The sequence below is a fragment of the Anomaloglossus baeobatrachus genome, chromosome 12 (assembly GCF_048569485.1).
Source record: "Anomaloglossus baeobatrachus isolate aAnoBae1 chromosome 12, aAnoBae1.hap1, whole genome shotgun sequence".
NCBI lineage: Eukaryota > Metazoa > Chordata > Amphibia > Anura > Aromobatidae > Anomaloglossus > Anomaloglossus baeobatrachus.
In genome coordinates, this window is record NC_134364.1 from 2,973,859 (window position 1) to 3,115,525 (window position 141,667).

The 141,667-nt window shown below is 55.1% G+C and overlaps 4 protein-coding genes across 6 annotated transcripts in view; 1 reads left to right on the forward strand and 3 right to left on the reverse strand.

Annotated features, from left to right (window-relative positions):
* Positions 1–22,923: 22,923 nt before the first annotated feature.
* Positions 22,924–48,421, reverse strand: POMT2 (protein O-mannosyltransferase 2). The gene is made up of 21 exons (XM_075329537.1): positions 48,199–48,421; positions 46,230–46,314; positions 45,871–45,975; positions 40,306–40,414; positions 40,121–40,229; positions 39,891–40,050; positions 39,161–39,267; positions 38,965–39,047; positions 38,787–38,896; positions 35,726–35,792; positions 35,572–35,632; positions 32,951–33,029; positions 32,732–32,877; positions 28,342–28,433; positions 28,197–28,273; positions 26,703–26,774; positions 25,193–25,252; positions 24,771–24,876; positions 24,550–24,690; positions 23,565–23,676; positions 22,924–23,492 (listed from the first exon to the last, which is right to left on the reverse strand). Exons 1-21 carry the CDS (start codon positions 48,405–48,407, stop codon positions 23,387–23,389), a joined length of 2,196 nt encoding a protein of 731 aa, XP_075185652.1. The 5' UTR covers positions 48,408–48,421; the 3' UTR covers positions 22,924–23,386.
* A 692-nt stretch (positions 48,422–49,113) lies between these two features.
* On the forward strand, positions 49,114–74,264 carry GSTZ1 (glutathione S-transferase zeta 1). Of its 2 annotated transcripts, none has more exons than XM_075330886.1 (9): positions 49,114–49,197; positions 64,749–64,800; positions 64,885–64,952; positions 65,029–65,109; positions 66,714–66,839; positions 66,920–66,995; positions 67,136–67,188; positions 67,275–67,324; positions 74,002–74,264. In XM_075330886.1, the coding sequence occupies exons 1-9, from the start codon at positions 49,180–49,182 to the stop codon at positions 74,126–74,128; spliced, it is 651 nt and encodes a 216-aa protein (XP_075187001.1). In that variant the 5' UTR covers positions 49,114–49,179; the 3' UTR covers positions 74,129–74,264. The 2 variants fall into 2 exon arrangements, with proteins under 2 accessions (XP_075187001.1, XP_075187002.1); XM_075330887.1 differs by lacking the exon at positions 49,114–49,197 and adding an exon at positions 51,628–51,729.
* On the reverse strand, positions 73,885–84,998 carry LOC142258118 (uncharacterized). Its single transcript, XM_075330588.1, has 12 exons — positions 84,937–84,998; positions 81,967–82,140; positions 81,794–81,899; positions 81,561–81,689; positions 81,280–81,490; positions 80,987–81,109; positions 76,725–76,906; positions 76,456–76,652; positions 76,235–76,332; positions 76,095–76,155; positions 75,909–76,006; positions 73,885–74,516 (listed from the first exon to the last, which is right to left on the reverse strand). Exons 1-12 carry the CDS (start codon positions 84,996–84,998, stop codon positions 74,302–74,304), a joined length of 1,656 nt encoding a protein of 551 aa, XP_075186703.1. The 3' UTR covers positions 73,885–74,301.
* Positions 84,999–137,646: 52,648 nt separating this feature from the next.
* Positions 137,647–141,667, reverse strand: part of TMED8 (transmembrane p24 trafficking protein family member 8) — a 7,696-nt gene continuing 3,675 nt past the window's right edge. Inside the window, exons 3-6 of one of the 2 annotated variants that reach the window (XM_075330705.1) lie at positions 141,399–141,667; positions 140,964–141,096; positions 140,598–140,894; positions 137,647–139,587 (exon numbers count right to left, since the gene is read on the reverse strand). The exon at positions 141,399–141,667 is cut by the window's right edge and continues 728 nt beyond it. In XM_075330705.1, the coding sequence (XP_075186820.1) occupies positions 139,370–139,587; positions 140,598–140,894; positions 140,964–141,096; positions 141,399–141,667 (917 nt within the window). In that variant the 3' untranslated portion in view covers positions 137,647–139,369. The remainder of the gene's footprint in view (positions 139,588–140,597; positions 140,895–140,963; positions 141,097–141,398) is intronic. The other variant, XM_075330704.1, reaches the window with a different exon arrangement.

Genomic DNA, 141,667 nt, shown 5'->3' on the forward strand with positions numbered 1-141,667 from the left:
ATTTAATGACAGAAGACCCCCAATGGTCAAAGAAATAACTTGAGTCTGACAAAAGTAAAAATAAATGAAAAATCTATGAAAATGAACAGATGAAGGTCAGACTTTGCGGCTTTTCTGCTTCCACTCATGTAATCGGCCTTGGCAGAAATGATGGTGCCGCTGAAAATAATGTGACAAAAGGGACATGTTACATCAAGGTGTGTCCACTGATTACAAGATTGTGGAAACCTGTGATGCTAATCAGTCAGTGGGCATGTATATAGGGCTACAGATACTCCCTGTGCTGTTTGGTGACATGGTGTGTACCACAGTCAACATGGACCAGAGGAAGTGAAGGAAGAGTTGTCTCAGGAGATTAGAAAGAAAATTATAGATAAGCATGTTAAAGGTAAAGGTTATAAAACCATCTCCAAGTACCTTGATGTTCCTGTGACTACAGCTGCACATATTCAAAAATGTAAGATCCATGGGACTGTAGTCAACCTCCTTGGACGTGGCCACAGGAGGAAAATTGATGACAAATCAAAGAGACAGATAATACGAATGGTAAAAAAAAGATCCCAGAAAAACTTCTAAAGAGATTAAAGGTGAACTTCAAGCTCAAGGAACATCAGTGTCAGATTACACCATCCATTGTTATTTGAGCCAAAGTGGACTTCATAGGAGACTGCCAAGGAGGACACCATTGTTGAAAAAAAAATCATAAAAAGTCACACTGGAATTTGCCAAACTACATGTTGAAAAGCCACAAAGTTTCCGGGAGAATGTCCTATGGGCAGAGGAGACAAAAATAGAACTTTGTGGCAAGGCACATCAGCTCTATGTTCACAGACGGAAAAATGAAGCATATCAAGAAAAGAGCACTGTCCCTACTGTGAAGCATGGAGGAGGCTGTTATGTTCTGGGGCTGCTTTGCTGCATCTGGCACAGGGGGTCTTGAATCTGTGCAGGGTACAATGAAATCTCAAGACTATGAAGGGATTCTAGAGAGAAATGTGCTCCCCAGTGTCTGAAGGCTTCGTCTCAGTCGCAGGTCATAGGTCTTGCAAAAGGATAATGACCCAAAACACACAGCTAAAAACACCCAAGAATGGCTAAGAGGAAAACACTGGACTATTCTGAAGTGGCTTCTATGAGCCCTGACCTAAATCCTATTAAGGATCTTTGGAAAGAGCTGAAAAGTCTGGAAAAAAAGAGAATTTTGATTACTTACCGTAAATTCTTTTTCTTATAGTTCCGTATTGGGAGACCCAGACATTGGGTGTTTAGCTTCTGCCTCTGGAGGACACACAAAGTACAACACTAAAAAGTGTAGCTCCTCCCTCTGAGCATATACACCCCCTGGATAACCAGATCTAGCCAGTTTGGTGCAAAAGCTGAAGGAGAATAGCCACCCACAAGTAAAGACAGAGCAAGAACCGGAATAACCAAGTGGCAGCCTGACAGACCTGCTGAGCCGTAGCCTGGTGCCTAAAATCCCAAGAGGCACCGACAGCTCTGGTCGAGTGTGCCTTGATCCCCGTCGGGGGAGGCACCTGAGAACACTGGTAGGCATCCGAAATGGTCGACCTAATCCAACAGGCTAAGGTCAGCTTAGAAGTAGAGAGTCCCTTACGCCGACCTGTGGTTAGCACAAAAAGAGAGGTGCACCGCCTAAGAGCAGCGGTGCGAGATACATAGATTCGGTGCGCCCGCACCAGATCCAGAGTATGCAACGCTTTTTCAAAGCGATGAACAGGAACCGGACAAAAGGAAGGCAGGGTAATGTCCTGATTAAGCTGGAAAGGAGAAACCACCTTAGGGAGAAAGTCCGGAGTCGGACGGAGAACCACCTTGTCTTGATGAAAAACCAAAAAAGGTGACTCCGAAGAGAGCGCAGCCAAATCAGAGACTCTCCTGAGGGAAATTATGGCCACTAGAAAGGCCACTTTCTGTGAAAGACGAAACAAAGAAACCTCCCTAAGAGGCTCAAAGGGGGGTTTCTGCAAAACCGTGAGAACCAAATTGAGGTCCCAGGGATCCAAGGGCCGCCGGTAAGGCGGGATGATGTGAGACGCACCTTGCATGAAGGTGCGGACCTGAGCCAGCCGGGCGATACGCCGCTGGAACAACTGACAAAGCTGAGACTTGGCCCTTGAGAGAGTTGAGGGACAGTCCTAGCTGCAGACCGGACTGTAGAAAAAACAGAAGGGTCGGCAAGGAAAAAGGCCAAGGAAAATGGCCGGAAGAGCGACATCAGGACAGGAAAATCTTCCAAGTCCTGTGATAGATCTTGGCAGAGGAAGACTTACGGGCCCGAGTCATAGTGGAGATGACTTCAGGGGGGGATACCAGAGGCCGCCAAGATCCAGGACTCAAGAGCCACGCCGTCAATCTGAGAGCCGCAGAATTCTGGCGGAAAACGGACCTTGTGAGAGAAGGTCTGGACGGTCCGGAAGATGCCACGGCACCTCTACGGACAGATGGAGCAGGTCTGGGTACCAAGCTCGCCTGGGCCAGTCCGGAGCAATGAGGATGATTCGACGGCCCTCCATTCTGATCTTGCGCAGGACTCTGGGCAAGAGAGCTAGAGGGGGAAACACGTAGGACAGACGAAACTGGGACCAGTCTTGAACCAGAGCGTCCGCGGCAAAGGCCTGAGGATCGTGGGAGCGAGCCACGTAAACCGGAACCTTGTTGTTGTGACGTGATGCCATTAGGTCCACTTCCAGAGTGCCCCACTTGCAGCAGATTGACTGAAACACTGCCGGATGCAGGGACCACTCGCCACTGTCCACGGTTTGACGGCTGAGATAATCTGCTTCCCAGTTTTCCACGCCTGGGATGTGGATGCGGATATGGTGGACTTGGAGTCCTCCGTCCATTGAAGGATGTGTTGAACTTCCAACATTACCAGGCGGCTGCGTGTCCCGCCTTGGTGATTGATGTAGGCAACCGCTGTCGCGTTGTCTGACTGGACTCGGATGTGCTTGCCCGCCAACAGGTGATGAAAGGCTAGGAGAGCTAGAAACACAGCTCTGGATTCCAGCACATTGACCGAGAGGGCTGACTCGGACGGAGTCCAAGTGCCCTGCGCTCGGTGGTGGAGACATACCGCTCCCCAGCCGGATAGACTGGCATCCGTGGTGAGGATCACCCAGGACGGGGTCAGGAAGGAGCGCCCCTGAGACAGAGAGAGGGGCCGAAGCCACCACTGAAGAGAGCTCCTGGTCTGTGGCGACAGAGCCACTAGCCTGTGCAAGGAGGAAGGCCGCTTGTCCCAACAGCGGAGAATGTCCAGCTGCAGAGGACGCAGATGGAACTGGGCAAAGGGAACCGCCTCCATTGACGCCACCATCTGACCCAGCACCTGCATCAGGTGCCTGATGGAATAACGGTGCAGAGAGCGCACCGCCAGTTGGAGGGACTGCTGTTTGACTAAGGGCAGCTTCACAAATCCCGGCAGAGTCTCGAACTGCATCCCTAGGTGCGTGAGTCTCTGGGTCGGAGTCAGAGTGGATTTGGGCCGATTGACAAGCCACCCGAATTGGACTAGAGTGGCGAGAGTGAGCGAGACACTCCGCTGACAGTCTGCGCTGGATGAAGCCTTGACTAAAAGGTCGTCCAGGTAAGGAATCACTGCCAACCCCTGGAGGTGCAGAACCGCAACCACTGCTGCCATGACCTTGGTGAATACCCGAGGGGCCGTGGCTAACCCGAAGGGGAGAGCCACGAATTGGAAATGTTCCTCTCCGATTGCAAAACGTAGCCAACGCTGGTGTGAAACTGCAATTGGCACATGCAGATAGACATCTCTGATGTCGATGGATGCCAGGAAATCCCCTTGGGTCATTGAGGCAATGACTGACCGCAGAGACTCCATGCGAAAATGCCGCACCTGAACATGCTTGTTGAGAAGCTTGAGATCCAGGATGGGCCGGAAGGAACCGTCCTTTTTGGGGACTAGGAAGAGATTTGAGTAGAAACCTCTGAACCGTTCCCGGGCGGCAACTGGTACAATTACTCTGTTGGCCTGCAAGGATGCCACGGCCTGAGAGAAGGCGGCGGCCTTGGAGCAGGGGGGAGTTGACAGAAAAAATCTGTTTGGCGGGCTGGAAGAGAATTCTATCCTGTAGCCGTGGGAGATGATGTCCCGCACCCACTGATCGGAGACGTGTTGAAACCACACGTCGCCAAAGTGGGAGAGCCTGCCACCGACTAAGGACGTTGCTGGTGCGGACAGATAGTCAAGAGGAGGCTGCCTTAGTGGCAGCAGCTCCTGCGGACTTCTGTGGACGCGCTTTTGTGCGCCAGCTGGATTTTTGGTCCTTGGCTGAGTTAGTGGACGAGGCCGAAGGCTTAGAGGACGACCAGTTGGAGGAACGAAAGGAACGAAACCTCGACTGATTCCTACCCTGGACAGGTTTCCTGGGTTTGGTTTGTGGCATGGAAGTACTCTTCCCGCTAGTAGTCTCCTTAATAATTTCATCCAGTTGTTCACCGAACAGCCTGGACCCAGCAAAAGGGAGTCCAGCAAGGAACTTCTTCGAGGAAGCATCTGCCTTCCATTCTCGAAGCCACAGGATCCTGCGGATAGCGAGGGAATTAGCCGAAGCCACTGATTCCACTGCGGTGAGAAGCCTCCAGCATGGCAGACATGGCATAGGATGAAAAAGCTGAAGCTTGGGAAGTTAAAGCAACCATTTCGGGCATAGATTCCCTGGCGAGGGAATGCATCTCCTCTAGAGAAGCAGAGATGGCTTTGAGAGCCCACACTGCTGCAAAGGTTGGGGAGAACGAGGCCCCTGCCGCCTCATATACAGATTTGGCCAGAAGGTCGACCTGGCGGTCAGTGGAATCCTTAAAGGGAACCAAACATCAGGATTTTCGTGTATAAGCTGCAGCCAGTGCAGTGTCGGCACTATCATGCACAGTGTGTACATACCATCAGGGGGCAGCTCGGGTGTTTAGGCAGTGAAATACAACTTTATAAAGTTTGAAATTTCGTGCACTTTTTGATTGACGTGTGCACCTCTGCAGATAATGTCCGGGCGGGTTATGCAGGAGTTCCCCGCCCCCCACCAGCCTGTTCCTCCCTCTCTCCTGATGTCCGGGCGGGTTATGCACGTGTTCCCCGCCCCCCCGTGCCGCCTGTTCCTCCCTCCCTCCCTCTGGCTGTATGTAAATATCTAATCTTCAGAAACATGGCGCCGGAGTGGGCCTCTGCGCATAGCGCTTATCTCCGGCGCCATGTTTCTGAAGCCCCCGCATTACACAACTTGGTGTCTGAGAGGGCGGCGCCACAGCGATGTCACACCGGCTGGTGTGTTGGCCCGGTGTCCTGGGGCGGCACGATACAGGAGCAGCAGGTAATCGCGTCCTCCGGTCAGCTGTTCTGTCCTGTTCTAATCGCGCGCGCTCCCGCGGTCACAACGGGCTGTGAAGAAACGAGGGCGCATGCGTCGCCCTCTCAGACACCAAGTTGTGTAATGCGGGGGCTTCAGAAACATGGCGCCGGAGATAAGCGCTATACGCAGAGGCCCACTCCGGCGCCATGTTTCTGAAGATTAGATATTTACATACAGCCAGAGGGAGGGAGGGAGGAACAGGCGGCGCGGGGGGGCGGGGAACACGTGCATAACCCGCCCGGACATCAGGAGAGAGGGAGGAACAGGCTGGTGGGGGGCGGGGAACTCCTGCATAACCCGCCCGGACATTATCTGCAGAGGTGCACACCTCAATCAAAAAATGCACGAAATTTCAAACTTTTATAAAGTTGTATTTCACTGCCTAAACACCCGAGCTGCCCCCTGATGGTATGTACACACTGTGCATGATAGTGCCAGTGCTGCACTGACTGCAGCTTATACACGAAAATCCTGATGTTTGGTTCCCTTTAAGAGAGGTGCCATCAGCCACTGATACAACGGTCCGGGCTGATAGCCTAGACACCGGAGGGTCTACCTTTGGTGAATGAGCCCACTCCTTGACCACCTCAGGTGGAAATGGAAACCGGTCATCAGAACCACGCTTTGGGAAGCGTTTGTCAGGACAGGCTCTGGGCTTGGACACAGCGGCCTGAAAACTGGAGTGGTTAAAGAACACACTCTTTGCCCTTTTAGGCGAGGTAAACTGGTGCTTTTCTGCCAGGGAGGGTTGTTCCTCTGATACTGGCGGATTGAGGTCCAGTACAGAATTAATGGACGCAATCAAGTCACTAACATCTGAGTCACTTTCGGACAGATCAATGGGGCACATGGAGTTAGCCTCCGAGCCCCCTGTAAAGGCATCCTCCTCATCCTGCGAGTCAGCGTCTGAAACAGAGCCGCGGGACGAGGAAGGAGAGGGAGCCCTGCGTCTCTTCTTAGGAGGACAGGGTCTGGGACCAGATGATGAATCCTCTGTGAGCTCTGGTCCTGAGAGAGCCCTAGCAGCAGAGGCGCCCTGTGAAGGGGGCTGATGCATGTTCAGCAAAGTCCGGGACAGCTGTCCCATGGACTCAGCAAAAGACTGGGAGATAGACCTAGAAAAGGATTCTACCCAAGCCGGGGGTTCAGCCACAGGAGCCGGAGCAGCCAGAGAGACCACTGGGGGGGGGCGATTCCAGGCTGAGGCATCGTCAGGTTAGAGCAGGCATCACAATGTGGATAGGTGCTCGGTTCAGACAGTAGGAGCTTACATGCAGTGCATACTGAATACAGCTTTGGAGCCTTGCTCCTCGTGTGAGACATGCTGCTGAAGTGGGGGCTCTGCCAGAATGATCCCCAGAGAGTATATACAGAAGGTCCACAACCGGAGGTTGTGGCTTACCAGACCGCTGGAGCGGTTTGTGTGCCCTCCAGATCCCAAAGCCCGGACCCCCAAGCACCTCAGCAGGGATGCTGCAGCCAGCGCTGATCGCAGGGAAGAACGCTGAGAAAATGGCGCCGGAGAGAGGGCGGGACTCACTCTGAGAGCGGGATCTGGAGGGCCAAAGAGACCTACAGGGGAGGAGACGTACTCAGTGAGGAGTGTCCCTCCCCTGTGCAGAACGGCCGCTGGGCGGAGCCGCACTGTCCCTCTGCATGAATGACATGCGAGGGCAGTGAAACCGAAAGTAGGCCTCCGGCGAAGCCGGGGCCTAAATTTGAGCGGTGCGGCCGGCGCGCAGGCACCATCGGCGCGGTTCTCAGGCGACAGCCAGAGAACCCGCCGGAAATGTCACAAAAATCACTCAGCACACTCTCCCCCAACAATAAAGTACAAGGGACCCCCATATATAAACGTTTCAGGTACTTAGCTTGCTGAGACGCAGGGTTCCAAGTCCCTGGGGGCGAGTTCTCCGGTCCAGCAGGATCCTGAAGGGCTGCGGATGGAGACGGGTCTCCTGCCAAGCATGGAGAACCGTGCCGGCTCCCACTTCAAGCCAGAGCCCGGAGGGATGGTGAAGGAGCACGGCATGTAAGGCTCCAGCCTTGAAATCAACCTTAACAGCACCGCCGACACAGTGGGGTGAGAAGGGACATGCCGGGAGTCCAGGCTTGGACCCGCTTTTCTTCAAACTCTTTCCAAAAATGAAAAATCAGATGAGAATGCATGTGTGGATGTGACCTCCTGACACAAAGCGATAAACTGGCTAGATCCTAGATCTGGTTCTCCAGGGGGTGTATACGCTCAGAGGGAGGAGCTACACTTTTGAGTGTAGTACTTTGTGTGTCCTCCGGAGGCAGAAGCTATACAACCAATGTCTGGGTCTCCCATAGGAACGATAAAGAAAGGCGACCGTCACACACCAGACATGAGGAGCAGTTTGCTCTGGAAGGGGGGAAGGAAGGAAGGAAAGCAGCAATGTCTGACTGTCATCTGTTCATTTTCATAGATTTTTTTTTTTATTTATTATTACTTTTTTCCGATTCAAGTTATTTCTGTGACCATTGTGGTTTTTTTTCTTCATTAAATGAAGGGCGAGGGGTACTGACAATTTTGACAACGGATGTATATAGCGCTGCGGGCGGTGTCTGGATTAGTGAGTGTAGTATACAGTCGTGGCTATCCTTATATATCGCGCTCTAGGCGGTGTCTGTGTTTGTGGGTGTAGTATACAGTCATATGTATCCTGATTTATCGCGCTCTAGGCGGTGTTTGTGGGTGTAATATACAGTCGTGTGTATCCTGATATATCGCGCTCTAGGCGGTGTTTGTGGGTGTAGTATACAGTCGTGTGTATCCTTATATATCGCGCTCTAGGCGGTGTTTGTGGGTGTAGTATACAGTCGTATGTATCCTGATATATCGCGCTCTAGGCGGTGTTTGTGGGTGTAGTATACAGTCGTGTTTTAACCTTATATATCGCGCTCTAGGCGGTGTTGGTATTTGTGGGTGTAGTATACAGTCGTGTGTATCCTGATATATCGCGCTCTAGGCAGTGTCGGGGTTTGTGGGTGTAGTATACAGTCGTGTGTATCCTGATATATCGCGCTCTAGGCAGTGTCAGTGTTTGTGGGTGTAGTATACAGTCGTGTGTATCCTGATATATTGCGCTCTAGGCGGTGTTTGTGGGTGTAGTATACAGTCGTGTGTATCCTTATATATCGCACTCTAGGCGGTGTTTGTGGGTGTAGTATACAGTCGTGTGTATCCTGATATATCGCGCTCTAGGCGGTGTTTGTGGGTATAGTATACAGTCGTGTATATCCTTATATATTGCACTCTAGGCGGTGTTGGTATTTGTGGGTGTAGTATACAGTCGTGTGTATCCTGATATATTGCGCTCTAGGCGGTGTTTGTGGGTGTAGTATACAGTCGTGCTATCCTGATATATCGCGCTCTAGGCGGTGTTTGTGGGTGTAGTATACAGTCGTGTGTATCCTGATATATCACGCTCTAGGCAGTGTTTGTGGGTGTAGTATACAGTCGTGCGTATCCTGATATATCGCGCTCTAGGCGGTGTTTGTGGGTGTAGTATACAGTCGTGTGTATCCTGATATATCGCACTCTAAGCGGTGTCGGTGTTTGTGGGTGTTGTATACAGTCGTGTGTATCCTGATATATTGCGCTCTAGGCGGTGTTTGTGGGTGTAGTATTCAGTCGTGTGTATCCTGATATATCGCGCTCTAGGCGGTGTTTGTGGGTGTAGTATTCAGTCGTGTGTATCCTGATATATCGCGCTCTAGGCGGTGTTTGTGGGTGTAGTATACAGTCGTGTGTATCCTGATATATCGCACTCTAGGCGGTGTTTGTGGGTGTAGTATACAGTCGTGTGTATCCTTATATATTGCGGTGTTGGTATTTGTGGGTGTAGTATACAGTCGTGTGTATCCTGATATATCGTGCTCTTGGCGGTGTTTATGGGTGTAGTATACAGTCTTGTGTACCCTTATATATCGCACTCTAGGCGGTGTTTGTGGGTGTAGTATACAGTCGTGTGTATCCTGATATATCGCGCTCTAGGCGGTGTTTGTGGGTATAGTATACAGTCGTGTATATCCTTATATATTGCACTCTAGGCGGTGTTGGTATTTGTGGGTGTAGTATACAGTCGTGTGTATCCTGATATATTGCGCTCTAGGCGGTGTTTGTGGGTGTAGTATACAGTCGTGCGTATCCTGATATATCGCGCTCCAGGCGGTGTTTGTGAGTGTAGTTTACAGTCGTGATTATCTTGATATATGGCGCTCTAGGCGGTGTCGGTGTTTGTGGGTGTAGTATACAGTCGTATGTATCCTGATATATCGCGCTCTAGGCGGTGTTTGTGGGTGTAGTATACAGTCGTGTGTATCCTTATATATCGCGCTCCAGGCGGTGTTTGTGGGTGTAGTATACAGTCGTGTGTAACCTGATATATCGCGCTCTAGGCAGTGTTTGTGGGTGTAGTATACAGTCGTGTGTATCCTTATATATCCCGCTCTAGGCGGTGTTTGTGGGTGTAGTATACAGTCGTGCGTATCCTGATATATCGTGCTCTAGGCGGTGTTTGTGGGTGTAGTATACAGTCGTGTGTATCCTGATATATCGCGCTTTAGACGGTGTTTGTGGGTGTAGTATACAGTCGTGTGTATCCTGATATCGCACTCTAGGCGGTGTTTGTGGGTGTAGTATACAGTCGTGCGTATCCTGATATATCGCGCTCTAGGCGGTGTTTGTGGGTGTAGTATACAGTCGTGTGTATCCTGATATATCGCGCTCTAGGCGGTGTTTGTGGGTATAGTATACAGTCGTGTGTATCCGGATATATCGCGCTTTAGGCGGTGTTTGTGGGTGTAGTATACAGTCGTGTGTATCCTGATATATCGCACTCTAGGCGGTGTTTGTGGGTGTAGTATACAGTCGTGTGTATCCTGATATATCGCGCTCTAGGCGGTGTTTGTGGGTGTAGTATACAGTCGTGTGTATCCTGATATATTGCGCTCTAGGTGGTGTTTGTGGGTGTAGTATACAGTCGTGCGTATCCTGATATATCGCGCTTTGGGCGGTGTTTGTGGGTGTAGTATACAGTCGTGTGTATCCTGATAGATCGCGCTTTAGGCGGTGTTTGTGGGTGTAGTATTCAGTCGTGTGTATCCTGATAGATCGCGCTCTAGGTGGTGTTTGTGGGTGTAGTATACAGTCGTGTGTATCCTGATATATCGCACTCTAGGCGGTGTTTGTGGGTGAAGTATACATTCGTGTGTATCCTGATATATCGCGCTTTAGGCGGTGTTTGTGGGTGTAGTATACAGTCGTGTGTATCCTGATATATCGCACTCTAGGCGGTGTTTGTGGGTGAAGTATACAGTCGTGTGTATCCTTATATATCGCACTCTAGGCGGTGTTTGTGGGTGAAGTATACATTCGTGTGTATCCTGATATATCGCGCTTTAGGCGGTGTTTGTGGGTGTAGTATACAGTCGTGTGTATCCTGATATATCGCACTCTAGGCGGTGTTTGTGGGTGAAGTATACAGTCGTGTGTATCCTTATATATCGCACTCTAGGCGGTGTTTGTGGGTGAAGTATACAGTCGTGTGTATCCTGATATATCGCGCTCTAGGCGGTGTTTGTGGGTGAAGTATACAGTCGTGTGTATCCTTATATATCGCACTCTAGGCGGTGTTTGTGGGTGAAGTATACAGTCGTGTGTATCCTGATATATCGCGCTTTAGGCGGTGTTTGTGGGTGTAGTATACAGTCGTGTGTATCCTGATATATCGCACTCTAGGCGGTGTTTGTGGGTGAAGTATACAGTCGTGTGTATCCTTATATATCGCACTCTAGGCGGTGTTTGTGGGTGAAGTATACAGTCGTGTGTATCCTGATATATCGCGCTCTAGGTGGTGTTTGTGGGTGTAGTATACAGTCGTGCGTATCCTGATATATCGCGCTCTAGGCGGTGTTTGTGGGTGTAGTATACAGTCGTGTGTATCCTGATATATCGCGCTCAAGGTGGTGTTTGTGGGTGTAGTATACAGTCGTGCGTATCCTGATACCTGGCACCATCCATGTCTGAGTCGCACTCACCGGTGCCGTCACCTATCTCTCTTGGATACACTCCTGTCCCGTAATGTTGCACGATTTAATGGGAGCAGTTGTGGGGGAGACGTGGCGCGGGTGCCGGAGTGCCCCTTCCACCTGGGCAGTATGGCTGCTGTTGCATGCTTGGTTTTCCGGCAGCTGAGCTGAGGCAGAGTGTGGAGCCCAAACAGTCCACGAGTGGATCAGAACCAGATTTGCATCCTACGGGCAACTGGGCCCAGTTCAGAGCTGTGATAAGCAACTGGGGGTGTCATTACATAAAAAAGATGAAAATGGAGAGCATGGTTTGCTGAGTGCCGGGGCTGAGGATCCTCTCAGGTCTGTGAAGGCTTCACTGCCTCTTCAGTTTTTGGAGAGGTTCAGTCACAGAGTTTGTGGTGAGAGCGCACAATGGTGTGACGTGCGGAGAACAAGGGATTGACTGTCTGCCGGGCCCACCATCATCCCCAGAAGACGTCATCTTATCAGGGGAATGGTAAGGCGCAGTAAAGCAGTCACCCGGGCCACCAGATGTGTGTGTCCTGCTAAGTAATGGCCGCCGAGCCTCACTGCAGTCTGACACATGCGGTTTGGCTTTGGCGGCCTTGTGTCCGTTTTCTGAGGGTCTTCTGTATCCACATACTGGATCAGGACTGACCCACACGGGAGCTGCAAATGAGCCACGAAAGGTGGTAAGAGAGGAATCCCAGGGGCAGTCGCATCCACGTACACCTCTGTCCTCAATCAGTGAAAGCAAAAAGACAGAGAGGATGAACAGGGATAGAGAAAAGGCAGAACTCACATCGACCTCCAAAAAGAAGGTCCGTGTGCTGGAGGCTGCAGCAGAGTTGTGGCCGAAGTCCTGGGTGTAGAGGGACCATGACTCCATGTTCCCTACCTCCTGCTTTCCTGATGGGATGAATGTGGCTATTCCATGGGTCACTGATTTTCTTCAGTGCCCCTAACTATAACAAAGGCGCAGGCGTTGGGTACGCCAACTTCTGCCTCTACTTTCAATGGATCTTCAGGTTTATGAGGGAGGACGCAGTGCTGCTTTACTCTGTAATGGTTTCATAGTTTCATAGTTTTTAAGGTTGAAGGGAGACTCTAAGTCCATCTAGTTCAACCCGTAGCCTAACATGTTGATCCAGAGGAAGGCAAAAAAACCCCAATGTGTCAAATAAGCTCCAATGGGGAAAAAAATTCCTTCCTTCGTCCACATCCGGCAATCAGACTAGTTCCCTGGATCAACACCCTGTCATAAAATCTAATATACATAACTGGTAATATTACATTTTTCAAGAAAGGCGTCCAGGCTCTGCTTAAATGTTAGTAGTGAATCACTCATTACAACATCATGCGGCAGAGTGCTCCATAGTCTCACTGCTCGTACAGTAAAGAATCCTCGTCTGTGATTATGATTAAACCTTCTTTCCTCAAGACGTAGCGGATGCCCCCGTGTTCCAGTCGCAGGCCTAGGTGTAAAGAGATCTTTGGAAAGGTCTCTGTACTGTCCCCTCATATATTTATACATTGTGATTAGATCCCCCTAAGCCTTTGTTTTTCCTAACTAACTAACCCCAAGTTTAATAACCTGTCTTGGTATTGCAGCCCACCCATTCCTCTAATAATCTTGGTCGCTCTTCTATCTACCTGTAAGATTATGCTATTTATAACCTTCTATACTTTTGCTAACAAGAAAAGCATCCATTCCTCTCTTAAATTCATTCAGTGAGTGGCCATCACCACTTCCTCAGGAAGAGAGTTCCAGAGCCTCACTGCTCTTACCGTGAAGAACCCTCTTCTATGCTGATGTAGGAATTTTCTTTCCTCCAATCGAAAAGAATGCCCCCTTGTTCTTGTCATAGTCCTTGGTACAAACAGATCATGGGAGAGATCTCTATATGGCCCTCTGATATATTTGTACATATTTATTAGGTCTCCCCTAAGTCTTCTCTTTTCTAGAGTAAATAGACCTAATTTTGATAACCTTTCCGTGTATTGTAATGTACCCATTCCATTTATTATTTTAGTAGCCCGCCTCTGAACCCTTTCAAGTTCAGTAATGTCTTTCTTCAGCACCGGCGCCCAAAATTGCACACAATACTCCAAGTGTGGTCTGACTAGTGATTTGTACAGAGGGAGAATGATGTTTTCATCTCGTGCCCCCAGACCTCTTCTAATGCATCCCATCACCCTATTTGCTTTGGTGGCTGCTGCCTGACACTGGGCACTCCAATTTAGATTCTTATTCACTAAGATGCCTAAGTCTTTTTCCATGTCTGATTTTCCCAGCAGTTTCCCATTTAGTAGGTAATCGTAGCATCTGTTTCTCCTTCCCATGTGCATAACCTTACACTTATCTGTGTTACACCTCATTTGCCATTTTTCAGCCCAATTCTCCAATTTACTCAAGTCCATCTGTAGTTGCAAACTGTCCTCCTTTGTGTTAACTACCTTACATAGTTTTGTATCATCTGCAAATACTGATATTTTACTCTGTAAACCATCCACCAGATCATTAATAAATATATTAAATAGTAGGGGGCCCAATACAGACCCCTGTGGCACCCCACTAGTAACCCTGGCCCAATCTGAGTATGCGCCATTAATAACCACTCTTTGTTTTCTACCACTAAGCCAGCTACCTACCCATCTACACACATTTTCCCCGAGCCCAAGCTTTCTCATTTTACTTAGCAGTCTTTTATGTGGGACAGTGTCAAATGCTTTACCGAAGTCGAGATAAATGACATCCAATGATTCTCCTCGGTCCATGTGAGAGCTTACATCCTCATAGAAGCTGATCAGGTTAGTTTGACAGGAGCGATCCTTCATAAATCCATGTTGATATGGAGTTAAACAGTTATTAACATTGAGACATTCCATAATAGTATCCCTTAAAAACCCTTCAAACATTTTACCCACAACAGATGTTAAGCTTACCGGCCTATAGTTTCCAGGTTCCCTTTTGCACCCTTTTTTGAATATTGGTACCACAATTTGCTAGCCGCCAATCCAGTGGAACAGATCCAGTTTCTATAGAGTCTTTAAATAAAAGGAATAGAGGCCTGTCTATCACATTACTTAACTCCCTTAATACCCGAGGGTGAATGCCATCAGGGCCTGGTGATTTGTCAATTTTAATGTTACTAAGTCGGTTCTGCACTTCTTCCTGGGTTAGGCAGGTCATACTTAATGAAGCGTTTACATGATCACTCTGCATTTCCCCTGGCATATGCTTTTCCTGTGTGAACACAGTTGAGAAAAAAGTATTTAAAACATTTGCTTTTCCCACATCGCTTTCTATGATTTTACCCTCATTATTCTTTAAAGGGCCAACACCATCAATTTTAATCTTTTTTCTGTTTATATAATTAAAGAATAGTTTGGGATTTGCTTTGCTTTCCTTAGCAATGAGTCTCTCAGTTTCTACTTTTGCTAAATATATTTGTTTTTTACACATTTTATTTTTTTCTCTATATATTTTTAATGCTTCCTCGCTGCCTTCTTGTTTTAGCTTTTTAAATGCCTTTTTCTTATTATTCATTGCCCCTTTTACATCCTTATTTAGCCACATTGGTTTTCTCCTGTTCCTAGCCCTCTTATTTCTGTATGGTATGGCTAGCTCGCAGTGGGTGTTTAATACCGATTTAAACATTTCCCACTTATTTTCTGTGCTCCCATTTTTGAGGACATTGTCCCAATCAATTTGGCGAAGGTCTTCTCTAAGCTGATCAAACTTTGCTTTGCTGAAATTCAGCGTTTTTGTAACCCCCCTCCAAGGCACCTTACTAAAGGACAAGTGGAATTGTATTATATTGTGGTCACTGTTCCCGAGGTGCCCATCCACTCGTACGTCTGTTATTCTATCTGGCCTGTTGCTTAATATTAAGTCCAGAAGGGCTGCCCCTCTATCCGGCCTCCAGAAGGGCTGCCCCTCTATCCGGCCTCCAGAAGGGCTGCCCCTCTATCCGTCCTCCAGAAGGGCTGTCCCTCTATCCGGCCTCCAGAAGGGCTGCCCCTCTAGTTGGGCCCGGCACAAGTTGGGACAGATAATTATCCTTAGTTACTGACAGAAACCGGTTTCCTTTCTGAGATACGCAGGTTTCAGTTTCCCAGTCTATATCGGGGTAATTGAAGTCCCCCATAATAATCACCTCATTGTGATTTGCTGCTTTGTCTATTTGTTTCAATAATACATTTTCAGTGGTTTCTGTTATATTTGGTGGCTTATAACAAACCCCTATGAGGATTTTATTAGTTTTCCCTCCTTGTATCTCTACCCATAGAGACTCCACCTCTTCATTTCCCTCTTGAATATCTTCTCTTAGTCTGGGCTTTAAACTGGACTTTATATATAGACAGACTCCACCCCCTGGACTTTATATATAGACAGACTCCACCCCCTTTCCTTTTTTTACGATCCCTCCTAAACAATTCATATCCTTGCAGGTTAGCCGCCCAGTCATAACTATCATCTAACCATGTCTCAGTTATTCCTACTATGTGGTATTTCTCCTCATACATTACCAGCTCCAGTTCCTCCATCTTATTGGTCAGGCTTCTTGCATTGGTCAGCATGCAGGAAAGAAGTTTTGCTCCCCTTTTCTCAGCTTCCTTCTTAGTACCCTGTCTTGGGTCCTCTTTACGGCATCTAGTATCCTTGATTAGTTTGATCTGTTGCATGTTCTTGTCTGCTGTTTTTTCTCCCATCCCCTCTTCTTCTAGTTTAAAGCCCTCCTGATGAGTGTGGCAAGCCTTCTGGCGAACGTGTGTTTCCCAGGTTTTGTGAGGTGTATCCCGTCTCTTGCGAGAAGTCCATCGTAGAGGTAATTCACTCCATGGTCCAAGAATCCAAATCCTTGCTGCCTGCACCACCGTCGTAGCCAGTTGTTCAAATCTAGTATCCTATTCCATCTTCTGACTCCATGGCCATCGACTGGGAGGATTGATGAGAAAACAACCTGTACGTTCCGTTCCTTTATTTTCTTCCCCAGAATTTCAAAGTCTTCACAAATAGTTGGTAGATCATTTCTTGTCGTGTCGTTTGTTCCTACATGTATCAATAGGAACGGGTATTCGTCCTTAGATCCGAGGATAGTTGGTATCCTGTTGGCCACATCCTTGATTTTTGCTCCCGGGAGGCAGCATACTTCTCGTGCGGTTATGTCCGGCCTGCAGATAGTTGCCTCCGTGCCTCTTAGTAGTGAGTCGCCCATAACTACCACTCTTCTTTTCTTTATGGACGCTCTGCTTGTTGCTCCTGAGTGCTTTTGAGTGTCTTTTGTTTCTGCTTTTGTTGACAAAGTAACTTCTTTTGATGATCCTGTGTCTTCTCCTGTAGAGACGGTATCATCCTGAGCTGTGCCATTTTCCTTCTCCAGCATGAGGGCTTCATATTGGTTGCTAAGCTGTGTGGGTGGTGCCGACCACTTGATCCGCTGGCTTCTTTTGGTCACATGTGCCCACTTTTCAGCCTCTGTATGTGTTCTGAAGCTTTTCTCACTTTCCATATCCTGAATTGTTGCTTCTGCCTCGTCCAAGAAGTCCTCATGTTCTTTAATTAGCTTCAAAGTTGCTCTTCTTTCTTCCAGTCCCCGCACCTTTTCCTCTAAGAGGGCAACACGTTTGCACTTTTGACAGGTGAAGTTTGAATTTTTTGTGCGGCAGATCCGTAAACATGTAGCATGTGTTGCAGGTGACCATGTGGATTTTCTTCTCTTCCATAATGCTGATGTAGCGTATGACAGGCGAAAGTCGCGCGCCGTCAGGCGCGCGGTTTTGCGATGTCCTCAAACAGCGAGACCCGGCAAGTCCCAGCAATCGATCAGCTTACGGCGACTCTTCTCTTCTTAAACAGCTACAGTTATCACCACTATGAGATTGTGTTAAAACTATGCCACACTTCTCTTCAGTCGCCTCCCTTTACTTCAGTACCTCGCACTCTCAGCACCTCGCTAGCTCTGGCTGGTTTATATAGTTCTACAAGGACTACTAGAAGCTTCTAGAAACAGGTGTGGCTAATACTACTGACTAAATCACTAGACACACTTTTTTTTTTTTTTTTGCTTTTTCACAGTACCCCAGACAAACACAGACAACAAATCCCTAATGAAATTAAACAGTTACAGTTATCACCACTATGAGATTGTGTTAAAACTATGCCACACTTATCTTCAGTCGCCTCCCTTTACTTCAGTACCTCGCACTCTCAGGGTTCATTGAGCAGGGTTCATTTGTGTAGTCTCAGCAGAATCAGTAGAAGAGCCGATGACGACCATAGGAGAGACAGCAGGTGACAGAGTACACCGGAGTGGAGACAGTACATAACAGAGTACACCGGAGCGGAGGCAGAAGGTGACACAGGCCACCGGAGTGGAGACAGAACGTGACAGAGTATACCGGAGCGGAGGCAGAAGGTGACACAGGCCACCGGAGTGGAGACAGTACGTGACAGAGTACACCGGAGCATAGACAGAAGGTGACACAGGGAACCGGAGTGGAGACAGTACGTGACAGAGTACACCGGAGCGGAGGCAGAAGGTGACACAGGGCACCGCAGCAGAGACAGAAGGTGACACAGGGCACCGGAGCGGAGGCAGAAGGTGACACAGGCCACCGGAGTGGAGACAGTACGTGACAGAGTACACCGGAATGGATGCAGCAGGTGACATGGGGCACCGGAGCAGAGACAGAAGGTGACACAGGGAACCGGAGTGGAGACAGTACATGACACAGGGCACCGGAGTGGAGACAGTACATAACAGAGTACACCGGAGCGGAGGCAGAAGGTGACACAGGGCACTGGAGTGGAGACAGAAGGTGACACAGGCCACCGGAGTGGAGACAGTACGTGACAGAGTACACCGGAGCGGAGGCAGAAGGTGACACAGGCCACCGGAGTGGAGACAGAACGTGACAGAGTATACCGGAGCGGAGGCAGCAGGTGACACAGGCCACCGGAGTGGAGACAGTACGTGACAGAGTATACCGGAGCGGAGGCAGAAGGTGACACAGGCCACCGGAGTGGAGACAGTACGTGACAGAGTATACCGGAGCGGAGGCAGAAGGTGACACAGGCCACCGGAGTGGAGACAGAACGTGACACAGGGAACCGGAGTGGAGACAGTACGTGACAGAGTACACCGGAGCGGAGGCAGAAGGTGACACAGGCCACCGGAGCATAGACAGAAGGTGACACAGGGAACCGGAGTGGAGACAGTACGTGACAGAGTACACCGGAGCAGAGGCAGAAGGTGACGCAGGCCACCGGAGTGGAGACAGTACGTGACACAGTATACCGGAGCGGAGGCAGAAGGTGACACAGGACACCGGAGTGGAGACAGAACGTGACAGAGTACACCGGAGCAGAGACAGAAGGTGACACAGGCCACCGGAGTGGAGACAGTACGTGACACAGTATACCGGAGCGGAGGCAGAAGGTGACACAGGACACCGGAGTGGAGACAGAACGTGACAGAGTACACCAGAGCAGAGACAGAAGGTGACACAGGCCACCGGAGTGGAGACAGTACGTGACACAGTATACCGGAGCGGAGGCAGAAGGTGACACAGGCCACCGGAGTGGAGACAGTACATAACAGAGTACACCGGAGCGGAGGCAGAAGGTGACACAGGCCACCGGAGTGGAGACAGTACGTAACAGAGTATACCGGAGCAGAGGCAGAAGGTGACACAGGCCACCGGAGTGGAGACAGTACATAACAGAGTACACCGGAGCGGAGGCAGAAGGTGACACAGGCCACCGGAGTGGAGACAGAACGTGACACAGGGAACCAGAGTGGAGACAGTACGTGACAGAGTATACCGGAGCGGAGGCAGAAGGTGACACAGGCCACCGGAGTGGAGACAGAACGTGACACAGGGAACCGGAGTGGAGACAGTACGTGACAGAGTACACCGGAGCGGAGGCAGAAGGCGACACAGGCCACCGGAGCATAGACAGAAGGTGACACAGGGAACCGGAGTGGAGACAGTACGTGACAGAGTACACCGGAGCAGAGGCAGAAGGTGACGCAGGGCACCAGAGTGGAGACAGTACGTGACAGAGTACACCGGAGCAGAGGCAGAAGGTGACACAGGGCACTGGAGTGGAGACAGAAGGTGACACAGGCCACCGGAGTGGAGACAGTAAGTGACAGAGTACACCGGAGCGGAGGCAGAAGGTGACACAGGCCACCGGAGTGGAGACAGAACGTGACAGAGTATACCGGAGCGGAGGCAGAAGGTGACACAGGGCACCGGAGTGGAGACAGTACGTGACAGAGTACACCGGAGCAGAGGCAGAAGGTGACGCAGGGCACCGGAGTGGAGACAGTACGTGACACAGGGCACCGGAGTGGAGACAGTACGTGACAGAGTACACCGGAGCGGAGGCAGAAGGCGACACAGGCCACCGGAGCATAGACAGAAGGTGACGCAGGGCACCAGAGTGGAGACAGTACGTGACAGAGTACACCGGAGCGGAGGCAGAAGGTGACACAGGGCACTGGAGTGGAGACAGAAGGTGACATAGGCCACCGGAGTGGAGACAGTAAGTGACAGAGTACACCGGAGCGGAGGCAGAAGGTGACACAGGCCACCGGAGTGGAGACAGAACGTGACAGAGTATACCGGAGCGGAGGCAGAAGGTGACACAGGGCACCGGAGTGGAGACAGTACGTGACAGAGTACACCGGAGCAGAGGCAGAAGGTGACGCAGGGCACCGGAGCAGAGGCAGAAGGTCACGCAGGGCACCGGAGTGGAGACAGTACATAACAGAGTACACCGGAGTGGAGGCAGAAGGTGACACAGGGCACTGGAGTGGAGACAGAAGGTGACACAGGCCACCGGAGTGGAGACAGTACGTGACAGAGTACACCGGAGCGGAGGCAGAAGGTGACACAGGCCACCGGAGTGGAGACAGAACGTGACAGAGTATACCGGAGCGGAGGCAGAAGGTGACACAGGGCACCGGAGTGGAGACAGTGCGTGACAGAGTACACCGGAGTGGAGGCAGCAGGTGACATGGGGCACCGGAGCAGAGACAGAAGGTGACACAGGGAACCGGAGTGGAGACAGTACGTGACAGAGTACACCGGAGCGGAGGCAGAAGGTGACGCAGGGCACCGGAGTGGAGACAGTACGTGACAGAGTATACCGGAGCGGAGGCAGAAGGTGACGCAGGGCACCGGAGTGGAGACAGTACGTGACAGAGTACACCGGAGCAGAGGCAGCAGGTGACGCAGGGCACCGGAGTGAAGACAGTACGTGACAGAGTACACCGGAGCAGAGGCAGCAGGTGACACAGGGCACCGGAGTGGAGACAGTACATGACAGAGTACACCGGAGCGGAGGCAGAAGGTGACGCGGGGAACCGGAGTGGAGACAGCAGCTGACACAGGCCACCGGAGCGGAGGCAGAAGGTGACGCGGGGAACCGGAGTGGAGACAGCAGGTGACACAGGGCACCGGAGTGGAGACAGTACGTGACAGAGTACACCGGAGCAGAGGCAGCAGGTGACATGAGGCATCGGAGTGGAGACAGTACGTGACAAGTACACCGGAGCGGAGGCAGCAGGTGACAGAGTACACCAGAGCGCAGGCATGTTCCCGGTATATAGTGTGTCCACCCATATCCTGTCCACCGCTTTTAACTTGAGAACGGCAGCAGCTATAGGCATAGAAGTGGTGTCTAGGTATAGTAAAGTAGCCACTTATGGCGCCACCTGGTGGAAAACAACGGAGTTAGCATTTTTATCTCGTAAACTGAACGAGATAGAGAAAAAAAGTGAATTACAAAGTTTTGGGCTTCATCAATTCAATACGAATCCACACCTTGCACAGAAATGCTGTGATTAGAAGGTGTAAACCTCACAAGGCTGCGGACGTGAAGCGATACCTCATGGAGACCTTCCTACAAGTCATTGGGTATGGGGCTGTGTGGAGTGGCCTCCGCTCACCTGACCTGACCCCATTGGACTTCTTTCTGTGAGGTCACATCAAACAGCAGGTGTAAGCGACCCCTCCACCAACATTGCAGGACCTCCCACCACGTATCACAGATGCTCGTGCAAACGTGTCACCTACCATATTGCACAGCGTGCCGCAAGATAAAGTATGCTGTGCAGAGTCCAGATGTGCATTGCAGCTGACGGGGGCCACTGAGCGTCATATGCGTGACCAGCATTGAATATTTGGGGGGGGTCATGGGCTTCATATGATAGCTTTTCTGTATGCAAAGTGTCGATTCATATGGAATTGATGAGGCCCTGCAACTTGTAAGTCACTTTTTTTCTCTATCTCGTTCCACTTTCAAGATAAAAATACTAACTCAGTTGTTTTCCACCAGGTGGCGCTATAGGTGGTTTCATTGGGTAGCGCATGGCTACTTTACTATACCTAGACACCACTTCTATGCCTATAGCTGCCGCCGTTCTCAAGTTAATGGCGGTGGACAGGATATGGGTGGACACACTGTATATAGGTGCGGTGTATACAGGATATGGGTGGACACACTGTATAGAGATATACCTTGCCGCTGGTTACCGGGTCACATGCATTGGCCAATACATGAGCTAAGTATCTCTTTTTTTTCAGATATTCCTATAGCAGTAATGCAATACCAGAGTTCCTCTATCCATTGTTCGCATTCTAGAGTGCAGCTGTATGTGTTTGTAGGTATATTGCGTTTTCAGCTAGCACCTGTTCATACCTGTTGGATGTGCAGGTCAGTCTTTTTGATGCACCATGTACACCAGCGCCGCTCATATACCAACCCCCCCCCCCTCCCCTACTTGCACAGTGCCGCTGATATACCAACGCCCCCACCTCTGCCGACATTATGTACACCAGCACCACTTATATACCAAGCTCCTGGAACCACGTATATCCGCGCCACTTATATTTCAACCGTGTACTATTATTGAGTGGAGAAGAGGTTTGCGGTGGGGGGAGGTCCACCCGTGGTGTCCTCACAGGGCACCCTCCCCCAGCGCTCTGAGGTGTCCTCACCCCAAGCGCTCTCTCACACTGCACCCTCTTGCTATCCCGACAAGTGGAGCTCCTCCCTAAATGACATGAACCATGATGTCCATGTTGGTGTAGGGCCATGTCTGTCCCTGGGAGGTTCCCTCACTGTCGTCCTTCGTGCTCCCTCCTGCTCTCTTTCCCTTTCCTTTCTGCTCTCCATTCCCGTCCTTCCTGCTCTCTGTCCTTCATGCTCTTCGTCCTTCATATTCTCCGCCCTATCCTTCCATCTCCGCCCTTCCTGCTCTCCGTTCCCGTCCTTCCTGCTCTCCGTTCCCGTCCTTCCTGCTCTCCGCTCTATCCTTCCATCTCCACCCTTCCTGCTCTGTCTTCGCCCTTCCTGCTCTCCGCCCTTCATGCTCTGTGTCCGCTTTCCTGCTCTCCATCCCCATCCTTCGTGCTCTTTGCTCCACTGTATGCTGCACCGAACAGACAAGAGACCATACGCTGAAAATCGTTTATTACACCTGCTCTCCACACAGTTCACACCAGGAGCAGCGGCACAAGGTAATGACGGTTGCAGCCGATCATCACTCAGACACAGAGTTGCAGATCCCCCGTGGTCCAGAGCACAGGCCTGCACCTAAACTCAAATGTGAGGGGGAGGAGCTGATCCAGGTCCCGTGCAGCATATGGCTATGTGCAGCCCAGAGAGGAGTTACAGCAGTTAGGTCCAGTTACCGGCGCAGCATGCTTCAGCTCCAGGGAGCTCGTCTAGGACTGTGTACGAGGACCGGCCTCAAGACCACATCTATCATGACCACGGTCAGCATGTGAGGAGCATGGACACTGTCAACCGCTGGAAGTCACCTCTCCTGCACTCCACCGATCCAGAGCCTAAAGTAACTACGAGGCACTCAGGGCCACAAGTTGTGCTCCGATCAGCGCATCTACTCCAGGCCCCATATTCAGAAGTCCCAGGAGTCCATCCAGCGCAGTCCTGCCATGGGGCTGTCAGCGGCATCTGCCAGAGACCCCACCATGCCGTAGGCTAGAGGATGGAAGAGATAGAAGCTGCAAGAGAAGCGCAAGTCACAATCGGAACAACAGCGGCAGCTTCTGACATCTACCAGCGGGATCACCCACCTGTACAGCAGAGTCATAGACAGCAGAGTCATCCCAACCGCGCACACTGCTCCGCGGCATGACGGGCGGAGGATGGCAGCACCCAACTGGAGCAGAGACCAGAACGTGACCGCTATATGGCAAGTGAAAGAGGAGAGACGTTAACAACCCGACAGGGCAGAGAGGAGAGATGTCAACGCCCCCCAACAGGGCAGACACAGGAGAGACGTCAGCTCCCCCACCAGTGCCGAGAGAGGGGAGAGGTCAGCAACCCCGACGGTAGAGAGAGGGAAGACGTCGGCGCCCCGCCAGCACAGAGAGAGGGGAGACGTCGGCACCCTCGCCAGCGCCGAGAGAGGGGAGACGGCACCCCCGCCAGGGCCGAGAGAGAGGAGACGTCAGCTCCCCCACCAGTGCCGACAGAGGGGAGAGGTCAGCAACCCCGACGGCAGAGAGAGGGAAGACGTCGGCGCCCCACCAGCACCGAGAGAGGGGAGACGTCGGAACCCCCGCCAGGGCCGAGAGAGGGGAGACGGCACCCCCGCCAGGGCCGAGAGAGGGGAGACGTCGGCACCCCCGCCAGGGCCGAGAGAGAGGGGAGACATCGGCACCCCCGCCAGCGCCGAGAGAGGGGAAATGTCGGCACCCCCCGCCAGCACCGAGAGAGGGAAGACGTTAGCGCCCCGGCCAGCACCGAGAGACAGGAGACGTCAGCGCCCCGACTAGTGCCGAGAGAGGGAAGACGTCAGCGCCCCGGCCAGCGCCGAGAGACAGGAGACGTCAGCGCCCTGACTAGTGCCAAGAGAGGGGAGACGTCAGCGCCCTGGCCAGCACGGACAGAGGGGAGACGTCAGCGCCCCCAACAGAGCAGAGAGGGGAGATGTGAGTGCCCCCGACAGGGCAGAGACTTTCCACGTAAGAGCAGAAAAGGGACAACATTACAGAGACAGTGATAGAGACTCCTTCCATTGTCTTCATGTGCTCCATGTCAGTGATGGGCACTCACCGGTCAGCATGCTGGAGAAGAGCATGGCAGGGAAGTAGTGGTGATAATACAAAACTCGTCCCATGAAGAAGAAAGGCAGGTAGTGCAGCAACCAACCTGACATCAGCTGCCCCCCACCCTCCAGGAGAAGCGTGAAGACATCTGCAAGACATAACCCCACACACAGAAGATCAGTGATCACCAGGAGAGGAAACCAGGACAATAGCAGGAGCAGCACTTACCCATCACCTCACTGCTCAGGGAGACGCCGCGCTGCAAGGAGACCGCCGCACACAGCGCCAAAACCATGTACACGACCAGACCACCGAGGTTCAGAAACCAAATCACCTACATGGGGGAGGGGGGTGGATGTAAAAACCATGGGGGAAATGTGAGAATCAGGGGGAGGGGGGCGGATGTAAGAACCATGGGGGGATGATGTGAGAACCAGGGGGAGGGGGGCGGATGTAAGAACCAGGGGGAGGGGGGTGGATGTAAGAACCATGGGGGGCAGATGTAAGAACCGGGGAGGGGGGGGGATGTGAGAACAACAGGAGGAGGGGATGGGGGTGGATGTAAGAACTGTGGGGAGAGGAGGGGGAATGTGGGTCCAACAGGGGGATGGAGGCAGATGACAGAAGGGGGGTGGGGAAATCACACTCACCGGATTCCCCAGTAGATAAATCCGGAAATCTGTAGTGTTCACACCGGAGAAGCGGAGCCCCTGCAAGGGAAAAAGTCGCTTTGTCAGGATTCCGGTTATTCTAATTACTTTTTGGGCTTTTTGCCCTCTTCCAAGATGGCGTCCCCTGCTTCATTTCTCTCCATGTGTTTTTGGCCTCATGCCTTTATAAACCCCAGTCCAGCCTCCAGTCCTCTGAGTATTGTGCCTGGTTCTCTGCTCTTCAAGTTTCTTCATCTACTCCAGCAAATCCTGTGTGACGCTCCTGCTTCTGCTCACCAGAGGTTCTGCTTCAGCTGGTGTCGCCTTGTCCTCTGCTGCGGCTCATCCCGACCTGCCTTTACTGACACTAAGCTATCTTACTTAAGTGCTCTGTTACTTCCACATTTGAATTGATGCAGCAGCGGAGCACGGGAATGTTCTGGACTATTATAAACAGCTCTGCATCAGGTTCTGGACTTGTATCTGCTCTGCATCAGGTTCTGGACTTTGTAATCTGCTCTGCATCAGGTTCTGGACTTGTATCTGCTCTGCATCAGGTTCTGGACTTGTATCTGCTCTGCATCAGGTTCTGGACTTGTATTTGCTCTGCTTCAGGTTCTGGGCTTGTATCTGCTCTGCTTCAGGTTCTGGGCTTGTATCTGCTCTGCATCAGGTTCTGGACTTGTATCTGCTCCGCTTCAGGTTCTGGGCTTGTATCTGCTCCGCTTCAGGTTCTGGACTTGTATCTGCTCTGCATCAGGTTCTGGACTTGTATCTGCTCTGCTTCAGGTTCTGGGCTTGTATCTGCTCTGCTTCAGGTTCTGGGCTTGTATCTGCTCTGCATCAGGTTCTGGACTTGTATCTGCTCCGCTTCAGGTTCTGGACTTGTATCTGCTCTGCATCAGGTTCTGGACTTGTATCTGCTCTGCATCAGGTTCTGGGCTTGTATCTGCTCTGCTTCAGGTTCTGGGCTTGTATCTGCTCTGCTTCAGGTTCTGGGCTTGTATCTTCTCTTCATCAGGTTCTGGACTTGTATCTGCTCTGCTTCAGGTTCTGGACTTGTATCTGCTCTGCTTCAGGTTCTGGACTTGTATCTGCTCTGCTTCAGGTTCTGGACTTGTATCTGCTCTGCTTCAGGTTCTGGACTTGTATCTGCTCTGCTTCAGGTTCTGGGCTTGTATCTGCTCTGCTTCAGGTTCTGGACTTGTATCTGATCTGCTTCAGGTTCTGGACTTGTATCTGCTCTGCTTCAGGTTCTGGACTTTGTCTTCTTTATGGAGCTGTAGAAACTGCCCCGCTAAATCACATTATCCTGTGCGGTTTTCCGGAGCCTTTCCTGAAGGCCTCATCTGATGTCTCCTCTGGTTATGGACTTGTTGCTATCACCTATAAACCGGGTTCAGTTGTGTCTTTTCTCCACACAATAAGATTCCTGAGTTATCCATGATAATTATTACACACCTACACTGCGGATTGGGGGTCCGGGCTGGCGGGGGTGGGGGGCTCTCACCTGGAAGTTAATCGGCCAGTGCCAGGGCTTGGATGTCACCTCGTGCTCTTTGGGCTTCAGACCACTGTTTGCCTTAGAGAGTAAAAGAACAACCACTTGTGATCAAAGACCCTTCACAAGCCCCCTGCCCCTCCCCCATCCCTATCCCCCCACCCCTTGACGCATCACAAGCCCCCTGCCCCACCCCCAATCCACCATTGTCCCCCCACCCCTGGACTAATCACAAGCCCCCTGCCCCACCCCATCACTGCCCCCCCCCCCTGGACTCCTCACAAGCCCCCTGTCCCCCCTACCCCTGGACTCACCACAAGCCCCCTGTCCCACCCCCAACCCACCACTGTTCCCCAACCCCTGGACTCATCACAAGCCCCCTGCCCCACCCCCAACCCACCATTGTCCCCGCACCCCTAGATTCACCACAAGCCCCCTGCCCCACCCCCAACCCACCATTGTCCCCCCACCCCTGGACTCATCACAAGCCCCCTGCCCCATCCCTGGACTCATCACAAGCCCCCTGTCCCACCCCTGGACTCATTACAAGCCCCCTGCCCCTCCCCCATCCCAGCACTGTCCCCCCACCCCTTGACGCATCACTAGCCCCCTGCCCCACCTCATCCCTGGACTCACCACAAGGCCCCTGTCCCACACCCCAACCCACCGCTGTTCCCCAACCCCTGGACTAATCACAAGCCCCCTGCCCCACCCCATCACTGTCACTGTCCCCCCCGCCCCTGGACTCACCACAAGCCCCCTGTCCCCCCCACCCCTGGACTCATCACAAGCCCCCTGTCCCACACCCCAACCCACCACTGTTCCCCAACCCCTGGACTAATCACAAGCCCCCTGCCCCACCCCATCACTGTCCCCCCCCACCCCTGGACTAATCACAAGCCCCCTGTCCCCCCCACCCCTGGACTAATCACAAGCCCCCTGCCCCAACCTCATCCCTGGACTCACCACAAGCCCCCTGCCCCACCCCATCACTGTCCCCTCATCCCTGGACTCATCACAAGCCCCCTGCCCCATCCCTGGACTCATCACAAGCCCCCTGCCCCACCCCTGGACTCATCACAAGCCCCCTGCCCCACCCCTGGACTCATCACAAGCCCCCTGCCCCACCCCTGGACTCATCACAAGCCCCCTGCCCCACCCCTGGACTCATTACAAGCCCCCTGCCCCACCCCTGGACTCATCACAAGCCCCCTGCCCCACCCCTGGACTCATTACAAGCCCCCTGCCCCACCCCTGGACTCACCACAAGCCCCCTACCCCACCCCATCACTGTCCCCTCATCCCTGGACTCATCACAAGCCCCCTTCCCCACCCCTGGACTCATCACAAGCCCCCTGCCCCACCCCTGGACTCATTACAAGCCCCCTGCCCCACCCCTGGACTCATTACAAGCCCCCTGCCCCACCCCTGGACTCATTACAAGCCCCCTGCCCCACCCCTGGACTCATTACAAGCCCCCTGCCCCACCAGGGCGCTACTTACCCTCAGCATCACAATGTGGGACTCTGCCAGCGCCTCCAGGAAGGTCGGCTTCAGGATGGAGACAGAGATATTCGGGACTGAGATAGAGAATGTGTTCAGCAGACGGAGAGGACGAGGGGACACTAATGAGGGGTCACACACTTACGCCGGACGTTCTCATGGTCCTCCACGCTCCAGAGGGTGCTGGGGGTCTCACGTAGATACGGGCTGCATGTCACCTCCCCCTGCTCCCAGCCCCTGAGGGAGAGAAATGAAGGGAACGCCCTGTACATCAGAGGTCAGTATAGTGTCACCCGACCGTCCATCCCCTCCCCTGACCGTCCATCCCCTCCCCCGACAGTTCACTCCCCTGCCTCCAGTATTTGCTGATAACGTGCTGCATTCATCTTTCCTTCCTTTGACCAAGATTCCCGTGCCTTTGTAGCTCACACAGCCCCACATCATCAGTGATCCACCTCCATGCTTTACAGTAGGAATGGTGTTCCTTTCATCATAGGCCTTGTTCACACCTCTCCAAATGTAGCCTTTATGGTTGTGGCCAAAAAGTCTGATTTTTGGTCTCATCACTCCAAGGAGTTTGGAAGCTTGTCTCCAAAAGCAAAAAATCTGCCGAGGTATGCAAACTTCTGAGCATAACTCAGGATCAGTAATGTAGTGTATGTACACAGTGACTGCACCAGCAGAATAGTGAGTGCAGCTCTGGAGTAGAATACAGGAGGTAACTCAGGATCAGTAATGTAATGTATGTACACAGTGACTGCACCAGCAGAATAGTGAGTGCAGCTCTGGAGTATAATACAGGAGGTAACTCAGAATCAGTAATGTATGTACACAGTGACTGCAGCAGCAGAATAGTGAGTGCAGCTCTGGGGTATAATACAGGAGGTAACTCAGGATCAGTAATGTAATGTATGTACACAGTGACTGCAGCAGCAGAATAGTGAGTGCAGCTCTGGGGTATAATACGGGAGGTAACTCAGGATCAGTAATGTATGTACACAGTGACTGCACCAGCAGAATAGTGAGTGCAGCTCTGGAGTATAATACAGGCTCAGTATAGGATGTACACAGTGATTTTGGGGGTGGACACATACAGTGGGGGAAATAAGTATTTGATCCCTCGCTGATTGTGTAAGTTTTGCCACTGACAGAGACATGAATAATTTTAGGTTAATTGTAACAGTGCGAGATAGAATACCTAAAATAAAATCCAGAAAATCCCACTGTATAAATTACATAAATGTATTTGCATTTTGCAGAGAGAAATAAGTATTGGATTCCTCCGGCAAACAAGACTTAATACTCGGTGGCCGTCCCCTTGTTGGCCGCCCAGCGGTCAGGTGTTTTTTGTAGTTGATGATGAGGTTTGATGTCGGGAGGATTTTGCTCCTCTCCTCTTTCCAGATCATCTCTAAATCCTTAAAGGGAAGGAGTCGTAAAAAACCCCCAACATTTCAATAACTGAAAAAATGTAAAATATTAATGATTTAATGTTTTGAATATTATTTAATTGAGCAAAATATAACAAAATAAAGAGTTTGATATTTTCCCCTTTTAAACACTAGGGGGAGCAGCTGCTGAAATCCTGCTGTAGAAATAGCTCACATTATAGCTGCAGTAAAAGTGGGCGGAGTCTGCTGTCATCTCTGTGATGTCACAGCTCCCCCTCCCATTCTGGTTATTTCCAAAAGGATAAGGGAAGATGAAGTTTAGGATCACAGTGCGGAGCTATTTTGTTGATAACCGCAAAGTGATCCTAATGTGTCTAAAGTGTCATAAAGGAGGCTGGCATAGTGTGGCACTGTATACTACACCCCAATGCATATCACGCTCTGCTGTATTCCGCGCTCCTCAGTATACCGCACCTCGCTGTATACCGCGCTCCACTGTATTCTGCACCCCGCTGTATACCGTGCTCTTTAGTATACCACGCTCCGCTGTATCCTATGCTCCACTGTATACTGCACTCCCCAGTATATTGTGCCCCACCGAGCTCCTAGGAACGGAGCACACGAGAGCAGGCGGAGCTGTGGGGGAGTGATGGCGGTGGGGACAAAGATGGCGGCCATCTCCTCCCTCTGCTGTGATCTAGACAGCCAAAAAATAACAAAACATGACACCTTACCTTTCAGATTTTGAGGCAGTCGCTTGAGAACTCAGATCTTCAGCTCCTCCATAAGTTTTCTATGGGATTAAGGTCTGGAGACCGGCTAGGCCACTCCATGACCTTAATGCGCTTCATTTTGAGCCACTCCTTTGTTGCCTTGGCTGTATGTTTTGGGTCATTATGCTGGAAGACTCAGCCACGACCCATTTTTAATGTCCTGGAGGAGGGAAGGAGGTTGTCACGCAGGATTTTACGGTACATGGCTCCATCCATTGTCCCATTGATGCGGTGAAGTAGTCCTCTGCCCTTAGCAGAGAAACACCCCCAAAATATAATGTTTCCACCTCCATGCTTGACAGTGGGGATGGTATTCTTTGAGTCATAGACAGCATTTCTCTTCCTCCAAACATGGCGAGTTAAGGCCAAAGAGCTCAATTTTGGTCTTATCTGACCACAGCACCTTCTCCCAATCACTCTCACAATCATCCAGGTGACACGGGCGTTCTTCAGACGGGCCGGCCGCACACGGGCCTTCTTCAGACGGGCCGGCCGCACACGGGCGTTCTTCAGATGGGCCGGCCGCACACGGGCCTTCTTCAGTCGAGCCGGCCGCACACGGGCCTTCTTCAGACGGGGCCGGCCGCACACGGGCCTTCTTCGGACGGGCTGGCCGCACACGGGCCTTCTTCAGACGGGGCCGGCCGCACACGGGCCTTCTTCAGACGGGGCTGGCCGCACACGGGCCTTCTTCAGATGGGGCCGGCCGCACACGGGCCTTCTTCAGACGGGGCCGGCCGCACACGGGCCTTCTTCAGACGGGGCCGGCCGCACACGGGCCTTCTTCAGACGGGGCCGGCCGCACACAGGCCTTCTTCAGACAGGCCGGCCGCACACGGGCTTTCATCAGACGGGGCCGGCCGCACACGGGCCTTCTTCAGACGGGGTCGGCCGCACACGGGCCTTCTTCAGTCGGGCCGGCCGCACATGGACCTTCTTGAGCAGTGGGACTTTGTGGGCACTATTACAGCGTAATGTGTTAGCAATGGTTGTCTTGGTGACACTGGTCCCAGCTGCCTTGAGATCAGTAACAAGTTCCCCCCGTGTAGTTTTAGGCTGATCTCTCACCTTTCTCATGATCCTGGAGACCCCATGAGGTGAGATTTTGCACGGAGCCCCAGGTTAATGTGGATTGACGCTCATTTTATATTTCTTCCATTTTCTTACTATTGCACCAGCAGTTTCTCCTTCTCACCCTGCGTCTTACTTATGGTTTTTTAGCCCATTCCAGCCTTGTGCTGGTCTGTGATTGTCACGTGACCACCAGAGTCCACTCCTGTGACTTCTGCTTGATCACCAGGCGGCGTCGTGTTCCCGCCGTGGATAATGCTGGGGATGGGAGAGGAGTTGGTGCCAGTGGCTCTGGTGGGCGCAGACTCCGATCATGCACTGTGCTGGGTTTCCCTGGGATCTGCAGTACCACTGGGTGACTGTAGGTGGTGTGTGTCTTTTAGTTGAAGTTACCATCATTCAGCCTCAGCCAATGGGAAGGCACCACACCCTTCTTATTCCCCTCCTGTCTGCTGGTCCCTGCCAGAGACAGTTTTGTATTCCTGATTCCCGTTCTGAATAGTGATTCCTGTGTGCTGACTTCTGCTTGTTTCCTGACTACCCTCCTGCTGCTGTTTTTGTACCTCGCTGCCCGATCCGGATTTGACCTCTGCTATGTTTGCTGACTACGTCATTGCCTGACGATTCTGTCCCTGTTCTGCTATTCCTGGTTTGACCCTGCCTGACGACTACTCTCATCGGACTGCAGCCTTCCACAGGTAGCGATCTCCAGGGCCCTGTGTAATTCCAAATCCCTGTATAGGGGTTAAAGGGTTTCAGGGTTCTGGGGGTCCTGCTTGGTGAGCGGCTTCCCTCTAGCCTGTCCATTACAGCCCGTCTGAGTGTGTGGATCCAGGCAGGCGTTACACTGATCTTGTCCCGGACGTCCTTAGAAAGCTCTCTGGTCGCCCATGTTGTAGAGGTTAGAGGCTGACTGATGAATGGAGGCTTTATACAGGGGACAATGTAAGAGCCATCTGTAATGCAGGGAACGAGGAGATCAGGAGCGGCTAATGTCTGTAGCCAGAACGCTTAATGGTTGGTAGGGGATCCAATACTTATTTTTCTCTGCAGAATGCAAATACATTTATATCATTGTATAAATGGGATTTTCTGGATTTTATTCTGGATATTCTCAGTGTTAAAATTAATTGACCCTTAAAATTATAGTGTTCATGTCTTTGTGGAAGTTTTTCCACTTACAATCAGCGAAGGATCCAATACTTATTTCCCTCACTGTGCATGTTGGGTAGAATGCGATCACAGCAGATATGAGGCGTGTGGGGGGTGCTGGCTTTGAGCCCCCGGCCTCACTTCTCACCACTTTGGCAGCGTCTTCCCGGATGATCCCAGCACGCAGCCGGTGGAGAGGTGCCGCAGGCGGATCTGACTGCGCAGGACCTTCACTTTAGATTTGCCGCCCGTCACCTCAATCCTCCAGAAGTCATTGCTGTCTCCTGTGCCGTTCTGTGAAGAAGAGACGCGGTTACACGGTGAGCGGCGGCACACCAATAACCAGGAGGATTGCTGCCATCCTCACCGTGCCGTACGCCGTCACCTGCAGATGCTTCTTTGTCAGTGGCGCCTCCCGCTGATGACTATGGAGGTTACGTCCGGTGCTGGGAGAACAAGAGGACATAATATCTGAGAAGAGCACGGCGCCCTCCTCCTGCACAGGCTGTGTGTGGTACTGCACATATATATATACAGTCAGGGCCAGAAATATTTGGACAGTGACACAAGTTTTGTTATTTTAGCTGTTTACAAAAACATGTTCAGAAATACAATTATATATATAATATGGGCTGAAAGTGCACACTCCCAGCTGCAATATGAGAGTTTTCACATCCAAATCGGAGAAAGGGTTTAGGAATCATAGCTCTGTAATGCATAGCCTCCTCTTTTTCATGGGACCAAAAGTAATTGGACAAGGGACTCTAAGGGCTGCAATTAACTCTAAAGGCGTCTCCCTCATTAACCTGTAATCAATGAAGTAGTTAAAAGGTCTGGGGTTGATTACAGGTGTGTGGTTTTGCATTTGGAAGTTGTTGCTGTGACCAGACAACATGCGGTCTAAGGAACTCTCAATTGAGGTGAAGCAGAACATCCTGAGGCTGAAAAAAAAGAAAAAATCCATCAGAGAGATAGCAGACATGCTTGGAGTAGCAAAATCAACAGTCGGGTACATTCTGAGAAAAAAGGAATTGACTGGTGAGCTTGGGAACTCAAAAAGGCCTGGGCGTCCACGGATGACAACAGTGGTGGATGATCGCCGCATACTTTCTTTGGTGAAGAAGAACCCGTTCACAACATCAACTGAAGTCCAGAACACTCTCAGTGAAGTAGGTGTATCTGTCTCTAAGTCAACAGTAAAGAGAAGACTCCATGAAAGTAAATACAAAGGGTTCACATCTAGATGCAAACCATTCATCAATTCCAAAAATAGACAGGCCAGAGTTAAATTTGCTGAAAAACACCTCATGAAGCCAGCTCAGTTCTGTAAAAGTATTCTATGGACAGATGAGACCAAGATCAACCTGTACCAGAATGATGGGAAGAAAAAAGTTTGGAGAAGAAAGGGAACGGCACATGATCCAAGGCACACCACATCCTCTGTAAAACATGGTGGAGGCAACGTGATGGCATGGGCATGCATGGCTTTCAATGGCACTGGGTCACTTGTGTTTATTGATGACATAACAGCAGACAAGAGTAGCCGGATGAATTCTGAAGTGTACTGGGATATACTTTCAGCCCAGATTCAGCCAAATGCCGCAAAGTTGATCGGACGGCGCTTCATAGTACAGATGGACAATGACCCCAAGCATACAGCCAAAGCTACCCAGGAGTTCATGAGTGCAAATAAGTGGAACATTCTGCAATGGCCAAGTCAATCACCAGATCTTAACCCAATTGAGCATGCATTTCACTTGCTCAAATCCAGACTTAAGACGGAAAGACCCACGAACAAGCAAGACCTGAAGGCTGCGGCTGTAAAGGCCTGGCAAAGCATTAAGAAGGAGGAAACCCAGCGTTTGGTGATGTCCATGGGTTCCAGACTTAAGGCAGTGATTGCCTCCAAAGGATTCGCAACAAAATATTGAAAATAAAAATATTTTGTTTGGGTTTGGTTTATTTGTCCAATTACTTTTGACCTCCTAAAATGTGGAGTGTTTGTAAAGAAATGTGACAATTCCTACAATTTCTATCAGATATTTTTGTTCAAACCTTCAAATTAAACGTTACAATCTGCACTTGAATTCTGTTGTAGAGGTTTCATTTCAAATCCAATGTGGTGGCATGCAGAGCCCAACTCGCGAAAATTGTGTCACTGGCCAAAGATTTCTGGACCTAACTGTATATAAATAATGGGGCTCAGCCTGCAAACAAGGACCACAAGATTCCTACACAACCCATGTATCTGCAGCTGTTACTCCGCTCAGGAGATGCCCGAGGGCCCAGAACAGAGGGATGCCGAAGCTCACATAACAGTGCGGAGCCGGCTGGCAGAGATCACACTGACTGCCAGGAGGCACAGCAGAGGCCCGGCCTTTACCAGGCTGTTTATGTGGTGAATGAGCGGAGGACAGATCCCTGATCCTGCAGAAACTGCTGATGTGAACATGTCAGCCGCTACAACCCCAAGATGACAGCAGTGAGCGCGGAGGACGGCCCCCACATCAGCTGACTGGGCATCGCGGGATCATCCGACGGCCGCGCACCGCGGAATCAGCCGACGGCCGCCGCGCACACGGGGATCAGCCGACGGCCGCCGCGCACACCGGAATCAGCCGACGGCCGCCGCGCACACCGGGATCAGCCGACGACCGCCGCGCACACCGGGCTCAGCCGACGGCCGAGACCTCCTGCATTGCACCTGTAATATAATAAAGCAGCTGGAGACAGAGCACGGGGACATATCAGCCATGAAACGACCATGGCGGCTGCTGAAGATGGAGTGTGGCAGCCAGCAGAGCCGAGGACCACCCTGTGCATCTCATGAATACAGGCGGGTTCGAGCCCACAGCCCATCACGTCTGCACAGGCGGAACGCACATCCAATACCGGGCCTGTGTGTGTGTAATAGCCGGCGCTCCCAGTGGGGCACGTGGTGGACAGAGATTAACCCTTACACCTCGGCCCGTGTCTTGCCTCACTCACGCTTTATGCTCCAGACGAATCAGGTCTCCGTGATGCACAAACTCCGGGGTGAATTCAATGTCTGGGGGGAGAAGGACAGCAGTCAGTGGAGGGGCAGCGAGACACAGGCTATACCGAAACACACAGGCAGAGCGCCAGGCCCCCGTCCCCTCACCGCACTCCGCGTCCGCCTTCATCACCCTCCACAGGTTGTTGTAATCCTTGTGAGAATATGTGGTAACCTGAAGAACGACAGGAGAAGGTCAACGGAGGGAGGGGAAAAGGCCGGCGGACAGAGAGGAAAGGCCGGCGGACAGAGAGGAAAGGCCGGCGGACAGAGAGGAAAGGCCGGCGGACAGAGAGGAAAGGCCGGCGGACAGAGAGGAAAGGCCGGCGGACAGAGAGGAAAGGCCGGCGGACAGAGAGGAAAGGCCGGCGGACAGAGAGGAAAGGCCGGCGGACAGAGAGGAAAGGCCGGCAGACAGAGAGGAAAGGCCGGCAGACAGAGAGGAAAGGCCGGCAGACAGAGAGGAAAGGCCGGCAGAGAGAGAGGAAAGGGCGGCGGACAGAGAGGAAAGGCCGGCAGAGAGAGAGGAAAGGGCGGCGGACAGAGAGGAAAGGGCGGCGGACAGAGAGGAAAGGGCGGCGGACAGAGAGGAAAGGGCGGCGGACAGAGAGGAAAGGGCGGCGGACAGAGAGGAAAGGGCGGCGGACAGAGAGGAAAGGGCGGCGGACAGAGAGGAAAGGGCGGCGGACAGAGAGGAAAGGGCGGCGGACAGAGAGGAAAGGGCGGCGGACAGAGAGGAAAGGGCGGCGGACAGAGAGGAAAGGGCGGCGGACAGAGAGGAAAGGGCGGCGGACAGAGAGGAAAGGGCGGCAGAGAGAGAGGAAAGGGCGGCAGAGAGAGAGGAAAGGGCGGCAGAGAGGGAGGAAAGGGCGGCAGAGAGAGAGGAAAGGGCGGCAGAGAGAGAGGAAAGGGCGGCAGAGAGAGAGGAAAGGGCGGCAGAGAGAGAGGAAAGGGCGGCAGAGAGAGAGGAAAGGGCGGCAGAGAGAGGGAGAGGAAAGGGCGGCAGAGAGAGGGAGAGGAAAGGGCGGCAGAGAGAGAGAGAGAGAGAGAGAGAGAAAAGGCCGGCAGAGAGAGAGAGAAAAGGCTGGCAGAGAGAGAGGAAAGGGCGGCAGAGAGAGAGGAAAGGGCGGCAGAGAGAGGGAGAGGAAAGGGCGGCAGAGAGAGAGAGAGAGAGAGAGAGAGAGAAAAGGCCGGCAGAGAGAGAGAGAAAAGGCCGGCAGAGAGAGAGAGAAAAGGCCGGCAGAGAGAGAGGAAAGGCCGGCAGAGAGAGAGGAAAGGCCGGCAGAGAGAGAGGAAAGGCCGGCAGAGAGAGAGGAAAGGCCGGCAGAGAGAGAGGAAAGGCCGGCAGAGAGAGAGGAAAGGCCGGCAGAGAGAGAGGAAAGGCCGGCAGAGAGAGAGGAAAGGCCGGCAGAGAGAGAGGAAAGGCCGGCAGAGAGAGAGGAAAGGCCGGCAGAGAGAGAGGAAAGGCCGGCAGAGAGAGAGGAAAGGCCGGCAGAGAGAGAGGAAAGGCCGGCAGAGAGAGAGGAAAGGCCGGCAGAGAGAGAGGAAAGGCCGGCAGAGAGAGAGGAAAGGCCGGCAGAGAGAGAGGAAAGGCCGGCAGAGAGAGAGGAAAGGCCGGCAGAGAGAGAGGAAAGGCCGGCAGAGAGAGAGGAAAGGCCGGCAGAGAGAGAGGAAAGGCCGGCAGAGAGAGAGGAAAGGCCGGCAGAGAGAGAGGAAAGGCCGGCAGAGAGAGAGGAAAGGCCGGCAGAGAGAGAGGAAAGGCCGGCAGAGAGAGAGGAAAGGCCGGCGGACAGAGAGGAAAGGCCGGCGGACAGAGAGGAAAGGCCGGCAGAGAGAGAGGAAAGGCCGGCAGAGAGAGAGGAAAGGCCGGCGGACAGAGAGGAAAGGCCGGCGGACAGAGAGGAAAGGCCGGCGGACAGAGAGGAAAGGCCGGCGGACAGAGAGGAAAGGCCGGCGGACAGAGAGGAAAGGCCGGCGGACAGAGAGGAAAGGCCAGCAGTGAGAGAGGAAAGGCCGGCGGACAGAGAGGAAAGGCCGGCGGACATAGAGGAACGGGCGGCAGAGAGAGGAAAGGGTGGCAGAGAGAGAGGAAAGGGCGGTGGAGAGCGGGAGAGGGAGGAAAGGGCAGCGGTGAGAGGGAGAGAGAGAGCGGAAAGGGCGGCAGAGAGAGAGAGACGAAGGGCGGCGGAGAGCGGGAGAGAGCGGAAAGGGCGGCAGAGAGAGAGAGACGAAGGGCGGCGGAGAGAGAGGAAAGGGCGGCGGAGAGAGAGAGGAAAGGGCGGCGGAGAGAGAGAGGAAAGGGCGGCGGAGAGAGAGAGGAAAGGGCGGCGGAGAGAGAGAGGAAAGGGCGGCGGAGAGAGAGAGGAAAGGGCGGCGGAGAGAGAGAGGAAAGGGCGGCGGAGAGAGAGAGGAAAGGGCGGCGGAGAGAGAGAGGAAAGGGCGGCGGAGAGAGAGAGGAAAGGGCGGCGGAGAGAGAGGGAAAAGGACGACGGAGAGAGGGAGAGGGGGAAAAGGCCGGAGGAGAGGGGGAGAGAGAAAGAAAGAGAAAAGGCTGGCAGAGAAGGAGAGAGAGAGGAAAGGGCGGCGGAGAGAGAGAGGAAAGGGCAGCGGAGAGAGAGAGGAAAGGGCGGCGGAGAGAGAGAGGAAAGGGCGGCAGAGAGAGACGAAAGGGCGGCGGAGAGAGAGAGGAAAGGGCGGCAGAGAGAGAGAGACGAAGGGCGGCGGAGAGAGAGGAAAGGGCGGCGGAGAGAGAGAGGAAAGGGCGGCGGAGAGAGAGAGGAAAGGGCGGCGGAGAGAGAGAGGAAAGGGCGGCGGAGAGAGAGAGGAAAGGGCGGCGGAGAGAGAGAGGAAAGGGCGGCGGAGAGAGAAAGGAAAGGGCGGCGGAGAGAGAAAGGAAAGGGCGGCGGAGAGAGAGGGAAAAGGACGACGGAGAGAGGGAGAGGGGGAAAAGGCCGGAGGAGAGGGGGAGAGAGAAAGAAAGAGAAAAGGCTGGCAGAGAAGGAGAGAGAGAGGAAAGGGCGGCGGAGAGAGGGAGAGAGAAGAAAGGGCCGGGGGGAGAAAGGTGGAAAAGGCTGGCGGAGAGGGGGAGAGAGCGAGGAAAAGGCCGAGAGGGAGAGAGAAAAGGTGGCTGAGAGAGGATAGTGAGGGGGAAGGGGAGTCCGATGTCCACCTGCTGCTGCCGCGACCCCACTCCTTCCGGATACAGGTGCCAGTGTGAGTGCAGGTATCCGGCAGCGGTCCGCACGTTCTTCAGGGTAACCACTGAGCCGTACGCCAGGTCTAGAGGAGAAGCATCACCTGTATCATAAGAGGCATCCCACCTCCCCCACTGTCCCCTCAATACTCACACTCGGGCATGGAGGCGTTGTGCAGGTTGTTCCCGATCAGACGAGACTGGAAGGCTGAGCTGAAGAATCCGTCCCCGGGTCCACTATAGCGAGAGACACGTGACAGCCTAAGTGTGGCGGACTACAGGTCACAGCATGGGACAGACCGACCCTGCCCCCTGCTGGTGATGAGAGCCCACACAGCCCCTAATCTTACCTGTTATTAAGAACCGCAAAATGTATGACAAAAATCAAGGCATAGAGGGCGAGCGGCAGCAAGATGAGGCAGAGGACACGGGCAGCCACGTGACGGACGACAACATTCTGTGAGGACAAGAAGGCGGCATGAAAGAGCTCGGGCCTGGCACACTGTGTGAGGGCGGACTACAGGGTCCAGCAGATATCCCCTGTCATCAATATCAGTCATCTTCCCCACCCATCATGTGGTATTGGGACATGTAACGGAGTTACACAGCCACCACCTGCTGGGACGGCTTCAATCTCAGATGTCCCCCCCAATAAAGGCTGCTGACAATCTCTGGCAGCATCATGTAACCTGAGTAATCTTTCCAAGGGGTCCATTCCAGGCAGCCCTCGGGGGATCTACCATGATGACTCTCCGACAGCCAGAATTAAAATGTGTGTTACGCACAAAAAAAATACAATAAAACGGTGATCAAGGGTCATACTGATCCTAAAACCATAACCAGCGAAAGACGTGCCCTCCCCCAACTCCATCTACACAACAAGGCACCGGTAACGCTACATAACACCGGGCTTAGAAGGCACCGGGGCCCTCAGGACGCCGGGAGCAGAAGTGAAGGCGTCCAGGGAGAGACCCCGGATCAGAGCAGCATAAGCCTCAGCGCTCAGCACCTTCATCATCCCCGCCACCAGCATCCGTCTCCGTCGGTCATCAGCACGATCCAGGTACAGTCACCACTCACCATCGAGATTCGGAGGTCTCCTAGAAGTCGCCACAGGTCTCGGGCCGTGTTCACACCAACCAAGACGATCACAAAGAGACCCACAAATTTCACTCCCATCGCTCCGGCCAGGTTCACTCCAGTCAGAGCAAGCCACAGCCACCAGGGGGCACTGAATGGTCTGAAGGAAAAAATGTGGCTCAGGGTGTGGACAGGACAGTTTACAGCAGCTGACCCATGTGGCCACTCACCGGCAAGAGCAGGACTGGAACATGACCATGCTGAACACGGCGGCCATGATGAAGAACATGAGGATAGAATCCAGCAGAATGTACTGCGATAGCGTGATACAGCCTGTGTCTGGGGAGCGGAGGGGCGTCACATGGGGTCTGATCAGGGGAGACCCCCATTGTGTGTGCCTGGGAAGTGAGCTTACCAAGTAGGAGAAGTAGAGAGGCGAGCAGCGCCACCACCACCGACCGGGACAACTGCTGAACGATGAGAAAGGCCAACGGAGGAAGCCAGGCCCCGAGAAAAGCGCAGAACTGCAAAGAGAACAGGTAAGATAAATGGCGTGCCCAACCCCACCAACAACGGAGACAGAGAACTGCCAAGACGTACGGGACCTCACCGCTCACCGGGGAAGACAGAGAGCTTAGAAAGTGCAGCCAAGGACAACAAGGGTCTCAACCCCTCAACGGGGAAGACACAGAACTAACAAAAAGGCCAGGATCAACAGGGCCTCATCCCTCCAACAAGGGAGACACAGAACTAAGAGAGAGGCCAAGATCAACGGGGCCTCATCCCTACAACAAGGGAGACATAGAACTAAGAGCGGCCAAGAACAACGGGGCCTCATCCCTCCCAACAAGGGAGACACAGAACTAAGAGAGAGGCCAAGATCAACGGGACCTCATCCTCCCAACAAGGGAGACACAGAACTAAGAGCGGCCAAGATCAATGGGACCTCATCCCCCCCACAAGGGAGACACAGAACTAAGAGCAGCCAGGATCAACGGGGCCTCATCCCCCCAACAAGGGAGACACAGAACTAAGAGCAGCCAGGATCAACGGGACCTCATCCCCCCAACAAGGGAGACACAGAACTAAGAGCGGCCAAGATAAATGGGACCTCATCCCTCCAACAAGGGAGACACAGAACTAAGAGAGAGGCCAAGATCAACGGGACCTCATCCCTCCAACAAGGGAGACACAGAACTAAGAGCAGCCAGGATCAACGGGGCCTCATCCCCCCCAACAAGGGAGACACAGAACTAAGAGAGAGCAGCCAGGATCAACGGGGCCTCATCCCCCCAACAAGGGAGACACAGAATTAAGAGCAGCCAAGAACAACGGGGCCTTATCCCCCCAACAAGGGAGACACAGAATTAAGAGTGGCCAAGATCAATGGGACCTCATCCCCTTCCCCCAAAGGGAGACACAGAACTAGGAGCGGCCAGGATCAATGGGGCCTCATCCCTCCAACAAGGGAGACACAGAACTAAGAGCGGCCAGGATCAATGGGACCTCATCCCTCCAACAAGGGAGACACAGAACTAAGAGCGGCCAGGATCAATGGAGCCTCATCCCTCCAACAAGGGAGACACAGAACTAAGAAAAAGGCCAGGATCAACAGGGCCTCATCCCCCCCAACAAGGGAGACACAGAACTAAGAAAAAGGCCAGAATCAACGGGGCCTCATCCCCCCAACAAGGGAGACACAGAACTAAGAGCGGCCAAGAACAACGGGGCCGTATCCCCCCAACAAGGGAGACACAGAACTAAGAGCGGCCAGGATCAACGGGGCCTCATCCCCCCAACAAGGGAGACACAGAACTAAGAGAGAGCAGCCAGGATCAACGGGGCCTCATCCCCCCAACAAGGGAGACACAGAACTAAGAGCGGCCAGGATCAACGGGGCCTCATCCCCCAACAAGGGAGACACAGAACTAAGGGAGAGATGCCAGGATCAACGGGGCCTCATCCCCCCAACAAGGGAGACACAGAACTAAGAGCGGCCAGGATCAACGGGGCCTCATCCCTCCAACAAGGGAGACACAGAACTAAGAGCGGGCAAGAACAACGGGGCCTCATCCCCCCAACAAGGGAGACACAGAACTAAGAGAGAGCAGCCAGGATCAACGGGGCCTCATCCCCCCAACAAGGGAGACACAGAACTAAGGGAAAGCAGCCAGGATCAACGGGGCCTCATCCCCCCAACAAGGGAGACACAGAACTAAGGGAAAGCAGCCAGGATCAACGGGGCCTCATCCCCCCAACAAGGGAGACACAGAACTAAGGGAAAGCAGCCAAGAACAACGGGGCCTCATCCCCCCAACAAGGGAGACACAGAACTAAAAGCGGCCAAAATCAATGGGGCCTCATCCCCCCAACAAGGGAGACACAGAACTAAGAGCGGCCAAGCTCAATGGGACCTCACCCCCCCCCCCCACAAGGGAGACACAGAACTAAGAGCGGCCAGGATCAATGGGGCCTCATCCCCCCAACAAGAGAGACACAGAACTAAAAAAAAGGCCAGGATCAACGAGGCCTCATCCCCCCAACAAGGGAGACACAGAACTAAGGGAGAGCAGCCAAGAACAACGGGGCCTCATCCCCCCAACAAGGGAGACACAGAACTAAAAGCGGCCAAGATCAATGGGACCTGACCCCCCCCCCCACCCCCACAAGGGAGACACAGAACTAAGAGCGGCCAGGATCAATGGGGCCTCATCCCCCCAACGAGACACAGAACTAAGAGCGGCCAAGATCAATGGGACCTCATCCCTCCAACAAGGGAGACACAGAACTAAGAAAAAGGCCAGGATCAACGGGGCCTCATCCCCCCAACAAGGGAGACACAGAACTAAGAGCGGCCAGGATCAATGGGGCCTCATCCCCCCAACAAGAGAGACACAGAACTAAAAAAAAGGCCAGGATCAACGAGGCCTCATCCCCCCAACAAGGGAGACACAGAACTAAGAAAAAGGCCAGGATCAACGAGGCCTCATCTCCCCAACAAGGGAGACACAGAACTAAGAGCAGCCAAGAACAACGGGGCCTCATCCCCCCAAACAAGGGAGACAAAGAACTAAGAGCGGCCAAGAACAACGGGGCCTCATCCCCCCAACAAGGGAGACACAGAACTAAGAGAGAGGCCAAGTTCAACGGGACCTCATCCCCCCAACAAGGGAGACACAGAACTAAGAGAGAGCAGCCAGGATCAACGGGGCCTCATCCTCCCAACAAGGGAGACACAGAACTAAGGGAGAGCAGCCAGGATCAACGGGGCCTCATCCCCCCAACAAGGGAGACACAGAACTAAAAGCGGCCAGGATTAATGGGGCCTCATCCCCCCCACAAGGGAGACACAGAACTAATAAAAAGGCCAGGATCAACGGGGCCTCATCCCCCCAACAAGGGAGACACAGAACTAAGAGCGGCCAAGATCAACGGGGCCTCATCCCCCCAACAAGGGAGATACAGAACTAAGAGAGAGCAGCCAGGATCAACGGAGCCTCATCCCTCCAACAAGGGAGACACAGAACTAAGAGCGGCCAAGAACAACGGGGCCTCATCCCCCCAACAAGGGAGGCACAGAACTAAGAGCGGCCAAGAACAACGGGGCCTCATCCCCCCAACAAGGGAGGCACAGAACTAAGAGCGGCCAAGATCAATGGGACCTCATCCCCCCCCACAAGGGAGACACAGAACTAAGAGCGGCCAGGATCAACGGGGCCTCATCCCCCCCACAAGGGAGACACAGAACTAATAAAAAGGCCAGGATCAACGGGGCCTCATCCCCCCAACAAGGGAGACACAGAACTAAGAAAAAGGCCAGGATCAACGGGGCCTCATCCCCCCAACAAGGGAGACACAGAACTAAGAAAAAGGCCAGGATCAATGGGGCCTCATCCCTCCCAACAAGGGAGACACAGAACTAAGAAAAAGGCCAGGATCAACGGGGCCTCATCCCTCCCAACAAGGGAGACACAGAACTAAGAGCGGCCAGGATCAACGGGGCTTCACCCCTCCCAACAAGGGAGACACAGAACTAGGAGCAGCCAAGATCGATGGGGCCTCATCCCTCCCAATAAGGAAGACACAGAACTAAGAGCAGCCAAGATCAACGGGACCTCATCCCCCCCGCAAGGGAGACACAGAACTAAGAGCAGCCAAGATCAACGGGGCCTCACCCCTCCCAACAAGGGAGACACAGAACTAAGAGCGGCCAAGATCAACGGGACCTCATCCCTCCCAATAAGGAAGACACAGAACTAAGAGGAGCCAAGATCAACGGGGCCTCATCCCTCCCCACAAGGGAGACACAGAACTAAAAGCGGCCAAGATCAACGGGACCTCATCCCCCCCGCAAGGGAGACACAGAACTAAGAGCAGCCAAGATCAACGGGGCCTCATCCCTCCCAACAAGGGAGACACAGAACTAAGAGCGGCCAAGATCAACGGGGCCTCATCCCCCCAACAAGGGAGACACAGAACTAAGAGAGCGCAGCCAAGATCAACGGGGCCTCATCCCTCCCAACAAGGGAGGCACAGAACTAAGAGCGGCCAAGATCAACGGGACCTCATCCCTCCCAATAAGGAAGACACAGAACTAAGAGCAGCCAAGATCAACGGGACCTCATCCCTCCCAACAAGGGAGACACAGAACTAAGAGAGAGCAGCCAAGATCAACGGGGCCTCATCCCTCCCAACAAGGGAGCCGCAGAACTAAGAGCGGCCAAGATCAACGGGGCCTCATGCCCCCACCGAGGAAGAAACAGGACTAAGAGAGCGGCCAGGATCAATGGGGCCTCATCCCCCCAACAAGGGAGACACAAAACTAAGAGCGGCCAGGATCAACGGGGCCTCACCCTTCCAACAAGGGAAACACAGAACTAAGAGCGGCCAAGATCAATGGGACCTCATCCCCCCAACAAGGGAGACACAGAACTAAGAGCGGCCAAGATCAACGGGGCCTCATCCCCCCAACAAGGGAGACACAGAACTAAGAGAGAGGCCAAGATCAACGGGGCCTCATACCTCCAACAAGGGAGACACAGAACTAAGAGCGGCCAAGATCAACGGGGCCTCATACCTCCAACAAGGGAGACACAGAACTAAGAGCGGCCAAGATCAACGGGGCCTCACCCTTCCAACAAGGGAGACACAGAACTAAGAGCGGCCAAGATCAATGGAACCTCATCCCCCCAACAAGGGAGACACAGAACTAAGAAAAAGGCCAGGATCAACGGGGGCCTCATCCCTCCCAACAAGGGAGACACAGAACTAAGAGCGGCCAAGATCAACGGGGCCTCATCTCCCCAACAAGGGAGACACAGAACTAAGAAAAAGGCCAGGATCAACGGGGCCTCATCCCCCCCAACAAGGGAGACACAGAACTAAGAGCGGCCAGGATCAACGGGGCCTCATTCCCCCAACAAGGGAGACACAGAACTAAGAGGGGCCAAGATCAACGGGGCCTCATCCCCCCAACAAGGGAGACACAGAACTAAGAAAAAGGCCAGGATCAACGGGGCCTCATCCCCCCCAACAAGGGAGACACAGAACTAAGAGCGGCCAGGATCAACGGGGCCTCATTCCCCCAACAAGGGAGACACAGAACTAAGAGCGGCCAAGATCAACGGGGCCTCATCCCCCCCAACAAGGGAGACACAGAACTAAGAGCGGCCAGGATCAACGGGGCCTCATTCCCCCAACAAGGGAGACACAGAACTAAGAGCGGCCAAGATCAACGGGGCCTCATCCCCCCCAACAAGGGAGACACAGAACTAAGAGCGGCCAAGATCAACGGGGCCTCATCCCCCCAACAAGGGAGACACAGAACTAAGAGCAGCCAGGATCAACGGGGCCTCATCACCCCCACAAGGGAGACACAGAACTAAGAAAAAGGCCAGGATCAACGGGGCCTCATCCCCCCAACAAGGGAGACACAGAACTAAGAGAGCGATCACTACTCCAGTTATCAAACGCAGCTCACCCCTCTCATGCCCACATACGGGTGGCTGCCATAGTGCTGCCCAGGCTGCAGGAAGGAGAACGACCCATTGTAGCCAGTCAGATGTCCGGCGAGTCCAATCAACATCTGCAAAAGAAAATGGAGAAACAGGAGACGACAGATGTACACCCCCTGACCAACGTATGCCCTGCCCCCCAACCCATGTACTACAGCCCCCGATCAACATATGCCTCAAAGGCCAACATACGGCCCCCCGATCCATGCATGCCCCCCAGGACCCACGTACGACCCCCAGACACATGTACACCCACCCTACTTTCCCACGAGACAGACATACAGGGTAGGGGGGATTGTTTGCGGTGACCTGCTCATATGTTTACCTTTCCCAGCGGGGGATGAACGTCAAAGAAAAATGTCCGATTGATGTAGTAGCTTCCCATCTTCCCAAAGTGCGTCTCATCCCAGCTGTGAGAAGAGAAAGGCGGTGACCGTGGAGCCCATCTCCGGGGCCAGCAACCGGGGCCGGCGCAGCTCCCGAGGCCAGCAACCGGGGCCGGCGCAGCTCCCGAGGCCAGCAACCGGGGCCGGCGCAGCTCCCGAGGCCAGCAACCGGGGCCGGCGCAGCTCCCGAGGCCAGCAACCGGGGCCGGCGCAGTTCCCGAGGCCAGCAACCGGGGCCGGCGCAGTTCCCGAGGCCAGCAACCGGGACCGGCGCAGTTCCCGAGGCCAGCAACCGGGGCCGGCGCAGCTCCCGAGCCAGCAACCGGGGCCAGCGCAGCTCCCGAGGCCAGCAACCGGGGCCAGCAACCGGGGCCGGCGCAGCTCCCGAGGCCAGCAACCGGGGCCGGCGCAGTTCCCGAGGCCAGCAACCGGGGCCGGCGCAGCTCCCGAAGCCAGCAACCGGGACCGGCGCAGCTCCCGAGGCCAGCAACCGGGGCCGGTGCAGCTCCCGAGGCCAGCAACCGGGGCCGGCGCAGCTCCCGAGGCCAGCAACCGGGGCCAGCAACCGGGACCGGCGCAGCTCCCGAGGCCAGCAACCGGGGCCGGCGCAGCTCCCGAGGCCAGCAACCGGGACCGGTGCAGCTCCCGAGGCCAGCAACCGGGGCCAGCAACCGGGACCGGCGCAGCTCCCGAGCCAGCAACCGGGGCCAGCGCAGCTCCCGAGGCCAGCAACCGGGGCCAGCAACCGGGACCGGCGCAGCTCCCGAGGCCAGCAACCGGGGCCAGCAACCGGGACCGGCGCAGCTCCCGAGGCCAGCAACCGATACCAGCAACCGGGAGCGGCGAAGCTCCGAGACCAGCAACCGGGACCGGCGCAGCTCCCGAGGCCAGCAACCGATACCAGCAACTGGGGCCAGCAACCGGGGCCGGCGCAGCTCCCGAGGCCAGCAACCGGGGCCGGCGCAGCTCCCGAGGCCAGCAACCGGAACCAGCAAACGATACCAGCAACTGGGGCCAGCAACCGGGACCGGCGCAGCTCCCGGGGCCAGCAACCGGGACCGGCGCAGCTCCCGAGGCCAGCAACCGGAACCAGCAACAGATACCAGCAACTGGGGCCAGCAACCGGGACCGGCGCAGCTCCCGAGGCCAGCAACCGGAACCAGCAACAGATACCAGCAACTGGGGCCAGCAACCGGGACCGGCGCAGCTCCCGAGGCCAGCAACCGGAACCAGCAACAGATACCAGCAACTGGGGCCAGCAACCGGGACCGGCGCAGCTCCCGAGGCCAGCAACCGGGGCCAGTAACCGGGGCCAGCGCAGCTCCCGAGGCCAGTAACTGGGGCCAGTAAACGGGGCCAGCGCAGCTCCCGAGGCCAGTAACTGGGGCCAGTAACCGGGGCCAGCGCAGCTCCCGAGGCCAGTAACTGGGGCCAGTAACCGGGGCCAGCGCAGATCCCGAGGCCAGTAACTGGGGCCAGTAACCGGGGCCAGCGCAGATCCCGAGGCCAGCAACCGAGGCCAGCAACCGGGGCCAGTAACCGGGGCCAGCGCAGCTCCCGAGGCCAGTAACTGGGGCCAGTAACCGGGGCCAGCGCAGCTCCCGAGGCCAGCAACCGGAACCAGTAACCGGGGCCAGCGCAGCTCCCAAGGCCAGCAACCGCAACCAGTAACCGGGGCCAGCGCAGCTCCCAAGGCCAGCAACCGGAACCGGCTCCCGGAACCAGCAATTGGAACCAGCAACCGGGGCCGGCTCTCGAGACCAGCAACCGGGACCGGATCCCGGGGCCAGCAACCGGGACCGGCTCCAGAGGCCAGCAACCGGGACCGGCTCCAGAGGCCAGCAACCGGGACCGGCTCCAGAGGCCAGCAACCGGGACCGGCTCCAGAGGCCAGCAACCGGTACTCACCACACATGCGGCGGCTCTGCCAGTCGGTAAAAACGGCTGAGTAAAGAAAGTGTGAGCACCACGGCTAGCGCGGCCCTGGACTGAGCCTTCACCCAGCGGGGCAACCTCTCTGCCCTCCCATCAGTCCAAAGCCTCTCCTCTGTCCCTGGCCTCCCTTCCATCCTCCCCTCTGTCCACTCCTCCAACCTCCCTTCAGTCTGCCTCTTCATTCCTGGCCTCCCCTCTGTCCTCCCCTCAGTCCCCGGCCTCCCCTCTGAACTCCCCTCAGTCCCCGGGCTCCCCTCTGACCTCCGCTCTGTCCCCGGCCTCCCCTCAGTCCCCGGCCTCCCCTCAGTTCCCGGCCTCCCCTCAGTCCCCGGCCTCCCCTCAGTCCCCGGCCTCCCCTCAGTTCCCGGCCTCCCCTCAGTCCCCGGCCTCCCCTCAGTCCTCCCCTCAGTCCCCGGCCTCCGCTCTGTCCTCCCCTCAGTCCCCGGCTTCCCCTCTGACGCCCGCTCAGTCCCCGGCCTCCCCTCAGTCCCCGGCCTCCCCTCTGACCTCCGCTCTGTCCCCGGCCTCCCCTCAGTCCCCGGCCTCCGCTCTGTCCCCGGCCTCCCCTCAGTCCCCGGCCTCCCCTCAGACCTCCCCTCAGTCCCCGGCCTCCCCTCTGACCTCCGCTCTGTCCCCGGCCTCCCCTCAGTCCCCGGCCTCCCCTCAGTTCCCGGCCTCCCCTCAGACCTCCCCTCAGTCCCCGGCCTCCGCTCTGTCCTCCCCTCAGTTCCCGGCCTCCCCTCTGTCCTCCGCTCCGGCCTCCCCTCTGTCCCCGGCCTCCCCTCTGTCCTCCGCTCCGGCCTCCCCTCTCTGCCGTGCGGCATCCTCCTCATCACCATGGTGACCGGACAGCAGAGGTCGCTGTGTGGCACCGCCAACATCCCCCCCGGACTCCAGTAACATGGCCGCCGCTGCCACGTTTGTGAGGGCGGAGCAGGAGGAGGCGACAGAAACATGGCGGCCACAGGGCGGGTAAGAGGCTGAATCATCAGAGCGGAGTCTCACGTGATCAACGGCATTCTGGGACTTGTAGTGACCAGAGGGATACTGTACAATCACTGACAGGAGGAGTTGTACCCGATGTAATCCCCGTCCTCCTCCGTATACAGCGGTGTAATCCAGGTGTATACGGGGGAGGACGGGGATCACAAGAGTGTATACGGGTGTATACGGAGGAGGACGGGGATCACAAGAGTATATACGGGGATCACACGGGTGTATACGGAGGAGGACGGGGATCACACGGGTGTATACGGAGGAGGACGGGGATCACACGGGTGTATACGGAGGAGGACGGGGATCACACGGGTGTATACGGAGGAGGACGGGGATTACACGGGTGTATACGGAGGAGGACGGGGATCACACGGGTGTATACGGAGGAGGACGGGGATCACACGGGTGTATACGGAGGAGGACGGGGATCACACGGGTGTATACGGAGGAGGACGGGGATTACACCGGTGTATACGGAGGAGGACGGGGATCACACGGGTGTATACGGAGGAGGACGGGGATTACACCGGTGTATACGGAGGAGGACGGGGATCACACGGGTGTATACGGAGGAGGACAGGGATTACACCGGTGTATACGGAGGAGGACGGGGATCACACGGGTGTATACGGAGGAGGACGGGGATCACACGGGTGTATACGGAGGAGGACGGGGATCACACGGGTGTATACGGAGGAGGACGGGGATCACACGGGTGTATACGGAGGAGGACGGGGATCACACGGGTGTATACGGAGGAGGACGGGGATCACACGGGTGTATACGGAGGAGGACGGGGATCACACGGGTGTATACGGAGGAGGACGGGGATCACACGGGTGTATACGGAGGAGGACGGGGATCACACGGGTGTATACGGAGGAGGACGGGGATCACACGGGTGTATACGGAGGAGGACGGGGATTACACGGGTGTATACGGAGGAGGACGGGGATCACACGGGTGTATACGGAGGAGGACGGGGATCACACGGGTGTATACGGAGGAGGACGGGGATCACACGGGTGTATACGGAGGAGGACGGGGATTACACCGGTGTATACGGAGGAGGACGGGGATCACACGGGTGTATACGGAGGAGGACGGGGATTACACCGGTGTATACGGAGGAGGACGGGGATCACACGGGTGTATACGGAGGAGGACGGGGATTACACCGGTGTATACGGAGGAGGACGGGGATCACACGGGTGTATACGGAGGAGGACGGGGATCACACGGGTGTATACGGAGGAGGACGGGGATCACACGGGTGTATACGGAGGAGGACGGGGATCACACGGGTGTATACGGAGGAGGACGGGGATCACACGGGTGTATACGGAGGAGGACGGGGATCACACGGGTGTATACGGAGGAGGACGGGGATCACACGGGTGTATACGGAGGAGGACGGGGATCACACGGGTGTATACGGAGGAGGACGGGGATCACACGGGTGTATACGGAGGAGGACGGGGATCACACCGGTGTATACGGAGGAGGACGGGGATCACACGGGTGTATACGGAGGAGGACGGGGATCACCCGGGTGTATACGGGGAAGGATGGGGATTACACAGGTGTATACGGGGGAGGACAGGGATCACACGGGTGTATACGGGGGAGGACGGGGATCACACCGGTGTATACGGGGGAGGACGGGGATCACACGGGTGTATACGGGGGAGGACGGGGATCACACGGGTGTATACGGGGGAGGACGGGGATCACACGGGTGTATACGGGGGAGGACGGGGATCACACCGGTGTATACGGGGGAGGACGGGGATCACACGGGTGTATACGGGGGAGGACGGGGATCACACGGGTGTATACGGAGGAGGACGGGGATCACACCGGTGTATACGGAGGAGGACGGGGATCACACGGGTGTATACGGAGGAGGACGGGGATCACCCGGGTGTATATGGAGGAGGACGGGGATTACACCGGTGTATATGGAGGAGGACGGGGATCACACCGGTGTATATGGAGGAGGATGGGGAATACACCGATGTATACGGGGGAGGATGGGGATCACACCGGTGTATACGGAGATCCCCGTCCTCCTCCATATACACCGGTGTGATCCCCGTCCTCCTCCGTATACACCGGTGTGATCCCCGTCCTCCTCCGTATACACCCGTGTGATCCCCGTCCTCCTCCATATACACCGGTGTGATCCCCGTCCTCCTCCGTATACACCCGTGTGATCCCCGTCCTCCTCCATATACACCGGTGTGATCCCCGTCCTCCTCCATATACACCCGTGTGATCCCCGTCCTCCTCCATATACACCGGTGTGATCCCCGTCCTCCTCCATATACACAGCGTCTATTACTCTGCCTTCTGGGACTCTGGGCTGCAGATCATTGCGGCTGCTTGCACTTTGCTCAGTAATGTGTCACACATGGAGCAGACTTCGGGGGAGGAGGATCCCGGGGACTGCAGATTGGTCAGAGGAGAATCTCCCCTTTATGTTCAGCAATGGCAGCTGTGGAAAAGGTGACTTGCTACGGGGACTTTATATTGCGCTGGGTTACGGGCTGTGTATCGTATCGTGCTGGGGTACGGGCTGCGTGTCGGGGGCTGTGTATCGCGCCGGGGGACGGGCTGCGTGTCGGGGGCTGTGTATCGCGCCGGGGGACGGGCTGCGTGTCGGGGGCTGTGTATCGCGCCGAGGTACGGGCTGCGTGTCGGGGGCTGTGTATCGCGCCGAGGTACGGGCTGCGTGTCGGGGGCTGTGTATCGCGCCGGGGGATGGGCTGCGTGTCGGGGGCTGTGTATCACGCCGGGGGATATCGCGCCGGGGGACGGGCTGCGTGTCGGGGGCTGTGTATCGCGCCGAGGTACGGGCTGCGTGTCGGGGGCTGTGTATCGCGCCGGGGGATGGGCTGCGTGTCGGGGGCTGTGTATCGCGCCCGGGTACGGGCTGCGTGTCGGGGGCTGTGTATCGCGCCCGGGTACGGGCTGCGTGTCGGGGGCTGTGTATCGCGCCGAGGTACGGGCTGCGTGTCGGGGGCTGTGTATCGCGCCGGGGGATGGGCTGCGTGTCGGGGGCTGTGTATCGCGCCGAGGTACGGGCTGCGTGTCGGGGGCTGTGTATCGCGCCGGGGGACGGGCTGCGTGTCGGGGGCTGTGTATCGCGCCGGGGGACGGGCTGCGTGTCGGGGGCTGTGTATTGCGCCGAGGTACGGGCTGCGTGTCGGGGGCTGTGTATCGCGCCAGGGGACGGGCTGCGTGTCGGGGGCTGTGTATCGCGCCAGGGGACGGGCTGCGTGTCGGGGGCTGTGTATCGCGCCGAGGTACGGGCTGCGTGTCGGGGGCTGTGTATCGCGCCGGGGGACGGGCTGCGTGTCGGGGGCTGTGTATCGCGCCGGGGGACGGGCTGCGTGTCGGGGGCTGTGTATCGCGCCGACGTACGGGCTGCGTGTCGGGGGCTGTGTATCGCGCCGGGGGACGGGCTGCGTGTCGGGGGCTGTGTATCGCGCCGGGGGACGGGCTGCGTGTCGGGGGCTGTGTATCGCGCCCGGGTACGGGCTGTGTATCGCGCCCGGGTACGGGCTGTGTATCGCGCCGGGGGACGGGCTGCGTGTCAGGGGCTGTGTATCGCGCCGGGGGACGGGCTGCGTGTCGGGGGCTGTGTATCGCGCCGGGGGACGGGCTGTGTGTCGGGGGCTGTGTATCGCGCCGGGGGACGGGCTGCGTGTCGGGGGCTGTGTATCGCGCCCGGGTACGGGCTGCGTGTCGGGGGCTGTGTATCGCGCCCGGGTACGGGCTGTGTATCGCGCCGGGGTACGGGCTGCGTGTCGGGGGCTGTGTATCGCGCCGAGGTACGGGCTGCGTGTCGGGGGCTGTGTATCGCGCCGAGGTACGGGCTGCGTGTCGGGGGCTGTGTATCGCGCCGGGGGACGGGCTGCGTGTCGGGGGCTGTGTATCGCGCCGAGGTACGGGCTGCGTGTCGGGGGCTGTGTATCGCGCCGGGGTACGGGCTGCGTGTCGGGGGCTGTGTATCGCGCCGGGGTACGGGCTGCGTGTCGGGGGCTGTGTATCGCGCCGGGGGACGGGCTGCGTGTCGGGGGCTGTGTATCGCGCCGGGGACGGGCTGCGTGTCGGGGGCTGTGTATCGCGCCGAGGTACGGGCTGCGTGTCGGGGGCTGTGTATCGCGCCGAGGTACGGGCTGCGTGTCGGGGGCTGTGTATCGCGCCGAGGTACGGGCTGCGTGTCGGGGGCTGTGTATCGCGCCGGGGTACGGGCTGCGTGTCGGGGGCTGTGTATCGCGCCGGGGTACGGGCTGCGTGTCGGGGGCTGTGTATCGCGCCGGGGGACGGGCTGCGTGTCGGGGGCTGTGTATCGCGCCGGGGACGGGCTGCGTGTCGGGGGCTGTGTATCGCGCCGGGGTACATGCAGTTTGTTGGGCTGTATAGGGTGTATAGTGGGGGTTGTACATTGTGCTGGGGTACATGCAGTATACAGGAGTAGTATAGGGTGTACAGGCGGTATACAGGGGTTGTATACGGGGTACAGGCTGTATAGTGGGGGTTGTACAGGCAGTATACAGGGGTAGTATAGGGTATACAGGCAGTATACAGGGGTAGTATAGGGTATCCAGGCAGTATACAGGGGTAGTATAGGGTATACAGGCAGTATACAGGGGTAGTATAGGGTATACAGGCAGTATACAGGGGTAGTATAGGGTATACAGGCAGTATACAGGGGTAGTATAGGGTATACAGGGGTAGTATAGGGTATAGAGGCAGTATACAGGGGTAGTATAGGGTATACAGGCGGTATACAGGGGTAGTATAGCGTGTACAGGCTGTATAGTGGGGGTTGTACAGGCAGTATAACGGGGTAGTATAGGGTGTACAGGCAGTATACAGGGGTTGTATACGGGGTACAGGCTCTATAGTGGGGGTTGTACAGGCAGTATAAAGGGGTAGTATAGGGTATACAGGGGTTGTATAGGGAGTACAAGGTGTGTAGTGGGGGTTGTACATTGTGCTGGGGTACATGCAGTATACAGGGGCAGTATAGGGTGTACAGGCAGTATACAGGGGTAGTATAGGGTATACAGGCGGTATACAGGGGTTGTATAGGGAGTACAAGGTGTATAGTGGGGGTTGTACATTGTGCTGGGGTACATGCAGTATACAGGGGTAGTATAGGGTGTACAGGCAGTATACAGGGGTAGTATAGGGTGTACAGGGTGTATAGTGGGGGTTGTACAGGCGCTGTACAGGGGTAGTATAGGGGGTACAGGGTGTATAGTGGGGGTTGTACAGGCGGTATACAGGAGTAGTATAGGGTGTACAGGCGGTATTTAGGGGTTGTATAGGGTGTACAGGCAGTATACAGGGGAAGGATAGGGTGTACAGGCGGTATACAGGGGTTGTATAGGGGGTACAGGCTCTATAGTGGGGGTTGTACAGGCAGTATACAGGGGTAGTATAGGGGGTACAGGCTCTATAGTGGGGGTTGTACAGGCAGTATACAGGGGTAGTATAGGGTGTACAGGCGGTATTTAGGGGTTGTATAGGGTGTACAGGCGGTATACAGGGGTAGTATTGGGTGTACAGGCAGTATACAGGGGTAGTATAGCGTGTACAGGCTCTATAGTGGGGTTTGTACAGGCAGTATACAGGGGTAGTATAGGGGGTACAGGCTCTATAGTGGGGGTTGTACAGGCAGTATACAGGGGTAGTATAGGGGGTACAGGCGGTATTTAGGGGTTGTATAGGGTGTACAGGCGGTATACAGGGGTTGTATAGGGTGTACAGGCGGTATACAGGGGTAGTATTGGGTGTACAGGCTCTATAGTGGGGTTTGTACAGGCAGTATACAGGGGTAGTATAGGGGGTACAGGCTCTATAGTGGGGGTTGTACAGGCAGTATACAGGGGTAGTATAGGGGGTACAGGCGGTATTTAGGGGTTGTATAGGGTGTACAGGCGGTATACAGGGGTTGTATAGGGTGTACAGGCGGTATACAGGGGTAGTATTGGGTGTACAGGCTCTATAGTGGGGGTTGTACAGGCGGTATATAGGAGTAGTATAGGGTGTACAGGCAGTACACAGGGGTAGTATAGGGGGTACAGGGTGTATAGTGGGGGTTGTACAGGCGGTATACAGGGGTAGTATAGGGTGTACAGGCGGTATACAGGGGTTGTATAGTGGGTACAGGGTGTATAGTGGGGGTTGTACAGGCAGTATACAGGGGTAGTATAGGGTGTACAGGGTGTATAGTGGGGGTTGTACAGGCGGTGTACAGGGTTAGTATAGGGTGTACAGGGTGTATAGTGGGGGTTGTACAGGCGGTGTACAGGGTTAGTATAGGGTGTACAGTGTGTATAGTGGGGGTTGTACAGGCAGTATACAGGGGTAGTATAGGGTGTACAGGGTGTATAGTGGGGGTTGTACAGGCGGTATACAGGGGTAGTATAGGGTGTACAGGGTGTATAGTGGGGGTTGTATGTGAGGCAAACCCTGGGATATGAAGATGAATTATGACTTCCAGTCATAATCGCTCTCATCACTCCATGGCAGTGCCCCCTCCCTTCTTGTTCTCAGATGTCCAGCATCTGTGAAGGTGTCACATCCTAGCAACACATCCCATGGCCATCTCCTGTGATATGGAGATTAGGTGATGTGGGAACAATGGACACAGGATGACTCCCTGCCGTGACCCTGTAGTAGGGGCTGCTATCTAGTTAGCAAGCTTGGAAGTATCCAGACAGGACGACTCCAGTAAAAAATGGTTCATATCTCGCAAGCCATATTTCCGATAAATATGGCAACCATAAAAATGGTGTCTCCGCATGCGGACGATGCTGGCACACCCTTTTTATGGGAGCAGGACCTGGGGAAATACCCCAGGCGTGATATCAGCCAATGGGGAACTAGTAGACAAGTCATGAGTCCTCTCGTTCTGTAGCTAAATTCATAGCTGTCACAATGAGAGCGTCGGCGTCCGCCTACGACGCTCCCAGGCCAAGTTATGGCCATATTCCATGTTGTGGATTTTGTCCATAACTCCAGCCAGGGGTGGAGCAGTGCTCCCTCTGAGGTCACTAAGGTAGGAGGGGACCTGGATTTGCCCAGGTTGATAACCCTACTTCGGCCATTTTCCAGTGTTCTTTTGCTCGGGGGCCTGGTTGGGAAAGACCTGTGAGGGAGTTCCTGGAAACCTGGTCTACAGCGCCCCCCTGTGGCCAGACGCACAAGGTAACTGCTGGAACTGTGTATGCCTGTTTGTAACCCATGCTTTGATTGTAACTGTACTCTGACATATGTATATTCTGTAGATTCCCTATTGTATATATTGTAGTTTCTAGTGTGCTTTAGGCCGATTAAATTATATAATTAATCTTGGGCTGTTCTGTTATCTCGATCTTGAATCCCACGTCTGTGTGTTCGGCTAATAGTTACCGTGAAGCGGTTGGTGGCAGCGAGTTGTGCCAAGGATTATTGTGGGGAGGCCAGTGAGATTCGGGGAGGTTTTATATATTCCGCCCGCGGAGGTCGGGGGAATATATACCCTACTCTCACCGGGGACCCTTCAATAATCGGCATAAGTAGTATAGCGGCCTCCTTGCTTATTGTCGGGCAATTCCATAATTGGCCTGACTATAAGAGGGGCGCTAGAGAGCGCGTCACGTGCTCTGTCTGTCGGTCGGGAGGTATAAAGGAGGGGTGACCCCCACTTGTTACCCCCCGATTGTGACGTACTGGTAGCCAGCGCGGGGGATTTCTGAGTGACCCCTCCCGGTGGTTCGTGACATATTGGTGGCATAGCGGTGGGATCGAGATAATAGTGTGTGTGAGTGTGAGACCCATACTCCCAGACACTAAAGACTGCCTGCAGCAGCTGTGGCTGCTGGGGTCTTCAGATTAGCTCAACACTAGAGTGTCAGAGTGCAGATACTGTAAGGTGTGTGGAGGCATCAGGTGTCAGTTCTGTGTCAGTGACCAAAAGTCTGCAAGAATGGCTGATGGCACCAGGAGCAGAGCTAGGCAACTGGCCAATGCTAAAGCAGGAGCCGAAGAGAGGGAGGACGGTGCTGTGGACAGTAATGAGGAGGTTGCCCACGAGTCCTCCAGGAGCTCGACGCCAGAAAACCGTTCTGCAGAGGACAGCGCACAACCTGGCAATTATGGACAAGATGAGGAGCAGCTCACCCAAGGGTCCTCAACGAGCCAGATGCCAGCCCTCCGCTCTGCAATGGACAGTGAATCACCTGGCTCTGCAGCGTGCCGCAGATCACCACTTGCCAATCCCTCCGGCCTGAGAGGTGCAGAGGCCCTCCTTCAAGCTGCCTTGGCCAGGCTTATGGCTGGAGACCGGGATACCTACGAGATACTCATGGCCGAGCGTGGGCGACAGGCAGCGCGTGACGCTGAGGCTGCGGAGCGGCAAGCAGCGCGTGACGCTGAGGCTGCGGAACGGCAAGCAGCGCGTGAGGCTGCGGAGCGGCAGGCAGCGCGTGAAGAGCGAGAGCGAGAGCGACAGGCAGACCGTGACTACCAGCTGCAGCTAGCTCAGCTCCGGCCCTCATCAGCCACATGTGACCTTCAAAACACCAAACTTCCAAAGGTCCGTGTTGAGGACTTCCCAGTGCTGGAGAAGGATGGAGACTTGGACTCTTTCCTGACTGCTTTTGAACGGACTTGCTTGCAGCACCATCTGGACAAGGATCAGTGGGCCAAATACCTGACCCCCCGTCTAAGGGGTAAGGCCCTGGATATCCTTGGGGACTTGCCTGCTGAGGCAGATCAGGGCTACGACACCATCAAGCGGGCCCTGATCCAACAGTACAACCTCACTCCAGAGTCCTACCGCAAGAAGTTCCGGACCCTGCAAAAGGGACCAAAGGACTCCTGGGCTGACCACCGGCGGGCACTTGCCCGAGCTGCCGACCACTGGACCCAAGGCCTGCAGCTTTCCACCGGACCGGAGATCCTGGACTTGTTCATCACGGAGCAACTCTTGTGGAACTGCCCTGAGGATCTCCGCCAGTTCATCCGAGACCAGAAGCCAAAGGGGTCCACGGCTACAGCTGCCCTGGCCGATGACTACACCAACAATCGGGCTCCTGAGGCCAGGAGAGCAGCCACCAGCAGCACCTGGAGAGGGGGTAAGATGAACTCTGCGACTGCCCCACCTGCCCCTAGACTGCAGGGGGTGTCCCCCTCAACTCCCCTCTCCAGGCCCGTGGCAGAACCAAGACGGTGCCACCAGTGCAACTTACCTGGACACTTCAAGGCCATGTGCCCTCAGCGTCCCAAGGCCCCGGCTCCGTCCCCGTCCCAAGGGCCGCCCAAGGTGTATTGTGTGGGTGGGGGTGGTGGTAGGTCCCTGGACAGCTTCCAACCTGTCACCGTCGGCCGGTCTGTGACCATAGGACTGCGAGACAGCGCCTCGGAGGTGACTCGGGTGCGGCCTGACATGGTGTCCCCCCAAGACTTGATCCCGGGAAAAACCCTCGCTGTCTCCGGGATTGGAGGCATTGACCCGGCGCTGCCTGTTGCTGACATTTATGTGGACTGGGGCGCAGGGCGAGGGGTGAGGGAGGTGGGGGTAACTGATCGGATCCCTGCAAACGTGCTACTTGGGACAGATTTGGGGCAGATAACCTCCCAGTTTGGGCCCCCCCCAAGGGCTGAACCTTCAGCCCGTACTGACATGACTCCTAACAATGTTAATGTGTTATCTATGAATGATGTAAGGGAGGAGGGAGTGAACTCTGATATTTCTGCTTGCACAGACACCATAGACACACACACAGCGGCAGCTGTGACAGGGGAGGGGGTCAGAGAAAGGTGTGACAATGCCTCTACAAGTAACCAGCCAGTGAGCTGGGATCTGTTGCCCTCTGCAGGGATAAGCAGAGAGCAGGGTGCTGCAGGGGGAGGACCAGTGTGTGGGGTGGGGGCTACCACAGCAAATGTGGGGTCCCCAGAGATTTCACAGCGGGGTTCTGTTGCTGCAGGAGGGGAACAGGCAGGTGAGATTGGGGCCGGTCCAGGAGCGGAAGTGCTCCCAGGTAAGATCTCGGTGCATGGTTCCCCCACAACCGGGGTGTCAGGAAGCCAGGTAGGTCTGCCTGAACCGGCGACTTGGTCAGGAACGGAGGAGGAGCAGGCACGACCCACGGTCGCAGCGGCTGTGGCCGCTGTCACCCGCAGTGGGAGTGCTGGAAGCCAAGGGGCCTCCCGGAGGTCCGATAGCTCTTCCCCTTCTGACCAAGTGGCAGCCGAGTCAGGTGGAGGCCAGGACACAGGTCCCGGGGTACTGACTGAAGATGTGACAGTCTCGTCGATTCTGGCCACATCTAGTCAGGGGTTTCAGGCAGCGTTAGAAGCTGACGACAGCCTGAAAGCTCTTAAGGAGCAGGCGGCACAGCCTCCCTCGGACTCGGACCCGGAGCGAGTGGTCTGGGACCAAGGACGGCTGTACCGGGCCACGGTCCAGCAGGGTTCACCGGAGGCGTGGCCCAGGGACCGACAGTTGGTGGTACCCTATCCGTTCCGGACGGAGTTGTTGCGGATCGCACATGAGATTCCGATGGCCGGACACCTAGGGATCGCTAAGACCAAGGCCAGGTTAAACCAGCATTTCTACTGGCCAAAAATGGGGGCCGATGTGGCTGCCTACTGCCGTTCGTGTGAAACCTGTCAGAGAGTGGGGAAGGCGGGGCCACACCCCAAAGCCCCACTAGTATCTCTGCCAATCATCGATGAGCCTTTCAGGAGGGTGGCTGTGGATCTGGTCGGCCCGCTGGCCATCCCCAGCAGCTCCGGGAAACGCTTCATACTGACGGTAGTGGACTATGCCACCCGGTACCCAGAAGCAGTGGCCTTGTCGTCCATTCGGGCTGACAAGGTGGCCACCGCATTGCTGGAGATTTTCTCCCGAGTGGGTTTTCCCCAGGAAATGCTCACTGACCGGGGGACCCAATTCATGTCCCAGCTGATGGAGGCCCTCTGTAAGCAAGTCCAGGTGCGACATCTGGTGGCCAGCCCGTACCATCCACAGACTAATGGCCTGTGCGAGCGGTTTAATGGCACCTTAAAGCAGATGCTTAAGATGTTGGTCGACTCCCATGGGCGTGACTGGGAGCGGTATCTCCCACACCTGTTATTTGCTTACCGGGAGGTTCCACAGGCCTCAACAGGATTCTCACCGTTTGAGCTCCTGTACGGGCGACGTGTGCGGGGCCCCCTGGCTCTGGTGAAAGAGGCTTGGGAAGGGGATTTGGCCACCCCTGGAGTGTCGGTTATCGAGTATGTCATGCGCTTCCGGGACAAAATGCAGGCCTTGACGCAACTGGTACACGACAATATGGCTCAAGCCCAGGCCGATCAGAAGCGTTGGTACGACCAGAACGCTTGTGAGAGGACCTACCAAGTGGGTCAAAAGGTGTGGGTACTGGTCCCCGTACCACAGGACAAGCTTCAGGCAGCCTGGGAAGGCCCATACCTCGTGTACCAGCAGCTCAACCCTGTAACGTACCTGGTCACCCTGGACCCTGCCCGTGGAAGGCGGAAGCCCTTCCATGTGAACATGATGAAGGCACATCATGAGCGGGAGGCATGTGCGCTCCCCGTGTGCAACCTGCCCGAGGAGGGAGAAGCGGAAACCCTCTTGGATATGCTAGCCCAGGTTAGGGCAGGCGGATCCATTGAGGATGTGGAGGTTGGCCACCAGCTCTTGGAGGACCAACGGTCCCAGCTGTGGGCCACCCTACACCCCTTCCGGGGGTTGTTTACCAACCAGCCCGGAAGGACTGACTTGGCTGTCCATCACGTGGACACTGGGGATCATCCCCCGATCCGGCGTTCAGCATATCGGGTCTCCCTGGAGGTGCAGCAACACATGCGCCAGGAGATTGACGAGATGCTGAAGCTGGGGGTGATCCAGGCATCCAACAGCGCTTGGGCCTCGCCTGTAGTCCTCGTCCCTAAGAAGGACCGAACCACTCGGTTCTGCGTGGACTACAGGGGGCTCAATGCTGTCACGGTCGCCGATGCGTACCCAATGCCACGCATCGATGACCTGCTCGATCAGTTGGCCGGGGCTCAGTACCTGACCATCATGGATCTGAGCCGGGGATATTGCCAGATCCCCCTGACTCGCAAGGCCAGGGAACGCTCTGCCTTTATTACCCCATTTGGACTGTACGAGTCCACGGTGATGCCATTCGGGATGAGGAATGCCCCTGCCACCTTCCAGCGGATGGTCAACACCCTGCTCAAGGGACTTGAAGGGTACGCGGCCGCGTACCTGGATGACATTGCCGTCTTCAGTCCCACCTGGGAAGATCACCTAGAGCATCTAGCACAGGTGCTCAGGCGGATCCACCAGGCAGGTTTGACCATCAAGCCGGGAAAGTGTCAGCTGGCCATGAGCGAGGTCCAGTACCTCGGTCACCGGGTAGGCGGGAGAACACTGAAGCCCGAGCCTGAGAAAGTGGAAGCCATCGCGTCCTGGCCCACCCCCAGGACCAAGAAGCAGGTGATGTCCTTCTTGGGGACCGCTGGGTACTATAGGAGGTTTGTTCCATGCTATAGTAGCCTGGCAAAGCCCTTGACGGACCTCACCAAGAAGAAGCTGCCCTCTGCAGTCGATTGGACAATGGACTGCGAGACAGCCTTCCGGGCCCTAAAGGACGCCCTGTCCAGCCCACCCGTGCTACAGGCAGCCGACTTCACGCGGCCGTTTGTAGTACAGACCGACGCCAGTGACTTCGGCCTCGGTGCGGTACTCAGCCAGGTGGACTCTGCGAGCCAAGAGCACCCAGTCTTGTACCTGAGCAGGAAGCTGTTACCGAGGGAAGTAGCCTATTCCACAATGGAGAAGGAATGCCTAGCCATAGTGTGGGCTCTGCAGCGTCTGCAACCCTATCTATACGGGCGCCACTTCATCGTGGAGACGGACCACAATCCCCTCAGCTGGTTACACACTGTCTCCGGGACGAATGGCAGGTTGTTGCGATGGAGCCTGGCGCTCCAGCAATACAACTTCACCATTCGACACAAAAGGGGCCGGGACCACGGTAACGCAGACGGGCTGTCCCGACAAGGAGAGGTCGCGGACGGGCGCACGGGGGAACACCGGAGTGTGCTGCCCCCTAGCGCCCTCAAAAGGGGGGAGGTGTGAGGCAAACCCTGGGATATGAAGATGAATTATGACTTCCAGTCATAATCGCTCTCATCACTCCATGGCAGTGCCCCCTCCCTTCTTGTTCTCAGATGTCCAGCATCTGTGAAGGTGTCACATCCTAGCAACACATCCCATGGCCATCTCCTGTGATATGGAGATTAGGTGATGTGGGAACAATGGACACAGGATGACTCCCTGCCGTGACCCTGTAGTAGGGGCTGCTATCTAGTTAGCAAGCTTGGAAGTATCCAGACAGGACGACTCCAGTAAAAAATGGTTCATATCTCGCAAGCCATATTTCCGATAAATATGGCAACCATAAAAATGGTGTCTCCGCATGCGGACGATGCTGGCACACCCTTTTTATGGGAGCAGGACCTGGGGAAATACCCCAGGCGTGATATCAGCCAATGGGGAACTAGTAGACAAGTCATGAGTCCTCTCGTTCTGTAGCTAAATTCATAGCTGTCACAATGAGAGCGTCGGCGTCCGCCTACGACGCTCCCAGGCCAAGTTATGGCCATATTCCATGTTGTGGATTTTGTCCATAACTCCAGCCAGGGGTGGAGCAGTGCTCCCTCTGAGGTCACTAAGGTAGGAGGGGACCTGGATTTGCCCAGGTTGATAACCCTACTTCGGCCATTTTCCAGTGTTCTTTTGCTCGGGGGCCTGGTTGGGAAAGACCTGTGAGGGAGTTCCTGGAAACCTGGTCTACAGCGCCCCCCTGTGGCCAGACGCACAAGGTAACTGCTGGAACTGTGTATGCCTGTTTGTAACCCATGCTTTGATTGTAACTGTACTCTGACATATGTATATTCTGTAGATTCCCTATTGTATATATTGTAGTTTCTAGTGTGGCTTTAGGCCGATTAAATTATATAATTAATCTTGGGCTGTTCTGTTATCTCGATCTTGAATCCCACGTCTGTGTGTTCGGCTAATAGTTACCGTGAAGCGGTTGGTGGCAGCGAGTTGTGCCAAGGATTATTGTGGGGAGGCCAGTGAGATTCGGGGAGGTTTTATATATTCCGCCCGCGGAGGTCGGGGGAATATATACCCTACTCTCACCGGGGACCCTTCAATAATCGGCATAAGTAGTATAGCGGCCTCCTTGCTTATTGTCGGGCAATTCCATAATTGGCCTGACTATAAGAGGGGCGCTAGAGAGCGCGTCACGTGCTCTGTCTGTCGGTCGGGAGGTATAAAAGGAGGGGTGACCCCCACTTGTTACCCCCCGATTGTGACGTACTGGTAGCCAGCGCGGGGGATTTCTGAGTGACCCCCCCGGTGGTTCGTGACAAGGGTGTATAGTGGGGGTTGTACAGGCGGTATACAGGGGTAGTATAGGGTGTACAGGGTGTATAGTGGGGGTTGTACAGGCGGTGTACAGGGGTAGTATTGGGTGTACAGGCTCTATAGTGGGGGTTGTACAGGCGGTATACAGGGGTAGTATAGGGTGTACAGGGTGTATAGTGGGGGTTGTACAGGCGGTATACAGGGGTAGTATTGGGTGTACAGGCTCTATAGTGGGGGTTGTACAGGCAGTATACAGGGGTAGTATAGGGTGTACAGGGTGTATAGTGGGGGTTGTACAGGCAGTATACAGGGGTAGTATAGGGTGTACAGGGTGTATAGTGGTGGTTGTACAGCCGGTGAACAGGGGTAGTATAGGGTGTACAGTGTGTATAGTGGGGGTTGTACAGGCAGTATACAGGGGTTGTATAGGGGGTACAGGCTCTATAGTGGGGGTTGTACAGGCGGTATACAGGGGTAGTATAGGGTGTACAGGCGGTATACAGGAGTTGTATAGGGGTACAGGGTGTATAGTGGGGGTTGTACAGGCAGTATACAGGGGTAGTATAGGGTGTACAGGGTGTATAGTGGGGGTTGTACAGGCGGTGTACAGGGGTAGTATTGGGTGTACAGGCTCTATAGTGGGGGTTGTACAGGCGGTATACAGGGGTAGTATTGGGTGTACAGGCTCTATAGTGGGGGTTGTACAGGCGGTATACAGGGGTAGTATTGGGTGTACAGGCTCTATAGTGGGGGTTGTACAGGCGGTATACAGGGGTAGTATTGGGTGTACAGGCTCTATAGTGGGGGTTGTACAGGCAGTATACAGGGGTAGTATAGGGTGTACAGGGTGTATAGTGGGGGTTGTACAGGCGGTGTACAGGGGTAGTATAGGGTGTACAGTGTGTATAGTGGGGGTTGTACAGGCAGTATACAGGGGTTGTATAGGGGGTACAGGCTCTATAGTGGGGGTTGTACAGGCGGTATACAGGGGTTGTATAGGGTGTACAGGCGGTATTTAGGGCCTGTAAGTGCGGTGGTGTGTGACCCTTTCCTCTGTGTCCCTCAGCCCCTCTTGTACAGCTATTTCCGCAGTTCCTGCTCGTGGAGGGTCCGGATTGGTGAGTTTTCTGCCCTCTTCCTGGGTTGGGGATCAGGTGGGTATCTTCTGCATCTTGTGTCCTCTCCCTTTTCCGTCCCCGCAGCCCTGGCCTTTAAGGGCCTTGAGTACGACCTGCATCCAGTGAATCTGATCCAGGACGGGGGACAGCAGGTGAGCCCGTGGGTCCTTGGGCGCACGAGTCCTTTGTAGTATTGGGGATTCGTCATCTTCTCTCTTGTCCCTGCAGCGTACGGATGAATACAAGCGAGTGAATCCGATGCAGCAGGTGCCGGCGCTGCGGATCGATGGTGTCACCCTGAGCCAATCGGTGAGTGTCTCAAGTGTGATGACACCCAGAGTGGTACGCTTCCCCCATCTCACAGAGGAGGAGCGGCACGGTTCCCCCATCTCGCAGAGGAGGAGCGGCACGGTTTCCCCCCATCTTGTGAGAGGAGGAGCGACACGCTCTCCCCCCGTCTCGTGAGAGGAGGAGCGACACGCTCTCCCCCCAGTCTCATGAGAAGAGGAGCGGCACGCTTCCCCCCCGTCTCGTGAGAGGAGGAGCGGCACGCTTCCCCCCCCCGTCTCGTGAGAGGAGGAGTGGCACGCTTCCCCCCCCCCCCCCGTCTCGTGAGAGGAGGAGTGGCACGCTTCCCCCCCCCCCCCCCGTCTCGTGAGAGGAGGAGTGGCACGCTTCCCCCCCGTCTCGTGAGAGGAGGAGTGGCACGCTCTCCCCCCGTCTCATGAGAGGAGGAGTGGCACGCTTCCCCCCAGTCTCATGAGAAGAGGAGCGGCACGCTTCCCCTCCGTCTCGTGAGAGGAGGAGCGGCACGCTTTCCCCCCCCCCCTCGTCTCGTGAGATGAGGAGTGGCACGCTTTCCCCCCCCCCCCGTCTCGTGAGATGAGGAGTGGCACGCTTTCCCCCCCGTCTCGCGAGAGGAGGAGTGGCACGCTTTCCCCCGTCTCGTGAGAGAAGCCGCCGCACGCTTCCCCCCCGTCTCGTGAGAGAAGGAGCGGCACGCTCCCCCCACCCCCCGTCTCGTGAGAGGACAAGCGGCACGGTCCCTCCCGTCTCGTGAGAGGAGAAGCGGCACGGTCCCTCCCGTCTCGTGAGAGAAGGAGCGGCACGCTCCCCCCACCCCCCGTCTCGTGAGAGGACAAGCGGCACGGTCCCTCCCGTCTCGTGAGAGGAGAAGCGGCACGCTCCCCCCCCCCCCCCGTCTCGTGAGAGGAGGAGCAGCACGCTCCCCCCCCCATCTCGTGAGAGGAGGAGCGGCACGCTCCCCCCCCCCCCCCCCCCGTCTCGTGAGAGGAGGAGCAGCACGCTCCCCCCCCTTCATCTTGTGAGAGGAGGAGCGGCACGCTCCCCAAACCCCCCCCGTCTCGTGAGAGGAGAAGCGGCACGCTTCCCCCCCCCCCCCCGTCTCGTGAGAAGAGGAGCGGCACGCTTCCCCCCCCCCCCCCCGTCTCGTGAAAAGAGAAGCGGCACGCTTCCCCCCGCCTCGTGAGAGGAGGAGCGGCACGCTTCCCACCCCGTCTCGTGAGAGGAGGAGCGGCACGCTTCCCACCCCGTCTCGTGAGAGGAGGAGAGGCACGCTTCCCCCCCCCCCCCCCGTCTCGTGAGAGGAGGAGCGGCATGGCTCCCCCGTCTTTGTGGGGAGGAGCGGCACGCTCCCCCCCCTGTCTCGTGAGAGGAGGAGCGGCACGCTCCTCCCCCCCCGTCTCGTGAGAGGAGGAGCGGCACGCTCCCCCCCCCCGTCTCGTGAGAGGAGGAGCGGCACGCTCCCCCCCCCCATCCCGTCTCGTGAGCGGAGGAGCGGCACACTTCCCCCCCGTCTCGTGAGAGGAGGAGCGGCATGGTTCCCCCCGTCTCGTGAAAGGAGGAGTGGCACGGTTCTTGCCTTCCGCTGTAACCATCTCTTTTTCCGGCAGCTCGCCATCATTGAGTATCTGGAGGAGACGCGGCCGCACCCCCCATTATTGCCCAGAGACCCCCTGAAGAGAGCGCAGTGTCGGATGATCAGTGACCACATTGCCTCTGGGATCCAGCCGGTGCAGGTGAGGACCACTCCGCTGCGCAGTGGGTTTTTGTTTGGTGGGGAGCCCCCGCTTCTCGTCTTACTTGTCTGTCTCCCCAGAACCTGGGTGTGCTGCAGAGAGTGGGAGACGGAAAGCTGGAGTGGGCACAGCACTACATCACCAGCGGATTCCAAGGTGAGATCTGGGAGAAGGTGTGGACCACCAAAGCCGTGTAATGGAGGTGGGGAAACCGGATATTGAGAGGATTTATGGAGCCAGTGTCAGAGGGTCACGTCAGCTGGGCACCGCCTTTAACCCCTGTCTTCCTTCTGCAGCTCTAGAGTTGTTGCTTCAGGATACAGCCGGACAGTACTGCGTGGGTGACGAGGTACAGCGGGGGCGGGTGACGAGGTACAGCGTGGGCGGGGCAGGTGACATCACCAGCGCACTCATCCAATCTACATGTGTTCACAGGTAACAATGGCAGATCTTTGTCTGGTTCCACAAGTGGCCAACGCCGACAGGTGAGACAACGTCCGTGGCACCCTCGCCAGCCTCTCTCTCTCTACCTGGCACCCCCGCCAGACACTCACACTCTCTCTCCCTGGCACCCCCGCCAGACTCTCTCTCTCTCTCTCCCTGGCACCCCCGCCAGACTCTCTCTCTCTCCCTGGCACCCCCGCCAGACTCTCTCTCTCTCTCCCTGGCACCCCCGACAGACTCTCTCTCTCTCTCCCTGGCACCCCCGCCAGACTCTCTCTCTCTCTCTCTCTCTCTCTCCCTGGCACCCCCACCAGACTCTCTCTCTCCCTGGCACCCCCGCCAGACTCTCTCTCTCTCTCTCCCTGGCACCCCCGCCAGACTCTCTCTCTCTCCCTGGCACCCCCGCCAGACTCTCTCTCTCTCTCTCTCCCTGGCACCCCCGCCAGACTCTCTCTCTTTCTCTCCCTGGCACCCCCGCCAGACTCTCTCTCTCTCTCTCTCCCTGGCACCCCCGCAAGACTCTCTCTCTCTCTCTCTCTGGCACCCCCGCCAGCCTCTCTCTCTCTCTCTCTCTCTGGCACCCCCGCCAGCCTCTCTCTCTCTCTCTCTCTGGCACCCCCGACAGCCTCTCTCTCTCTCTCTGGCACCCCCGACAGCCTCTCTCTCTCTCTCCCTGGCACCCCCACCAGCCTCTCTCTCTCTCTCTCTCTCTGGCACCCCCGCCAGCCTCTCTCTCTCTCTCTCTCTGGCACCCCCGACAGCCTCTCTCTCTCTCTCTGGCACCCCCGACAGCCTCTCTCTCTCTCTCCCTGGCACCCCCACCAGCCTCTCTCTCTCTCTCTGGCACCCCCGCCAGCCTCTCTCTCTCTCTCTCCCTGGCACCCCCGCCAGCCTCTCTCTCTCTCTCTCCCTGGCACCCCCGCCAGCCTCTCTCCCTGGCACCCCCGCCAGCCTCTCTCTCTCTCTCCCTGGCACCCCCGCCAGCCTCTCTCTCTCTCTCCCTGGCACCCCCGCCAGCCTCTCTCTCTCTCTCCCTGGCACCCCCGCCAGCCTCTCTCTCTCTCTCTGTCTCTCTCCCTGGCACCCCCGCCAGCTTCTCTCTCTCTCCCTGGCACCCCCGCCAGACTCTCTCTCTCTCTCTCTCTCTCCCCCTGGCACCCCCGCCAGACTCTCTCTCTCTCTCCCTGGCACCCCCGCCAGACTCTCTCTCTCTAGCACCCCCGCCAGCCTCTCTCTCTCTCTCTGGCACCCCCGCCAGCCTCTCTCTCTGGCACCCCCGCCAGCCTCTCTCTCTCTCCCTGGCACCCCCGCCAGCATCTCTCTCTGGCACCCCCGCCAGCCTCTCTCTCTCTCCCTGGCACCCCCGCCAGCATCTCTCTCTCTCTGTCTCTCTCCCTGGCACCCCCGCCAGACTCTCTCTCTCTCTCTGTCTCTCTCCCTGGCACCCCCGCCAGACTCTCTCTCTCTCTCTGGCACCCCCGCCAGCCTCTTTCTCTCTCTCTCCCTGGCACCCCCGCCAGCCTCTCTCTCTCTCTCTCTCTCTCTCCCTGGCACCCCCGCCAGCCTCTCTCTCTCTCTCCCTGGCACCCTCGCCAGCCTCTCTCTCTCTCTCCCTGGCACCCCCGCCAGCCTCTCTCTCTCTCTCTCCCTGGCACCCCCGCCAGCCTCTCTCTCTCTCTCTCCCTGGCACCCCCGCCAGACTCTCTCTCTCTCTCTGGCACCCCCGCCAGCCTCTTTCTCTCTCTCTCCCTGGCACCCCCGCCAGCCTCTCTCTCTCTCTCTCTCTCTCTCTCCCTGGCACCCCCGCCAGCCTCTCTCTCTCTCTCCCTGGCACCCCCGCCAGCCTCTCTCTCTCTCTCTCCCTGGCACCCTCGCCAGCCTCTCTCTCTCTCTCCCTGGCACCCCCGCCAGACTCTCTCTCTCTCTCCCTGGCACCCCCGCCAGACTCTCTCTCTCTCTCCCTGGCACCCCCGCCAGACTCTCTCTCTCTCTCCCTGGCACCCCCGCCAGACTCTCTCTCTCTCTCTCTCCCTGGCACCCCCGCCAGACTCTCTCTCTCTCTCCCTGGCACCCCCGCCAGACTCTCTCTCTCTCTCCCTGGCACCCCCGCCAGACTCTCTCTCTCTCTCCCTGGCACCCCCGCCAGCCTCTCTCTCTCTCTCCCTGGCACCCCCGCCAGCCTCTCTCTCTCTCCCTGGCACCCCCGCCAGACTCTCTCTCTCTCTCTCTGTCTCTCTCCCTGGCACCCCCGCCAGACTCTCTCTCTCTCTCTGGCACCCCCGCCAGCCTCTTTCTCTCTCTCTCTCCCTGGCACCCCCGCCAGCCTCTCTCTCTCTCTCCCTGGCACCCCCGCCAGCCTCTCTCTCTCTCTCTCTCCCTGGCACCCCCGCCAGACTCTCTCTCTCTCTCCCTGGCACCCCCGCCAGACTCTCTCTCTCTCTCCCTGGCGCCCCCGCCAGACTCTCTCTCTCTCTGGCACCCCCGCCAGCCTCTCTCTCTCTCTGGCACCCCCGCCAGCCTCTCTCTCTCTCCCTGGCACCCCCGCCAGCCTCTCTCTCTGGCACCCCCGACAGCCTCTCTCTCTCTCTCTGGCACCCCCGCCAGCCTCTCTCTCTGGCACCCCCGCCAGCCTCTCTCTCTCTGTCTCTCTCCCTGGCACCCCCGCCAGACTCTCTCTCTCTCTCTCTCTCTCTCTGGCACCCCCGCCAGCCTCTCTCTCTCTCTCTCTCTCTCTCCCTTGCACCCCCGCCAGCCTCTCTCTCTCTGTCTCTCTCCCTGGCACCCCCCGCCAGACTCTCTCTCTCTCTCTCTGGCACCCCCGCCAGACTCTCTCTCTCTCTCTCTGGCACCCCCGCCAGACTCTCTCTCGCTCTCTCTGGCACCCCCGCCAGACTCTCTCGCTCTCTCTGGCACCCCCGCCAGACTCTCTCTCTCTCTCTCTCTCCCTGGCACCCCCGCCAGACTCTCTCTCTCTCTCCCTGGCACCCCCGCCAGACTCTCTCTCTCTCTCCCTGGCACCCCCGCCAGCATCTCTCTCTCTGTCTCTCTCCCTGGCACCCCCGCCAGACTCTCTCTCTGGCACCCCCGCCAGCCTCTCTCTCTCTGTCTCTCTCCCTGGCACCCCCGCCAGACTCTCTCTCTCTCTCTCTCCCTGGCACCCCCGCCAGCCTCTCTCTCTCTCTCCCTGGCACCCCCGCCAGCCTCTCTCTCTCTCCCTGGCACCCCCGCCAGCCTCTCTCTGTCTCTCTCCCTGGCACCCCCGCCAGACTCTCTCTCTCTCTCTCTCTGGCACCCCCGCCAGACTCTCTCTCTCTCTCTCTGGCACCCCCGCCAGACTCTCTCTCTCTCTGGCACCCCCGCCAGACTCTCTCTCTCTCTCCCTGGCACCCCCGCCAGACTCTCTCTCTCTCTCTGGCACCCCCGCCAGCATCTCTCTCTCTGTCTCTCTCCCTGGCACCCCCGCCAGACTCTCTCTCTCTCTCTCCCTGGCACCCCCGCCAGACTCTCTCTCTCTCTCTCCCTGGCACCCCCGCCAGCCTCTCTCTCTCTCCCTGGCACCCCCGCCAGCCTCTCTCTCTCTCCCTGGCACCCCCGCCAGCATCTCTCTCTCTCCCTGGCACCCCCGCCAGCCTCTCTCTCTCTGTCTCTCTCCCTGGCACCCCCGCCAGACTCTCTCTCTCTGTCTCTCTCTCTGGCACCCCCGCCAGACTCTCTCTCTCTCTCTGGCACCCCCGCCAGACTCTCTCTCTCTCTCTTGTCTCTCTCCCTGGCACCCCCGCCAGACTCTCTCTCTCTGGCACACCCGCCAGCCTCTCTCTCTCTCTCTCCCTGGCACCCCCGCCAGCCTCTCTCTCTCTCTCTCCCTGGCACCCCCGCCAGCCTCTCTCTCTCTCTCTCTCCCTGGCACCCCCGCCAGCCTCTCTCTCTCTCTCCCTGGCACCCCCGCCAGCCTCTCTCTCTCTCTCCCTGGCACCCCCGCCAGCCTCTCTCTCTCTCTCCCTGGCACCCCCGCCAGCCTCTCTCTCTCTGTCTCTCTCCCTGGCACCCCCACCAGACTCTCTCTCTCTCTCCCTGGCACCCCCGCCAGCCTCTCTCTCTCCCTGGCACCCCCGCCAGCCTCTCTCTCTCTCTGGCACCCCCGCCAGCATCTCTCTCTCTCTCTGTCTCTCTCCCTGGCACCCCCGCCAGCCTCTCTCTCTCTGGCACCCCCGCCAGCCTTTCTCTCTCTCTCTCTCCCTGGCACCCCCGCCAGCCTCTCTCTCTCTCTCCCTGGCACCCCCGCCAGCCTCTCTCTCTCTGTCTCTCTCCCTGGCACCCCCACCAGACTCTCTCTCTCTCTCCCTGGCACCCCCGCCAGACTCTCTCGCTCTCTCCCTGGCACCCCCGCCAGCCTCTCTCTCTCTCTCTCTGGCACCCCCGCCAGCCTCTCTCTCTGGCACCCCCGCCAGCCTCTCTCTCTCTCCCTGGCACCCCCGCCAGCCTCTCTCTCTCTCTCTCTCTCTCCCTGGCACGTCCGCCAGACTCTCTCACTGGCACCCCCGCCAGCCTCTCTCTCTCTGTCTCTCTCCCTGGCACCCCCACCAGACTCTCTCTCTCTCTCTCCCTGGCACCCCAGCCAGCCTCTCTCTCTCTACCTGGCACCCCCGCCAGCCTCTCTCTCTCTCCCTGGCACCCCCGCCAGCCTCTCTCTCTCTCTGGCACCCCCGCCAGCCTCTCTCTCTCTCCCTGGCACCCCCGCCAGCCTCTCTCTCTCTCCCTGGCACCCCCGCCAGCCTCTCTCTCTCTCCCTGGCACCCCCGCCAGCCTCTCTCTCTCTCTGGCACCCCCGCCAGCCTCTCTCTCTCTCTGGCACCCCCGCCAGACTCTCTCTCTCTCTCTCTGGCACCCCCGCCAGACTCTCTCTCTCTCTCCCTGGCACCCCCGCCAGACTCTCTCTCTCTCTCCCTGGCACCCCCGCCAGACTCTCTCTCTCTCTCCCTGGCACCCCCGCCAGACTCTCTCTCTCTGGCACCCCCGCCAGACTCTCTCTCTCCCTGGCACCCCCGCCAGACTCTCTCTCTCTCTCTGGCACCCCCGCCAGACTCTCTCTCTCTCTCTCTCTCTCTCTGGCACCCCCGCCAGACTCTCTCTCTCTCTCTCTCTCTCTGGCACCCCCCGCCAGACTCTCTCTCTCTCTCTCTCTCTCTCTGGCACCCCCGCCAGACTCTCTCTCTCTCTCTCTCTCTGGCACCCCCGCCAGACTCTCTCTCTCTCTCTCTCCCTGGCACCCCCGCCAGACTCTCTCTCTCTCTCCCTGGCACCCCCGCCAGACTCTCTCTCTCCCTGGCACCCCCGCCAGACTCTCTCTCTCTCTCTCCCTGGCACCCCCGCCAGACTCTCTCTCTCTCTCTCCCTGGCACCCCCGCCAGACTCTCTCTCTCTCTCCCTGGCACCCCCGCCAGACTCTCTCTCTCTCCCTGGCACCCCCGCCAGACTCTCTCTCTCTCTCTCCCTGGCACCCCCGCCAGACTCTCTCTCTCTCTCCCTGGCACCCCCGCCAGACTCTCTCTCTCTCTCCCTGGCACCCCCGCCAGACTCTCTCTCTCTCTCTCCCTGGCACCCCCGCCAGACTCTCTCTCTCTCTCCCTGGCACCCCGCCAGACTCTCTCTCTCTCTCCCTGGCACCCCCGCCAGACTCTCTCTCTCTCCCTGGCACCCCCGCCAGACTCTCTCTCTCTCTGGCACCCCCACCAGCCTCTCTCTCTGGCACCCCCGCCAGCCTCTCTCTCTCTCTCTGGCACCCCCGCCAGCCTCTCTCTCTCTCTCTGGCACCCCCGCCAGCCTCTCTCTCTCTCTCTGGCACCCCCGCCAGCCTCTCTCTCTCTCTCTCTCTCTGGCACCCCCGCCAGCCTCTCTCTCTCTCTCTCTGGCACCCCCGCCAGCCTCTCTCTCTCTCTCTCTGGCACCCCCGCCAGCCTCTCTCTCTCTCTCTCTGGCACCCCTGCCAGCCTCTCTCTCTCTCTCCCTGGCATCCCTTCCCCCCTCCGTCTCTAGCCTCTCTCTCTCTGTCTCTCTCCGTGGCACCCCCGCCAGACTCTCTCTCTCTGGCACCCCCGCCAGACTCTCTCTCTCTGGCACCCCCGCCAGACTCTCTCTCTCTCTCTCTGGCACCCCCGCCAGACTCTCTCTCTCTCTCTCTCTGGCACCCCCGCCAGACTCTCTCTCTCCCTGGCATCCCTTCCCCCCTCCTTCTTTAGCCTCTCTCCCTGGCACCCCTCTTTTCCTCCAGCCTCTCTCTCTCCCTGGCATCCCTTCCCCCCTCCGTCTCTAGCCTCTCTCTCTCCCTGGCACCCCTCTTTTCCTCCAGACTCTCTCTCTCCCTGGCATCCCTTCCCCCCTCCTTCTCTAGCCTCTCTCTCTCTCCCTGGCACCCCCTTTTCCTCCAGCCTCCTGGCACAGGGAATGTAGCATGCCCTCCACACTCTATTAGCGTCGGTGAGCCTCGTAGTCTAGGCACCCGATTTCTGGGGTGCAGATGGCTGATTTCGGGCACTACGAGTGTAGCCGCATCCATATTTAACGTTTTGAGAAATGAAACCATTATGAAAGCACAAACATGTAGAAATCTCCAGCTTTAATTAGTAAAGTTTGGTGCTATATTCCTGATTGCGGCCCGTGGTGCGGAGGAGAAGTGCCGGCTGCCATCGCTCCAGGTTCTCATCTCCCTTCCTATGTGTAGGTTTCAGGTGGATATGACCCCGTACCCCACAATCTCCCGGATCCACCAGGCTCTGCTCCGGCTTGAGGCCTTTCAGGTCAGTCACCCGTCCCGGCAGCCAGACACCCCGCCAGAGGTACCAGCGTGATGAGCTGCAGCTCCGGGCACCGTGAAATGGCTGCTGCCAACAGGAAGAACCTCGGGGAGGAGCCATCCACCGTTATAACGTTCCATGTTCTGTGAGTGTGCCGCCGCTGATCACACAATAAACTGCCATCCCTCACTGTCTGCCGTGCTCAGTACCGTCACCTCAGCGCAGTCTCAGACACTCAGGTCCACCTGAAACTTGGGGTTATTCTTGTAGAAGGTTCCAGCCCCATCCGATCCTCCAATAATGAGGACCCAGTGGAGGCTCCGGCCCTTACACTTCTCCTTGTCGGAATCTGTCAGGGGGGAGGTGAGGTTGAGCAGTGTGTGACCGGCGCGGGGCAACTGCGGGCTTCTCCCAAACATGATGGGGCTCCAGGACAAGGTGCCTGCGAGAGAAAAAAAAAAAAACTGTGTCAGAGGAGCTGCCAGCACCCGGCTGTGCGGGAAACGGGCCCGGAGTCACAGATAAGGAGCCGTGGTACTTTTCAATGGGATCAGGCTTAGATAGGTGGTGCATGGGTGCAACTAATCTGTAGTATATATGGAGCTCCTAGAGGCGGTGCAAGGCCACGCAGAGAGCCGCGGCCGTGCCCTCTGGCGGTGGAAGGCCACGCAGAGCCCCATGGCTGAGCCCTCTGGTGGTGGAAGGTCACGCTGAGCTTCACGGCTGAGCCCTCCGGAGGTGGAAGGCCACGCAGAGCTTCACGGCTGAGCCCTCCGGCGGTGGAAGGCCACGCAGAGCTTCACGGCTGAGCCCTCCGGCGGTGGAAGGCCACGCAGAGCTTCACGGCTGAGCCCTCCGGCGGTGGAAGGCCACGCAGAGCTTCACGGCTGAGCCCTCCGGCGGTGGAAGGCCACGCAGAGCTTCACGGCTGAGCCCTCCGGCGGTGGAAGGCCACGCAGAGCTTCACGGCTGAGCCCTCCGGCGGTGGAAGGCCACGCAGAGCTTCACGGCTGAGCCCTCCGGCGGTGGAAGGCCACGCAGAGCTTCACGGCTGAGCCCTCCGGCGGTGGAAGGCCACGCAGAGCTTCACGGCTGAGCCCTCCGGCGGTGGAAGGCCTCGCAGAGCCCCATGGCTGAGCCCTCTGGTGGTGGAAGGTCACGCTGAGCTTCACGGGCTGAGCCCTCCGGAGGTGGAAGGCCACGCAGAGCTTCACGGCTGAGCCCTCCGGAGGTGGAAGGCCACGCAGAGCTTCACGGCTGAGCACCTCCGGAGAGTGTGGAAGGCCACGCAGAGCTTCACGGCTGAGCCCTCCGGAAGTGGAAGGCCACGCAGAGCTTCACGGCTGAGCCCTCCGGCGGTGGAAGGCCACACAGAGCCCCACGGCTGAGCCCTCTGGTGGTGGAAGGCCATACTGAGCTTCACGGCTGAGCCCTCCGGCGGTGGAAGGCCACGCATAGCTTCACGGCTGAGCCCTCCGGCGGTGGAAGGCCACGCATAGCTTCACGGCTGAGCCCTCCGGCGGTGGAAGGCCACGCTGAGCTTCACGCTTGAGCCCTCCGGCGGTGGAAGGCCACGCTGAGCTTCACGGCTGAGCCCTCCGGCGGTGGAAGGCCACGCAGAGCTTCACGGCTGAGCCCTCCGGCGGTGGAAGGCCACGCAGAGCCTCACGCTGTTAAAAGGCTACAGCCGGGCCCTACGGCAATAAAAGACAAGCCATGGCATGGTCATATGTGGCCGGCGATCAGGGTAACACTAGTCATGTAATAGCCGGCATCCCTCAGTTGTGATAATGTAACCGGCATCCCTCAGTTGTGATAATGTAACTTATCTTACCAAGATTGAAAATAAAGGCGTCAGTCAAGGAGCCGCTCCCGGAACAACCTCCGTGGACGAGGATTTTGTGCTCAGATAGTTGCGTGGCTGCATGGAAGCTTCCGAAACACATAGGCACAGGGTCATTATAGATGGAAGAGTGAATGTGATGGGGTAGGAGGAGCGGTGGGGGGCACAGTCTCTTACCAGCGGGGGGACGGCCTCTCAGACAAGGTTGGAGAGATCACTGCAGTATACTCCATGTAACCTGCAGAACAGTGCATTGTGGGTATTTAGTATGATGTCACACACACATCTGTGATGTCACACTTCAGACAAAACCTCACCCAAGTCCAGGATGTGAACATCATTGAGATAAACCGGAGATGGAGACCGGCGACCACCGAACAGGACAATGCGGTTACCCAGGAGCGTAGCACTGTGACTGCAAGAGGGGAGCAGAGCGAAAACGTGAAGACCCCCCCAAACTCATCCCCACAGAGTTCTCCATCAATATATTCTCAGCACTGCCAATCTCCTATTTTCCAGAATGGGTCACTATCCTCACCCGTATCGGGGCAGCGGCCGCTCGCCCTCCACAATGGGCTGATACCAGATCTTATACTCGGGGTTGAAGATATAAAGAGCATTGGTGCAGACTCCAGAATCGACGCCCACTTGTGGACACAGACCCCCAAACACATAGAGCTCCCTCTGGTACATGGCAGCTGTGTGGTAAGACAATGTGGGCACCTTCCCCACCACCTGAAGAGGAGGAGAACAGTAGGCCGTTACATGGGAGGCTTCCGGTAGGACCTGGCTGCCCTCAGGACTCACCGCCAGCTGCGTCCACTTCCAGTCCTGAGTGTCCAGCTCGTACACGTTGTTGAGCCAGCGCTTTCCCTGCATACCTCCATAAACATACACTTTCTTTCTCTCGGGGTCAAAGGTTGCAGTATGGCCCCTGGAGCACTGAGGAGCCGAGCACAAGCTGTCCATCTGGAACCAGAAGTCACTGTCTGAGGGCGACCGAGAGGAAAGGAACATGTAGGGTCAACACTTCAGGTTCCCTCAACAGGATGCAACAACCCTATAACATCAACCGTCACCAGCGCCGGCGGCCCCCAGCGCCGGCGGCCCCCACAGCCGCCTCCCCCTCCTCAGCCGTCGGCCCCCACCTCCTCCTCCTCAGCCTTCGACCCCCACGGCCGCCGCCTCCTCCTCCTCCTCCGCAGCCTTCGGCCCCCACGGCCGCCGCCTCCTCCTCAGCCTTCGGCCCCCACGGCCGCCGCCTCCTCCTCAGCCTTCGGCCGCCTCCTCCTCCTCAGCCACCTCCTCCTCAGCCGTCAGCCCCCACGTCCTCCTCCTCCTCCTCAGCCGCCTCCTCCTCAGCCATCGGCCCCCACCTCCTTCTCCTCAGCCGTCGGCCGCCTCCTCCTCCTCCTCCTCCTCAGCCCCCACGGCCGTCTCCTCCTCCTCAGCCGTCGGCCCCCACAACCGCCGCCTCCTCCTCCTCAGCCGTCGGCCCCCACAGCCGCCTCCCCCTCCTCAGCCGCCGCCTCCTCCTCCTCCAGCCATCAGCCCCCACCTCCACCTCCTCCTCCTCAGCCGTCGGCCGCCTCCTCCTCCTCCTCAGCCCCCACGGCCGTCTCCTCCTCAGCCGTCGGCCCCCACGGCCGCCGCCTCCTCCTCAGCCGTCGGCCCCCACGGCCGCCGCCTCCTCCTCCTCAGCCGTCGGCCCCCACGGCCGCCGCCTCCTCCTCCTCAGCCGTCGGCCCCCACGGCCGCCGCCTCCTCCTCCTCAGCCGTCGGCCCCCACGGCCGCCGCCTCCTCCTCCTCAGCCGTCGGCCCCCACGGCCGCCGCCTCCTCCTCCTCAGCCGTCGGCCCCCACGGCCGCCGCCTCCTCCTCCTCAGCCGTCGGCCCCCACGGCCGCCGCCGCCTCCTCCTCAGCCGTCGGCCCCCACGGCCGCCGCCGCCTCCTCCTCAGCCGTCGGCCCCCACGGCCGCCGCCGCCTCCTCCTCAGCCGTCGGCCCCCACGGCCGCCGCCGCCTCCTCCTCAGCCGTCGGCCCCCACGGCCGCCGCCTCCTCCTCCTCAGCCGTCGGCCCCCACGGCCGCCGCCTCCTCCTCCTCAGCCGTCGGCCCCCACGGCCGCCGCCTCCTCCTCCTCAGCCGTCGGCCCCCACGGCCGCCGCCTCCTCCTCCTCAGCCGTCGGCCCCCACGGCCGCCGCCTCCTCCTCCTCAGCCGTCGGCCCCCACGGCCGCCGCCTCCTCCTCCTCAGCCGTCGGCCCCCACGGCCGCCGCCTCCTCCTCAGCCGTCGGCCCCCACGGCCGCCGCCTCCTCCTCAGCCGCCTCCTCCTCCTCAGCCATCGGCCCCCACCTCCTCCTCCTCAGCCCCCACGGCCGTCTCCTCCTCAGCCGTCGGCCCCCACGGCCGCCTCCTCCTCCTCAGCCGTCGGCCCCCACCTCCTCCTCCTCAGCCGTCGGCCGCCTCCTCCTCCTCCTCAGCCCCACGGCCGTCTCCTCCTCCTCAGCCGTCGGCCCCCACCTCCTCCTCCTCCTCCTCCTCCTCAGCCGTCGGCCCCACGGCCGTCGCCTCCTCAGCCGTCGGCCCCCACGGCCGCCGCCTCCTCATCCTCAGCCGTCGGCCCCCACGGCCGCCGCCTCCTCATCCTCAGCCGTCGGCCCCCACGGCCGCCGCCTCCTCATCCTCAGCCGTCGGCCCCCACGGCCGCCGCCTCCTCATCCTCAGCCGTCGGCCCCCACGGCCGCCGCCTCCTCATCCTCAGCCGTCGGCCCCCACGGCCGCCGCCTCCTCATCCTCAGCCGTCGGCCCCCACGGCCGCCGCCTCTTCCTCCTCAGCCGTCGGCCCCCACGGCCGCCTCCTCCTCCTCCTCAGCCGTCGGCCGCCGCCTCCTCCTCCTCCTCCTCCTCCTCAGCCGTCGGCCCCCACGGCCACCGCCTCCTCCTCCTCCTCAGCCGTCGGCCCCACGGCCGTCGCCTCCTCCTCAGCCGTCGGCCCCCACGGCCGCCGCCTCCTCAGCCGTCGGCCCCCACGGCCGCCGCCTCCTCCTCAGCCGTCGGCCCCCACGGCCGCCGCCTCCTCCTCCTCCTCAGCCGTCGGCCCCCACGGCCGCCGCCTCCTCCTCCTCCTCAGCCGTCGGCCGCCGCCTCCTCCTCCTCCTCAGCCGTCGGCCCCCACGGCCGCCGCCTCCTCCTCCTCCTCAGCCGTCGGCCCCCACGGCCGCCGCCTCCTCCTCCTCAGCCGTCGGCCCCACGCCGCCGCCTCCTCCTCCTCAGCCGTCGGCCCCCACGGCCGCCGCCTCCTCCTCCTCAGCCGTCGGCCCCCACGGCCGCCGCCTCCTCCTCCTCAGCCGTCGGCCCCCACGGCCGCCGCCTCCTCCTCCTCAGCCGTCGGCCCCCACGGCCGCCGCCTCCTCCTCCTCAGCCGTCGGCCCCCACGGCCGCCGCCTCCTCCCTCCTCAGCCCCCACGGCCGTCTCCTCCTCAGCCGTCGGCCCCCACGGCCGCCTCCTCCTCCTCAGCCGTCGGCCCCCACCTCCTCCTCCTCAGCCGTCGGCCGCCTCCTCCTCCTCCTCAGCCCCCACGGCCGTCTCCTCCTCCTCAGCCGTCGGCCCCCACCTCCTCCTCCTCCTCAGCCGTCGGCCCCCACGGCCGTCGCCTCCTCCTCAGCCGTCGGCCCCCACGGCCGCCGCCTCCTCATCCTCAGCCGTCGGCCCCCACGGCCGCCGCCTCCTCATCCTCAGCCGTCGGCCCCCACGGCCGCCGCCTCCTCATCCTCAGCCGTCGGCCCCCACGGCCGCCGCCTCTTCCTCCTCAGCCGTCGGCCCCCACGGCCGCCTCCTCCTCCTCCTCCTCCTCAGCCGTCGGCCGCCGCCTCCTCCTCCTCCTCCTCAGCCGTCGGCCTCCACGGCCACCGCCTCCTCCTCCTCCTCCTCCTCAGCCGTCGGCCCCCACGGCCGTCGCCTCCTCCTCCTCCTCCTCAGCCGTCGGCCCCCACGGCCGCCGCATCCTCCTCCTCAGCCGTCGGCCCCCACGGCCGCCGCCTCTTCCTCCTCAGCCGTCGGCCCCCACGGCCGCCTCCTCCTCCTCAGCCGTCGGCCCCCACGGCCGCCGCCTCCTCCTCCTCAGCCGTCGGCCCCCACGGCCGCCGCCTCCTCCTCCTCAGCCGTCGGCCCCCACGGCCGCCGCCTCCTCCTCCTCAGCCGTCGGCCCCCACGGCCGCCGCCTCTTCCTCCTCAGCCGTCGGCCCCCACGGCCGCCTCCTCCTCCTCCTCCTCCTCCTCAGCCGTCGGCCGCCGCCTCCTCCTCCTCCTCCTCCTCCTCAGCCGTCGGCCTCCACGGCCACCGCCTCCTCCTCCTCCTCCTCAGCCGTCGGCCCCCACGGCCGTCGCCTCCTCCTCCTCCTCCTCAGCCGTCGGCCCCCACGGCCGCCGCCTCCTCCTCCTCAGCCGTCGGCCCCCACGGCCGCCGCCTCTTCCTCCTCAGCCGTCGGCCCCCACGGCCGCCTCCTCCTCCTCAGCCGTCGGCCCCCACGGCCGCCGCCTCCTCCTCCTCCTCAGCCGTCGGCCCCCACGGCCGCCGCCTCCTCCTCCTCAGCCGTCGGCCCCCACGGCCGCCGCCTCCTCCTCCTCAGCCGTCGGCCCCCACGGCCGCCGCCTCCTCCTCCTCAGCCGTCGGCCCCCACGGCCGCCGCCTCCTCCTCCTCAGCCGTCGGCCCCCACGGCCGCCGCCTCCTCCTCCTCAGCCGTCGGCCCCCACGGCCGCCGCCTCCTCCTCCTCAGCCGTCGGCCCCCACGGCCGCCGCCTCCTCCTCCTCAGCCGTCGGCCCCCACGGCCGCCTCCTCCTCCTCCTCAGCCGTCGGCCCCCACGGCCGCCTCCTCCTCCTCCTCAGCCGTCGGCCCCCACGGCCGCCTCCTCCTCCTCAGCCGTCGGCCCCCACCTCAACAGTCGCCCCCACGGTTGCCGCCTCCTCCGCCGTCGCCCCTTTCCTACAACAGCTTTAGTCACATGAGCCCGTCACATTTACATACAGTGTGTATTGCGCACTGTCAGGAGTACTGCTGGGTACCTAGCTCCAGTTTCCATAAGGAGTCAGGACTCGACTTCTCATTGGCGCCTTCTCCACCAATCAGAACAGCTGTTTCAGGATCGCAGAGACAGACGCTGTGACCCCATCGAGCTGACGGGCACACTGAGGAGAAGACATGTCAGAATTGTGGGATCAGAGTGGTCAGCATGTTGCCATCCACCAGACTGGTACCTGGTGAGGCAGAAGCTCCTCCTATACGCGAGTAATGGTGGCCGGTCACTCCTGAGGTGGCTGGCGCAGACGTTAGAAGGCCCCTTATTAGGATTACGCACCTGCCCCCGCAGTACCATCGTCAGATCCTTTGCTGCTAAACCGGAGCTGTCTAGGGTTCCTGGGCCCAATATTTGCCCTCCGGCAGGGGTCCTGTCCTCCTGAGCCTCCATCTTTGCTGGACAAACTCAGAGCCACTTTCTTCAGTGGAGGGGAATCTTTGAGTGTGTCACAAGATGGCCGAGGCGTGACCTCCGCTCTGTAACCCTGCTCCTGGAGGACAGAACAGAACATGTTTACACCATTATAGACTGCGGGCACAAATCCTGCCTCCGGCACCCACCTCCACCCGGACCTCCTGCACCCTCACGTGGGCAATCGTGCTCTCTGATAACAGCGGACTACTGGGGGGCCCAACACTGATCCTGCTCCGGGCCGGGGTACTACTACTGAAACCCAAACTTTTATTGACCTGCATAAATGAGAGGGGGGGGGGGGGGGAAAGATAGTACGGTGCACGGGGTGTGAGACAGGGCATTGATGGACCAGGCGGTGGGAGCTGGTCTGGGATCTTACCTTCCCGGACACGGTCAGGCACAGTTTGGCCGGCGTTCCTTGTTCGGTTAATCTGATGCACTCCATGACGATCTCCAGACTCCACTCACCATCCCAAACCAGGGACCTGCACAGCAAAGGCCGTGAGCCCCGAGCAACAGCGTAGCCATCACCTCACACCGGTATGCCATTACCTGCGATCACATGACAGGACGCCAATATGCTGCGGCTGCGCCGACCCCGCCACCAGCTCTGCCGTCACCAACGAGTCGCCAGAGTACGAGTCCCAGTCCCCCAAACCGAACAGCACAAGATACTGAGGAAGCGGAAGGGGCAAGGGCAGCTGGAAACTCATCCGACTAGCCTTGCTACAAGACAGCACGGAAAAGTGGTACTGTGCAGTGTATATACACCCCGAATCATACACCAGTATACAGGACAGGAGGAGTGGTACTGTGCAGTGTATATATACAGAATAATACAGATACTGAGGATTACACCCAGTATACAGGACAGGAGAAGTGGTACTGTGCAGTGTATATATACAGAATAATACAGATACTGAGGATTACACCCAGTATACAAGACAGGAGGAGTGGTACTGTGCAGTGTATATATACAGAATAATACAGATACTGAGGATTACACCCAGTATACAGGAGAAGTGGTACTGTGCAGTGTATAAATACAGAATAATACAGATACTGAGGATTACACCCAGTATACAGGACAGGAGAAGTGGTACTGTGCAGTGTATATATACAGAATAATACAGATACTGAGGATTACACCCAGTATACAGGACAGGAGAAGTGGTACTGTGCAGTGTATATATACAGAATAATACAGACACTGAGGACTACACCCAGTATACAGGACAGGAGAAGTGGTACTGTGCAGTGTATATATACAGAATAATACAGATACTGAGGATTACACCCAGTATACAGGACAGGAGAAGTGGTACTGTACAGTGTATATATACAGAATAATACAGATACTGAGGATTACACCCAGTATACAGGACAGGAGAAGTGGTACTGTGCAGTGTATATATACAGAATAATACAGATACTGAGGATTACACCCAGTATACAGGACAGGAGAAGTGGTACTGTGCAGTGTATATATACAGAATAATACAGATACTGAGGATTACACCCAGTATACAGGACAGGAGAAGTGGTACTGTGCAGTGTATATATACAGAATAATACAGATACTGAGGATTACACCCAGTATACAGGACAGGAGAAGTGGTACTGTGCAGTGTATATATACAGAATAATACAGGTACTGAGGATTACACCCAGTATACAGGACAGGAGAAGTGGTACTGTGCAGTGTATATATACAGAATAATACAGATACTGAGGATTACACCCAGTATACAGGACAGGAGAAGTGGTACTGTGCAGTGTATATATACAGAATAATACAGACACTGAGGATTACACCCAGTATACAGGACAGGAGAAGTGGTTCTGTGCAGTGTATATATACAGAATAATACAGATACTGAGGATTACACCCAGTATACAGGACAGGAGAAGTGGTACTGTGCAGTGTATATACACCGAATAATACACCAGTATACAGGACAGGAGACGTGGTACTGTGCAGTGTATATATACAGAATAATACAGATACTGAGGATTACACCCAGTATACACGACAGGAGAAGTGGTACTGTGCAGTGTATATATACAGAATAATACACCAGTATACAGGACAGGAGAAGTGGTACTGTGCAGTGTATATATACAGAATAATACAGATACTGAGGATTACACCCAGTATACAAGACAGGAGAAGTGGTACTATGCAGTGTATATATACAGAATAATACAGATACTGAGGATTACACCCAGTATACAGGATAGGAGAAGTGGTACTGTGAGGTGTATATATACAGAATAATACAGATACTGAGGATTACACCCAGTATACAGGACAGGAGAAGTGGTACTGTGCAGTGTATATATACAGAATAATACAGACACTGAGGATTACACCCAGTATACAGGACAGGAGAAGTGGTACTGTGCAGTGTATATATACAGAATAATACAGATACTGAGGATTACACCCAGTATACAGGACAGGAGGAGTGGTACTGTGCAGTGTATATATACAGAATAATACAGATACTGAGGACTACACCCAGTATACAGGACAGGAGAAGTGGTACTGTGCAGTGTATATATACAGGATAATACAGATACTGAGGACTACACCCAGTATACAGGACAGGAGAAGTGGTACTGTACAGTGTATTTATACAGGATAATACAGATACTGAGGACTACACCCAGTATACAGGACAGGAGAAGTGATACTGTGCAGTGTATATATACAGAATAATACAGATACTGAGGATTACACCCAGTATACAGGACAGGAGAAGTGGTACTGTGCAGTGTATATATACAGAATAATACAGATACTGAGGATTACACCCAGTATACAGGACAGGAGAAGTGGTACTGTGCAGTGTATATATACAGAATAATACAGAGACTGAGGATTACACCCAGTATACAGGACAGGAGAGGTGGTACTGTGCAGTGTATATATACAGAATAACACAGGTACTGAGGATTACACCCACTATACAGGACAGGAGAAGTGGTACTGTGCAGTGTATATATACAGAATAATACAGATACTGAGGATTACACCCAGTATACAGGACAGGAGAAGTGGTACTGTGCAGTGTATATATACAGAATAATACAGATACTGAGGATTACACCCAGTATACAGGACAGGAGAAGTGGTACTGTGCAGTGTATATATACAGAATAATACAGATACTGAGGATTACACCCACTATACAGGACAGGAGAAGTGGTACTGTGCAGTGTATATATACAGAATAATACAGATACTGAGGATTACACCCAGTATACAGGACAGGAGAAGTGGTACTGTGCAGTGTATATATACAGAATAACACAGGTACTGAGGATTACAGATACTATACAAGATATGCAATCTAAATAGGATGAGGTAGGGTGTATACACATGTAGGAGGTATATACTGCTGCACAGAGCTAAAGATAAAGGTATGTGGAATAGACAAATGGCATAGTGGTTTGCATAGGTCACATAGTGCTGGATGCATGAAGCGGCTTCTCTGCCTCATCTGCACCATTTGTCACCTGATGAACTGTCGTGGAGCTTCCAACACCGACCAGAGAGCAAAGAACTCCACCCGACCCATGACCGACCACTGACGACCCTCAACTGGCAGCAAGACTGGATGTGTAAGGAGGAGTCTGGGATTAGCACGAAATAAGAAACAGGTGAAAGATGTATAAAGAAACCTCGCCCGCTCTGCAAGAGAGCGATAACATCCAGTGACGGATAGGCGGTGTTCTCAGTGATGTCACCGCTGATCTCTGGTGATGGATAGGAGGTGTTCTCAGTGATGTCACCGCTGATCTCTGGTGATGGATAGGCGGTGTTCTCAGTGATGTCACTGCTGATCTCTGGAGATGGATAGGCGGTGTTCTCAGTGATGTCACCGCTGATCTCTGGTGATGGATAGGAGGTGTTCTCAGTGATGTCACCGCTGATCTCTGGTGATGGATAGGCGGTGTTCTCAGTGATGTCACCGCTGATCTCTGGTGATGGATAGGAGGTGTTCTCAGTGATGTCACCGCTGATCTCTGGTGATGGATAGGAGGTGTTCTCAGTGATGTCACTGCTGATCTCTGGTGATGGATAGGAGGTGTTCTCAGTGATGTCACCGCTGATCTCTGGTGATGGATAGGCGGTGTTCTCAGTGATGTCACTGCTGATCTCTGGTGATGGATAGGAGGTGTTCTCAGTGATGTCACCGCTGATCTCTGGTGATGGATAGGCGGTGTTCTCAGTGATGTCACTGCTGATCTCTGGTGATGGATAGGCGGTGTTCTCAGTGATGTCTCCGCTGATCTCTGGTGATGGATAGGAGGTGTTCTCAGTGATGTCACTGCTGATCTCTGGTGATGGATAGGCGGTGTTCTCAGTGATGTCACTGCTGATCTCTGGTGATGGATAGGCGGTGTTCTCAGTGATGTCACTGCTGATCTCTGGTGATGGATAGGCGGTGTTCTCAGTGATGTCACCGCTGATCTCTGGTGACGGATAGGCGGTGTTCTCAGTGATGTCACCGCTGATCTCTGGGGATGGATAGGAGGTGTTCTCAGTGATGTCACCGCTGATCTCTGGTGACGGATAGGAGGTGTTCTCAGTGATGTCACCGCTGATCTCTGGTGATGGATAGGAGGTGTTCTCAGTGATGTCACTGCTGATCTCTGGTGATGGATAGGCGGTGTTCTCAGTGATGTCACCGCTGATCTCTGGTGATGGATAGGAGGTGTTCTCAGTGATGTCTCCGCTGATCTCTGGTGATGGATAGGAGGTGTTCTCAGTGATGTCACTGCTGATGTCTGGTGATGGATAGGAGGTGTTCTCAGTGATGTCACCGCTGATCTCTGGTGATGGATAGGCGGTGTTCTCAGTGATGTCACCGCTGATCTCTGGTGATGGATAGGAGGTGTTCTCAGTGATGTCACTGCTGATGTCTGGTGATGGATAGGAGGTGTTCTCAGTGATGTCACCGCTGATCTCTGGTGATGGATAGGAGGTGTTCTCAGTGATGTCACCGCTGATCTCTGGTGATGGATAGGAGGTGTTCTCGGTGATGTCACTGCTGATCTCTGGTGATGGATAGGAGGTGTTCTCAGTGATGTCACCGCTGATCTCTGGTGATGGATAGGAGGTGTTCTCAGTGATGTCACCGCTGATCTCTGGTGATGGATAGGCGGTGTTCTCAGTGATGTCACTGCTGATCTCTGGTGATGGATAGGAGGTGTTCTCAGTGATGTCACCGCTGATCTCTGGTGATGGATAGGAGGTGTTCTCAGTGATGTCACTGCTGATCTCTGGTGATGGATAGGAGGTGTTCTCAGTGATGTCACTGCTGATGTCTGGTGATGGATAGGAGGTGTTCTCAGTGATGTCACCGCTGATCTCTGGTGATGGATAGGTGGTGTTCTCAGTGATGTCACTGCTGATCTCTGGTGATGGATAGGAGGTGTTCTCAGTGATGTCACCGCTGATCTCTGGTGATGGATAGGAGGTGTTCTCAGTGATGTCACTGCTGATCTCTGGTGATGGATAGGAGGTGTTCTCAGTGATGTCACCGCTGATCTCTGGTGATGGATGGTGGTGTTCTCAGTGATGTCACTGCTGATCTCTGGTGATGGATAGGAGGTGTTCTCAGTGATGTCACCGCTGATCTCTGGTGATGGATAGGCGGTGTTCTCAGTGATGTCACTGCTGATCTCTGGTGATGGATAGGAGGTGTTCTCAGTGATGTCACCGCTGATCTCTGGTGATGGATAGGCGGTGTTCTCAGTGATGTCACCGCTGATCTCTGGTGATGGATAGGAGGTGTTCTCAGTGATGTCACCGCTGATCTCTGGTGATGGATAGGAGGTGTTCTCAGTGATGTCACTGCTGATCTCTGGTGATGGATAGGCGGTGTTCTCAGTGATGTCACTGCTGATGTCTGGTGATGGATAGGAGGTGTTCTCAGTGATGTCACCGCTGATCTCTGGTGATGGATAGGCGGTGTTCTCAGTGATGTCACTGCTGATCTCTGGTGATGGATAGGAGGTGTTCTCAGTGATGTCACCGCTGATCTCTGGTGATGGATAGGTGGTGTTCTCAGTGATGTCACTGCTGATCTCTGGTGATGGATAGGAGGTGTTCTCAGTGATGTCACCGCTGATCTCTGGTGATGGATAGGCGGTGTTCTCAGTGATGTCACTGCTGATCTCTGGTGATGGATAGGCGGTGTTCTCAGTGATGTCACTGCTGATCTCTGGTGATGGATAGGCGGTGTTCTCAGTGATGTCACTGCTGATCTCTGGTGATGGATAGGAGGTGTTCTCAGTGATGTCACCGCTGATCTCTGGTGATGGATAGGAGGTGTTCTCAGTGATGTCACTGCTGATCTCTGGTGATGGATAGGAGGTGTTCTCAGTGATGTCACCGCTGATCTCTGGTGATGGATAGGTGGTGTTCTCAGTGATGTCACTGCTGATCTCTGGTGATGGATAGGCGGTGTTCTCAGTGATGTCACTGCTGATCTCTGGTGATGGATAGGAGGTGTTCTCAGTGATGTCACCGCTGATCTCTGGTGATGGATAGGAGGTGTTCTCAGTGATGTCACCGCTGATCTCTGGTGATGGATAGGAGGTGTTCTCAGTGATGTCACTGCTGATCTCTGGTGATGGATAGGAGGTGTTCTCAGTGATGTCACTGCTGATCTCTGGTGATGGATAGGAGGTGTTCTCAGTGATGTCACTGCTGATCTCTGGTGATGGATAGGTGGTGTTCTCAGTGATGTCACCGCTGATCTCTGGTGATGGATAGGTCACGTTCTCAGTGATGTCACTGCTGATCTCTGGTGATGGATAGGCGGTGTTCTCAGTGATGTCACCGCTGATCTCTGGTGATGGATAGGCGGTGTTCTCAGTGATGTCACCGCTGATCTCTGGTGATGGATAGGAGGTGTTCTCAGTGATGTCACCGCTGATCTCTGGTGATGGATAGGAGGTGTGCTCAGTGATGTCACCGCTGATCTCTGGTGATGGATAGGCGGTGTTCTCAGTGATGTCTCCGCTGATCTCTGGTGATGGATAGGAGGTGTTCTCAGTGATGTCACTGCTGATGTCTGGTGATGGATAGGAGGTGTTCTCAGTGATGTCACTGCTGATCTCTGGTGATGGATAGGAGGTGTTCTCAGTGATGTCACCGCTGATCTCTGGTGATGGATAGGAGATGTTCTCAGTGATGTCACCGCTGATTTCTGGTGATGGATAGGCGGTGTTCTCAGTGATGTCACTGCTGATCTCTGGTGATGGATAGGAGGTGTTCTCAGTGATGTCACTGCTTATCTCTGGTGATGGATAGGAGGTGTTCTCAGTGATGTCACCGCTGATCTCTGGTGATGGATAGGTGGTGTTCTCAGTGATGTCACCGCTGATCTCTGGTGATGGATAGGAGGTGTTCTCAGTGATGTCACCGCTGATCTCTGGTGATGGATAGGAGGTGTTCTCAGTGATGTCACCGCTGATCTCTGGTGATGGACAGGAGGTGTTCTCAGTGATGTCACTGCTGATCTCTGGTGATGGATAGGAGGTGTTCTCAGTGATGTCACTGCTGATCTCTGGTGATGGATAGGAGGTGTTCTCAGTGATGTCACCGCTGATCTCTGGTGATGGATAGGCGGTGTTCTCAGTGATGTCACCGCTGATCTCTGGTGATGGATAGGCGGTGTTCTCAGTGATGTCACAGCTGATCTCTGGTGATGGATAGGCGGTGTTCTCAGTGATGCCACTGCTGATCTCTGGTGATGGATAGGCGGTGTTCTCAATGATGTCACCGCTGATCTCTGGTGATGGATAGGAGGTGTTCTCAGTGATGTCACTGCTGATCTCTGGTGATGGATAGGAGGTGTTCTCAGTGATGTCACTGCTGATCTCTGGTGATGGATAGGAGGTGTTCTCAGTGATGTCACCGCTGATCTCTGGTGATGGATAGGAGGTGTTCTCAGTGATGTCACTACTGATCTCTGGTGATGGATAGGAGGTGTTCTCAATGATGTCACCGCTGATCTCTGGTGATGGATAGGAGGTGTTCTCAGTGATGTCACTGCTGATGTCTGGTGATGGATAGGAGGTGTTCTCAGTGATGTCACCGCTGATCTCTGGTGATGGATAGGCGGTGTTCTCAGTGATGTCACTGCTGATCTCTGGTGATGGATAGGAGGTGTTCTCAGTGATGTCACCGCTGATCTCTGGTGATGGATAGGTGGTGTTCTCAGTGATGTCACTGCTGATCTCTGGTGATGGATAGGAGGTGTTCTCAGTGATGTCACCGCTGATCTCTGGTGATGGATAGGCGGTGTTCTCAGTGATGTCACTGCTGATCTCTGGTGATGGATAGGCGGTGTTCTCAGTGATGTCACTGCTGATCTCTGGTGATGGATAGGTGGTGTTCTCAGTGATGTCACCGCTGATCTCTGGTGATGGATAGGAGGTGTTCTCAGTGATGTCACCGCTGATCTCTGGTGATGGATAGGAGGTGTTCTCAGTGATGTCACCGCTGATCTCTGGTGATGGACAGGAGGTGTTCTCAGTGATGTCACTGCTGATCTCTGGTGATGGATAGGAGGTGTTCTCAGTGATGTCACTGCTGATCTCTGGTGATGGATAGGAGGTGTTCTCAGTGATGTCACCGCTGATTTCTGGTGATGGATAGGCGGTGTTCTCAGTGATGTCACCGCTGATCTCTGGTGATGGATAGGCGGTGTTCTCAGTGATGTCACAGCTGATCTCTGGTGATGGATAGGCGGTGTTCTCAGTGATGCCACTGCTGATCTCTGGTGATGGATAGGCGGTGTTCTCAATGATGTCACCGCTGATCTCTGGTGATGGATAGGAGGTGTTCTCAGTGATGTCACTGCTGATCTCTGGTGATGGATAGGAGGTGTTCTCAGTGATGTCACTGCTGATCTCTGGTGATGGATAGGAGGTGTTCTCAGTGATGTCACCGCTGATCTCTGGTGATGGATAGGAGGTGTTCTCAGTGATGTCACCGCTGATCTCTGGTGATGGATAGGAGGTGTTCTCAGTGATGTCACCGCTGATCTCTGGTGATGGATAGGCGGTGTTCTCAGTGATGTCACTGCTGATCTCTGGTGATGGATAGGAGGTGTTCTCAGTGATGTCACCGCTGATCTCTGGTGATGGACAGGAGGTGTTCTCAGTGATGTCACTGCTGATCTCTGGTGATGGATAGGAGGTGTTCTCAGTGATGTCACTGCTGATCTCTGGTGATGGATAGGAGGTGTTCTCAGTGATGTCACCGCTGATCTCTGGTGATGGATAGGCGGTGTTCTCAGTGATGTCACCGCTGATCTCTGGTGATGGATAGGCGGTGTTCTCAGTGATGTCACAGCTGATCTCTGGTGATGGATAGGCGGTGTTCTCAGTGATGCCACTGCTGATCTCTGGTGATGGATAGGCGGTGTTCTCAATGATGTCACCGCTGATCTCTGGTGATGGATAGGAGGTGTTCTCAGTGATGTCACTGCTGATCTCTGGTGATGGATAGGAGGTGTTCTCAGTGATGTCACTGCTGATCTCTGGTGATGGATAGGAGGTGTTCTCAGTGATGTCACCGCTGATCTCTGGTGATGGATAGGAGGTGTTCTCAGTGATGTCACTACTGATCTCTGGTGATGGATAGGAGGTGTTCTCAATGATGTCACCGCTGATCTCTGGTGATGGATAGGAGGTGTTCTCAGTGATGTCACTGCTGATGTCTGGTGATGGATAGGAGGTGTTCTCAGTGATGTCACCGCTGATCTCTGGTGATGGATAGGCGGTGTTCTCAGTGATGTCACTGCTGATCTCTGGTGATGGATAGGAGGTGTTCTCAGTGATGTCACCGCTGATCTCTGGTGATGGATAGGTGGTGTTCTCAGTGATGTCACTGCTGATCTCTGGTGATGGATAGGAGGTGTTCTCAGTGATGTCACCGCTGATCTCTGGTGATGGATAGGCGGTGTTCTCAGTGATGTCACTGCTGATCTCTGGTGATGGATAGGCGGTGTTCTCAGTGATGTCACTGCTGATCTCTGGTGATGGATAGGCGGTGTTCTCAGTGATGTCACTGCTGATCTCTGGTGATGGATAGGAGGTGTTCTCAGTGATGTCACCGCTGATCTCTGGTGATGGATAGGAGGTGTTCTCAGTGATGTCACTGCTGATCTCTGGTGATGGATAGGAGGTGTTCTCAGTGATGTCACCGCTGATCTCTGGTGATGGATAGGAGGTGTTCTCAGTGATGTCACCGCTGATCTCTGGTGATGGATAGGAGGTGTTCTCAGTGATGTCACTGCTGATCTCTGGTGATGGATAGGAGGTGTTCTCAGTGATGTCACTGCTGATCTCTGGTGATGGATAGGAGGTGTTCTCAGTGATGTCACTGCTGATCTCTGGTGATGGATAGGTGGTGTTCTCAGTGATGTCACCGCTGATCTCTGGTGATGGATAGGTCACGTTCTCAGTGATGTCACTGCTGATCTCTGGTAATGGATAGGCGGTGTTCTCAGTGATGTCACCGCTGATCTCTGGTGATGGATAGGCGGTGTTCTCAGTGATGTCACCGCTGATCTCTGGTGATGGATAGGAGGTGTTCTCAGTGATGTCACCGCTGATCTCTGGTGATGGATAGGAGGTGTTCTCAGTGATGTCACCGCTGATCTCTGGTGATGGATAGGCGGTGTTCTCAGTGATGTCTCCGCTGATCTCTGGTGATGGATAGGAGGTGTTCTCAGTGATGTCACTGCTGATGTCTGGTGATGGATAGGAGGTGTTCTCAGTGATGTCACTGCTGATCTCTGGTGATGGATAGGAGGTGTTCTCAGTGATGTCACCGCTGATCTCTGGTGATGGATAGGAGATGTTCTCAGTGATGTCACCGCTGATTTCTGGTGATGGATAGGCGGTGTTCTCAGTGATGTCACTGCTGATCTCTGGTGATGGATAGGAGGTGTTCTCAGTGATGTCACTGCTGATCTCTGGTGATGGATAGGAGGTGTTCTCAGTGATGTCACCGCTGATCTCTGGTGATGGATAGGTGGTGTTTTCAGTGATGTCACCGCTGATCTCTGGAGATGGATAGGAGGTGTTCTCAGTGATGTCACCGCTGATCTCTGGTGATGGATAGGTGGTGTTCTCAGTGATGTCACCGCTGATCTCTGGTGATGGATAGGAGGTGTTCTCAGTGATGTCACCGCTGATCTCTGGTGATGGATAGGAGGTGTTCTCAGTGATGTCACCGCTGATCTCTGGTGATGGATAGGAGGTGTTCTCAGTGATGTCACTGCTGATCTCTGGTGATGGATAGGAGGTGTTCTCAGTGATGTCACCGCTGACCTCTGGTGATGGATGGTGGTGTTCTCAGTGATGTCACTGCTGATCTCTGGTGATGGATAGGAGGTGTTCTCAGTGATGTCACCGCTGATCTCTGGTGATGGATAGGCGGTGTTCTCAGTGATGTCACTGCTGATCTCTGGTGATGGATAGGAGGTGTTCTCAGTGATGTCACCGCTGATCTCTGGTGATGGATAGGCGGTGTTCTCAGTGATGTCACCGCTGATCTCTGGTGATGGATAGGAGGTGTTCTCAGTGATGTCACCGCTGATCTCTGTTGATGGATAGGAGGTGTTCTCAGTGATGTCACTGCTGATCTCTGGTGATGGATAGGCGGTGTTCTCAGTGATGTCACCGCTGATCTCTGGTGATGGATAGGAGGTGTTCTCAGTGATGTCTCCGCTGATCTCTGGTGATGGATAGGAGGTGTTCTCAGTGATGTCACTGCTGATGTCTGGTGATGGATAGGAGGTGTTCTCAGTGATGTCACCGCTGATCTCTGGTGATGGATAGGCGGTGTTCTCAGTGATGTCACTGCTGATCTCTGGTGATGGATAGGAGGTGTTCTCAGTGATGTCACTGCTGATCTCTGGTGATAGATAGGAGGTGTTCTCAGTGATGTCACCGCTGATCTCTGGTGATGGATAGGAGGTGTTCTCAGTGATGTCACCGCTGATCTCTGGTGATGGATAGGAGGTGTTCTCAGTGATGTCACTGCTGATATCTGGTGATGGATAGGAGGTGTTCTCAGTGATGTCACCGCTGATCTCTGGTGATGGATAGGTGGTGTTCTCAGTGATGTCACTGCTGATCTCTGGTGATGGATAGGAGGTGTTCTCAGTGATGTCACCGCTGATCTCTGGTGATGGATAGGCGGTGTTCTCAGTGATGTCACCGCTGATCTCTGGTGATGGATAGGCGGTGTTCTCAGTGATGTCACTGCTGATCTCTGGTGATGGATAGGCGGTGTTCTCAGTGATGTCACTGCTGATCTCTGGTGATGGATAGGAGGTGTTCTCAGTGATGTCACCGCTGATCTCTGGTGATGGATAGGAGGTGTTCTCAGTGATGTCACTGCTGATCTCTGGTGATGGATAGGAGGTGTTCTCAGTGATGTCACCGCTGATCTCTGGTGATGGATAGGTGGTGTTCTCAGTGATGTCACTGCTGATCTCTGGTGATGGATAGGCGGTGTTCTCAGTGATGTCACTGCTGATCTCTGGTGATGGATAGGAGGTGTTCTCAGTGATGTCACCGCTGATCTCTGGTGATGGATAGGAGGTGTTCTCAGTGATGTCACCGCTGATCTCTGGTGATGGATAGGAGGTGTTCTCAGTGATGTCACTGCTGATCTCTGGTGATGGATAGGAGGTGTTCTCAGTGATGTCACTGCTGATCTCTGGTGATGGATAGGAGGTGTTCTCAGTGATGTCACTGCTGATCTCTGGTGATGGATAGGTGGTGTTCTCAGTGATGTCACCGCTGATCTCTGGTGATGGATAGGTCACGTTCTCAGTGATGTCACTGCTGATCTCTGGTGATGGATAGGCGGTGTTCTCAGTGATGTCACCGCTGATCTCTGGTGATGGATAGGCGGTGTTCTCAGTGATGTCACCGCTGATCTCTGGTGATGGATAGGAGGTGTTCTCAGTGATGTCACCGCTGATCTCTGGTGATGGATAGGAGGTGTTCTCAGTGATGTCACCGCTGATCTCTGGTGATGGATAGGCGGTGTTCTCAGTGATGTCTCCGCTGATCTCTGGTGATGGATAGGAGGTGTTCTCAGTGATGTCACTGCTGATGTCTGGTGATGGATAGGAGGTGTTCTCAGTGATGTCACTGCTGATCTCTGGTGATGGATAGGAGGTGTTCTCAGTGATGTCACCGCTGATCTCTGGTGATGGATAGGAGATGTTCTCAGTGATGTCACCGCTGATTTCTGGTGATGGATAGGCGGTGTTCTCAGTGATGTCACTGCTGATCTCTGGTGATGGATAGGAGGTGTTCTCAGTGATGTCACTGCTGATCTCTGGTGATGGATAGGAGGTGTTCTCAGTGATGTCACCGCTGATCTCTGGTGATGGATAGGTGGTGTTCTCAGTGATGTCACCGCTGATCTCTGGTGATGGATAGGAGGTGTTCTCAGTGATGTCACCGCTGATCTCTGGTGATGGATAGGAGGTGTTCTCAGTGATGTCACCGCTGATCTCTGGTGATGGACAGGAGGTGTTCTCAGTGATGTCACTGCTGATCTCTGGTGATGGATAGGAGGTGTTCTCAGTGATGTCACTGCTGATCTCTGGTGATGGATAGGAGGTGTTCTCAGTGATGTCACCGCTGATCTCTGGTGATGGATAGGCGGTGTTCTCAGTGATGTCACCGCTGATCTCTGGTGATGGATAGGCGGTGTTCTCAGTGATGTCACAGCTGATCTCTGGTGATGGATAGGCGGTGTTCTCAGTGATGCCACTGCTGATCTCTGGTGATGGATAGGAGGTGTTCTCAATGATGTCACCGCTGATCTCTGGTGATGGATAGGAGGTGTTCTCAGTGATGTCACTGCTGATCTCTGGTGATGGATAGGAGGTGTTCTCAGTGATGTCACTGCTGATCTCTGGTGATGGATAGGAGGTGTTCTCAGTGATGTCACCGCTGATCTATGGTGATGGATAGGCGGTGTTCTCAGTGATGTCACCGCTGATCTCTGGTGATGGATAGGAGGTGTTCTCAATGATGTCACCGCTGATCTCTGGTGATGGATAGGAGGTGTTCTCAGTGATGTCACTGCTGATCTCTGGTGATGGATAGGCGGTGTTCTCAGTGATGTCACTGCTGATCTCTGGTGATGGATAGGAGGTGTTCTCAGTGATGTCACTACTGATCTCTGGTGATGGATAGGAGGTGTTCTCAATGATGTCACCGCTGATCTCTGGTGATGGATAGGAGGTGTTCTCAGTGATGTCACTGCTGATGTCTGGTGATGGATAGGAGGTGTTCTCAGTGATGTCACCGCTGATCTCTGGTGATGGATAGGCGGTGTTCTCAGTGATGTCACTGCTGATCTCTGGTGATGGATAGGAGGTGTTCTCAGTGATGTCACCGCTGATCTCTGGTGATGGATAGGTGGTGTTCTCAGTGATGTCACTGCTGATCTCTGGTGATGGATAGGAGGTGTTCTCAGTGATGTCACCGCTGATCTCTGGTGATGGATAGGCGGTGTTCTCAGTGATGTCACTGCTGATCTCTGGTGATGGATAGGCGGTGTTCTCAGTGATGTCACTGCTGATCTCTGGTGATGGATAGGCGGTGTTCTCAGTGATGTCACTGCTGATCTCTGGTGATGGATAGGAGGTGTTCTCAGTGATGTCACCGCTGATCTCTGGTGATGGATAGGAGGTGTTCTCAGTGATGTCACCGCTGATCTCTGGTGATGGATAGGAGGTGTTCTCGGTGATGTCACCGCTGATCTCTGGTGATGGATAGGCGGTGTTCTCAGTGATGTCACCGCTGATCTCTGGTGATGGATAGGAGGTGTTCTCAGTGATGTCACCGCTGATCTCTGGTGATGGATAGGAGGTGTTCTCAGTGATGTCACTGCTGATCTCTGGTGATGGATAGGAGGTGTTCTCAGTGATGTCACCGCTGATCTCTGGTGATGGATAGGAGGTGTTCTCAGTGATGTCACCGCTGATCTCTGGTGATGGATAGGAGGTGTTCTCAGTGATGTCACTGCTGATCTCTGGTGATGGATAGGAGGTTTTCTCAGTGATGTCACTGCTGATCTCTGGTGATGGATAGGTGGTGTTCTCAGTGATGTCACCGCTGATCTCTGGTGATGGATAGGTCACGTTCTCAGTGATGTCACTGCTGATCTCTGGTAATGGATAGGCGGTGTTCTCAGTGATGTCACCGCTGATCTCTGGTGATGGATAGGCGGTGTTCTCAGTGATGTCACCGCTGATCTCTGGTGATGGATAGGAGGTGTTCTCAGTGATGTCACCGCTGATCTCTGGTGATGGATAGGAGGTGTTCTCAGTGATGTCACCGCTGATCTCTGGTGATGGATAGGCGGTGTTCTCAGTGATGTCTCCGCTGATCTCTGGTGATGGATAGGAGGTGTTCTCAGTGATGTCACTGCTGATGTCTGGTGATGGATAGGAGGTGTTCTCAGTGATGTCACTGCTGATCTCTGGTGATGGATAGGAGGTGTTCTCAGTGATGTCACCGCTGATCTCTGGTGATGGATAGGAGATGTTCTCAGTGATGTCACCGCTGATTTCTGGTGATGGATAGGCGGTGTTCTCAGTGATGTCACTGCTGATCTCTGGTGATGGATAGGAGGTGTTCTCAGTGATGTCACTGCTGATCTCTGGTGATGGATAGGAGGTGTTCTCAGTGATGTCACCGCTGATCTCTGGTGATGGATAGGTGGTGTTCTCAGTGATGTCACCGCTGATCTCTGGTGATGGATAGGAGGTGTTCTCAGTGATGTCACCGCTGATCTCTGGTGATGGATAGGAGGTGTTCTCAGTGATGTCACCGCTGATCTCTGGTGATGGACAGGAGGTGTTCTCAGTGATGTCACTGCTGATCTCTGGTGATGGATAGGAGGTGTTCTCAGTGATGTCACTGCTGATCTCTGGTGATGGATAGGAGGTGTTCTCAGTGATGTCACCGCTGATCTCTGGTGATGGATGGGCGGTGTTCTCAGTGATGTCACCGCTGATCTCTGGTGATGGATAGGCGGTGTTCTCAGTGATGTCACAGCTGATCTCTGGTGATGGATAGGCGGTGTTCTCAGTGATGTCACCGCTGATCTCTGGTGATGGATAGGTGGTGGTTCTCAGTGATGTCACTGCTGATCTCTGGTGATGGATAGGAGGTGTTCTCAGTGATGTCACTGCTGATCTTGGTGATGGATAGGAGGTGTTCTCAGTGATGTCACTGCTGATCTCTGGTGATGGATAGGAGGTGTTCTCAGTGATGTCACCGCTGATCTCTGGTGATGGATAGGAGGTGTTCTCAATGATGTCACCGCTGATCTCTGGTGATGGATAGGAGGTGTTCTCAATGATGTCACCGCTGATCTCTGGTGATGGATAGGAGGTGTTCTCAGTGATGTCACTGCTGATCTCTGGTGATGGATAGGAGGTGTTCTCAGTGATGTCACTGCTGATCTCTGGTGATGGATAGGAGGTGTTCTCAGTGATGTCACTGCTGATCTCTGGTGATGGATAGGAGGTGTTCTCAGTGATGTCACTGCTGATCTCTGGTGATGGATAGGAGGTGTTCTCAGTGATGTCACCGCTGATCTCTGGTGATGGATAGGTGGTGTTCTCAGTGATGTCACCGCTGATCTCTGGTGATGGATAGGAGGTGTTCTCAGTGATGTCACCGCTGATCTCTTGTGATGGATAGGTGGTGTTCTCAGTGATGTCACTGCTGATCTCTGGTGATGGATAGGCGGTGTTCTCAGTGATGTCACCGCTGATCTCTGGTGATGGATAGGCGGTGTTCTCAGTGATGTCACCGCTGATCTCTGGTGATGGATAGGAGGTGTTCTCAGTGATGTCACCGCTGATCTCTGGTGATGGATAGGTGGTGTTCTCAGTGATGTCACCGCTGATCTCTGGTGATGGATAGGAGGTGTTCTCAGTGATGTCACCGCTGATCTCTGGTGATGGATAGGAGGTGTTCTCAGTGATGTCACCGCTGATCTCTGGTGATGGATAGGTGGTGTTCTCAGTGATGTCACCGCTGATCTCTGGTGATGGATAGGCGGTGTTCTCAGTGATGTCACCGCTGATCTCTGGTGATGGATAGGTGGTGTTCTCAGTGATGTCACTGCTGATCTCTGGTGATGGATAGGAGGTGTTCTCAGTGATGTCACTGCTGATCTCTGGTGATGGATAGGAGGTGTTCTCAGTGATGTCACTGCTGATCTCTGGTGATGGATAGGAGGTGTTCTCAGTGATGTCACCGCTGATCTCTGGTGATGGATAGGAGGTGTTCTCAATGATGTCACCGCTGATCTCTGGTGATGGATAGGAGGTGTTCTCAATGATGTCACCGCTGATCTCTGGTGATGGATAGGAGGTGTTCTCAGTGATGTCACTGCTGATCTCTGGTGATGGATAGGAGGTGTTCTCAATGATGTCACCGCTGATCTCTGGTGATGGATAGGAGGTGTTCTCAGTGATGTCACTGCTGATCTCTGGTGATGGATAGGAGGTGTTCTCAGTGATGTCACTGCTGATCTCTGGTGATGGATAGGAGGTGTTCTCAGTGATGTCACTGCTGATCTCTGGTGATGGATAGGAGGTGTTCTCAGTGATGTCACTGCTGATCTCTGGTGATGGATAGGAGGTGTTCTCAGTGATGTCACTGCTGATCTCTGGTGATGGATAGGAGGTGTTCTCAGTGATGTCACCGCTGATCTCTGGTGATGGATAGGTGGTGTTCTCAGTGATGTCACTGCTGATCTCTGGTGATGGATAGGAGGTGTTCTCAGTGATGTCACCGCTGATCTCTGGTGATGGATAAGGCGGTGTTCTCAGTGATGTCACCGCTGATCTCTGGTGATGGATAGGAGGTGTTCTCAGTGATGTCACTGCTGATCTCTGGTGATGGATAGGAGGTGTTCTCAGTGATGTCACCGCTGATCTCTGGTGATGGATAGGAGGTGTTCTCAGTGATGTCACCGCTGATCTCTGGTGATGGATAGGAGGTGTTCTCAGTGATGTCACCGCTGATCTCTGGTGATGGATAGGAGGTGTTCTCAGTGATGTCACTGCTGATCTCTGGTGATGGATAGGCGGTGTTCTCAGTGATGTCACTGCTGATCTCTGGTGATGGATAGGCGGTGTTCTCAGTGATGTCACCGCTGATCTCTGGTGATGGATAGGCGGTGTTCTCAGTGATGTCACCGCTGATCTCTGGTGATGGATAGGCGGTGTTCTCAGTGATGTCACTGCTGATCTCTGGTGATGGATAGGTGGTGTTCTCAGTGATGTCACTGCTGATCTCTGGTGATGGATAGGCGGTGTTCTCAGTGATGTCACCGCTGATCTCTGGTGATGGATAGGAGGTGTTCTCAGTGATGTCACCGCTGATCTCTGGTGATTGATAGGAGGTGTTCTCAGTGATGTCACCGCTGATCTCTGGTGATGGATAGGAGGTGTTCTCAGTGATGTCACTGCTGATCTCTGGTGATGGATAGGCGGTGTTCTCAGTGATGTCACTGCTGATCTCTGGTGATGGATAGGAGTGTTCTCAGTGATGTCACCGCTGATCTCTGGTGATGGATAGGTGTTCTCAGTGATGTCACTGCTGATCTCTGGTGATGGATAGGCGGTGTTCTCAGTGATGTCACTGCTGATCTCTGGTGATGGATAGGAGGTGTTCTCAGTGATGTCACTGCTGATCTCTGGGGATGGATAGGAGGTGTTCTCAGTGATGTCACTGCTGATCTCTGGTTATGGATAGGCGGTGTTCTCAGTGATGTCACTGCTGATCTCTGGTGATGGATAGGAGGTGTTCTCAGTGATGTCACCGCTGATCTCTGGTGATGGATAGGAGGTGTTCTCAGTGATGTCACTGCTGATCTCTGGGGATGGATAGGAGGTGTTCTCAATGATGTCACCGCTGATCTCTGGTGATGGATAGGAGGTGTTCTCAGTGATGTCACTGCTGATCTCTGGTGATGGATAGGAGGTGTTCTCAGTGATGTCACTGCTGATCTCTGGGGATGGATAGGAGGTGTTCTCAGTGATGTCACCGCTGATCTCTGGTGATGGATAGGCGGTATTCTCAGTGATGTCACTGCTGATCTCTGGGGATGGATAGGAGGTGTTCTCAGTGATGTCACCGCTGATCTCTGGTGATGGATAGGCGGTGTTCTCAGTGATGTCACTGCTGATCTCTGGTGATGGATAGGAGGTGTTCTCAGTGATGTCACTGCTGATCTCTGGTGATGGATAGGAGGTATTCTCAGTGATGTCACTGCTGATCTCTGGTGATGGATAGGCGGTGTTCTCAGTGATGTCACTGCTGATCTCTGGTGATGGATAGGTGGTGTTCTCAGTGATGTCACCGCTGATCTCTGGTGATGGATAGGCGGTGTTCTCAGTGATGTCACCGCTGATCTCTGGTGATGGATAGGAGGTGTTCTCAGTGATGTCACTGCTGATCTCTGGTGATGGATAGGAGGTGTTCTCAGTGATGTCACTGCTGATCTCTGGTGATGGATAGGAGGTGTTCTCAGTGATGTCACTGCTGATCTCTGGTGATGGATGGGCGGTGTTCTCAGTGATGTCACCGCTGATCTCTGGTGATGGATAGGTGGTGTTCTCAGTGATGTCACTGCTGATCTCTGGTGATGGATAGGCGGTGTTCTCAGTGATGTCACTGCTGATCTCTGGTGATGGATAGGAGGTGTTCTCAGTGATGTCACCGCTGATCTCTGGTGATGGATAGGTGTTCTCAGTGATGTCACCGCTGATCTCTGGTGATGGATAGGAGGTGTTCTCAGTGATGTCACTGCTGATCTCTGGTGATGGATAGGAGGTGTTCTCAGTGATGTCACCGCTGATCTCTGGTGATGGATAGGTGGTGTTCTCAGTGATGTCACTGCTGATCTCTGTGATGGATAGGCGGTGTTCTCAGTGATGTCACTGCTGATCTCTGGTGATGGATAGGAGGTGTTCTCAGTGATGTCACTGCTGATCTCTGGTGATGGATAGGAGGTGTTCTCAGTGATGTCACTGCTGATCTCTGGTGATGGATAGGCGGTGTTCTCAGTGATGTCACCGCTGATCTCTGGTGATGGATAGGCGGTGTTCTCAGTGATGTCACCGCTGATCTCTGGTGATGGATAGGCGGTGTTCTCAGTGATGTCACCGCTGATCTCTGGTGATGGATAGGAGGTGTTCTCAGTGATGTCACTGCTGATCTCTGGTGATGGATAGGCGGTGTTCTCAGTGATGTCACTGCTGATCTCTGGTGATGGATAGGAGGTGTTCTCAGTGATGTCACTGCTGATCTCTGGTGATGGATAGGAGGTGTTCTCAGTGATGTCACTGCTGATCTCTGGTGATGGATAGGCGGTGTTCTCAGTGATGTCACCGCTGATCTCTGGTGATGGATAGGAGGTGTTCTCAGTGATGTCACCGCTGATCTCTGGTGATGGATAGGAGGTGTTCTCAGTGATGTCACTGCTGATCTCTGGTGATGGATAGGAGGTGTTCTCAGTGATGTCACTGCTGATCTCTGGTGATGGATAGGAGGTGTTCTCAGTGATGTCACCGCTGATTTCTGGTGATGGATAGGAGGTGTTCTCAGTGATGTCACTGCTGATCTCTGGGGATGGATAGGAGGTGTTCTCAGTGATGTCACTGCTGATCTCTGGGGATGGATAGGAGGTGTTCTCAGTGATGTCACCGCTGATCTCTGGTGGTGGATAGTAGGTGTTCTCAGTGATGTCACCGCTGATCTCTGGTGATGGATAGGCGGTGTTCTCAGTGATGTCACTGCTGATCTCTGGTGATGGATAGGAGGTGTTCTCAGTGATGTCACCGCTGATCTCTGGGGATGGATAGGAGGTGTTCTCAGTGATGTCACCGCTGATCTCTGGTGATGGATAGGCGGTGTTCTCAGTGATGTCACTGCTGATCTCTGGTGATGGATAGGAGGTGTTCTCAGTGATGTCACCGCTGATCTCTGGGGATGGATAGGAGGTGTTCTCAGTGATGTCACCGCTGATCTCTGGTGATGGATAGGAGGTGTTCTCAGTGATGTCACCGCTGATCTCTGGTGATGGATAGGCGGTGTTCTCAGTGATGTCACTGCTGATCTCTGGTGATGGATAGGCGGTGTTCTCAGTGATGTCACCGCTAATCTCTGGTGATGGATAGGTGGTGTTCTCAGTGATGTCACTGCTGATCTCTGGTGATGGATAGGAGGTGTTCTCAGTGATGTCACCGCTGATCTCTGGTGATGGATAGGCGGTGTTCTCAGTGATGTCACTGCTGATCTCTGGTGATGGATAGGAGGTGTTCTCAGTGATGTCACCGCTGATCTCTGGTGATGGATAGGCGGTGTTCTCAGTGATGTCACTGCTGATCTCTGGTGATGGATAGGAGGTGTTCTCAGTGATGTCACTGCTGATCTCTGGTGATGGATAGGAGGTGTTCTCAGTGATGTCACTGCTGATCTCTGGTGATGGATAGGCGGTGTTCTCAGTGATGTCACCGCTGATCTCTGGTGATGGATAGGAGGTGTTCTCAGTGATGTCACCGCTGATCTCTGGTAATGGATAGGAGGTGTTCTCAGTGATGTCACCGCTGATCTCTGGTGATGGATAGGAGGTGTTCTCAGTGATGTCACTGCTGATCTCTGGTGATGGATAGGCGGTGTTCTCAGTGATGTCACTGCTGATCTCTGGTGATAGATAGGAGGTGTTCTCAGTGATGTCACTGCTGATCTCTAGTGATGGATAGGAGGTGTTCTCAGTGATGTCACTGCTGATCTCTGGTGATGGATAGGCGGTGTTCTCAGTGATGTCACTGCTGATCTCTGGTGATGGATAGGAGGTGTTCTCAGTGATGTCACCGCTTATCCCTGGTGATGGATAGGAGGTGTTCTCAGTGATGTCACTGCTGATCTCTGGTGATGGATAGGAGGTGTTCTCAGTGATGTCACCGCTGATCTCTGGTGATGGATAGGAGGTGTTCTCAGTGATGTCACCGCTGATCTCTGGTGATGGATAGGAGGTGTTCTCAGTGATGTCACCGCTGATCTCTGGTGATGGATAGGAGGTGTTCTCAGTGATGTCTCTGCTGATCTCTGGTGATGGATAGGAGGTGTTCTCAGTGATGTCACCGCTGATCTCTGGTGATGGATAGGAGGTGTTCTCAGTGATGTCACCGCTGATCTCTGGTGATGGATAGGAGGTGTTCTCAGTGATGTCACTGCTGATCTCTGGTGATGGATAGGAGGTGTTCTCAGTGATGTCACTGCTGATCTCTGGTGATGGATAGGCGGTGTTCTCAGTGATGTCACCGCTGATCTCTGGTGATGGATAGGTGGTGTTCTCAGTGATGTCACCTCTGATCTCTGGTGATGGATAGGCGGTGTTCTCAGTGATGTCACCGCTGATCTCTGGTGATGGATAGGTGGTGTTCTCAGTGATGTCACCGCTGATCTCTGGTGATGGATAGGCGGTGTTCTCAGTGATGTCACTGCTGATCTCTGGTGATGGATAGGCGGTGTTCTCAGTGATGTCTCGCTGATCTCTGGTGATGGATAGGCGGTGTTCTCAGTGATGTCACCGCTGATCTCTGGTGATGGATAGGCGGTGTTCTCAGTGATGCCACTGCTGATCTCTGGTGATGGATAGGAGGTGTTCTCAGTGATGTCACCGCTGATCTCTGGTGATGGATAGGAGGTGTTCTCAGTGATGTCACTGCTGATCTCTGGTGATGGATAGGTGGTGTTCTCAGTGATGTCACTGCTGATCTCTGGTGATGGATAGGCGGTGTTCTCAGTGATGTCACCGCTGATCTCTGGTGATGGATAGGAGGTGTTCTCAGTGATGTCACCGCTGATCTCTGGTGATGGATAGGAGGTGTTCTCAGTGATGTCACCGCTGATCTCTGGTGATGGATAGGAGGTGTTCTCAGTGATGTCACTGCTGATCTCTGGTGATGGATAGGAGGTGTTCTCAGTGATGTCACTGCTGATCTCTGGTGATGGATAGGCGGTGTTCTCAGTGATGTCACTGCTGATCTCTGGTGATGGATAGGAGGTGTTCTCAGTGATGTCACCGCTGATCTCTGGTGATGGATAGGAGGTGTTCTCAGTGATGTCACCGCTGATCTCTGGTGATGGATAGGTGGTGTTCTCAGTGATGTCACCGCTGATTTCTGGTGATGGATAGGAGGTGTTCTCAGTGATGTCACCGCTGATCTCTGGTGATGGATAGGAGGTGTTCTCAGTGATGTCTCTGCTGATCTCTGGTGATGGATAGGCGGTGTTCTCAGTGATTTCACTGCTGATCTCTGGTGATGGATAGGCGGTGTTCTCAGTGATGTCACCGCTGATCTCTGGTGATGGATAGGAGGTGTTCTCAGTGATGTCACTGCTGATCTCTGGTGATGGATAGGAGGTGTTCTCAGTGATGTCACCGCTGATCTCTGGTGATGGATAGGAGGTGTTCTCAGTGATGTCACCGCTGATCTCTGGTGATGGATAGGAGGTGTTCTCAGTGATGTCACCGCTGATCTCTGGTGATGGATAGGAGGTGTTCTCAGTGATGTCACCGCTGATCTCTGGTGATGGATAGGAGGTGTTCTCAGTGATGTCACCGCTGATCTCTGGTGATGGATAGGAGGTGTTCTCAGTGATGTCACTGCTGATCTCTGGTGATGGATAGGAGGTGTTCTCAGTGATGTCACCGCTGATCTCTGGTGATGGATCGGAGGTGTTCTCAGTGATGTCACTGCTGATCTCTGGTGATGGATAGGCGGTGTTCTCAGTGATGTCACCGCTGATCTCTGGTGATGGATGGGAGGTGTTCTCAGTGATGTCACCGCTGATCTCTGGTGATGGATAGGAGGTGTTCTCAGTGATGTCACCGCTGATCTCTGGTGATGGATAGGAGGTGTTCTCAGTGATGTCACTGCTGATCTCTGGTGATGGATAGGAGGTGTTCTCAGTGATGTCACTGCTGATCTCTGGTGATGGATAGGCGGTGTTCTCAGTGATGTCACCGCTGATCTCTGGTGATGGATAGGTGGTGTTCTCAGTGATGTCACTGCTGATCTCTGGTGCTGGATAGGCGGTGTTCTCAGTGATGTCACTGCTGATCTCTGGTGATGGATAGGAGGTGTTCTCAGTGATGTCACCGCTGATCTCTGGTGATGGATAGGAGGTGTTCTCAGTGATGTCACCGCTGATCTCTGGTGATGGATAGGAGGTGTTCTCAGTGATGTCACCGCTGATCTCTGGTGATGGATAGGAGGTGTTCTCAGTGATGTCACTGCTGATCTCTGGTGATGGATAGGAGGTGTTCTCAGTGATGTCACCGCTGATCTCTGGTGATGGATAGGAGGTGTTCTCAGTGATATCACTGCTGATCTCTGGTGATGGATAGGCGGTGTTCTCAGTGATGTCACTGCTGATCTCTGGTGATGGATAGGCGGTGTTCTTAGTGATGTCACCGCTGATCTCTGGTGATGGATAGGTGGTGTTCTCAGTGATGTCACCTCTGATCTCTGGTGATGGATAGGAGGTGTTCTCAGTGATGTCACCGCTGATCTCTGGTGATGGATGGGAGGTGTTCTCAGTGATGTCACCGCTGATCTCTGGTGATGGATAGGCGGTGTTCTCAGTGATGTCACCTCTGATCTCCGGTGATGGATAGGTGGTGTTCTCAGTGATGTCACCTCTGATCTCTGGTGATGGATAGGAGGTGTTCTCAGTGATGTCACCGCTGATCTCTGGTGATGGATGGGAGGTGTTCTCAGTGATGTCACCGCTGATCTCTGGTGATGGATAGGCGGTGTTCTCAGTGATGTCACCGCTGATCTCTGGTGATGGATAGGCGGTGTTCTCAGTGATGTCACCGCTGATCTCTGGTGATGGATAGGAGGTGTTCTCAGTGATGTCACCGCTGATCTCTGGTGATGGATAGGAGGTGTTCTCAGTGATGTCACCGCTGATCTCTGGTGATGGATAGGAGGTGTTCTCAGTGATGTCACTGCTGATCTCTGGTGATGGATAGGAGGTGTTCTCAGTGATGTCACTGCTGATCTCTGGTGATGGATAGGAGGTGTTCTCAGTGATGTCACCGCTGATCTCTGGTGATGGATAGGAGGTGTTCTCAGTGATGTCACTGCTGATCTCTGGTGATGGATAGGAGGTGTTCTCAGTGATGTCACCGCTGATCTCTGGTGACGGATAGGTGGTGTTCTCAGTGATGTCACTGCTGATCTCTGGTGACGGATAGGAGGTGTTCTCAGTGATGTCACCGCTGATCTCTGGTGATGGATAGGAGGTGTTCTCAGTGATGTCACCGCTGATCTCTGGTGATGGATAGGTGGTGTTCTCAGTGATGTCACCTTTGAGCTCTGGTGATGGATAGGCGGTGTTCTCAGTGATGTCACCGCTGATCTCTGGTGATGGATAGGTGGTGTTCTCAGTGATGTCACCGCTGATCTCTGGTGATGGATAGGCGGTGTTCTCAGTGATGTCACTGCTGATCTCTGGTGATGGATAAGAGGTGGTCTCAGTGATGTCACCGCTGATCTCTGGTGATGGATAGGCGGTGTTCTCAGTGATGTCACCGCTGATCTCTGGTGATGGATAGGAGATGTTCTCAGTGATGTCACCGCTGATCTCTGGTGATGGATAGGAGGTGTTCTCAGTGATGTCACCGCTGTTCTCTGGTGATAGATAGGCGGTGTTCTCAGTGATGTCACCGCTGATCTCTGGTGATGGATAGGAGGTGTTCTCAGTGATGTCACCGCTGATCTCTGGTGATGGATAGGAGGTGTTCTCAGTGATGTCACTGCTGATCTCTGGTGATGGATAGGAGGTGTTCTCAGTGATGTCACCGCTGATCTCTGGTGATGGATAGGAGGTGTTCTCAGTGATGTCACCGCTGATCTCTGGTGATGGATGGGAGGTGTTCTCAGTGATGTCACTGCTGATCTCTGGTGATGGATAGGAGGTGTTCTCAGTGATGTCACCGCTGATCTCTGGTGATGGATAGGAGGTGTTCTCAGTGATGTCACCGCTGATCTCTGGTGATGGATAGGAGGTGTTCTCAGTGATGTCACCGCTGATCTCTGGTGATGGATAGGAGGTGTTCTCAGTGATGTCACTGCTGATCTCTGGTGATGGATAGGAGGTGTTCTCAGTGATGTCACTGCTGATCTCTGGTGATGGATAGGAGGTGTTCTCAGTGATGTCACTGCTGATATCTGGTGATGGATAGGAGGTGTTCTCAGTGATGTCACCGCTGATCTCTGGTGATGGATAGGTGGTGTTCTCAGTGATGTCACCGCTGATCTCTGGTGATGGATAGGAGGTGTTCTCAGTGATGTCACTGCTGATCTCTGGTGATGGATAGGCGGTATTCTCAGTGATGTCACCGCTGATCTCTGGTGATGGATAGGAGATGTTCTCAGTGATGTCACCGCTGATCTCTGGTGATGGATAGGAGGTGTTCTCAGTGATGTCACCGCTGATCTCTGGTGATGGGTAGGAGGTGTTCTCAGTGATGTCACCGCTGATCTCTGGTGATGGATAGGAGGTGTTCTCAGTGATGTCACTGCTGATCTCTGGTGATGGATAGGAGGTGTTCTCAGTGATGTCACCGCTGATCTCTGGTGATGGATAGGAGGTGTTCTCAGTGATGTCACCGCTGATCTCTGGTGATGGATAGGAGGTGTTCTCAGTGATGTCACTGCTGATCTCTGGTGATGGATAGGCGGTGTTCTCAGTGATGTCACTGCTGATCTCTGGTGATGGATAGGCGGTGTTCTCAGTGATGTCACCGCTGATCTCTGGTGATGGATAGGTGGTGTTCTCAGTGATGTCACCTCTGATCTCTGGTGATGGATAGGAGGTGTTCTCAGTGATGTCACCGCTGATCTCTGGTGATGGATGGGAGGTGTTCTCAGTGATGTCACCGCTGATCTCTGGTGATGGATAGGCGGTGTTCTCAGTGATGTCACCGCTGATCTCTGGTGATGGATAGGTGGTGTTCTCAGTGATGTCACCTCTGATCTCTGGTGACGGATAGGAGGTGTTCTCAGTGATGTCACCGCTGATCTCTGGTGATGGATGGGAGGTGTTCTCAGTGATGTCACCGCTGATCTCTGGTGATGGATAGGCGGTGTTCTCAGTGATGTCACCGCTGATCTCTGGTGATGGATAGGCGGTGTTCTCGGTGATGTCACTGCTGATCTCTGGTGATGGATAGGCGGTGTTCTCAGTGATGTCACCACTGATCTCTGGTGATGGATAGGAGGTGTTCTCAGTGATGTCACCGCTGATCTCTGGTGATGGATAGGAGGTGTTCTCAGTGATGTCACCGCTGATCTCTGGTGATGGATAGGAGGTGTTCTCAGTGATGTCACCGCTGATCTCTGGTGACGGATAGGTGGTGTTCTCAGTGATGTCACTGCTGATCTCTGGTGACGGATAGGCGGTGTTCTCAGTGATGTCACCGCTGATCTCTGGTGATGGATAGGAGGTGTTCTCAGTGATGTCACCGCTGATCTCTGGTGATGGATAGGCGGTGTTCTCAGTGATGTCACCGCTGATCTCTGGTGATGGATAGGAGGTGTTCTCAGTGATGTCACCGCTGATCTCTGGTGATGGATAGGTGGTGTTCTCAGTGATGTCACCTTTGAGCTCTGGTGATGGATAGGCGGTGTTCTCAGTGATGTCACCGCTGATCTCTGGTGATGGATAGGTGGTGTTCTCAGTGATGTCACCGCTGATCTCTGGTGATGGATAGGCGGTGTTCTCAGTGATGTCACCGCTGATCTCTGGTGATGGATAGGTGGTGTTCTCAGTGATGTCACCTCTGATCTCTGGTGATGGATAGGAGGTGTTCTCAGTGATGTCACCGCTGATCTCTGGTGATGGATGGGAGGTGTTCTCAGTGATGTCACCGCTGATCTCTGGTGATGGATAGGCGGTGTTCTCAGTGATGTCACCGCTGATCTCTGGTGATGGATAGGCGGTGTTCTCAGTGATGTCACCACTGATCTCTGGTGATGGATAGGAGGTGTTCTCAGTGATGTCACCGCTGATCTCTGGTGATGGATAGGAGGTGTTCTCAGTGATGTCACCGCTGATCTCTGGTGATGGATAGGAGGTGTTCTCAGTGATGTCACCGCTGATCTCTGGTGACGGATAGGTGGTGTTCTCAGTGATGTCACTGCTGATCTCTGGTGACGGATAGGCGGTGTTCTCAGTGATGTCACCGCTGATCTCTGGTGATGGATAGGAGGTGTTCTCAGTGATGTCACCGCTGATCTCTGGTGATGGATAGGCGGTGTTCTCAGTGATGTCACCGCTGATCTCTGGTGATGGATAGGAGGTGTTCTCAGTGATGTCACCGCTGATCTCTGGTGATGGATAGGTGGTGTTCTCAGTGATGTCACCTTTGAGCTCTGGTGATGGATAGGCGGTGTTCTCAGTGATGTCACCGCTGATCTCTGGTGATGGATAGGTGGTGTTCTCAGTGATGTCACCGCTGATCTCTGGTGATGGATAGGCGGTGTTCTCAGTGATGTCACTGCTGATCTCTGGTGATGGATAAGAGTTGGTCTCAGTGATGTCACCGCTGATCTCTGGTGATGGATAGGCGGTGTTCTCAGTGATGTCACCGCTGATCTCTGGTGATGGATAGGAGATGTTCTCAGTGATGTCACCGCTGATCTCTGGTGATGGATAGGAGGTGTTCTCAGTGATGTCACCGCTGTTCTCTGGTGATAGATAGGCGGTGTTCTCAGTGATGTCACCGCTGATCTCTGGTGATGGATAGGCGGTGTTCTCAGTGATGTCACTGCTGATCTCTGGTGATGGATAGGAGGTGTTCTCAGTGATGTCACCGCTGATCTCTGGTGATGGATAGGAGGTGTTCTCAGTGATGTCACCGCTGATCTCTGGTGATGGATAGGCGGTGTTCTCAGTGATGTCACTGCTGATCTCTGGTGATGGATAGGCGGTGTTCTCAGTGATGTCACCGCTGATCTCTGGTGATGGATAGGCGGTGTTCTCAGTGATGTCACCGCTGATCTCTGGTGATGGATAGGCGGTGTTCTCAGTGATGTCACTGCTGATCTCTGGTGATGGATAGGAGGTGTTCTCAGTGATGTCACTGCTGATCTCTGGTGATGGATAGGCGGTGTTCTCAGTGATGTCACTGCTGATCTCTGGTGATGGATAGGAGGTGTTCTCAGTGATGTCACCGCTGATCTCTGGTGATTGATAGGAGGTGTTCTCAGTGATGTCACCGCTGATCTCTGGTGATGGATAGGAGGTGTTCCCAGTGATGTCACCGCTGATCTCTGGTGATGGATAGGTGGTGTTCTCAGTGATGTCACTGCTGATCTCTGGGGATGGATAGGAGGTGTTCTCAGTGATGTCACCGCTGATCTCTGGTGATGGATAGGAGGTGTTCACAGTGATGTCACCGCTGATCTCTGGTGATGGATAGGAGGTGTTCTCAGTGATGTCACCGCTGATCTCTGGTGATGGATAGGCGGTGTTCTCAGTGATGTCACCGCTGATCTCTGGTGATGGATAGGAGGTGTTCTCAGTGATGTCACCGCTGATCTCTGGTGATGGATAGGAGGTGTTCTCAGTGATGTCACCGCTGATCTCTGGTGATGGATAGGTGGTGTTCTCAGTGATGTCACTGCTGATCTCTGGTGATGGATAGGAGGTGTTCTCAGTGATGTCACTGCTGATCTCTGGTGATGGATAGGAGGTGTTCTCAGTGATGTCACTGCTGATCTCTGGTGATGGATAGGAGGTGTTCACAGTGATGTCACCGCTGATCTCTGGTGATGGATAGGAGGTGTTCTCAGTGATGTCACCGCTGATCTCTGGTGATGGATAGGCGGTGTTCTCAGTGATGTCACTGCTGATCTCTGGTGATGGATAGGAGGTGTTCACAGTGATGTCACCGCTGATCTCTGGTGATGGATAGGAGGTGTTCTCAGTGATGTCTCTGCTGATCTCTGGTGATGGATATGAGGTGTTTTCATGTGAGGTGCGCCTATCAGTATATTAAATAGGGGAATCACATAGCGCTGCAAAAACCGGTCAGCAGGAAAGATTTGTACAAGTACAAAGAGCTACCAAGTGCGAGGAAGAGAGAACAGGGGAGAGTTATTAGATGAGTGAGAGGTGAGTCTGAAGAAATGTGGGTTATAGACAGATGAGATGTAGGGCAGTGCAGCACTGTGGAGAGGATGGGTACGGTAATGAAGATGAGGAGGGGATGTAGGGCGGTGAATCACTGTGGAGAGGATGGGTACGGTGATAGAGATGAGGGAGGAGATGTATGGTGGTGCAGAACTGTGGAGAGGACTGGTATGGTGATGGAGATGAGGATGGAGATGTTGGATGGCGCAGCAATCAGGAGAGAACTGGTACAGTGATAGAGATAAGGAGATGTAGAGCAGTGCAGCACTGTGGAGAGGTAAGTGGTCGAGAAAGATGAGGAGGACATGTAGGGAGGTGCAGCACTGTGGAGAGGACGGTACGATGATAGAGATGAGGAGGAGGTGTAGGACGGTGAAGCAATGTGGAGAGAACTGGTACGTTGATAGAAATGAGGAAGAGATGTAGGGCGGTGCAGCACTGTGGAGAGGACAGGTACGGTGATAGAGATGAGGAGGAAATGTAGGGGGATGCAGCACTGTCAAGAGAACGGGTATGATGATAGAGATGAGGAGGAAATGTAGGGCAATGCAGCACTGTGGAGAGGACAGGTATGGTGATAGAGATGAAGAGGAGATATAGGATGGTACAGCACTGTGGAGACAACGGGTAGGTGGTCGACAGAGATGAGGAAGAGATGTAGGGAGGTGCAGCACTGTGGAGAGGACGGGTACGTTAATAGATTAGGGGTGGAGATGTAGGGTGGTACAACACTGTGGAGAGGACTGGTACGATAATAAAGATAAGGGTGGAGATGTAGGATAGTGCAGCACTGGAGAGAACTGGTACGGTGATAGAGATGAGGAGACAAAGGGCCGTGCAGCACTGTGGAGAGGAGAGGTAGGTGACAGAGATGAGGAGGAAATGTAGGGTGATGCAGCACTGTGGAGAGGACGAATATGATGATAGAGATGAGGAGGAGGTGTAGGGCAGTACAGCACTCTGGAGAGGACTGATAGATTAGGGAGGAGATGAAGGGCGGTGCAGAGCTTTGGGGGGATGGGTACTGTGATAAATACAAATGATGAGAAGCTGTAGAGGTGGTGCAGAACTGTTGGGATGTCGGGTAGATATAGACAGTGATTAGGGAAGGAGATGTAGGCTGGTGCAGCACTGATTACAATGGGACACCAGGGGGAGGTGGACACCAGGGGGAGGTGGACACCAGGGGGAGGTGGACACCAGGGGGAGGTGGACACCAGGGGGAGGTGGACATCAGGGGGAGGTGGACATCAGGGGGAGGTGGATCAGCCAACATCTGGCTCAGCTTGAGGCCAGATGGATATAGACACTTAACACCATCCATCCTGAAAATTACTCTTCTGCTCTGCGTGCAAAAATTTGTATTCCAAAATATGGTGTCCTACTTAAATTTGGAAGGACGTGGCTCCGTGGCTGGATGTCTCTGGTCTTGACTCTGAAATGTCTAAGAAGGTTAAAAGGGGGGTTCACCCATATTTTTTATTGTCCAGATCGATATTATATTGAGAAACAATGTTTCTCTCAAATACCTTGTGTTGGCAATACTGCCTGTGAGAGGCGCTATTGCAGACCGCTGCTCCCCGCTCCAGTGACGTCTCCGTCAAATGCTGCACACGTCACATCCGTGCAGCCGGCTGTGTTTCTACCTCACACTGAGCTGTGGGCGGTGTTTCATCGCTATCACAGCCCATCTGCTCCCCCCTCCCTCTCCTTCCTCCCCCCTCCCTCCTCCCCCTCCCTCCTCCCCCTCCCTCTCCTTCCCTCCCCTCCCTCCTCCCCCCTCCCTCCTCCCCCTCTCTCTCCCTCGTCCCCCCTCCCTCCTCCAGCACAGCGCGTTGTGTCTCTTGCTTGCAGCGTTCTGCTAGGAGGGGGAGAGAGGGGGGAAGGGGGAGGAGGGAGGGGGGGGGAGGGGAGGGGAGGAGGGAGAGGGAGGGTGGAGGAGGGAGAGGAGGAGGAAGAGGGAGGGGGGAGGAGGGAGAGGGAGGGGGGGAAGGGAGGGGGGAGGAGGGAGAGGGAGGGTGGAGGAGGGAGAGAGAGGGGGGAGAGGGAGGGGAGAGGGAGGGGGGAGAGGGAGAGGGGAGGAGGGAGAGGGAGGGTGGAGGAGGGAGAGGGAGGGGGGGAGAGGGAGAGGGAGGGTGGAGGAGGGAGAGGGAGGGGGGAGAGGGAGGGGGGAGGAGGGAGAGGGAGGGGGAGAGGGAGGAGGGAGGGGGAGAGGGAGGGGGGAGGAGGGAGAGGGAGGAGGGAGGGGGAGAGGGAGGGGGGAGGAGGGAGAGGGAGGGGGAAGGGGGAGGGTGGAGGAGGGAGAGGGAGGGGGAGGAGGGAGAGGGAGGGGGGAGAGGGAGGGGGAGGAGGGAGAGGGAGGGGGGGAAGGGAGGGGGGAGGAGGGAGAGGGAGGGGTGGAGGAGGGAGAGAGAGGGGGGAGAGGGAGGGGGGAGAGGGAGAGGGGTGGAGGAGAGGGAGGGTGGAGGAGGGAGAGGGAGGGGGGGAGAAGGGAGAGGAGGGTGGAGGAGGGAGAGGGAGGGGGGAGAGGGAGGGGGGAGAGGGAGGGGGGAGGAGGGAGAGGGAGGGGGGAGAGGGAGGAGGGAGGGGGGAGAGGGAGGGGGGAGGAGGGAGAGGGAGCGGGAGGGGGAGAGGGAGGGGGGAGAGGGAGGGGGGGAGAGGGAGGGGGGGTGGAGGGAGGAGGGAGGGGGTGGGGAGGAGGGAGGAGGGAGGGGGGGGGAGGGAGGGAGGGATGGAGGGAGGGGAGGGGGAGGGGAGGGGGGAGGAGGGAGGAGGGAGGGGGGAGGAGGGTGGGGGGGTGGAGGAGAGGGAGGGGGGAGGTGGGAGTGGGGTGGGGGGGAGGAGGGAGAGGGGGTGGAGGGAGGGGGAGAGGGAGAGGGGAGGTGGGGAGAGGGTGGGGGGTGGTGGGGTGGTGGGGAGTGGGGTGGGAGTGGGAGGGTGGAGGTGGGAGTGGGAGGGGGTGAGGGGGGGGGGGGAGGGGGTGGGGGGGGAGGGAGGGGGGTGTGGGTGGGGGGAGGAGGGAGGAGGGTGGGGGTGGGGGTGGGGGGGTGGGAGGGGGGGGGTGGTGGGGGAGGGTGGGGTGGGTGGAGGAGGGGGTGGGAGGGTGGGAGGAGGGAGGGGGGAGGAGGAGTAGGGAGGGGGGAGAGGGAGGGGGAGGAGGAGAGGGTGGGTGGAAGGAGAGGGAGGGGGGAGCAGATGGGGCTGTGATAGCGGTGGAAACACCGCCCACAGCTCAGTGTGAGGTAGAATGCAGCCGGCTGCACGGATGTGACGAGGCAGCATTGGACGGGTACGTCACTGGACGGGGGAGCAGCGGTCTGCTATAGCGCCTCTCACAGGCACTATTGCCAACACAAGGTATTTGAGAGAAACATTGTTTCTCAATATAATATCGATCTAGACAATAAAAAATATGGGTGAACCACCCCTTTTAATAACGGTAATAACTGGCGAGTCATAGCCCGAGATGAAAGAATATTCTAGAACTGAGCACCAGTGATGAGTGACGGCCATAAAGAAGGAGGAACTGGACTCACACCGGAGCACTATTCACCTGGAAGCTTCTAAGATGAGGGGGAGGGGGGGAGGAGAGAAAAAAAATGTAAATTCTGTGGTGGCTCAGTGGTGATCTCTGGGGTTTTACATCTTTGGGGTCATGGGTTCAGTTCTATCAAGAAATAATGTCTGGAACTCCATTCTGAGTCTGAACTGGGTGCAAAAAACCTAAAAAATCTGCACTATATGGAGAGAAGGTATGCACACCAGTGACTGTGTAAGGGGAATATATGAAAAGCAGAAACCCATACACGGTGAGTTTTGTAACTGCATGAGAGGACGCACACGAGCTCGGGACCCCAACGTAGAGAAATACTTTGGCGTAGTGTTGGGGTCTATTGCATTGATCAATTCAGTAGCTAAATTTCTCTTGATTCATATGTTCACGGCAGTAATGCAGATTCCATTTTCCATATTTTCACTTTACATATAGCCAATGGAGTTTTCATGTCAGTATTCACACAGCAGTTTCTGCCAGTCCATGTATTCCCCTTGCATAGTCACTGGTGTGCATACATATCTCCATATAATGAGTTCAGTTCTGACTGAGGATGAGGAGAGTATACCGCTCAGGTACATTATAGAAATTACAGAGAGAGCCAGTGCTTCCTTTTTATAACCTGTGGGTGCGGCAATCATGTTAATGACATGGCTGAGACAGCTCAGTGGTGATCTCTGGAGATTTGAACCTCTGGGGTCTTTAGTTCAATTTTCTGACTGAGGATGAGGATATTCTGCCGCTCAGATCCATTATAGAAATGACAACTGGACCCGGCTCTTCCTTTTCATGTTCTGTCTGTGGGTGCGGGACTTATATTGATGACCCAGCCAAATGGTGGTACTGAGGCAGCAGGGTAGCTCAGTGGTGAACTCTGGTGCTCTCCTCCATTGTATACTCCTCAGGGTCCCTCTTCAAATTGCTTTTTCGGCCTTTCCTAGTTTTATGACCTTCCCATATGTGTTGGAGTCATATCTCTGACCTGGGCAGGTGTCAGCTCTTGGGCACTACGGTGGCTCAGTGGTTTGTTGTGCTGGACTGTGGTGTTCAAGTTCTGGGTTCTGGTCCCAGTAAGGGGTTTGTGGTCTCCTTGTGTTCAGTGGATTTCCACATGTTCTCCAGAGATGGTCAGGCAGGGTCCAGTGATGGATGTGCTGCGCTCCATATCATGGATGTGCTGCGCTCCATATCATGAGTGTGCTGTGCTCCATATCATGGGTGTGCTGTGCTCCATATCATGGATGTGCTGCGCTCCATATCATGGATGTGCTGCGCTCCATATCATGGATGTGCTGCGCTCCATATCATGGGTGTGCTGTGCTCCATATCATGGGTGTGCTGTGCTCCATATCATGGGTGTGCTGCGTTCCATGTCATGGCTGTGCTGTGCTCCATATCATGGCTGTGCTGCGCTCTATATCATGGCTGTGCTGCGCTCTATATCATGGACGTGCTGCGTTCCATGTCATGGGTGTGCTGTGCTCCATATCATGGCTGTGCTGCGCTCTATATCATGGGTGTGCTGCGTTCCATATCATGGGTGTGCTGCGTTCCATATCATGGGTGTGCTGCGCTCCATATCATGGGTGTGCTGCGCTCCATATCATGGGTGTGCTGCGCTCCATATCATGGGTGTGCTGCGCTCCATATCATGGGTGTGCTGCGCTCCATATCATGGGTGTGCTGCGTTCCATATCATGGGTGTGCTGCGCTCCATATCATGGGTGTGCTGCGCTCCATATCATGGGTGTGCTGCGCTCCATATCATGGGTGTGCTGGGGTCCAGTGCTGGTGTTGCTGGTACCAGGTTGTTGGGTCAGTAGCTGAGCAGTGTCTGTCTTTGGTGAATATACTGACATGAGTGGCAGCTGGGTATTAATAAGGAGTTAAACAGAGAAATGTTCTGAAAATGGAGCTTGTGGACTTAGTTACTTTTATAGTGAGAAAAATAGTCCACAAGCTCCTTTTCCGCAGCTCCGGTGCCCACAAGCTCCTTTTCCGCAGCTCCGGTGCCCACAAGCTCCTTTTCCGCAGCTCCGGTGGCCACAAGCTCCTTTTCCGCAGCTCCGGTGGCCACAAGCTCCTTTTCCGCAGCTCCGGTGGCCACAAGCTCCTTTTCCGCAGCCCCGGTGGCCACAAGCTCCTTTTCCGCAGCCCCGGTGGCCACAAGCTCCTTTTCCGCAGCTCCGGTGGCCACAAGCTCCTTTTCCGCAGCTCCGGTGGCCACAAGCTCCTTTTCCGCAGCCCCGGTGTGGCCCCCAGACACCAGAGCTCTTTTATAGTAAGTAATGACTTACTAATAACAGTATCAGGATCTTCTACAGGACAGGCACACTGCTCAGGATACTGGCCCAATGAACTGGACAGACAAGCAACCATATAGCCATGCCCTCCCAGGCGCCGCAGCCACTGACCTCAGTACCACCATCACAGACCACAGCATTTTCTCCAAACACCTTGCAGATCTCAGCCTTGGTGGATCTGAACCCAGGACTCCAATGCTGCAAAACACCAGAGTTCACCACTGAGCCACCATGCTGCTCTAGAGCTGACTGCTGCTCAGGTCAGAGATATGACTCCTGACACCTATGGGAAGGTCCTAAAAACTAGAGGCGGCCCCACAAGCAATTAACAGAGGAACCCTGAGCAGTATAATCTCATCATCCTCAGGTAGATTGGAACCCATGACCTCAGCATTGCAAAGCACCAGAGATCACCACTAAGCCACCGTGCTGCTCTAGAGCTGACACCTGCCCAGATCAGAGATGTGATTCCTGACACCTAAGGGAAGGTCATAAAAACTAGAAGAGGGTCCCTTTATAGTCACCAACTGCAATTTCCAGAGTGAGAAGAGGAAGGAATAGAAGGCACTCACCAGTTCTTCCATCACCAGTTCTTCCAGCACCAGTTCTTCCATCACCAGTTCTTCCATCACCAGTTCTTCCATCACCAGTTCTTCCATCACCAGTTCTTCCATCACCAGTTCTTTATGTAGACAAATTCTTGTTTTATTCTTCAAGTAAAAAGTCATATTAGGGAGAGGGGGCGAGAGACACGGACCCCACTCAGACGACAGCTGCTTTGCACCGGCAGTGCCGCTTGGACAAGTCTCTAGTAGCTACGTCAGTTCCTTGCTCTTTGGGAGTGGAATCAGGAATGACGCGGTTACTTATTACAATCAAAATAGTTATCAACTAAAAATAATCAAATCAAAAAAGTGCAATATAAAAACTCCACAACAATTCATGTACAAAGCAGAAAGTTACAGAAATACACACATGTCATTGTTGTGATTAAGTCCAAGCGATCCCAGGCTTCACTCCTAATGATCCATCTGGATTCCTGTTGTAATAGTATTTTATGTGTATTACCACCTGTTAGGGTGAACTCTTAGTCAGAGATCACTACTGCCTGGCCTAATTGGTGTAGACCAAGTGCATGCGTAAAGAATTCACACCAGACACAGTCGGATGTGAAATCTCTTCTTGATCACAGTAAAGATGGCACCAAACAGAGCGAGTACAGAGCATGCGTCCTCTTGATATAGGCTAGGGGCGTACACAAGTTCAGATTTGCCCATTTAGTGGGACAGTTCATGGGCTAGCCAATGGGGAGATCCGTGATGCTGTTGATGGGCGGGTCTGACTTCAGTGGATGAATCCATGATGATGGTGATGGGAGGGACGTCATCTGGTGGATCCATGCTGATGGTTTGGTCTGTGATGTCATCGGGGGCCATCTTGGGTTCCTCTGAAAAGTGACTGGCTTATGTATAGAGAATTGATTTAATTGAACACACTTCTCACAGTGCTCTATGTCCAGAGGCTAATTATTTCATCTTATGGCTCTCCTCAACAGTCCACCCTAATAACTTTAATAACCTTCTGACCTTACCGTGGTCCTCTAACACATCAGCTCTAATGCTTTAACTGCAATCTTTTTTCGTTTTGCTATCCGCTATACAAGCAATGCTAAGCCTTTTCCCCCACTGGTACAGACTGTTGATCAGAGAGTTGATCATATCCCTCACACACAGTTCACAGAGGCATAGGTAATGTCCCAGTCCTTAGAACAGACTATTTAATGCTGAAGAGCTCACCTAGATTTTGAGATTAATCGATTAGAAAGAGTAAGGCATTTGCAAGAATAAGCTTCTTACCATTATGCTGCAGCTTTTAGCATTACGGCTTTTGAAAGACTGATTCTCAGTCAACATCTGAGTGCTGTCCGCATCTTCGAGACTTTTCTACCTGAATACACCTGATTGTATCACAACTCTAATGGATCTCTTCTTGTCTCGGGTCTATAATCTACCACCAGGAGGCCTTTAACAAGATTTCCCTTACACATGGATCCGATTATCTTCAGTAACACAGAGTAGCACTTTTATGGCTTCAAATACCAACAAAAAAGACAATACCAGTTACCTACAAGTACTTGTTATCCTTAAGTCACTTAAACCCTTAAAATAATTGGTTGGTTCAGGTCAGATAATGTTTTTCCCACCATGAGCCCTTATTTGTGTAATGTTCCTGTACCCATTGTTCCCTTATCATGGTTATTTCCCATGTTTCATCCCCAATCTAGAAATTCTCCATAAGGTTCTATGTGAGATAATCCAGCACTATGTGTGTTGTGACCCTCATTCTGCTGGTACGATGGACTCTTTACAGCGGCTGTTGTCTCCAGATGGGTTTTCCCTCAAGCTTCATGGAAGTTGCTGTGGTTGGGATAAGCTGGATCGGTCCATCTGATTCTGACTCATGGCTCATTCTGACTTGTCTTTTTAGGATCGCCCGGTCTCCTGGCTGGAGACCACGTGCTCCTGACACTGATTTAGGATCTGGAATTGGAGGATACACATGTTTAACACACTATACAGGCAGTTGTATACGGCTCATACATCACTGGTCAGGATATCACACTGTATCTGCAGTATCTGTGAGAAATATAATCACGTTCTAGGTACTAAACCAAAAATATCTTATGTAAAGATCTAATTATTAAGAAAAAGCAAAATGAACATTTGTTACATGATTTGCAGCGTTCACCATTATCTTGTGGATCGTTACATGTTTATGTTATAATCATTAAAATTCCAAACAACATACACCCATGTGACTATAGACACAATTAAATATTCCAATAAAGGAGGGGCAGGGATTGGGGCAATACCCCTAAACTCTCCCTACCTCGCAGCGGAGGTCGGCACCCTGTAAGGTGAATTGGTGCCCCCGCTCACCGACGGCTCGCCCTCCCTATCCCTACACTGCTAAGCTAATACGTGCTGCTAATGTCAGTGAGGGAATATAGAAACCGTGAGATACAGGGGATAAAGAGGCGTCAATATGCAATTATACTGCATATATATATATATATATACATACATATATACATCCAATTCATTCCCAAAGATGAAATATTCACACTCTGTATTTTACATAGCTGTTTGTAGCTTAAATCAATCTGATACAGCAAATTCAAGGACCAAACCCTAAAAGAAATTAAATATCTCACATGTATAACATGTACCCACTGTATAAATATAATAATAAGGCCAGGTAAAGTCATGAGGAGATCTTGTCCGATCACAGGCCCTCCACTGTCCAATTCACACTCAGGCTAATAAAATAAACGCATATTTATCAGACGCTTACAGTGCTGGCCAAAAGTATTGGCACCCCTGCAATTCTGTCAGAGAATACTCAGTTTCTTCCTGGAAATGATTGCAATCACACATTCTTTGGTATTATTATCTTCATTTATTTTGCTTGCAATGAAAAAACACAAAAGAGAATGAAACAAAAATCAAATCATTGATCATTTCACACAAAACTCCAAAAGTGGGCCAGACAAAAGTATTGGCACCCTTAGCCTAATACTTGGTTGCACAACCGTTAGCCAAAATAACTGCGCACAACCACTTCCGGTTCCATCAATGAGTTTCTTACAATACTCTGCTGGAATTTTAGACCATTCTTCTTTGGCAAACTGCTCCAGGTCCCTGAGATGTGAAGGGGGCCTTCTCCAAACTGCCATTGTGAGATCTCTCCACAGGTCTTCTATGGGGTTCAGGTCTGGACTCATTGCTGGCCACTTTAGTAGTCTCCAGTGCTTTCTCTCAAACCATTTTCTAGTGCTTTTTGAAGTGTGTTTTGGGTCATTGTCCTGCTGGAAGACCCATGACCTCTGAGGGAGACCCAGCTTTCTCACACTGGGCCCTACATTATGCTGCAAAATTTGTTGGTAGTCTTCAGACTTCATAATGCCATGCACACGGTCAAGCAGTCCAGTGCCAGAGGCAGTAACGCAACCCCAAAACATCAGGGAACCTCCGCCATGTTTGACTGTAGGGACCGTGTTCTTTTCTTTGAATGCCTCTTCTTTTTCCCTGTAAACTCTATGTTGATGGCTTTTCCCAAAAAGCTCTACTTTTGTCTCATCTGACCAGAGAACATTCTTCCAAAACGTTTTAGGCTTTCTCAGGTAAGTGTTGGCAAACTCCAGCCTGGCTATTTTATGTCTCGGGGTAAGAAGTGGGGTCTTCCTGGGTATCCTACCATACAGTCCCTTTTCATTCAGATGCCGACGGATAGTACGGGTTGACACTGTCGTACCCTCGGACTGCAGGGCAGCTTGAACTTGTTTGGATGTTAGCCGAGGTTCTTTATCCACCATCCGCACAATCATGCGTTGAAATCTCTCATCAATTTTTCTTTTCCTTCCACATCTAGGGAGGTTAGCCACAGTGCCATGGGCTTTACACTTCTTGATGACACTGCGCACCGTAGACACAGGAACTTTCAGGTCTTTGGAGATGGATTTGTAGCCTTGAGATTGCTCATGCTTCCTCACAATTTGGATTCTCAGGTCCTCAGACAGTTCTTTGGTCTTCTTTCTTTTCTCCATGCCCAATGTGGTGCACACAAGGACACAGGACAGAGGCTGAGTCAACTTTACTCCATGTCACCGGCTGCAAGTGTGATTTATTATTGCCAGCAGCTGTTAGGTGCCACAGGTAAGTTACAGGCGCTGTTATTACACAAATTACAGAAGCATCACAGGATTTTTCACACAGTGCCAATACTTTTGTCCACCCCCTTTTTTATATTTGGTGTAGAATTATATCCAATTTGGCTTTATGACAATTTTTTTTTTTCATTGAAGACAAATTAAATGAAGATAATAATACCAAAGAATTTGTGATTTCAATCATTTTCAGGAAGAAACTGAGTATTCTCTGACAGAATTGCAGGGGTTCCAATACTTTTGGCCAGCACTGTAGCATGAAAGAAGCCCAACGCGTTTCTCCCTTCTTCACAATGGCAGACAGGGGTTCATCAGGGGCATCCCCAGGTGAGGACAGTTAGTGTAGCCAGTTTCCTAGCCTGTCCAAAATAGCTGCTAATCCCCAGGTACTGTAAGATCTCTATAATGACCTCTGCTATAGGATATGTACTTTTACCACTTTTAGGAACTCCATCTTTACATACCACCAGCATCATGAGTTTTTCAGCAGTAATGTTATCTGTACTGGATAGGTTTCAGAGCAGACCTGAAAAGAAATTCACACAACACGCACAAAACTCATATAAACCTACTCATGGTAGATGTATATGACTAATCTGCAATCACCGGAGCAGTAGAGCGGATGAGGGGGGTGTTTCTATGAGGTCTTTACAGTTTTTCTACCTTAATAGGCACACATCTTACAAGAATGGATGTGTCTGCCCACCTGGATACTGAAGCAGTGGTGCTGCCCATATCTTGTCCACCACCACACTTATAACAGTCTTTGTCACATGCGTTCATAGTTACCTGGGCCATTATTGAGTAGAGCGCTCATGGCAGAGAAAGTTTACCGCCTTTTATCCACAGACCTTCCTCAGTCAGCTGGATCCCTGCGTCTCACACTCTGTTCCTTGCTGAATCGCTTGTTCCTGTAAGGATTTAAGAACACGACGAGTGACAGATGTCATGAACGACGTGATACGTGCCACCGAGGTATGGTACTGGTCTGCATTGGTAAAGGACTCTCAATTCTAGGCCCGTTCACTGCTTCTTTGTTGTCTGCACCTGTGCGAGCATCTCCTCCAGCTCCATCTGTCACCGGCTCCTTTGATAACAGGAGAGCCTCCACCTGGGCTCATATGCACTCTACGGTCTTTATAGGTTTATCACGTCGCACTAGAAAAGATCTGCTGCCTATATCCACATTTTCCTATCTTACCCCCCTCCGCTCTACGAACCACAGTGATCACAAATCTTCATCTCGTTCTCCTATTCCGATGGGAGAGGAGCGAGTGGTTCGATTTTTATTACCTCATGTTGCGTAACCTCAGCATATCCAGTGTAGAATCAACCCACATCTTGGTATCTGGACCCATCTACGGAAAAACTCAAAACCTGCATTAGCAATGGGCTCATCTGAGACATGTTCAAAACCTGATAATTCTTGTTACATCAGAGCAATCATGAGATATATGTCTGTCTGCTGTATCCTCCATGCAGATAAAAATATAAAAACGACTTAATAGAAAAACCCAATCGATGAACAAGTTAAAAATTTAAAAATAGGTGTGACTTTCCACATCATCTTTCCCCCCTTTTTGAATCTATTATCCAAAACATAATTAGATTCAAAAAGTGTGTGGCCCCAGAGCTCTACATTTAGGCATAAAGTCACATTGTGTAGATTTTACCTAACCGGGAACACCAGAAATATTGTTTTTATCTGTAACTTAATAATGGAAAACCCTTTCAATGGCTTTTTAACCTTTGCTTGGACCACAGAAATCTGCATTACAATCTTTCTTCCTATCAAAAGAAAGCAGACGATTCAATACATTAAATATCAAACACAGAATTCCATAAAATCATCCACATGCCTTAAACCAAATTATTGTAATTATTAATAGATATATTATTAATAAAGATTATGTCACGCTCCCAGTGTCCCAGCACCACTCCTTACCCACTGATCCACTCCATGTGTCCACCAGTCATGGCTGCCGCTCCCGCTCCTGCTCCCCTGACTCCTGCTCCTGGTCTCAGGAGTCTGACTTTGAGTATTGGCCTCATGGTTCTGTATAGGACCAGGCCGCGCCCACTCTCCTGGTCTTATGGGCCCAGCACACCTGATGCAGGTAATGACATGGGGCTGTGCTGGGTATATAAGACTTGCCTTTCCATGTGGGCGGGGCCTGATCAACGTGTCCTTTTGCTTGTCTTTAGAGCTAGGTGCTCAGGTCCCCTTGTGCTGTGTCCTGTGTCCTGTTACTGTTTGTCCTTTGCTACCGGGTACCTGTGCCTGTTTCCTGCAGTATCCTATAGAACTCTGTGACCCTAGTGACCCGGTTATAACCATCCCGGCCACGCCAGTGCTCCGGCTGCCGTGTACTCTGCCCCCCGGTGGGGTACTCGGTCCAGTGGATCCACCTCCTGGGCCCACCAGTCCTCCCGGCCCTGACAGATTGATCAGGCCATGGATCCCGCTGGAGCACAAACATCAGAGCTGGCTGAGCTGCGCCAAGAGCTGGCACAACAGCGTGAAACCCTGAGCCGGATGCTGAAATTCCTGGCGTCCGTGGACCACCGGTTATATACGCTACAGACAGCCGTCTCATCTGAGTCCACGCAGCAACCAGTCTCTACGTCTGAACCTGTTGTCTCTGCAGCCTCGCAACTTCGCCTCGCTGCTCCGCCTCGGTATGCCGGGGACCCCAAGAACTGCCGGGGGTTTTTGAACCAGTGCTCGCTGCACTTCAAATTACTCCCGCACCTCTTCGCTTCCGACCAAGCCAAGATAGCCTTTGTGATGTCGCACCTGGAAGGCGAGGCGTTGGCCTGGATAAATCCGTTGTGGGAGAACGAGGATCCGGTGACGACCGACATCCGGGAATTCCTGCAGGCTTTCCGAAGTACCTTCGATGAACCGGGACGCAGTACCGCGGTTACCTCCTCGCTCCTCCGGCTACGCCAAGGGACCCTGACCGTCGGCCAATACGCCATTCAGTTCCGCACGCTTGCCTCCGAGCTAGGCTGGAACAATGAGGCCTTGACTGCCGCCTTCTGGGAGGGGCTCTCCGGTCGCATCAAGGACGAATTAGCCGGTCGTGATGTTCCCCGTACCTTGGATGCTTTGGTATCACTAGCCACCCGGATTGATCTCCGTTTTCAGGAACGAACCAAGGAGGTATCCCGGGAAAAGCGACCAGTCCGTCACGCCTTTGTCCCGCAGAGGTCTACCGTTCCCCCGCCACTGCCGTTCTGCGACTCCACTCCTGAGCCAATGCAAATAGACCGGCTGAGCCAAGCCGAGCAACGTCGTGCAGAGCGACTCGCCCGGGGCCTGTGCTTCTATTGTGGAAGCGGTTCACATCTGCTCCGCTCTTGCCCTGAGAGGCCAGGAAGACCCCAAGTCCAAGGGATGGTGGGAACCGCCACCCTTGGTACCGGAATCCCGTCAGTCCCGGTTACACAGACTGTCCAGGTCACGACCGAGAAGACCCAGTTCACGGCAGAGGCTCACATTGATTCGGGAGCAGCGGGTAATTTCATCCAACAAGCTACCGTGGACCGTTATCGGATACCGGTCATCCCGCTTGCAAAACCCCTCTGGTTCGCCTCCATGGACGGAAAACAATTATACGAACCTGTCCGGTACACCACCGAACCCGTGAGACTTTATATTGGTACCCTGCACACTGAGACTATTGCGTTTTATGTCATCCCGAGAATGGCTCCTGAGCTCCTGCTGGGTCTGCCCTGGCTTAAACTCCATGATCCTGACATCAGTTGGCGCTCCGGCGCAATCTCTCGCTGGAGTCCCTCGTGCCATGATACCTGTCTTCAGCCCGTCCCTCAGCCCCTGGCACCTGATCCTATCATGTCACAAGAACAGGAGAAAATGACGCAGTCCAGCGTTGTACCACAGATCCTGGCACTTGTGCCTGTGGTGCCACCGGAACCGGAAGTGATGACGCACCCCAGCGTTGTTCCACCGTCCCCGACGATTGAGACTCTGATGCCACCAGCTACCGGGGATGAGTCACCGTCCTGTGCCCGGTCCGAGTCGCCCGGGCCGGTTCTCCACGATGTCAGTACTGTTTCTGTCGGTCCTCCTCTTCCCGTTGCCCCCGCTGCCACTGCTGGTAGATCGGCTAAGCGCCGTGCGGCTAAGAAGGCGGTACGGGGTCAGAGGTTCTTCCCCGCCTTTGCGTTGGGCCCCGGCCCGGTGTCTCGATCCGGGGTGCCCCTGGGGTTCTGTGCTCGGAGGGGGGGGCTTAGAGGGGGGGGTACTGTCACGCTCCCAGTGTCCCAGCACCACTCCTTACCCACTGATCCACTCCATGTGTCCACCAGTCATGGCTGCCGCTCCCGCTCCTGCTCCCCTGACTCCTGCTCCTGGTCTCAGGAGTCTGACTTTGAGTATTGGCCTCATGGTTCTGTATAGGACCAGGCCGCGCCCACTCTCCTGGTCTTATGGGCCCAGCACACCTGATGCAGGTAATGACATGGGGCTGTGCTGGGTATATAAGACTTGCCTTTCCATGTGGGCGGGGCCTGATCAACGTGTCCTTTAGCTTGTCTTTAGAGCTAGATGCTCAGGTCCCCTTGTGCTGTGTCCTGTTACTGTTTGTCCTTTGCTACCGGGTACCTGTGCCTGTTTCCTGCAGTATCCTATAGAACTCTGTGACCCTAGTGACCCGGTTATAACCATCCCGGCCACGCCAGAGCTCCGGCTGCCGTGTACTCTGCCCCCCGGTGGGGTACTCGGTCCAGTGGATCCACCTCCTGGGCCCACCAGTCCTCCCGGCCCTGACAGATTATTATACTCATGCTTGGGCTGCTCTTTCACAATAAACCCCCTGTAAGGTGAGACAAAAGTAGATAGGACTACCCCCCTCTGTAAGCTGACTCTTCAATTCTTTTTCCTAAAAAAACTGGGAAAACCTATTTACGTTTGTTTGGGTTTTTTTTCCCACCCCCTGAACCAAACAGGGCTTCTCATTTTTTGCAGGACAGGACAAGCCAAATCTTTCTCCTCCCTTGGATATATTTATTTTTATCAGATCTGTTTTAAGGTACATTTATTTTAAGGTTTTTCTCTTATTCTTTTATTGCTTACTAAATAAGATATTGCTCCTTGTGACTGTCCTGACTCAATCCAACCTGCACACTGGATCTATAGTAAGTGTCTTCCACAACTACCTAATCATTCAATATTCCATCTTTTAGTACTATAAACGTTTACTAACACTTCATATGTTATTTACTAACAAAATGGCCACTGCCAGAATAGCACATGGCTTCTTTGTGTAAGGGCGGTTGAACCACGTGAGAGGGGGAAGGGAGAAACTGATTTTACTTCTGCTAAACTTACAAGTTTAAACAATGATCCTTCCTGCCTATATTCCATACTTTACACACACACACACACACACACACACACACACACACACACACACACATACTTATATATATTATATACACACATATTCACATATCCACAGTCCTGGTCCAACTACAGTTAAACACTAATTTTTCTGACAAAGTATGTAGTACTCCATCCAATCCATTGTTCAGACATTCAAACAACCTATGGACTTCTGGTTACTTTGCAAATGCTCTGTCTTATAATGGCTGCCACCAGGAATAGCACATGGTTTATCTCACTCCTCCCCCCACTAATTTCCTTTCTTTGTCTCAAACATGCCTCGGCCACCATGTGCTTCGTCCACCATTTTTCCTCTGTAGGAGCATGTGGCAGAAGGTAAAACTGACCTCACATCTGCTCAAACTCTTTCTCCCTTATTTTCTGTACTTTTATACATACATACACACACAAACACACAGAAAGATGACTCACAACTGAACACTAAGTAAAGTTTTGTTAAGTCTGCAGCAGGCGCCTCGTCACGGTGTCCCTGCCCAGTTTCTACATGGTCTGTAATTCATAAAAACACCAATGGTGTCACCCCTGGCTACAAGGTGCCCGTACCAGCCGATTCACGTCCAGTGCTCTTTCTAGACCCCAAGACACCTCATACCAATTATATCACCCAATCTTGCGCTAAGCCCCAATGGTATCCGTACCAGCGTTAGGCCCCAAGACTACCACGTACCAGCCACAACGCCCAACTTAAACGCTATGCCCCAATGGTATCCGTACCAGCCATTCCACGCTACACTGCGCTAGGCCCCAAGATTACCACGTACCAGAAGTCCCACGTATTTCCTCAGAGCCATGAACTATACCACAGGCGACAACCCTATACAATACCACAGACAATATCCTTTACGTTTCCAGACGACGCTCACAAAACCACTTGCTCTCCTAACTACCAGTCTATCTCCCCTATTCACAAATATACAACAGGCAGCAGGTAACTGGACATGTGACGATTCTTCCGAGATTAATATGGCCAATAGCCGTAAGACCCGTCTGCCCGTCAACAGATACCCCAAAGAAACGGACATGGTCAGGCAATCAGTAACACCCCCCCCCCAACGACACCACGGAAGACTACAGATTATGAAAAATCAGCAGACCTACCGTGCTCTTGTTAGGAGGTGATCAAATTCCTGGGGTGTTAAGCACGTCATGCCATTCCAGTTGCCGATTCATCAGGATTTCAGGTGTCTTCGTCTATTGGCCCCACGTTAAGCGCCATTAATGTTAGGGTGAACTCTTAATCAGAGATCACTAGTTGCCTACTGCCTAGCCTAATTGGTGTGAATCAATTGTATGTGTAAAGAAATAACACCAGACACAGCCCGATGTGAAATCTCTTCTTGACTACAGTAAAGATGGCACCGAACAGAGCATGCGTCCTCTTGATATAGGCTAGTGCCGTACACAAGTTCAGATTTGCCCATTTAGTGGGACAGTTCATGGGCTAGCCAATGGGGAGATCTGTGTTGCTGTTGATGGGCGGGTCTGACTTCAGCGGATGAATCCATGGTGATGGGAGGGACGTCATCTGGTGGATCAATGCTGATGGTAGGGTCCTTGATGTCATCGGGGGCCATCTTGGGTTCCTCTGAAAACTGACTGGCTTATGTATAGAGAATTCATTTAATTGAACACACTTCTCACAGTGCTCTATGTCCAGAGGTTAATTATTTCATCTTATGGCTCTCCTCAACACACCTGCTGCCGCGGAAACGACGTTACTAATCCAGCAAACATTACAGAATGTGCTTCTTGTGCATGCTTTATTACTCGGGGCACCGATCCCCGTGATCAGAGGGTTCAGGCGCTCTCTAAATCTGATAAATAATGGTCTAATCGTTTTTCCAGCGTAGAAACGACCACATGTGCTGAAGATCACACAGACGACATAATCTGTCCGCGGGATACGAGTTATTTTCCTGTATGTGATATCCCACCTTTTGTGATGGTTTTGCCTTGTCCTGCATTTATAATTACCGGTAATGATTGATTTTTGTAACCAGTTTAATTTTGGATTAAATCTTTTGGGGACCAGAATATCCCCCATATTTTTACTGCGTGTATACGTGATAGACGGTGTGTTTCTTGCTACAAGCTGCAGATCCCGATCTTCTTCATCAGACGCCAGTTATTTATAATCGCATACGTATATATCTATCCATGGGGCTGAACTGGAAATGCCATGTATCTCATTGATCCGCTCTCACTTCTGCTTTTTATCATTTTTCTGATGTATTGTTGTTAACCCTGTGGAACGCTTCTTTTATTAAATTATCGGGATATTTTCTTCGTATTAATCTCGAGTTCTTCTGCTTTAGGAAGGTTTTTTGTTCACTGTCGATACGTTGTAAACACAAAAACTGTCTATAAAAGATATTGCTTTCTTCACATGGGGCGGATGAGATTTGTGAAAACGCATAAGCAGATTGCATGATATCTTTCCTAAACATCGCTCGTTATTTTGCTATCCGCAATTTTTAACTTTACATCCAGGAATTCTAACTCATCACCTCCAAATACACAAGTGAAAAGCATATGGTGCCAATTGTTTTCATTTACGTATCTTACAAACGATTTAAATTGTTCTTCTATCCAATCCCAAATAAACAGCATGTCGTCAACATAAGGCAGATATTTTTTATATGCTTTATAAATGGATTTTTTTCATTATAAAGCTTAGTCAGGGTGCGAGCTACAGGCGTCCCCACAGAAGGTTAGCCGGGGTGCAGGTTACAGGCGTCCCCACAGAAGGTAAGCCGGGGTGCAGGTTACAGACGTCCCCACAGAAGGTTAGCCGGTGTGCGAGCTACAGGCGTCCCCACAGAAGGTTAGCCGGGGTGCAGGTTACAGGCGTCTCCACAGAAGGTTAGCCGGGGTGCAGGTTACAGGCGTCCCCACAGAAGGTTAGCCGGGGTGCAGATTACAGGCGTCCCCACAGAAGGTTAGCCGGGGTGCAGGTTACAGACGTCCCCACAGAAGGTTAGCCGGGGTGCGAGCTACAGGCGTCCCCACAGAAGGTTAGCCGGGGTGCAGGTTACAGGCGTCTCCACAGAAGGTTAGCCGGGGTGCGAGCTACAGGCGTCTCCACAGAAGGTTAGCCGGGGTGCAGGTTACAGACGTCCCCACAGAAGGTTAGCCGGGGTGCAGGTTACAGGCGTCCCCACAGAAGGAAAGCCGGGGTGCAGATTACAGGCGTCCCCACAGAAGGTTAGCCGGGGTGCAGGTTACAGGCGTCCCCACAGGAGGTTAGCCGGGGTGCAGGTTACAGGCGTCCCCACAGAAGGTTAGCCGGGGTGCAGGTTACAGGCGTCCCCACAGAAGGTTAGCCGGGGTGCAGGTTACAGGCGTCCCCACAGAAGGTAAGCCGGGGTGCAGGTTACAGACGTCCCCACAGAAGGTTAGCCGGGGTGCGAGCTACAGGCGTCCCCACAGAAGGTTAGCCGGGGTGCAGGTTACAGGTGTCCCTACAGAAGGTTAGCCGGGGTGCAGGTTACAGGCGTCCCCACAGAAGGTTAGCCGGGGTGCAGGTTACAGGCGTCCCCACAGAAGGTTAGCCGGGGTGCAGGTTACAGGCGTCCCCACAGAAGGTTAGCCGGGGTGCAGGTTACAGGCGTCCCCACAGGAGGTTAGCCGGGGTGCAGGTTACAGGCGTCCCCACAGAAGGTTAGCCGGGGTGCAGGTTACAGGCGTCCCCACAGAAGGTTAGCCGGGGTGCAGATTACAGGCGTCCCCACAGAAGGTTAGCCGGGGTGCAGGTTACAGACGTCCCCACAGAAGGTTAGCCGGGGTGCAGGTTACAGGCGTCCCCACAGAAGGTTAGCCGGGGTGCAGGTTACAGGCGTCCCCACAGAAGGTTAGCCGGGGTGCAGGTTACAGGCGTCCCCACAGAAGGTTAGCCGGGGTGCAGGTTACAGGCGTCCCTACAGAAGGTTAGCCGGGGTGCAGGTTACAGACGTCCCCACAGAAGGTTAGCCGGGGTGCGACCTACAGGCGTCCCCACAGAAGGTTAGCCGGGGTGCAGATTACAGGCGTCCCCACAGAAGGTTAGCCGGGGTGCAGGTTACAGACGTCCCCACAGAAGGTTAGCCGGGGTGCGAGCTACAGGCGTCCCCACAGAAGGTTAGCCGGGGTGCAGGTTACAGGCGTCCCCACAGAAGGTAAGCCGGGGTGCAGGTTACAGACGTCCCCACAGAAGGTTAGCCGGGGTGCGAGCTACAGGCGTCCCCACAGAAGGTTAGCCGGGGTGCAGGTTACAGGCGTCTCCACAGAAGGTTAGCCGGGGTGCAGGTTACAGACGTCCCCACAGAAGGTAAGCCGGGGTGCAGATTACAGGCGTCCCCACAGAAGGTAAGCCGGGGTGCAGGTTACAGGCGTCCCCACAGAAGGTAAGCCGGGGTGCAGGTTACAGGCGTCCCCACAGAAGGTAAGCCGGGGTGCAGGTTACAGGCGTCCCCACAGAAGGTTAGCCGGGGTGCAGGTTACAGACGTCCCCACAGAAGGTTAGCCGGGGTGCGAGCTACAGGCGTCCCCACAGAAGGTTAGCCGGGGTGCAGGTTACAGGCGTCTCCACAGAAGGTTAGCCGGGGTGCAGGTTACAGACGTCCCCACAGAAGGTAAGCCGGGGTGCAGATTACAGGCGTCCCCACAGAAGGTTAGCCGGGGTGCAGGTTACAGGCGTCCCCACAGAAGGTAAGCCGGGGTGCAGATTACAGGCGTCCCCACAGAAGGTAAGCCGGGGTGCAGGTTACAGACGTCCCCACAGAAGGTTAGCCGGGGTGCAGGTTACAGGCGTCCCCACAGAAGGTAAGCCGGGGTGCAGATTACAGGCGTCCCCACAGAAGGTTAGCCGGGGTGCAGGTTACAGGCGTCCCCACAGAAGGTTAGCCGGGGTGCAGGTTACAGGCGTCCCCACAGAAGGTAAGCCGGGGTGCAGGTTACAGACGTCCCCACAGAAGGTTAGCCGGGGTGCGAGCTACAGGCGTCCCCACAGGTTAGCCGGGGTGCAGGTTACAGGCGTCCCTACAGAAGGTTAGCCAGGGTGCAGGTTACAGGCGTCCCCACAGAAGGTTAGCCGGGGTGCAGGTTACAGGCGTCCCCACAGAAGGTTAGCCGGGGTGCAGGTTACAGGCGTCCCCACAGAAGGTTAGCCGGGGTGCAGGTTACAGGCGTCCCCACAGAAGGTTAGCCGGGGTGCAGGTTACAGACGTCCCCACAGAAGGTTAGCCGGGGTGCGAGCTACAGGCGTCCCCACAGAAGGTTAGCCGGGGTGCAGGTTACAGGTGTCCCTACAGAAGGTTAGCCGGGGTGCAGGTTACAGGCGTCCCCACAGAAGGTTAGCCGGGGTGCAGGTTACAGGCGTCCCCACAGAAGGTTAGCCGGGGTGCAGGTTACAGGCGTCCCCACAGAAGGTTAGCCGGGGTGCAGGTTACAGGCGTCCCCACAGGAGGTTAGCCGGGGTGCAGGTTACAGGCGTCCCCACAGAAGGTTAGCCGGGGTGCAGGTTACAGGCGTCCCCACAGAAGGTTAGCCGGGGTGCAGATTACAGGCGTCCCCACAGAAGGTTAGCCGGGGTGCAGGTTACAGACGTCCCCACAGAAGGTTAGCCGGGGTGCAGGTTACAGGCGTCCCCACAGAAGGTTAGCCGGGGTGCAGGTTACAGGCGTCCCCACAGAAGGTTAGCCGGGGTGCAGGTTACAGGCGTCCCCACAGAAGGTTAGCCGGGGTGCAGGTTACAGGCGTCCCTACAGAAGGTTAGCCGGGGTGCAGGTTACAGACGTCCCCACAGAAGGTTAGCCGGGGTGCGACCTACAGGCGTCCCCACAGAAGGTTAGCCGGGGTGCAGATTACAGGCGTCCCCACAGAAGGTTAGCCGGGGTGCAGGTTACAGACGTCCCCACAGAAGGTTAGCCGGGGTGCGAGCTACAGGCGTCCCCACAGAAGGTTAGCCGGGGTGCAGGTTACAGGCGTCCCCACAGAAGGTAAGCCGGGGTGCAGGTTACAGACGTCCCCACAGAAGGTTAGCCGGGGTGCGAGCTACAGGCGTCCCCACAGAAGGTTAGCCGGGGTGCAGGTTACAGGCGTCTCCACAGAAGGTTAGCCGGGGTGCAGGTTACAGACGTCCCCACAGAAGGTAAGCCGGGGTGCAGATTACAGGCGTCCCCACAGAAGGTAAGCCGGGGTGCAGGTTACAGGCGTCCCCACAGAAGGTAAGCCGGGGTGCAGGTTACAGGCGTCCCCACAGAAGGTAAGCCGGGGTGCAGGTTACAGGCGTCCCCACAGAAGGTTAGCCGGGGTGCAGGTTACAGACGTCCCCACAGAAGGTTAGCCGGGGTGCGAGCTACAGGCGTCCCCACAGAAGGTTAGCCGGGGTGCAGGTTACAGGCGTCTCCACAGAAGGTTAGCCGGGGTGCAGGTTACAGACGTCCCCACAGAAGGTAAGCCGGGGTGCAGATTACAGGCGTCCCCACAGAAGGTTAGCCGGGGTGCAGGTTACAGGCGTCCCCACAGAAGGTAAGCCGGGGTGCAGATTACAGGCGTCCCCACAGAAGGTAAGCCGGGGTGCAGGTTACAGACGTCCCCACAGAAGGTTAGCCGGGGTGCAGGTTACAGGCGTCCCCACAGAAGGTAAGCCGGGGTGCAGATTACAGGCGTCCCCACAGAAGGTTAGCCGGGGTGCAGGTTACAGGCGTCCCCACAGAAGGTTAGCCGGGGTGCAGGTTACAGGCGTCCCCACAGAAGGTAAGCCGGGGTGCAGGTTACAGACGTCCCCACAGAAGGTTAGCCGGGGTGCGAGCTACAGGCGTCCCCACAGGTTAGCCGGGGTGCAGGTTACAGGCGTCCCTACAGAAGGTTAGCCAGGGTGCAGGTTACAGGCGTCCCCACAGAAGGTTAGCCGGGGTGCAGGTTACAGGCGTCCCCACAGAAGGTTAGCCGGGGTGCAGGTTACAGGCGTCCCCACAGAAGGTTAGCCGGGGTGCAGGTTACAGACGTCCCCACAGAAGGTTAGCCGGGGTGCAGGTTACAGGCGTCCCCACAGGAGGTTAGCCGGGGTGCAGGTTACAGGCGTCCCCACAGAAGGTTAGCCGGGGTGCAGGTTACAGGCGTCCCCACAGAAGGTTAGCCGGGGTGCAGATTACAGGCGTCCCCACAGAAGGTTAGCCGGGGTGCAGGTTACAGACGTCCCCACAGAAGGTTAGCCGGGGTGCAGGTTACAGGCGTCCCCACAGAAGGTTAGCCGGGGTGCAGGTTACAGGCGTCCCCACAGAAGGTTAGCCGGGGTGCAGATTACAGGCGTCCCCACAGAAGGTTAGCCGGGGTGCAGATTACAGGCGTCCCCACAGAAGGTTAGCCGGGGTGCAGGTTACAGACGTCCCCACAGAAGGTTAGCCGGGGTGCAGGTTACAGGCGTCCCCACAGAAGGTTAGCCGGGGTGCAGGTTACAGGCGTCCCCACAGAAGGTTAGCCGGGGTGCAGGTTACAGGCGTCCCCACAGAAGGTTAGCCGGGGTGCAGGTTACAGGCGTCCCTACAGAAGGTTAGCCGGGGTGCAGGTTACAGACGTCCCCACAGAAGGTTAGCCGGGGTGCGACCTACAGGCGTCCCCACAGAAGGTTAGCCGGGGTGCAGATTACAGGCGTCCCCACAGAAGGTTAGCCGGGGTGCAGGTTACAGGCGTCCCCACAGAAGGTTAGCCGGGGTGCGAGCTACAGGCGTCCCCACAGAAGGTTAGCTGGGGTGCAGGCCACAGGCGTCCCCACAGAAGGTAAGCCGGGGTGCAGGTTACAGACGTCCCCACAAAAGGTTAGCCGGGGTGCGAGCTACAGGCGTCCCCACAGAAGGTTAGCCGGGGTGCAGATTACAGACGTCCCCACAGAAGGTTAGCCGGGGTGCGAGCTACAGGCGTCCCCACAGAAGGTTAGCCGGGGTGCAGGTTACAGGCGTCCCCACAGAAGGTTAGCCGGGGTGCAGATTACAGGCGTCCCCACAGAAGATTAGCCGGGGTGCAGGTTACAGGCGTCCCCACAGAAGGTTAGCCGGGGTGCGAGCTACAGGCGTCCCCACAGAAGGTTAGCCGGGGTGCGAGCTACAGGCGTCCCCACAGAAGGTTAGCCGGGGTGCGAGCTACAGGCGTCCCCACAGGTTAGCCGGGGTGCGAGCTACAGTCGTCCCCACAGAAGGTTAGCCGGGGTGCAGGCCACAGGCGTCCCCACAGAAGGTTAGCCGGGGTGCAGGTTACAGGCGTCTCCACAGAAGGTTAGCTGGGGTGCGAGCTACAGGCGTCCCCACAGAAGGTTAGCCGGGGTGCAGGTTACAGGCGTCCCCACATAAGGTTAGCCGGGGTGCAGGTTACAGGCGTCCCCACAGAAGGTTAGCCGGGGTGCAGGCCACAGGCGTCCCCACAGGTTAGCCGGGGTGCAGGTTACAGGCGTCCCCACAGAAGGTTAGCCGGGGTGCAGGTTACAGGCGTCCCCACAGAAGGTTAGCCGGGGTGCAGGTTACAGGCGTCCCCACAGAAGGTTAGCCGGGGTGCAGATTACAGGCGTCCCCACAGAAGGTTAGCCGGGGTGCAGGTTACAGGCGTCCCCACAGAAGGTAAGCCGGGGTGCAGATTACAGGCGTCCCCACAGAAGGTTAGCTGGGGTGCAGGCCACAGGCGTCCCCACAGAAGGTTAGCCGGGGTGCAGGTTACAGGCGTCCCCACAGAAGGTTAGCCGGGGTGCAGATTACAGGCGTCCCCACAGAAGATTAGCCGGGGTGCAGGTTACAGGCGTCCTCACAGAAGGTAAGCCGGGGTGCAGGCCACAGGCGTCCCCACAGTAGGTTAGCTGAGGTGCAGGTTACAGGTGTCCCCACAGAAGGTTAGCTGAGGTGCAGGTTACAGGCGTCCCCACAGAAGGTTAGCTGAGGTGCAGGTTACAGGCGTCCCCACAGAAGGTTAGCCGGGGTGCAGGTTACAGGCATCCCCACAGAAGGTTAGCCGGGGTGCAGATTACAGGCGTCCCCACAGAAGGTTAGCCGGGGTGCAGGCCACAGGCGTTCCCACAGAAGGTTAGCCGGGGTGCGAGCTACAGGCGTCCCCACAGAAGGTTAGCCGGGGTGCAGGTTACAGGCGTCCCCACAGAAGGTTAGCCGGGGTGCAGATTACAGGCGTCCCCACAGAAGGTTAGCCGGGGTGCAGGTTACAGGCGTCCCCACAGAAGGTTAGCCGGGGTGCAGGCCACAGGCGTTCCCACAGAAGGTTAGCCGGGGTGCGAGCTACAGGCATCCCCACAGAAGGTTAGCCGGGGTGCAGGTTACAGGCGTCCCCACAGAAGGTTAGCCGGGGTGCAGATTACAGGCGTCCCCACAGAAGGTTAGCCGGGGTGTGAGCTATAGGCGTCCCCACAGAAGGTAAGCCGGGGTGCAGGTTACAGGCTTCCCCACAGAAGGTTAGCAGGGGTGCAGGTTACAGGCGTCCCCACAGAAGGTTAGCCGGGGTGCGAGCTACAGTCGTCCCCAGAGCTACCCCGCCCTTACATAAAAACCAGGTATTGTTGAACATGAAAGCATTGTGTTGTAAAATAACAGACAAACCATCACATATAAAATCAATTAACGCTGTATCCTGTTGCAAAAATTGTAAGACGTCTCTGATCGCCCCTGAGGGTCTCGAGTGTAGAAGCTCTCTACATCAATACAACCTAGCTGAAACCCGGAGTCATTCTGAGGCACAGAATCTCCTCATCCTCAGTCACAGCTGAACCACGGACCCCAGACACGTAAGGGTTCAATCCCCTAAAGACCATGGCTGGGGGCTATTGGCTTCTGTGGTGAAATAAATCTTGTGAGCCCCCCAGAATTTTTCATATATTTGACATTAGATTTTTACATACGTCCTAAACGTAAATATAGAAGAAACAAACGAGTCCAAAATGTTAGACCAGAGACAACAGTGTGAAGCTTTATTATCAGCTGATAGGAGGACGGGAAGAGGGAGGACAGAAGAATAAAGGCGGGAGGGAGGACAATCGGTGCGAGGGAGAGCGAGGACGTGAGGAGGGAGAACGGGGGCGGGAGGAGGGAGAATAAAGGCGGGAGGGAGGACAATCGGGCCGAGGGAGAGCGAGGGCGTGAGGAGGGAGAGCGAGGGCGTGAGGAAGGAGAACGAGGGCGTGAGGAAGGAGAACGAGGGCGTGAGGAGGGACAATAAAGGTGGGAGGGCAATCGGGGCGATGGGGGGGCGAGGGCGTGAGGAGGGAGAACGAGGGCGTGAGGAGGGAGAGCAGGGGCGGGAGGAGGGAGAGCGAGGGCGGGAGAATAAAGGTGGGAGGAAAATCAGGGCGAGGGAGAGCAAGGGCGTGAGGAGGGAGAGCGAGGGTGTGAGGAGTGACAATAAAGGCGTGAGGAGGGAGACTAAAGGCGGGAGGAGGAGAATCGGGGCGAGGGAGAGCGAGGGCGGAAGAGAGAGCGAGGGCGCAAGAGAGAGCGAGGGCGCGCGAGAGAGCGAGGGCGCGAGAGAGAGCGAGGGCGCGAGAGAGACCGAGGGCGAGGGAGCGAGAGAGGGCAAGGGAGCGCAAGAGAGCGAAGGCGAGCGAGGGCGAGAGAGAGCGCGAGGGCGCGAGAGAAAGAGGAGTGAGGGCGGGAGGAGCAAGGGTGGCAGGAGGGAGGAGCGAGGGCGAGAGGAGCGAGGGCGAGAGGAGCGAGGGCGAGAGGAGCGAGGGCGAGAGGAGCGAGGGCGAGAGGAGCGAGGGCGAGAGGAGCGAGGGCGAGAGGAGCGAGGGCAGGGGCGGTGCGCAAGGGTGGCAGGAGGGAGGAGCGAGGGTGGGAGACCTCTTTTCCCCACCGTCTGCTCCTCATTCAGGAGGCCACAACTCATGGTAGGAACAAAGGTGACATTGGAGGACAGAAGAGGCTTAGATGTTGGTGCAGTCAGGCTGGAGGCTGGGTGACACAAGGTCGGGGGCTGCACTGCAGATTGTAGCTACAAGCCTCAAACCGCGTCATAGCGTCACAAGTCACTCTATAGTCCGGGCCCAAAAAGTGAGGAGTTCTCTGCCGGCCGCAGCACACGGAGGAAGCCGCCGCTCTCCAGAAACGTCGCTGCCCGGCTGCAGTTTAGCAGACTCATCAGGACGAGTCGGCAGGGACCAGACAATGATCTGTAGACGGACGACACCAGAAGAGACATCTTGTGCTTTATGTGTGCAGGATAGAAATCCCTGCTCTCCCCCGATGTCAGACGCCAGGGCGGCCGCCAGAGGAATCCCACCAGAAAATGTCCACACGCCTGTCCGTGAGTCCTGCCGCGAGACCACGGCCCAAAGCAGAAGCCATTCTCCAGCCACGTCGCACTATATATGATCACATGGACTGCTTGACATCCCGAGGAGCCACTATTGTACTCTGTTATCTGCCATTTACTGGCTGCGCTGAGGAGTATATACTGTCTATAAATAAGGAACTCCTGTCCTGCAGCTGATAACAGAGAACAATGTCCTCCCAGCAATGATGGGGAGATTGCTGAAGCAGCTCTTTTTGCTATTAACCCTGAAGCTGCCTGCTGTGAGCACTAATCACCACACTGGCGGTGCTATGTGCCTGCGCGGTGCAGGAGGACGGTGCTAAGTGGCCGTGCGGCGTAGGACGGTGGGCGGAGCCTCAGCTGCTGTAATAGACATGGAAGTAAAGTGTCTTGTTCCGCAGCAGCGAGTAGGAATTGTCCAGCTTCAGCAGGTACTGTCCTTCCCCTGGATAGTCGTGGTTTCCTGCCTGCACTTCTCGGTGGCTGTCCCGACGGTACACCTGCATGATTTCACCATAGCGGCTGCGCAGGCGGCACGCTGAGCCCCGCTCCACATCTCCCTCTCTGCTGTGCCCTGCAAAACAAAAGCACCAGAGCGGTCAGGAGCCCGGCAGACACAAGGACATGAAGGTGCCAAGATGTAAGAGCCGGACTTAGCGGAAACCCTCAGAGGAGTCAGCGAGCGGCTGCGGCCACGGTGTCGGCGAGCGGCTGCAGCCACGGTGTCGGCGAGCAGCTGCGGCCACGGTGTCGGCGAGCGGCTGCAACCACAGTGTCGGCTGCGGCCACGGTGTCGGCGAGCGGCTGCGGCCACGGTGTCGGAGTGCTGAGGGCGAGTGGTGCCCCACTACTGGAGAGCGGAGTGAGAGCAGCGCCCCACTACCAGAGAGCTGAGGGCAAGCGGCGCCGCAGTACCAGAAAGCTGAGGGCGAGCGGCTCCCCACTACCAGAGAGCTGAGGGCGAGCGGCTCCCCACTACCAGAGAGCTGAGGGCGAGCGGCGCCCCACTACCAGAGAGCTGAGGGCGAGCGGCACCCCACTACCAGAGAGCTGAGGGCGAGCGGCGCCCCACTACCAGAGAGCTGAGGGCGAGCGGTGCCCCACTACCAGAGAGCTGAGGGCGAGTGGCGCCCCACTACTAGAGAGCTGAGGGCGAGTGGCGCCCCACTACCAGAGAGCTGAGGGCGAGTGGCGCCCCACTACCAGAGAGCTGAGGGCAAGTGGCGCCCCACTACCAGAGAGCTGAGGGCGAGCGGCGCCCCACTACCAGAGAGCTGAGGGCGAGTGGCGCCCCACTACTAGAGAGCTGAGGGCGAGTGGCGCCCCACTACCAGAGAGCTGAGGGCGAGTGGCGCCCCACTACCAGAGAGCTGAGGGCAAGTGGCGCCCCACTACCAGAGAGCTGAGGGCAAGTGGCGCCCCACTACCGCAGAGCGGACGGCGCCCCAACAATTCAAAGCTCTTGGCTGGCAGCGGAGCTCTGCACTGGGACGGCTGGTGACTTTCACCGGGGTTTGCCCTGTATAGACTCGGGGTAACAGGCTCACTGAAGGTTGGGCAGGGAGGTGGGTGTTGGGCACTCACAGGGGCTCTCCGCATCCTCCTCCTCCTCCTCGTCGCTGGACTCGCTGACCTGCAGAGTGACCGCCGTGCTGGTGACCGGGGTCCAGTCAAAATATATCCCAAACCCAATGTCGTAGTCATCAGTGGCGAACTCCCAGCAGAGCCGCTTTCCATCCGGGTGTGTGGGCACGCGGACGGTCATCACCTCACCCCGCCGCACCGTCAGCAGGCCGTGCTTCTCATTCGCCATCCGATGCTTGAACTCGCGCAGGTTGGCGCTGGTCCATGTGGTGGCGGGTCTGAGAGGTTGAGGTGGACCTAGAGTAAATAGATGAGACATCAGCGCCACCTTCAGGTGGGAGTAACGCCAACCAGCTGCCCGCTCACCTTTCCCATCGGTCACACTTGAGTCCACGTGTGGATCAGCCTGCACGATGTCTGTGGTTCCGTTATGTTCTGACTGGATCATCAGGACGTCGTGAGGTGGAGGATCAGCTGAGCCGAGGAGGGCTTCCAGCTCCTGCAGTACAACCAACAAGGAGTCTGTGCAAACAGCGAGCCACGCCCCCTGCATACTGACCACGCCCACACAATGACATCACTATACACCAGCATCTTATGTAAGAGGAGACCACACCACGCGAGTCCTAAGGCGCCCTGTGCCCACCATACTGGGCTTCAGGGAGCACCAGTGCCCTCCGTCTGGGCCTCTACTGGGTCTGGACCTCCCAGAAGACTGAAGACGTTACCTGAGGCTCCATAAGCAGTAACCATAGAGATACCCTCCCTGTGCCCGGTGTGATGTCCCCCAGCAGCACTCACCTTGTCCAGGGCAGTTTTGGTGGGCACCACAGTTGTCAACCTTGTTGTAGTTTTAGTTGTAACCACAGTTTGGTTCTCTGTAAAAGTCGTGGTGGCAACACTTCCTGCACCGGTCGTGGTGGCAGCACTTCCTGCACCGGTCGTGGTGGCAGCACTTCCTGCACCGGTCGTGGTGGCAGCACTTCCTGCACCGGTCGTGGTGGCAGCACTTCCTGCACCGGTCGTGATGGCAACACTTCCTGCACCGGTCGTGGTGGCAACACTTCCTG

Bases quoted from the DNA above. Each gene is read 5' to 3' on its own strand.
- LOC142258118 (XM_075330588.1), bottom strand. From the start codon at position 84,998: ATGGGTCGGGTGGAGTTCTTTGCTCTCTGGTCGGTGTTGGAAGCTCCA. The intron at 76,907-80,986 runs GTACCCAGCAGT...GGTCGCCCTCAG, and splicing joins CTTATGGAAACTGGAGCTAG to ACAGTGACTTCTGGTTCCAG. The intron at 76,653-76,724 runs GTGAGTCCTGAG...CCTCCTCTTCAG, and splicing joins GGAAGTGGACGCAGCTGGCG to GTGGTGGGGAAGGTGCCCAC.
- GSTZ1 (XM_075330886.1), top strand. The intron at 66,996-67,135 runs GTGAGATCTGGG...TTCCTTCTGCAG, and splicing joins CATCACCAGCGGATTCCAAG to CTCTAGAGTTGTTGCTTCAG. The intron at 67,189-67,274 runs GTACAGCGGGGG...ATGTGTTCACAG, and splicing joins AGTACTGCGTGGGTGACGAG to GTAACAATGGCAGATCTTTG.
- POMT2 (XM_075329537.1), bottom strand. From the start codon at position 48,407: ATGAAGAGGCAGACTGAAGGGAGGTTGGAGGAGTGGACAGAGGGGAGG. The intron at 32,878-32,950 runs GTGAGGATGGCA...TCTTCTTCACAG, and splicing joins AGGTGACGGCGTACGGCACG to AACGGCACAGGAGACAGCAA. The intron at 28,434-32,731 runs GTGAGAAGTGAG...TCTCTCCCTCAG, and splicing joins GGGAAGACGCTGCCAAAGTG to GGGCTGGGAGCAGGGGGAGG.